The sequence below is a fragment of the Anas platyrhynchos genome, chromosome 2 (genome assembly GCF_047663525.1).
Source record: "Anas platyrhynchos isolate ZD024472 breed Pekin duck chromosome 2, IASCAAS_PekinDuck_T2T, whole genome shotgun sequence".
In the NCBI taxonomy this organism is placed as follows: Eukaryota; Metazoa; Chordata; class Aves; order Anseriformes; family Anatidae; genus Anas; species Anas platyrhynchos.
The window spans coordinates 94,125,377-94,267,452 of NC_092588.1; the positions used below are offsets into that span (position 1 = coordinate 94,125,377).

The 142,076-nt window shown below is 44.9% G+C and overlaps 6 protein-coding genes and 2 non-coding genes across 14 annotated transcripts; 3 read left to right on the forward strand and 5 right to left on the reverse strand.

The window, feature by feature from the left end:
* Window positions 1–20,763: 20,763 nt before the first annotated feature.
* On the forward strand, window positions 20,764–55,590 carry TMC2 (transmembrane channel like 2). Its single transcript, XM_072033206.1, has 20 exons — window positions 20,764–20,809; window positions 21,121–21,168; window positions 23,134–23,449; window positions 24,877–25,029; window positions 26,300–26,390; window positions 27,320–27,401; window positions 27,715–27,821; window positions 30,293–30,391; window positions 35,024–35,166; window positions 36,100–36,247; window positions 38,728–38,916; window positions 40,634–40,813; window positions 41,713–41,862; window positions 42,854–42,982; window positions 44,430–44,497; window positions 45,373–45,612; window positions 47,353–47,478; window positions 52,417–52,495; window positions 54,100–54,220; window positions 55,331–55,590. The coding sequence occupies exons 1-20, from the start codon at window positions 20,764–20,766 to the stop codon at window positions 55,588–55,590; spliced, it is 2,775 nt and encodes a 924-aa protein (XP_071889307.1).
* A 9,754-nt stretch (window positions 55,591–65,344) lies between these two features.
* Window positions 65,345–70,066, reverse strand: RPSA (ribosomal protein SA). Its single transcript, XM_027451486.2, has 7 exons — window positions 69,911–70,066; window positions 69,516–69,683; window positions 68,850–68,968; window positions 67,228–67,473; window positions 66,287–66,415; window positions 65,901–66,069; window positions 65,345–65,483 (listed from the first exon to the last, which is right to left on the reverse strand). Exons 2-7 carry the CDS (start codon window positions 69,646–69,648, stop codon window positions 65,389–65,391), a joined length of 891 nt encoding a protein of 296 aa, XP_027307287.1. The 5' UTR covers window positions 69,649–69,683; window positions 69,911–70,066; the 3' UTR covers window positions 65,345–65,388.
* LOC113842985 (small nucleolar RNA SNORA62/SNORA6 family) lies at window positions 66,908–67,061 on the reverse strand. The gene has a single exon (XR_003495891.1). It is a non-coding gene; the product is annotated as a small nucleolar RNA SNORA62/SNORA6 family (small nucleolar RNA).
* Window positions 68,057–68,216, reverse strand: LOC113842984 (small nucleolar RNA SNORA62/SNORA6 family). The gene has a single exon (XR_003495890.1). It is a non-coding gene; the product is annotated as a small nucleolar RNA SNORA62/SNORA6 family (small nucleolar RNA).
* A 6,657-nt stretch (window positions 70,067–76,723) lies between the features above and the next one.
* SLC25A38 (solute carrier family 25 member 38) lies at window positions 76,724–95,163 on the reverse strand. Of its 6 annotated transcripts, none has more exons than XM_038174916.2 (7): window positions 95,003–95,163; window positions 94,788–94,909; window positions 94,521–94,605; window positions 93,810–93,989; window positions 93,178–93,346; window positions 92,365–92,474; window positions 76,724–79,983 (listed from the first exon to the last, which is right to left on the reverse strand). In XM_038174916.2, the coding sequence occupies exons 1-7, from the start codon at window positions 95,021–95,023 to the stop codon at window positions 79,942–79,944; spliced, it is 729 nt and encodes a 242-aa protein (XP_038030844.1). In that variant the 5' UTR covers window positions 95,024–95,163; the 3' UTR covers window positions 76,724–79,941. The 6 variants fall into 6 exon arrangements, with proteins under 6 accessions (XP_038030844.1, XP_038030843.1, XP_027307285.1 ...); XM_038174915.2 differs by having other exon boundaries at window positions 76,750–79,983; window positions 92,365–92,531; window positions 95,003–95,162; XM_027451484.3 differs by lacking the exon at window positions 76,724–79,983 and adding an exon at window positions 87,319–90,973 and having other exon boundaries at window positions 95,003–95,162.
* Window positions 95,164–101,101: 5,938 nt separating this feature from the next.
* On the forward strand, window positions 101,102–109,029 carry LOC101794065 (C-C chemokine receptor type 8). 2 transcript variants are annotated; one of them, XM_072033207.1, is made up of 2 exons: window positions 101,102–101,294; window positions 102,072–109,029. In XM_072033207.1, exons 1-2 carry the CDS (start codon window positions 101,241–101,243, stop codon window positions 103,146–103,148), a joined length of 1,131 nt encoding a protein of 376 aa, XP_071889308.1. In that variant the 5' UTR covers window positions 101,102–101,240; the 3' UTR covers window positions 103,149–109,029. The 2 variants fall into 2 exon arrangements, with proteins under 2 accessions (XP_071889308.1, XP_038031565.1); XM_038175637.2 differs by having other exon boundaries at window positions 102,354–109,029.
* A 219-nt stretch (window positions 109,030–109,248) lies between these two features.
* Window positions 109,249–119,512, reverse strand: LOC119716198 (C-C chemokine receptor type 8-like). Its single transcript, XM_038175699.2, has 4 exons — window positions 118,071–119,512; window positions 117,652–117,891; window positions 114,205–114,263; window positions 109,249–113,054 (listed from the first exon to the last, which is right to left on the reverse strand). The coding sequence occupies exon 4, from the start codon at window positions 113,040–113,042 to the stop codon at window positions 111,894–111,896; it is 1,149 nt and encodes a 382-aa protein (XP_038031627.1). The 5' UTR covers window positions 113,043–113,054; window positions 114,205–114,263; window positions 117,652–117,891; window positions 118,071–119,512; the 3' UTR covers window positions 109,249–111,893.
* A 5,478-nt stretch (window positions 119,513–124,990) lies between these two features.
* On the forward strand, window positions 124,991–139,123 carry CX3CR1 (C-X3-C motif chemokine receptor 1). Its single transcript, XM_005016943.6, has 3 exons — window positions 124,991–125,168; window positions 126,443–126,514; window positions 137,472–139,123. Exons 2-3 carry the CDS (start codon window positions 126,463–126,465, stop codon window positions 138,548–138,550), a joined length of 1,131 nt encoding a protein of 376 aa, XP_005017000.1. The 5' UTR covers window positions 124,991–125,168; window positions 126,443–126,462; the 3' UTR covers window positions 138,551–139,123.
* The last annotated feature ends 2,953 nt before the right edge of the window (window positions 139,124–142,076 follow it).

Here is a 142,076-nt window from a genome sequence, read left to right on the forward strand (position 1 = left end):
TGATGACAAAATGATGGAAAGAGTTAAAGCAGGGGAGAGTAAGCAAGCTTCAGCTTGGAAGAAGTAAAGGTGTTAAAGAGATATTAATGGGTTTTAAAAAAATAATACAATTTCCTGTGAGATGCCAGATATGACAAGGGAAGGTGTGAGGGGTCAAATCTCGTTACACGGCTGGGAGTCAAGGACAGAATAGCCAGGCATGGGATCAGAGGATTCGATGCAAAACTCAAAGAAGTAGGAAGCTATAACAGGAGAAGACCACTGGGTTTAAATGGGTGGTGGTACACACAATAAGAGCTGAGCTTGTGCTGTCACAATAAGAGCTGCACCCTGAGCTTGTGCTATCAGATACTGCTGAGAGAGCAGAGGTTGGTGGTGTGGAAATAGCTGAAGCTTCACCTCAGAAGTGTGGCTTTACGGACTACTGTGGGAATAGAAATGTTGTTTTTGCAGAGTTACATTGTTTAGAAGGAGGGAATATGGTACTGAGATATGCTTACAGTGATAAGAAAGTTTAGCAGGCGACCTTGTAAAATGCAGACAACCAGACTCCTTAGGACAATTAGGTGAAAATCATGGTGTCAAGTCAAGTCAGATAAGTGAAGAAACATCACCACTTCAAGCAGTAAAAATGTCAAAAGAAATTTGAAATTTAGCAGGTCAGCAACTGAAAGCCATGCATTGTTTGTGAAGCATCAGATAGATTGTGAACCTGGATTACCCACTCAGTGGGGAAACAGGGGAGGGTCCTGCCATCAAAAGGTATATAAACTGTGTTTTGGAACTAGTAGATGCGCTCTCTCCTGCTTGTGGGGCGCCCGCCATTGCAATCGTGAATAAATTACTACTCCACTGAGATCCTCGCCTGAGCCTAAGTTATTGGCTACGGAGTGTTTCTCACACTACCACATAGTAGAGCAAACTGGATCCCAAGAGCTTGTCTAGAGATTATTACACAGGCTTGATTTTTTTTGTTGTTGTTGTTTTTGTTTTTTTGGGGGGAGCTGAATGAATGCCAAGCCTATTTGTACATACAGAGACATGAGAGAAAAAATATATAGAGAAAAATGGGAATAGAAGCAAAAAGAAACATCACCCTACTTACTTGACATGCATCATGGATCCAAGAAAAGCTGGAGGGGCCAGTTTTTATCAGTTATTTTTTTCTGAGTAGAGTTAAAATTGAACCTAGATACTCTTAAGTAAGGTTTTTCTTCAGCTCATAAACTCATATTCTTCTTTTCATTTTTGGCTTCCAGGCTGGAAAAACAATATTTGGGAATATCTTCCTGTCTCCACAAGCTGCTTGGCTGAATCTGTTTCCTAAAATACCTTTTTTTTTTTTTTTTTTTCCAGCTTATTACTGCTGTTGCATGGGGATGTTCTTCACTGCTTTTAAAAATAAGGAAAAAAAAATAAAGCTTGAACTGCAAAAAGACTCAATGTCAGGATGACTGAAAGACAGGAGTTTTCTGGCTTTTTATTTCCCTTAATACTGTTAATAGTGTCCAGGTCTGTGAATTCCCACTCTTAGAGGTGAATATCTATTTCACAGTCAGAACTGGTACAAGAGTGTTAGCATTTATGAATCAAACCAAAGGGTGATAGAGGGTAGCCCACTTTAGTTAGCCCACTTTATCAGCAAAGGGAGACAGAAATGTTTTCCCATTGTTAACTTTCATTTTTTTATTGTCCAATATGTAACTGAGCACACAGTCCTCACAGGTCATACTTGAATGATTAAAAATAAGATGGGAAAGAAAGTTACTGATATTTTGTGTCATATGCTGCTTCTCTAATAGTGATGTCTACCAGCAAAACTGCTTATTTTCCCTCAAATCACAGAAACTTCAGGTTCTTGCTAATTTGCTTCCATTCCTCTTCACATTTTTTTCACCAATTTTTGTAGAATTGAATGCTGTGTATCTTGTCTCAGGATCAGGTTATAGAGCAGCATTAAAGAGGTAAGAGAAAATTATTTTGTAGCTCTTTCTTACATCAGAATGCTTTGATAAGACTAATAACATTTTTTTTCCAATGTCCATTTCTGGATCTGCACAGAATTAAGAATCTTCAAAAAAAAATAAATTAGGGATAACTGGTAGCATCCAGGTGCACCCAATGGACAGGCTACTTTATTGTCCCAACAACAACACAGACATATTTTGGCTACTGTCAGGGAAAAAGAGCTGTGCAAGATGGATATCTATTTACAAGACTGTTGTCATTCATTTGATGCAGCTGATGTATGAATGACAGAAATGTTCTCCCTGCAAATAGGATTGCTGGATTGTTCATAACAGGAATAACAGCATGATTATTATATATATATATATTTTTAACTTCACTGATATATGAGGCCAGGATGCAATAGAAATGATGCCCTTGGCATCTCATACAAGGTTACATAAGTCGTAAGGAGAGACATAAGTCTCTCCTTCACATTCGTTGCCTTACTGATGCCTTTATAGTGGAGTCAAGAAAGATTATTTTATCAAAAAATAAGCCACGCTTCATGATCACACCCAGTGGGATAGAAAGAAGTGGATAAAAAGTAAAATTTTCTGCTATTTAATCTATGGATAGAAATGGATCTATGGATGGCTCCTTTCCTGTTGACGTATTGTCATTCTGTGAATTAGTCATGATGGCCCATTAGTCATTATCTTTAAATATGTAAAGTGGATCCTTTTAAGTAGACTAATTTATGAGCTTGTTTCATGGCCCTGTGAATCAATTTACCACTTAGTTCTAAATAAGAAGGCTAAATTTGTCTTTGTGTTGTGGCACATTCAAGTACGTGACAGCAGAGGGGTGCAAAACTGCATTTGTCCCTTTCCTTTCACAAGGGAGAGAAAACACAGCCTCTTCCATAGCACAGGCTCAAAAAGAACCCAGGCATCTCCTGTATTAAGCCAAAGAATAAGAAAAAAGGATGAGAGGATGTGAGCATCGCAGGGGGTAAAGATTTTAAAGTTTTCATCCCATCCAGAACTGCTCAGGGTTTAATCCACCTTTAACTGTAAGTTTTGACCCAAAGCATCGTGGTCCTGTGGGTGTTATGCAGTTCATACTGTGAAATATGTTCATCTAATTCATGTCAATATGGAACAATGCTAGGGCCACATGATGAAATGTGACCTTCTGTCTTACATACCCTTGTATAACCGCAAGTCTAAGAGAAACAGAGTGGTTAATGTATATGGTTCTTATATCCTGCAAAAGAATGATCTAGCAGTTCATGTCAATAGAAGGTTTGAAGGGTAAACCTTGAGACTCAGGTCTAGGGGATAAGAGAATAAAGGAGTTTCCAAAATCTGCTGACTTTTGTATGGGTTAAGTCTCTGATATCTGAGATAAGAGAACAAAGGGGTTTCAAAATAATTGCTAACTATTGCATGGGGCGCCACACGGGTCTCTGATATCCGGCTAAGAGATGACCAGATAAGGAGGGGGGGGGGAAGCTGAAGAACAACTGAAGGACAAACCCTGGAAGGAAGACTACAAGCCTTCTGTATGAGCCAACCCCCAGAGGAACCACTGGAGACCAATACGCATGCATCCGTGGGATGGTTCGGATCCTGGGAAACTAATTATAATAACGCTGTCTTTTCCAAAAGTGGTGTTGAATATGCAGTAGCCTAGGAGCATAAAAATCAGCCACCTGATGTAACAGGTGTGCGTCTTGGTGGAGCAGAGACTCCCAGCACACCCAGCACTGTTTGCCTGCCTCTATTCATTTAATAAATTGTAAACTTTAATCGCAATCCTATTTGGGACTCAGTAATTTACTACAACTGGGGGCTCATCCAGGATGGCTTTGGTTCCTGAATTCTGATTTGATCTAGGAGAGGCACCCTAACATTTGGTGGCTCCTGTTCGAGTCGGGTTGGGACTAATGCCATCTTGAATAAAGGCAAGCAAAGATTTTAATTTTTTTTTTTTTTTATGAGCTCCCTTGCCAGCTGCAGCACTACATTTTGCCCGTAATTCTGTGCATGAAGATCTGAACGAAGATGACGAAGTTGTAAGTATTTAAGGTGTATGCCGTTCGGTTGGGTGGGATTCGGTTGCCTGTGTGTGTAAGAGTGTGACTGAGACAGAACTTAGTTCCGAAGTGATTGTGGAGGTCTTCTAACTGTGGTTCCAATCTCCCATGAGGGACTTGGCCGGTGAAGGACCAAAGTGATTCCTATAGGATTCATGGGTGGGTAATAGGTCCTAAACCCCCTACAAGACACTCTTACTAAGGTAACCAAGGGCTGTGGGAATTGCCATAGTAAAATTCCTAGATGGGTCAGACAAAATCAAAGACCAGGGACCAGAAGAAAGGGAGCAAATTACCAGACATACCACCAGAAAGTCCATTAGGAATAATTATTAGAAATTGGAATTGTTATAAATGAAGTCTCAACTCAATCTGAATTTAGTAATATTTATACTTATAAAAGGTATAAAAGCTATAAAAGCTATAAAAGGTATAAAATGCAAGTAAACAGCGCTGGGTGTGCGGGGAGTCTACGCTCCAACACGCACGCATGAACGTCAAATATTCTAAATATATAGAAAATCGCTTTTACATACTAAACCCGAGTACGCCTATACATACGTACAATCAGAAAAGGCAACAAACAATCCTTTAAGTTATACAATCAGAAAAGGTAACAATCCTTTAAATTCCATGACTTAACAGTCTCCATTTTCCATTCAATTTCTTGATTACAAACAACAGTCTCCATTTTCCATTCCTTTTGAACAATATGTCTTACGTTAAGTTGTTGAGCAACTCAGTCTTCAGGCCTTATGTATCCTGTTCTTCCTGGGTCGAAGAAAAGCATATCCATCTCCTTTTCAAGGCCAATAGGGTCTGGGTCAAAAGGCATGTTCAGGTCACCAGGGGGCAGAACAGCAAAAGCCTTTGATGGCTGTAGCAGCAGAGGGGCGCATGGCATAGCAGTCAGATCAGTAAAGGAGCCCGCAGTTCCCTCACTGTCTGGTAAACCACACGTTTGTGATTGTGGTCCCACATGGCTCTTTAAGGCCTCAGAGACTGCTCGCTAGGTGCTGAGTAATCCCACTGCAACCCTGTCAATTTTAGTAGCAGAGTCCCACACCTTGACATCAATTTGGCACCATATTTCAGGATCATAAAGTGTCTGGTTGTTAATAAGGTGTAACCATACAGAATAAGCTGTATGGTTACCAGGAAGTCTTTGTTTCTAAGGACGTACCATTCCTCATAATGCACAACTGCTTACCAGCGAGGGGCAGTTGTGTTCGCGGGTCCGATTCTCTCAGCTTGAGCTTCTTTCCAGCTCTAGTGCGCCCATTTCCAGCAACTTTCTGTACAAGCTTCTCCTGACTCTGGCACAATATGGTGCTTCTGACCATAGTCAGAGACTGTTAATATTGTTGTTTTCAAAAGAAGTGTTGGCTCTAACCAGTTTGCATTTTCACCCCACTCTATTCAGTAAGGAAAAGTCTTAATAATGATGTTACAAATTTCTGGATAAAAAGACTACAGATTAATGAAAAACAAACAAACAAAAAAATGTATTTCTGCGTAGAAACCTCTAGCAGGAGGAACACATTCTTATTCAATGCATAGCAACAAAAAGGAATAGATAGTGTAACTGGTGAAATGCTATGTAAAGGTGAAGTGTTGCTGCTGGTCTCAAGCATGCTGCAGCATCTAAAGCTTTATGAAAAGCCAGGTTCATGAAACCAAAGGTGGGATGTAAAAACTGTAAACATAGTTAAACACAAATCTGGGTAAGAGAAGACCACATTTCTGCCATCATTGATCTCCTTGAGCTCATGGTTTAGCACAATTCAAACAATTTCCCTGTCAAAACAAGAATAAAGCAATGTTTCTCCTAGGGCACAACTCACTTCTAGTTCCCCTTAGAAATTAAAAAAGTAGAAGAGCAGCAGTATTCTGGTAACTTAAAGTAACACACAATGGAAACTCTTTTAGCATAACTTAACTAGATAAAGCTTGAGTCTTAGACAAACCCTAGAGGGACACCAAGTATAGCAGGTCAAAAGGAAAGCCATCAAATCCTTTTTATATGCATAAAGACACAAGCTTTAGAGAAGTCTCTTTAAATATTACATAAATCCAAAGAAAACAAACAGCCTTGTGCTTGGGAATACTGGGAAAGCATTCAGGGTAGAAAAAATCAGGTGAAATCAGAATTTCTCTCTGACAGAAATAATGCCAACATCCTTTTTGTGAAGATTAGGGGGGATTTCAGATCCTCCCCCAAACTTGTGTTTTAGACTACATGCTTTAGACTAAGTAACCTAAGTGGCCCCTTCTTCCTGCCCTCACAGCTCACAGCTGACAAGAACATGGCATTTTTCCAGTTATAAGAGCACTTAGGCTGAAGGCACCTGAGAAGTTCTCTAGTCTATTCCCCTGCTCAAAATGGGTTCCAAATTGGGTTCACACCAGGCTGCTTAAGACTTAGTCAGTTTTGGTCCTAATTAATACAAGCAGATTACTCGCTGCCTCTTCAATGGAAAAAATCCTGATATTGTCAAGAGTCCTGCAGTCATACAATACAATCACAAAACAGAAGGCATGGTATTAAGCTAAAAGGATGACTGTACATTGACAGTGAAAATGAGAGTTTGCTAATAAATTGGTCTTGGAACAAGCAAAAATGAAAAACAAAATCCATTCTGCCTTCCACATAGGTGGTTAATTTTATCAGCAGAAGTTTGTCTTCCTTAAATGACTTATCTTTCAATCATTTGCACTTGTATCTTTATAACAATTAGCTTCAGCTCAAACCCAAATCAAGCTCAATCAGCAGTGATTTAACAAATGAAGTCCATGTGAGATATGTCTCTGATCATAGTAGTACCCTAAGAACTGGGCCAATGTCCATCTACATGCTAAAGTTCATTAGGCTAAATTTAATTTAATTATGACAATAATTTATTAATTAATTTAATTGAGATCCTTGCCTGAGCCTATGTTATTGGCTACAGAGTGTTTCTCACACTACTCAGTATGCTCGTTAGTACTCCCACTTCACACAGAAAGTCACCATATTTGAAGAGAAGTTACTGATATAGGCACCCCTGCAGACAGCCGTGTGGTGGTGAATATGAGAATCGGGATCTCAAAAAGATTCAGGCAGAAGGCAAAATTATATTTGTATTTGTCCCTTGTAAAAGAAACAAGTGACTGGTGTTACAAGTTGCCCCCTTAATTAATTTTCAAAGAGCATTGCATTAATAATAGAAAGGAATTTATTGAGTAAGCAACAGCAAGCAAAACAGCGCTGGGAGGCCGGGGAGTCTCAGCTCTGCCAACAGCGCGCACCTCACCCCCGCCAGGGTCCCTTTTTGTATCTTGTTAATTCCGGGATTACGCAGAACCTCCTGGTATATTCTGCGACTGCGCGCACTGTTGCTAGGGGGTCATCTCTGTCCCTCTGGTGGTCGTGAAGATGAAGGCCGTAGTCTTCCTCAGCGTTGTGGTTCAACTTCTTTTTTTATTTGGTCATGTTGGCCCAGCGTGAGGTAGGAAGGCAGGATGTTGATACACTAGTTTAGTAATTTATCAGGAGATGGTTACATGAGCTTTGCAGCAGGGTCTTTGAACAAAAGAGGCAACTGAGATGCAGAAGGAGAGAAGGGGAGGGGGTTCTCTTTTTTGTTACATTAAGCAAAAGAATTTTCATAGTGTCTAGCCAAGCATTATATAGCTCCTTACTTCAGCAGGGAGTTTTCGCAACTCCCGCTCCTCAAACAGAACTCCTTGTTTTTATAATACAAAAGACAATGAACAAATATTTATTGTGTATTACAACTGGCCCAAGGAACTGTGCGCAGAAGAGGGCAGAGAGGTGCCTCCTTTTCACCTGCACTTCTACACTCCTGGTCCTTCAATTCCTCTGTGTCTCTTAAAAACATGCAGCAGGGCACCACTTTAATTATAGAATCATAAAATCATAGAATATCCCGAGTTGGAAGGGACCCATAAGGATCATTGAGTCCAACTCCTGGTACTACACTGGTCTACCCAAAAGTTTAGACCATGTGACTAAGTGCACAGTCCAATCGCTTTTTAAATTCAGACAGGCTTGGTGAAGTGACTACTTCCCTCGGGGGCCTGTTCCAGTGTGCAACCACCCTCTCGGTGAAGAACCTCTTCCTGATGTCCAGCCTGAACTTCCCCTGCCTCAGCTTAACACCATTCCCTCGGGTCCTATCACTGGTGTTTACAGAGAATAGGTCACCTGCTTTTCCACTCCCCCTCGCGAGGAAGTTGTAGACAGCAATGAGGTCCCCTTCAGCCTCCTCTTCTCCAGGCTGAACAGGCCCAGTGCCCTCAGCCACTCCTCATACGTCTTCCCCTCTAAGCCCTTCACCATCTTCATCGCCCTCCTCTGGACACTCCCCAATAGTTTAATGGCCTTTTTGTACTGCAGTGCCCAGAACTGCACACAGTACTCGAGGTGAGGCAGCACCAGTGCAGAGTAGAGCAGGACAATTCCTTCCCTTGACCAACTAGCGATGCTGTACTTGATGCACCCCAGGATACAGTTGGCCTTCCTGGCTGCCAGGGCTCATATTCAACTTGCTGTCAACTACAGCTCCTAGATCCCTCTCTGCAGGGCTGCTCTCCAGCATCTCATTGCCCAGTCTGTTCATATAGCCAGGGTTGCCCCGTCCCAGGTGAATGATATATATTTTTATATAAAAATAAACAAAATCTTGGTCTGGAGTTTTGGTGGGGCTTGTTTGTTTGTTTTCAAATGTTGTAATGTTTCACTGAGAAAAAACAGCCTTTTTTTTCTATTCAGTTTCTCAGCTGTCTTAAAGAGAATTATCCCACAGATTCTAGTTATGAAGATGTCCATCCTCCCAAACAACCACTACACATGTTGAGGATTTGCTTCCAAGGCCATAGCCAAACATCACTCATTGATGGGAAGTAGAGAATATTTTTTCCTTTTTGCTTCTGCATGTTATTTGCTTGTTTTATTTTATCTTTTTGTTCTTCCTCATTTATTAAATTGTCCTTATCTAAGCCTGTGAGCTGCTTTTTTCTTTTTTCTTTTCTTTTTTCTTTTTTTTTTTTCTTTCTTTTTTTTTTTTTCTTTTCCATGCTGTTTTCTCCTCCTCTTCCTTTCAGGAGGGGGAGGGAGAAAGCAGCGTAGTCGAGTTCAGTTGGCCATCAGTGTGAAACCACCACACTGTAGCATGATGTAAATGTACCAGAAGATTGCTTAAGATGCCTATTGATTGTATTTCTTTTCCCCAAACAAACTGCTTCTGTTCTGTCTTAACTCGTTTTTAAGCAATGTGAGTTTTGTGCAATATCTTGATGTCATTTTTATGTTTCATTTTATTCCTTGTTGAGGGATTTTTGAAACAGTAAAGATCCCATATAAGGTCATATGCAGATAGTACCACGGCTTTCGTCTCGACCAGTGGGTCGCACTGTATACACTGATGCAGGTGCGGCAAGTAGGAAGGCTGTGTGTGTGTGGTACGAGAATGGAAGTTGGGAGAAATACATAATTCCAAAGGAGACAGGGGATTCATTACAAACATTGGCATTGTCTGCAGTTGTTTGAGCTTGTCAGTGCTGGATGCATGAGCCGATTAATTTAGTCTCAGGCTCTCTGTATGTTGTCAACATGGTAAAACGGATAGGGGATGCCTTGATATGGCAAACTAAGAGGGACAGATTTTTATTTCTGCAGCTGCAAGATGCCATTTAGGGGAGAACTGCACCTTACCGTGTTATCCATATGCATAGTCATCAGTTCTCGATTGGGTTAGCAGAAGGTAATTCACAAGCAGACAAATTGGTGAGTATTGATACTTTTTCAAGATTTACATGTATATGGGCAATGGTGCATGGGGCAGAAAAAGCACACCTTGTGTGTAGACATCTGATGGTGTGTGTTGCCATTATGAGAGTGCCACAGCAGATCAAGATGGACGATGGTCCAGCATATGTTAGCAAAAGGGTTAGAAAATTTATGAAAATGTGGGGAGTAAAGCATATCACAGGTATTCCATTTTCTCCCACAGGCCAAGTGATGGTCGAATGATCACATCAGGTCTTAAAGGAACAATTGGTGAGATTAAAAGAGAACAAGAACATCTATGAGCAATTGTCCAAAGCATTGGTTTGGACAAATCCCCACCCCCCGCGCTGGAAAATCTTGATAAAGCTGTGCTGCCAGCATCTGTGCCGCTGCCAGGCAGCAATAAATCCACTCGGGATGCTTCACCAATGAGAGGTGCAGCAGCAGCTTGCGAAAATTGACCTTCACTGAAGGAGCTGATGGGTACAGTGCAAGGAAAAGAAGACCTGATTAACAGACTGCAGACTCAGCTAGCAAAACAGAAACAGCTGAGGACTGAGGAAGTCAAAATTGTTCAAGAGAAAGCTGCCAAGATCAAAGAGTGGGTAACATTTAAGCTGAGAGAGCTTGAGCTAGAAAACTACCACCTGAAAAACTGTCATCAGAGGCTGACGGAGCAAATTGAAGCCCTTCAGTTTACACTGCAAGGTATGACCAGCATTTCTCCCTTTAAATCTCTTTGGAGCTGTGATTTTCTGAAGTCCAGAGCACCACAGGCTTCTTTACCTGAGAAGATAGACCAGAAATCTATGCTTCTTGCACCTGGTTTCAGGCAGCTATGTCAAACAAGACCTACCAAACATGTCTTCTCTACAACAAGCATCGTCCTTGCCAATGAAACCTTCACTGAGGATGGAGAGGACAAATCTCTGCTTTCTCAGAACACACTGAAGCTCATGTCTGACCCATCAAGCTGGAATCTCTCTGCAGAGAAAGACATATTTTCAACCATAAGCTCTGAACACAGGTTAGGGTGCTCTGATCCCTCCAGGTGCTCTGGACCCTCCAGCTGAGCCCACAAAAATCCTTGAGGCTTAGACTTTCTGGTCTTCACTAGAGGGAAACCATTGCACTGTGAGCACCTTGCAACAAGTGTCTTTGGACGGAGCCGGCTCCTCTGATGATCTGAGTGCCAGGTTCCATTCCCACCACCTGGATTCCACTTCCTCAGGAGAAATAATGAGCATGCTTGAGGGCACCCTCCAGACTGCTGGGCCACCCCTGGCCATGTCAACGTCGGCTGTTACAGCAGGTTCCATCTGTCCAAGGAGGGACAGGTGCTCCAATGTCATATATGATGCTTTCATAGAGGGGCATAGGCATGCTACATCCTTGGCCTGCCCTATTATTATCGACCCTGCGCAAGGCACTGGGTTGTGGCAGCCACATGATTGCAAGCTTCTACAACAAGCTCAAAAAATGCTTTTGGACTATGGATTACAATCCCAGGCAGCTCGTCAGATAATTCAATGGATTTTTCAGGCAAAACCAATGTGTCCACTTGACTGTCGAAACTTGGCGCGCTTATTGTTAACTCCTTCCCCATTGTTATTGTTTGAAAGGGAACGGTTGCAGTTACCACAGGGGGAAGTGGGTCAACTGCGTCAGCTGGGGAACCCCCTGTATGGGATTACTGCAGAGATGTAAAAGGGAACGGTCCTTATCTCAATACCCAGATTCAGTTGCAGTTCCCTGCGATTATTCACCAAACAGCTGTGCTGCTCGCACTGAGGGCTCTTCTTAGTCTCCCAGGGGAAAAGAAAGCACCTCCATTTACCTCTGTAGAACAGGCCCCTGGGGAACCATATGCTAAATTTATTGATCAGTCCAGGCAACCAGATGTGGTGGAACAGAATTGTCAAAGATTTGCTTTTACGGTACCTTCCATTAACAAACAGGCCCTGGCAAAGCGCTATGAATGGCTAGTGCTTCTACAGGGGATGAGGAATCCCCCTACATTATGTCAGTTATATGTGGCCTGGGCACTACAACCAATTTGGACACATGGTGTGACGTAATTATTTACCGTTATATGGATAACATTTGGTTTGGTAGGCCAGAATGCTTCCAGGTTTCAGATTTAAAGTTTATTTGGGATACTTTGGAAGCAAAAGGGTTGAAGATAGCCCCAGAGAAGGTTCAACAGAAACAGCCATGGCTATACTTGGGATGGAAAATATCAGACTCTACTATTCGTCCCCAGATAGGTGATAGAACTATGATATTACATAAATTGATAAATGTATGAATGTTCCTGGATAATATTCAGTGGGGTTGCCACATTGTACGGATTACTAATGACAACTTAGCTATATTACTACCTTCATTGTGGTGCAGGAGTGCAGAGCCACAGATTACACTAACAAATGACCAACACCGGGCTCTTTCACAAATAGGTTGTAAGGTTGCAGCCGGCACTGCTTGCAGACGTATAGCAGATGTTGCACTCTCTTTCCTAATTAGCGATCATGTGTCTCATTCATTTGTGGTGATTGGTCAGTGGCAAAAAGAAAAGGGGGAGAGTAAGGGGCGACAAAGACAGAAACGGTACCAGGAGGATGCACTGACACTAACAGCACGGGTAATAGGAGTAGCATAAGTGACACAGGTGATGGCAAGGGTGGAATGATAGGGCAGCATTTTCGAGTTCTGGAATGGATTTTCCTACAGATTCAGCCAAAAACAAGTGTTCCATATTCTCCACGGGCCAAGTGATGGTTGAACGATCATGTCAGGTTTTTAAGGAACAATTAGTGAGTTTAAAAGAGAACAAGAACAACAATGAGTGATCGCCCGAGGCATTGGTTGTCTTGAATCACTTATGTTTGACTAGGGACCAAGAAGACCCTCCTGCAAGTATTCTTTTTCAAACAATAAATATAGCAGCACCAAATGTGTTATCACAAATAAGAATGAATTAACGACATCCTGCTACAGGAACTTGGAAAGGGCCATACGGGTACAGAAATACAGTTAACACCTGTGATTACAATGACACTGCTAGGCACGGTTTAGGGGCTTATGGCACGGAGACAAGGGGTAGCAACGATAGTGTTTAGAACAACCGTACAGCTATGGCCTTACCTCCTGATGTTTTTCTGATTTGTGGGGATAGGGCCTGGCAAGGTATCCCTGCAAATGCTATTGGAGGTCCATGTTACTTAGATAAACTCACTATATTTGCTCCTAGCTTGTCGCAGTTGCATGAGATCACCAGACAGAAATGGGCATTGCTCGCATCGGATTGCAATGATAATGTTGAATTGCTTGGTGTTGCAGCTAGAGCGGCATTGGCAATTTTTGTGCCAGGAGTGGCATCTGCGGCCGCACTTAACAACTTAGAAAAATTGGTATGCTGGGCCAAGAAGCAAGCCCATGCCACAACAGAGATATTTGAGGAGATGTTACCAGATCAAAATAGTCTGCGACATGCGCTCTTACAGGATCGAGCTGCTATTGACTTCTTGCTCTTGGCTCAAGGGCATGGGTGTGAGGACTTTGAGGGAATGTGCTGTTTGAACCTTTCTGATCATAATGAGTCAATTCACAAATCCATTACTTTCCTGAAAGAGCACATGAGAAAGATTCAATATGGTATCAATTCTTTTCATCAATGGCTCACTGATTTGTTTAAAATGATGCATAGATGGTTACTGGGATTAATCAAAGAGGGATTAAGGATTCTGTTTGTTGTGGTGTTAATCATCATTGTGTGTTGTATTGTAATAAATGTGGTTAAAGGGTTACTTGCAAAACTGTTACATCAGGCTTGGTTTGCTCAAAAAGAAAAAGGGGAAATTGTTGAGGGATTTTTGAAACAGCCAGGAGGCCATGACTTGCTGCAGCTGAGCAAACCAAGCTACCAGGACGACTATGCGAAGTTCCCATGACAGTGTTCCCACATTGCCCGACTGAGGAATTTAGAAAAATATTGTTGCCAGCAGCTGGCTTCAAGGACTGGATCTACGTGACTGCTAATCACAAGGGGGTTGTTTTCTTGCAGTTGTTTGTCTGGGTGCTTTTGACAAAAAATCTTGTGTGAGACACTATCCACCCCTGTTAAGTTTGCTATAAAAGTCAGGCTATTCGGATAATAAAGGAGAGCATGATCTGACCATACTAGCATCTGTCGTGTTTTCGGCCATTCTTCCTGCAACAATTCCTTATAAAAACTTAACTGGAAAGCCAAAAAAAAAAAAAAAAAAAAAAAAAAAAAAAAAAGTCAAAGCATTTCATTAATACAGATTTATGTTTCTAATGATGGCACAGGACTATGTTGTTTTGTTTTCCAATAGAAATTATCTGTGTAGCAAGGCCTTGAGATAATTTTGAACAGAGACTCACAGTCCCTGCTCCCTGTCTCTCACCTCCTCCCTTCTCATACGTACTCCTCCCTTCACATGTACTTCTGACTCTGCACATGCTTTATGGCAAGACCCCTCAAAGTCCTGTGCATCACTGAGCCCAGGATTTAGCAGAAGCTTTAGAGTTATTTGGCACAAATCTGTGGCTGGTGTAACTTGTCAGTGACTTGAGGAAGTCTCTAAAACTTTAAGAGCCTATAGTAGAGCCCTTCTGGGAGCTTTGTGCAATTTAGAAAGAAAAAAGAAGCACGTATGATCCTCTTGCTATGAATGGATTATCAGGAAACTTTCCCTCAGTCTTTCTCTCTCTCTCTCTCTCTCTCTCTGTATATACATATATATATATATATATATATATATATATATATATATAGGATGAGGGGGAACAGGCTAAAGTCGGGCCAGGGGTGTTTTAGGTTGGATATTAGGAAGAACTTCTTTACTGAGAGGGTTATTAGGCATTGGAATGGGCTGCCCAGGGAAGTGGTTGAGTCACCATCCCTACAGGTCTTTAAAAGACGTTTAGATGTTGAACTTAGGGATATGGTTTAGTGGAGGACTTGTTAGTGTTAGGTCAGAGGTTGGACTCAAAGATCTTGAGGTCTCTTCCAACCTAGACAATTCTGTGATTCTGTGATTCTGTGAAGCTAGAAGATATCTGTCCAGCCTGACACAGCTCCAGGACCTGCCAGGGCACACCCTCACCTTTTTTTTTTTTTTTTTTAATTGCTTTAATTCTCCATGACAGGCCACCTGAATTAGCAGTCCTCTGGCAGTAATTGTTCTTTAGCTAAAATACAGACCAACCGCATGTTCAGAGCTTGCTATGATCCTTTCCAGGAAAATCTCAGTTACACCTTCAGGCATGAGGTGAGCAAAAGCCAAAAAGAGAACACTGTGAAATAATAACAAGAAAGAAAGCGAAAGAGTGATGGCTCTGCCTCTGAGGACCTTGTGCTCCCCACCTTGGCTTGAGATTATTCAGATAAAGGTTATTTTCATGGGTAAAAGCACAAGGTGGCAAGACACTGAGCTGAACACCCCAAACACCATAAGATTAGTCTCACACATGTTCTTTCAGTGAGACCAAATGGTCCCTGAAAGTAACTAATGCCCATGGTACATAAACAGCATAGGATATATGTTTGGCACCTCCAGCCACAGTCAAGGCCAACCATTCTGCCTGGGAGACAGAGGACTTTTTTAAATTTTCAGAGACTGCAAACAGCTGAGAAATTTCTTTGCCAGATTATGTTAAATAAATGAGACTGTTACCCACATATTTACAGCAAGTGCTGCAGATGAGCCCTTACACTATGAGCATTTCCCTGATGCCTTAACTGAGGTCACTCCAGACTCCTATACCAAAGTTCAGAGCAACATTGCAGCATCGCGGGGACTGTGTGAGAGCAAGGATGACCTCTGCATCCATATATGGTCAGGTTTAACATGTATCCCAGGCTGCATTTCCATGCTTTGGTCTGTTTTTTGTTTGTTTGTTTGTTTGTTTGTTTGTTTTTTCAAAATAAAATGCATATTTTGGTCAACAAATTGGATCACAACTGTGCCTGATCCAATTCTATCAAGCATGTCTGAGAGACCCTGGAAAACATGATTATTTTCCTTCCCAAAAGTATGTAGCTTTCCTTAACCATCAGTCCCACAGAACTGAGTGCTGGGAAGTGATCTCTAACTTTTAAATGTCTGTATCAGATATAACATTAGAGTTGGCTCTTATGATTCTCAACTTTTAGGCTCTGATCAAAATATCCACACACAGTTCAGCTTTTCTGTTATTATTGAAAAACCTTCTCAAGTCAAGATTATTTATAGATGAGATGAATATTGAATAAATGTAATCCACAGATTAATTAGCTAAAGCCCTACGTTAATAAGAAAGCAAGCAAGAAAGAAACACTATCTCATTAAGCATTTAGGAGCATGTTGTATGTGCCTCCAGGATTCAGTTACCCTCTCTCCATAACACAACTGCTTTTTATTTAACACTTGGAGGTGTGTGAGAAGTCTAACGTCCTTGTATGTTAAAGCTTGAAACAGCCAAATTATGTAGCATTAGTCAACAATGTGAGGAGAAACAAACTAAACAGTATAGGACCAGAAAATTAGTAATAGAACTCCATAAATTGCTCATGCTATGGATAAAATCCCGATATTTACATAAGTAATAGCTGGATTCATGATTGTGCGTTACTTATTCATACCTTGTGTGGAGTAACTCTGAGGTAACAGACTAATGCATTAATCCCTCTTCATCTGTAATCCTAAGAAATCATAAAACCAGCAAGACACTGTACCCTCTCAGGAAAATCAAACTCATAGCTGAGGATGATAATATATTTGATGATGAAGTTTGGCAGTGTTTCCCCACTGTACAGGTATGTGAGCCCAGGTCAGTCCTAACCCAAACTGTTTCAGGATCTGTCTGATACATGGAAGTTCCTCCTGTGCAACCTCTCTCAGAACACAGATGTCTTGTTGCTCTCTCAGGCCTGCCATGATGGGTGTTTGTTGCAATGTTTTTTGTATATACTTGCTTTAATGAAGCAATCTTCAAAGAAAGAAAAGCACCAAAAGGGCATGAAACAAAGTGTATTTTTCCAACTTCACATATAGCATTTTTATAGACTGTCTCAGCTTTTTTTTCATGAGTAGTTCAGCTTTATACATAAACAGTATTTTTTTTTCACTCTTCCTGTCTTTGACCAACATTCTTTGCTGTCCAGCCTACCTGAAATGCACTACAAATGCCACACATGCAAAATAGCACAGAGGTACAGGAAGATCTCCTTCAGCCAGATTCTGGGGTAAAATTACAGATCTCTAAGCACTTATCAAAAACCACGTCAAACCTTACCACTGCAAGGTTCCCCAGGCTCACCTGCCCATCCTGTCTGCTGCATCCCACTATCTGGCACTGCCTGGTCTTCCTCTGCCTCTCCCCCCAAGGATATGCTTCACAAGGGTCAAAGACCTTGAGGTTTGTTATCATTCTCATGTGGCTGTAGGTGGACCGTTGCTTCTGGAGGAGGAAGGCAACACCAGCTGGAGTGGTTATTTTGTTTATGCTGATGTGAGACTCTCAGGCAAAGGAGACTGATGTATAATATAATACACCAAATCTGAAAAGCAATGTTGGGATCTCACCTTACCGGCAAACACTCAGTCAGACATTTTAATAATCTTTTTTATTAGGACATAATTTCCCACCATTATGTACCTCCCTCTTCTCCACATGAGCAAGCCTGATGAAGTTGGCAGTGTGAAAGATAATGATGCTTCCTTATAAAAAAGAGAGAATGCTGACACCAAACCTCTAAGAGTGCTGTTTGGTTATGGTCAACTCTGCTATGTTTGACATTGTAGGTGCAGTGAATGGAAAGCCACATCAATAGAGAGCTTATTGCAAATAAATTGAGCAACTAAACAGCCATGTTCATGCATTTCCTCACATTAAATACAGCTAATATTTGTGCTCTTTCCTGTACTCTGGGACCCCTCATTAACACCGTCTATCTAACACACCTCTATGGTGTGGTGGGATCTCATCCTCTGTGCAGTGAGGGGCACAATGTGGGGGCCACAGATTTCCTCTGAGTTTGTTGTGCCCAATACACCTATAACTGCCATGAAAACACTGCAACCTTGCCATCACATCTATAAGCTGGAGTACATATTATAACATCAGAGGGCAGGCATTTTGGCTCAGCACAGGAGGCAGCAGTAGTACCTGGTCATGTACTTGCATGTGTTAGCAGCTCTTCTGGGGTCACTGTGTTTCACATGAATGGCTATGCAGATCTCAAAGACACAGTGAACCACAGTAAAATGTTTCTGCAGTCTGTAACACCTTCCAAAAATCATGTAACCAGTATCTGTGGGGATGCAAAGTCACATCAGTACTCCTGCAGCCCATGGTTGCCCCATTTCAGATGAATGATGAATGACTGCCCATATGGCAGGGCAGAAACCAGGACACTCAATTCACTCCTTCCTGAAGCGTTTTAAATACCTCCAGCAATGAGATGCCCACATGAATATACCTTGAGAATGCAAGCAACAGCTAGGTGCACCTTGCTGAAGAAGTAGCGTGCCCTAAATCAGAAGCAGCATCAGCACCAGAACAGTCCTGCAGGATTGTGATGGGCATCTGCACCCCTTTCATATCTTAATCTGAACAGAGCAGTTGGTTCTCCAGAAACATGATTTTCAGTTAACAAGGGAATTGAAGTTCCCTTTAGGAAAGGGATGATTAGGTCAGAGCCCTGAGGCATTTGAAGTGGTTTGCAGAATACCTGGTCCAGTAGCCTCCAGCAGCTGCAAGTTGGCCTGGAGCAGTATTAATTCAATGGTCCAGTGATCACATCTGCAAACATTTTTCAGCCTACTGCAACAGGTAGAGTTACAGGTGAAACTCACCGATGGGCTGAGGTCAACTGCATGAGGTTCAACAAGGCCAAGTGCCGGGTCCTGCACCTGGGGCGCAACAACCCCAAGCAGAGCTACAGGCTGGGAGATGAGTGGTTGGAGAGCTGCCTGGCAGAGAAGGACCTGGGAGTGATGGTGGACAGTCGGCTGAATATGAGCCAGCAGTGTGCTCAGGTGGCCAAGAAGGCCAACGGCATCCTGGCTTGTATCAGAAACAGCGTGACCAGCAGGGCTAGGGAGGTGATCGTCCCCCTGTACTCGGCTCTGGTGAGGCCGCACCTCGAGTACTGTGTTCAGTTTTGGGCCCCTCACTACAAGAAGGACATCGAGGTGCTTGAGCAAGTCCAAAGAAGGGCGACGAAGCTGGTGAGGGGCCTGGAGAACAAGTCCTACGAGGAGCGGCTGAAGGAGCTGGGCTTGTTCAGCCTGGAGAAGAGGAGGCTCAGGGGCGACCTTATCGCTCTCTACAGATACCTTAAAGGAGGCTGTAGAGAGGTGGGGGTTGGCCTGTTCTCCCACGTGCCTGGTGACAGGACGAGGGGGAACGGGCTAAAGTTGCGCCAGGGGAGTTTTAGGTTAGATGTTAGGAAGAGCTTCTTTACTGAAAGGGTTGTGAGGCATTGGAACAGGCTGCCCAGGGAGGTGGTGGAGTCACCATCCCTGGAAGTCTTCAAAAGACGTTTAGATGTAGAGCTTAGGGATATGGTTTAGTGGGGACTGTTAGCGTTAGGTCAGAGGTTGGACTCGATGATCTTGAGGTCTCTTCCAACCTAGAAATTCTGTGATTCTGTGATTCTGTGAAACTTATTCACTGGGAAGACCTTCAAACACTTCAGCACCAGTCAGACCCACAGGTGTGGGGAAGCATGTTGGAAATTCCCTGTGTAATGAACTTGTAGAGTCAGAGCAATTAATAATGTACGGACACATATATTATAAATTATAAATAATATATATATATAATTAAAAATGTAATGCATTATGTATTTAGCTCAGGCTAAACTGAGCTGAAGTCAAAGGTAGATCAAGCAATCCATGGGATCGGGCTTAAAATACTCAGAAGGTGTCTGTGGACCAAAATTCAGAAAAAAAAAAAAAAAAAAAAAAAAAAAAAAAAAAAAGAGAGATCTCCCATCTAGGCTGGCACCTCCTAGAAACCCAGGGTTGGGGATGCATCGATTTGAGTGAAAGCTAAAGCTGTTGCTGAATCCTTCTCCTGAAGCAAGCTGCTGGGGCAGACACTGTGGATTTTAAAACAGAGATAATTCAGACAAACCTATCACTGGAGGCTCAGCCCATCGAAAGACACAAGCTGCAGGATGCAACACAATACTTTGCAGTACGAAAGAACCTTCCAAATGAGGGTCTCGCATTAATTAATTAAGCCTCGAAGCACCTAGAAGGAAAATCTATCCCATTTTACCAGCAAGCACAATGAGTCTGCAGAGGTCACACAGAGCAGAAGGAGGGAAAGAAAAAGAGAGGCCGGCATCCTGACTGCTGGCTTCCTACTGCCTCTATTTGTTCCTGAGACCCCTACAGAGGACACAGATGGCGGACAACAAGACTGCCAAGAGGCACCACACTAAGATGTTTCCTGTGGTGCAAGAGAAGGACTAACATGGCTATACAGATTGAGGCAGGTCAGTAAAGAATATGGCATTAAGACAGATGATACTTTCAAAGTCTGCAGCCGTATGCTTATGTCAGAACCAGACGTGACTTGTCCCTGTGTTTCATACGATATCACCAAGCATCTACCATGGGGCTTTCCTTCATGTTTAAATCATGAAATGCAACATAATGCCAGCAGCTGCCTTTCAGAGGGAGAGAGAAAAAGAAAGGAAAGCATTTGGGTGAGCCGAGGCAGAGCTGTGTTCCTCTCTGCCTTCCCTGCCCGCATGGCTTACACGCAGGAGCCCAACCACAGCTGGATGTGCCCATCTGCCCACAATGCTAAGAGAAGGAGCACATGGGTGCTGCAAGAAAGAGTAACCTGCTTATGATCAAGGTGCACAGCAGCTTTGGTATCCATGCAAAAGACAGAGGCTGTCATGGGGAAGAAAAAGAAATGCACGTTACAGGTCATCATGGAAGATGGTTGGTATCACTGTGAGGTCATTTCAGTTCAGATGCTGCCACACACTTAGCAAAATGTCTCAGGACTTCCCAACTGTACCATGTTTTATCTTTCAAAGACTGTGCAATTTCTGTTTGCTCATGCAAGGAATTTCTGTCTATTTGCTAAACAAAAGGGAGTATTAAGAGCATCACTGTAGGAAACGAATATTATGTGTAATCAATAAGAGATGTTCTGCCAAGCTCAGCTTGCACTTAAGGATCCGCTGTGTAAAGCATCATGTGTAAGTCCCAGCAATAAGTGCAATTACTCTTCATTCTTTGTCTTGCAGCTGGAATAGAGATTGATGGACAAGTCGAGAGTGACACACAGAGTGAAGGTAATGTAGAGATTAAACAATATGGTCTTGTTTTAAATCCAGGAGGTGATATCTTTCCTTTTTCTCTCTGGGTTGTGACATGCTCTACAATGGGAACCATTTTGTGAGCTACTTGTAAGCACAGAGATTTTTCCCTCGAGGTTTGATTTATGATAGCAATATGTAAAACAGCAAGCTTAAGCAGCCTCTTCATCCATGCTCCTAGAGTGGGAGGCTGCTGTAGCCCTTGTCCCTCTGCAGCCATCTCAAGTATAACAGGTATTCCAGTAAAGCATCACCCTGTGAATGCTTTGTATTGTGCTGAGGTCCTGTTTGCTTTCCCTGCAATGCATGCTGCTATAATACATTGGTGTCTTGATTAACTCTGACCACAAGAAGATAAAAATGAAAATGGATTGAAGACAGTCTAATAAGGAGAAATAGCTAAGGGGTAGGATTATACCACTAAATAGAGACAGCTAAGACTTATGATTGTAACAACACTGGGTAGATGATACGAGTGTCTAGACAACTGAAAAAATGGTTCACAACCATGTCTGTACGGTCTATACTATCCATAAAATGTGAGAAAGTAATTAGCTAAAAGACTATGATTTTTTTATTAATATATCTACCTTTCCCATACAGGCAAAGAAGGAAATAAGATAAAAGTAATAGATGAATGGTCCACATTTACCCTAGTATTTGATAGGTTGCAAATTAAAACTGTGATGGTTGGCTGCACAAAATGAACGTTTTCTCAAAGAGCATAGTTGGTCCTTTGATCTAGATCACTGTCTGAAATTCAGCTGAGATGGAACATTACATAGTAAGTGAAACCTACCTAATGACTCTCAAGAAATGAGTTGAGAAGTTCTTTTTAATTCCCAAAGTCAAGTATGATTACCATCTCCTATTTTTTCTGACTAGCAAGCAAAAACTATTTGCTTGTTATTAATTTCTATCTTTTAATGAAAAGACAAATACAAATACTAATATCCTCTTTGCTTCCATTTTCCTCTCCTCTTAGGCTGTTCATCTTTGCCTATGAATCCCACTCCAGCACAATTTCCTTCTTCCATTATAATTTCTTCAACCCTGGGAAAAAAAATCCATGCCAAAACTACAAGCTTCATTTTTCATGAGAACCCTATATTCATCAGTCAGATTGTGGACAATTAGAAGTGAAAAGAACCTGAAAAACTTTACTATTGTTTTTAATGCACTTGGTGGCAAAAGGGATGGAGGGGCTTGGAGTTTTTAAAATGTTATTTTCCCCTTTTCCATGATATTCTGCAATTAAAAACATGTTTCATTTAAATCCTTTAAACTGGAGACACTTCTTAACCTGGACAAATGAGATTCTTATTTGAAATGCCAGTGAGAATAAAATGTGTATCAAAGATTACCCGTTCTTCTTTCCTTGTGTGGATATAGACCTATATATATTCTTATAGAAGTAAAACCTGGTGCTGCCTAAGCACTACCTTTTCTATATATAAATAGAAGACCTCTGTACCAAGTTTAAAGAAGTAAAGAGCTTTCAAGGACATTGCAACAAGCAGCACATTGCATACTGTTCAAATGACTGCAGTTTCTGTTTCTGCTGCTCTGGAGTCTTTACAGGGCAGGAAGATATCAGTTTATGCTCTCTGATGGATGGGCTTTTGCTTTTGTAACTAAGCTCCAAGTTTCTCATAGTTACACATCAGCTGCTGATGTGCTAAAATGGGCCTTGCTATCTTAAATAGTTGCATACCAAAGTGCTGTATTTGGCTCTTGGTCAGGGCATAATGCAAAACCCAATCAGGTCAACAGGAATCTGCTCATTGCCATCCCTCAGGTTTGCAGCAGGCATCCTGCTGGCACTTTTCTAATGAATCTTTACTGTGCCAATCCAATATGGAAAGCTAAGTGTTTTCCAAAGTGTTTTTGTTTGTTTGTTTTTTATTTTATTTTGCTTTGTTTTGTCTTAATCCTTTGCAGAAGATGAAGGAAAGGAGAAGACATCTAAGAAACAGCCCCGCAGGGAAACTGTCAGAGCAAGTAGACTTGAAAGAAAAAAGCCACAGAGAGACAAAGAAGATGAAAGCAAAGAGGAACACAATTGTCCCCGACAAAACAGAGCTTTGAGGAGAAAAACACACCAAAAGAAAAATGGTGATGGAAAAAAGGCAGAAGTAAAAGAGAGAGACAAAAAAGCTTCTACTAAAGATCAGAAGAATTCAGAAAATAAAGAAAAAAAAACAAATAAAAAAGGAAAGGAGGGGGAGAACGAACAGAAGAAAGGCAGGACAAACAGGTAATTTGATGATCCTTGTAGCATGCCAGGTGACAGATGTGCAGCTGTATGGACACACCTTGAGTTTGCGGCATATGGGTCAGAACTACACATACATTATTGCTCTTCCAAAAAAGATACAAGGGCAAAAAGCATTAACGTAAATTGCCATGCAATCAAACTTTTTCCAAAGTTTTCTTTCATTAAAGAAATGTCTCCCTCTGGAGAGCAGCCCTGCAGAGAGGGATCTAGGGGTTGTAGTTGACAGCAAGTTGAATATGAGCCAGCGGTGTGCCCTGGCAGCCAGGAAGGCCAACTGTATCCTGGGGTGCATCAAGCACAGCATCGTTAATCAGCCGAGGGAAGGGATTGTCCCACTCTACGCTGGTGTGGCCTCACCTTGAATACTGTGTGCAGTTCTGGGCACTGCAGTACAAAAAGGACATTAAACTGTTGGGGAGTGTCCAGAGGAGAGCAACGAAGATGGTGAAGGGCTTAGAGGGGAAGACGTATGAGGAGTGGCTGAGGGCACTGGGCCTGTTCAGCCTGGAGAAGAGGAGGCTGAAGGGGGACCTCATTGCAGTCTACAACTTCCTCGCGAGGGGGAGTGGAAAGGCAGGTGACCTATTCTCTGTAAACACCAGTGATAGGACCCGAGGGAATGGTGTTAAGCTGAGGCAGGGGAAGTTCAGGCTGGACATCAGGAAGAGGTTCTTCACCGAGAGGGTGGTTGCACACTGGAACAGGCCCCCGTGGGATGTAGTCACTTCACCAAGCCTGTCTGAATTTAAAAAGCGATTGGACTGTGCACTTAGTCACATGGTCTAAACTTTTGGGTAGACCAGTGTAGTACCAGGAGTTGGACTCAATGATCCTTATGGGTCCCTTCCAACTCGGGATATTCTATGATTCTATTACTGCTTCTCAGCCCAAATTCTTCAGATCCAGGCATGTTCTCCAGGTTGGTCTATGGAAATGTTAAAATTAAAAGGAATCTGTCACGTTTTCAAGCCTCATCCTTGTTAAATCTTGTCACAGGCATGAAAAACATTTATCCAGAGCCAGTTGTTGCACTAGGCAGTGCTTCTATAGCTGGAACATGGTCCAAAGCACTATGTTGGTTGAGTTATGGTGGAATGCAATCAGCTCTTGATCAACCATACTGGTGCATGCTCAGGGGGCACTGCCCCTCAGTTTATCTTGCTCCATGAGATCTGGAGATTTCAGTATACAAACACGCAAAGGACTTCCCATGAAGCTGTCCACCCTTTCCTCCAGACAGCAGTCTCCGTGGGGTACAGGCTGTTACTGGCAGGCCAGCTGATGGTTGTGCACATTGCCCCAGGACCCATGGGGGCCAGAGTCAACATGCCCACCCCACCCATGAGAGCTTCCCTCTAACTATGGTGAATTTTTCAATTTTGTGCTGTTAATTTCATGTCTTCCAGTACTTCCTCTGAGTCTTCTAACTCATTTGATGAGGAATCGCTGTCAGAGGAAGAGCTTGCGGTGCTGATGGAGCAGGTAGAGCAAAGGAAAAAACTGATTTCTGCCATGAGAAACAAGCCCTGGCGAATGGTGAAGAAGCTCTCAGTGCTCAGGTACCAAGAACCTTCACCCCTGGAGTCTTCACCAGCTGTCAGCTGCATTTTGCCTTTCCTAGAAACTACATTTTTTGCTGCTGTTACTATAACTCCTCAGCCTCAGAAAAAGTGACCAGCTGAACCTGGCCAGTCCATTTGAGCTCAGAGGATCAGAGTTAAAATGTGGAATTTGATTTTCAGTCTCTGTAACCAGAGAACAGACAAGGTGCAAATCTGTTCAACTGATATCCACCACCAGGTCATTCTACACTTGTATTTAAAACCAAGTGACTCACTTCTGTCAGTCTACTTGTTAAAGCAAAGTCTGTGCCCTGCTTTGCTTATTCATGCCCATTGCTAGACAGAAATCAAAGTGGCAAGGTGTCGTATTACTTCAGACTTCCTAAGATGGTGTGGCTTGGAAAAAAATAGTGTATTATTTGCTAAGGTTTGTGGGGCACAGATAACTTTGCTGCCCACAGGCCAACAGGGAAAGGGCTCATTTTAAACCATTCCTATGTCAAGGCAAATCCCAGATCTTTGGTTAAAAAACACACGAAACCTCCTTTATCCCAAGAAGAATTTCAACTTCAAAAATAGCATTGTAAGGTGCATACAATCCCCTATGGATGTGGGTGATGTCCCCACTCTGCTTTTGCCAAATGGCTGCTCAGAGGTGCCATAATAGGGCTGTGAAGGTGGACAGTCCCTGTGTGCCTTTGTTACTCCTTTACACCCTGAAGACCAATACCTGCTCTATCTTCCCTTAGCATCAGGAGCCTTGAACACCTCCAAATATTTCTAAAAATCTGATTGTAGCTCTGTACAGGAAAACTGCATTAAAGCAGCATTTCTATCTCACAAGTACACTATGATCCTGAGATCATTACAAATAAAATTTTATGACCCTCAGATTCTGGAGTTCTGCAATAAAAGGAAAAAGAGCAAAGCAATATTATTTCTGACATATTTTCCCTTTGGGGTAGGACCAGGGTGAAAATTCTACCCAGTATCACATACCTTTGTCCTTTCTTGTTATCCCTGGACCACTGCAATCATTTCTACCTTCTAAGAAACCTAAATGAAATTGTCTCTATGGAGTTGTTTGTGGAAGGAAATTCTGCATCTTCTTGGAGTTTGTTTCACTAGAAAATATAATTTTCTTCTTGACCAATGCACGAGGGGAGAGAAAGTATCATAGTCACGCTAGGTTCAAAGAAGCAGAGGTGTAAAGCTAAGGAGCCCCTTTGTTCTTTCAGTAATACATGCTTGTTTATTTTCCAATTAGGGAGGCACAAGCTTTTGTTGAGAAGTTTGAAGGAGCCCTGGGAAAAGGGAAGGGCAAAAAGTTGTATGCATATAAGATGATGATGGCAAAAGTAAGTATGGAAATGACAGCAGAGAAAAGCACGGAAACTGTTTATTTATTCAGCATACTTTTGGTAGATTATTAACTCATAATTGACAAAAGGGATACTAGGATGTCAGGATAAAATTTCCTGTCCATGTTCAAAAAAATACTAGCCAGCTTCAATTCTATTATGATTATTGAAAGAGCAGAGGAAAATTTCCCCCTACCTTAATCTCATTGTCACCTTCCCTGGAGTAAGGAGGGATTTGGATGAACAGCAAAAAGTACAGTTTTCTGGTTTTGATCTCCAGAAACCTTGAAGTGTGAGACAAGGCACCCCTAAAGACACAAGAGGCCATTCCTCTTGCACTGCCCTATGGACTCCTGTAAAACATCATCCTCCTAGTTAATGACAAGATAACAGGGGAGCATTGATGGTGTTTTAAGACTGAGGTTGGTTACCAAGTTGCATGTTGTCGTGGGTGTTATATTGAGAAGTGAAAACCAGAGCCAGACCTGAGCTGATGCAATCAATGGGAATTTAGATGCTGGTCTGATAAGGAAGGATGCAAGCTCTGTATTTTATTAAATTAAATTTTGTTTTAAAGAGTTATCTCTGCATCAGTTCTTTCAGTCCAGAGCTAGGGCTGAATTTTCCACCCCTCTATAACATGGCAAAATCATCGGACAACTGTAGTTTTCTAAAAGCCTGGGAAGGGTTAAAATTCAGATAATGAATGTGAACACCTGGGGGATGAGGGGCTTTGGAGATGAAGTTAGTTTCTGAAATAGTCCAAAACATCAGACCTATATCTAGACCAGAGATTTTGATTTGGTCTTCAGGGCTTTACACCCACTTCTAGCAGTGCTGCAAAACCTTGGCATGAGGAAGTCCTACAGACAAAGCAGCCTTGCACTTTGCACCTCTCTACTCACAGCCATATTATCTTGTTTCAGAAATGGGTGAAATTTAAGAGAGACTTTGACAATTTTAAAACACAGTGCATACCCTGGGAGATGAAGATAAAAGAAGTGGAAAGTAAGTGGAAGTTTCTCCGTGCTGTGTGATGGCAGTGAGACATTTTTTAAGGCAGTTTTGCATTCATTCAAACCATGCTCCAGTTCCCCTGGTCTCTGCTCACCCCAGGCACCAGTAACACACAAGGAGCACATACCCTGGGCAGCACTGATCTTTGGCTTCTCCACCAGCAGTGGGAACAATTGGGAGGGTCTTCAGCAATATATGAGGGAAGATCTATGGGGTAGATGGGTCTAGGTCTTGCTGAGGACAGCTTAGTTCCCCCCTTCCTGCCCCCCCCAACTCCTAACCATTAAGTATCTTCTGCTTTAAGGTCACTTTGGCTCCTCAGTTGCTTCCTACTTCATATTTCTGCGATGGATGTACGGTGTAAATCTTGTCCTTTTTGGTTTAATATTTGGATTGGTTATAATTCCAGAGGTAAGTGCTTAATTCTCTCTGTAATATCATACCCATTGCTTAACATTAATGTGAGATTGTTGGCTCAAATAAGGATTTGTAACTGGCAGTGCTTTAGGAAAACGAAATGTGTAGGATCGATTGCTTACAGAGAACAACTTCTAAGGATGTTACTGATACAGGAGCAAAAGTCGCATTGAAATCAGTAGACCTAAAAGGCTGCTGAAGATCCTGCCCATCCAGCAGCTCACATAGGAACTCAGAGACCTCGCATTAAGCTATTTTCCTGTTTTTACTAAAGTGAAAAACACAACATAGGTACAGGTTCATACCCATAAGTGCCATAAAAAATGGACTGTGCTCTTAAACAGATTGAGAAAACCCCAATGACATTATGGGACATTTCCAAATGTTTTCTTCACCTCTCTGTATTGTATGAATCACAGCAAAGATAATGAAGTAGGTTCACATATAACTTCCTACATAATTATGAAGGACCAGAGCCATCAGCTGCAATGCAATCCTCACCAGATTTGATGAGTCCAGCTTTGACAAACATGCCATTGCATGAGCTTTCACAGGCTCAAGGATAAGGTCACGCTGGAAAAACTGCCAAGGTTTCTGATGGATAGTACCAATACCTTGGGCTCAGGAGCCCATTTGGGCCCTCCAAGGGCCATGGCTTCAGATCAATGAGCACAGGAGATTCTTGAAAAGGAGCAATCAAGAGAAGTAACAAATGATGTCCCGAGCACTTTGCCAAATAATGTTTGTTTGGGAATTATCCCTTTTCTGTATTTCTAGTTCAGATGATTCACAAGGATGAGCTATATATCTAGTTTTTGCATTTCTTGCTGTACTTGGAGAAGGAAAAGGATTTAATAGACAACTTTATATGGTCATTTATTGAAGAATTTTTTAATGTAGCCATTATACCTCTGGCTAAATTACTCTGTACAGTCTTTAAAGGCTGTACCATACACAGACAGTGGCATCTGTTCTGTTCAACACAGATTTTTATGGAGCAAAATTGCAGCATAGAGTCTCTCTTGAGGACTATGCTTTTGTTCTCCTTGATGGGACTGTTTGCACTATCAAAAGCAAAAGCTCTGTTTCCTCCCAGAATGAAGAGACATAGCCATTAGCACTGAAAAATACAAATGTGGTTTGTGTGTTTTTGTTTGTTTGTTTGTTTTGCGAACTATGTGTATGGTAGAAGACTAAACAACTTTGTATAATTTGTTTTTGATGTATGCATAAAATTACTCGTTACTGAGCTGTTACAATATGGAGAGTAGCTAGGCGATAAACATTTAGTCACAAATGATTTTGACATTAATGAGATAGCCCTAAAAATAAGTGATAGATGATATGCTAGGACCTTTCTAGGCTAGGAATGCTGACATATTTTGGTACGGACACCAGAGTCTGCTGGTAAATATGTTATTAACTCTCCATAGCCCTTGATGTTCTCTGTGTGGACTTCAATAGCTGTGGGACTTGCTGCAAGGACTGCTATGCATGGTGTCATCAGGAGAGGCTGTGCTATGAAAACTATTCTTCGTGTCATTTTGTCATATGCTTCTTGCCCAAACCTAACTGCCCTTCACCTCACCTTGAGACCATTTTTCAATTCAAGACTGTATAATACAGAATCTACTGCAAGCTTAACCCAGTGCTATTGACTTCTCTCAAAGGAAGTCCTGAATAAATAGATAAAACTAATCCCTTTATTGCATTAGACCCATGAAATTCAAAAAAAGAAGCCTCTTGCTAAACCAAGGACATTGAAACTGGAGCTGCTCATGGAGGAATCTAATTCATTAGCAAAATATTTCCTGTTTAATGAATGTTACCAAGGAAAGGGAACTCCTCTAGTTATTCAGGTGAAATTAATTCTAAATACTTTACACTGCTGTTCAGGTACTAATAAAATACATATTAAAAATCAACCAAAAGCAACTCACTAAGGAACATAAACAACAAACAAACAAACTGGAGAACAGTTTCTGGAGAACAAGTCCTACGAGGAGCGGCTGAAGGAGCTGGGCTTGTTCAGCCTGGAGAAGAGGAGGCTCAGGGGTGACCTTATCGCTCTCTACAGATACCTTAAAGGAGGCTGTAGAGAGGTGGGGGTTGGCCTGTTCTCCCACGTGCCTGGTGACAGGACGAGGGGGAACGGGCTAAAGTTGCGCCAGGGGAGTTTTAGGTTAGATGTTAGGAAGAACTTCTTTACTGAAAGGGTTGTTAGACACTGGAACAGGCTGCCCAGGGAGGTGGTGGAGTCACCATCCCTGGAAGTCTTCAAAAGACGTTTAGATGTAGAGCTTAGGGATATGGTTTAGTGGGGACTGTTAGTGTTAGGTTAGAGGTTGGACTCGATGATCTTGAGGTCTCTTCCAACCTAGAAATTCTGTGATTCTGTGATTCTGTGAAACAAAAACTACAGCGTGTTATACATCACACACATCTCTCTTATTAATGCTCACCAGGTCCTGATGGGAATGCCATATGGGAGCATGCCAAGAAAAACTGTACCCCGGGCTGAACAAGCAACAGCTATGGATTTTTCTGTTCTTTGGGATTTTGAGGTAAGTACAGGGGTGTTAATCATAACAGATTAGTAGATCAGTTTAATACATAATAAAACCCTTCAGAAGTTAGTGAAGCTACATGGATGAATTTATCTTGAGGTAAACCAAAAATTAACCTTTTTCTTCTAAAAGATGAAGAGATGCCCACACCCATGAGTGCCATAGTGCAGATGCCATAGTGCAGATCCCCAGAGATTCCTGGCCAAAATAGCATATGTGTATTAAGACATATGCATATGGATTTGAATCCTTCCATCTACAAATGTGCTTCCTGGCATATCTCATATGTGTTTGTATACACACGTGTATATTTCTTGCTTTATCAGGAACAAAGCAAATGCACTTTTAGTCCAAATGGGATGTGTCACATCCTAACAGAGCTGGCTAACACCACCCAAAATGTGCTTTCTGGGGTTAATGAGGTGCAATGGGGCAAAATAAAATCCACTAAGGCCAGTGGAGTTGTACAGCTCCATGCTGAGGGAAGTCAAAGCAGATTTAGGAACCCCATGCCCTTTAATCTACACAATAATTTTACTAATGAAACACCAGAGCTGATGTTACATTTTTGCACGCACATTAGTAGAAGCCAGTGACAATGTAAATTGCCCAATCATGAGCTTGGTACAACTTGCTTACACCACTTTCACAGAGTTGCCCTATGAACTCAGGCAAAAAATCTTTTTCCAAGGAAAAAGACCCCAATTAACACATTTCTGCTTTATCTTTAGCTTGCATAGAACAAATATTGCATCTGTATCAACTCACTATCATAAACATAGAATTTTATCCTGAAAAAGCAAAGTCTTTAGTACAAACAAGAGACATTTGACTTTTGACTGAAAAGGCAGCCACAATGAAGAAGAAAAACAAGAGCTGCTCCAACCCAGCAATCCAGAAAGGAAATGCAAGCAGAACTCCTGGTTGGTAGGCAGGGAACATCTTCCCATACCACAGACTTGGCTCACAGCCTTGGGAAGAGATTTATCCTCTCACCCCTACCATCCTCATGGGCCAGACATGAAGGGATGCTGCTGCAAGCAGTATCTTGGGATCTGAGTTTAAAAGCTGCTGCTTCTAGAAGCAATTATGAATGCTTGTTGGTGATTGCCCACACATTGCGTGTATGGGACCCAGTCCTTCTGTAATAAACACCATCAAAACTTTGTTAAAACAAACAAATTGACAAGCTAATGTAAACCAGGCAATTTAAACTAGTTTATTAACAAAGCTTCAAGTACTGATGCATCAAGAAAGCTGACAGGGACAGACTTGTGTTCACCACCCATTTTCTGATGAGGATCCCATTATCACAGAATCACAGAATCATCTAGGTTGGAAGAGACCTCCAAGATCACCTAGTCCAACCTCTGACCTAACACTAACAAGTACTCCACTAAACCATATCACTAAGTGCTACCTCTAAACATCTTTTAAAGACCTCCGGGGATGGTGACTCAACCACTTCCCTAGGCAGCCTATTCCAGTGCCTAACAACTCTTTCAGTAAAGAAGTTCTTCCTCATATCTGACCTAAACCTCCCCTGGCTAACTTTAGCCCATTCCCCCTCGTCCTGTCACCAGGCACGTGGGAGAACAGACCAAGACCCACCTCACTACAGCCTCCTTTAAGGTACCTCTAGAGGGCGATAAGGTCGCCCCTGAGCCTCCTCTTCTCCAGGCTGAACAACCCCATCTCCCTCAGCCACTCCTCATAGGACTTGTTCTCCAGACCCCTCACCAGCTTCATTGGCCTTCTCTGGTCTTGCTCGAGCACCTCGATGTCCTTCTCATAGCAAGTGGCCCAAAACTGGACACAAGGGCCCAAAACTGTACTCGGGGTGCGGTATCATCAGAGCTGAGTACAGGGGGACAATCACTTCCCTAGCCCTGCTGGCCACACTGCTTCTTATACAAGCCAGGACGCTGTTGGCCTTCTTGGCCACCTGAGCACACTGCTGGCTCATATTCAGCCGACTATCAACCAATACTCCCAGGTCCTTCTCTGCCAGGCAGCTTTCCAACCACTCATCTCCCAGGCTGTAGCTCTGCTTGGGGTTATTGCATCCCAGGTGCAGGACCTGTTACTTGGCCTTGTTGAACTTCATACAGTTGGCCTCAGCGCATCGGTCCAGCCTATCCAGATCCTCCTGCAGAGCCTTCCTACCCTCGAGCAGATCAACGCACGCACCTAACTTGGTGTCATCTGCAAACTTACTGAGGGTGCACTCAATGCCCTCATCCAGATCATTGATAAAGATATTAAAGAGAACTGGCCCTAGTACTGAGCCCTGGGGGACGCCACTAGTGACTAGCCTCCAGCTGGATTTGACTCCATTCACCACAACTCTTTGGGCCTGTCTACCCAGCCAGTTTTTAACCCAATTAAGCGTACATCAGTCCAAACCAAGTTTCTTGAGGAGAATGCTGTGGGAAACGGTGTCAAAAGCCTTACTGAAGTCAAGGTAAACCACATCCACAGCCTTTCCCTCATCCACTGAGCATGTCACTTTGTCATAGAAGGAGATCAGGTTTGTCAAACAGGACCTGCCTTTCATAAACCCATGCTGACTGGGCCTGATCACTTGGTTGCCGTGCAAGTGCTGTGTGATGACACTCAAGATAATCTGCTCCATTTTGTTTCCTTTTTCCAGCCTTTTCACCTGCTTGTCAGAATCCAAAATCCACCAGTCAGGGTTCAATTAGCAACATTTCAAATAAGTTGTTTGTAGCAAACAAAAACCTCATCTGACCAACATGATGGAAGAATACAAGAAGCATCATTTAAATTAACACCTCCCTACTTAAAAACAAAACAAAAAACAAACAAACAAAAAAAAACACAAACAAACAAGCAAAACAACAACCAACAACAAAAAACAAACAGGTGTGTTGCTGAACCACAGCTGTAGGTTTTCTCTAGTAGAAAATAAACCATGCACATCACATTCACATCAGTAGTTTTCTTTTTGCTGAGGCTGTGCTATCATATCAAAGATGAGCTACCAACACTTGCCAGTCTCCTGCCTTTGGCTTGGTAAATAAACCTACATCACCCTTCTTTCATCAAGAGCTTGATCCTGTGGGTCTCTGCCAAACAATGCCAGCCACCCACCTGGCAAGCTTGTGAAACAATGTCCAGCTATGGGGCAACAACGTAAAACTGCCCTCTGCAGCCAGATGTTGAACAAAGCCCTTCACAGAGGCTTGTCCTTTGAAAATGAATGGATGTCCAGTGTGTTCCACAGGAGAGGTGCAGTGGGGGACATATTTCAGAGCAGGGGTAAAACAATGAGGCAATACTGTGAGCCTAAAAAATACATTTTAAGAGAGGAGTCAGGGGAAAAGCATGCTTTGACAGGAAGGAGGTCACATCATGGATTCCTAGAGGAGCAGAAAGGAATAAATCTCACTTGGATACCAGACACCATGCCTCACAAATGGAGTTTAAAGAGTATACTGGATAAGGTGCAGAGAGAAACTAATTTGTCAGTCCCCACAATTTGATGAATCAATAAGATGAAAGTTTGGGATTCCAATCTGAGAAAAAAAATGTCACTAGTGCCTTCCAGAAACATAATCTTCATGTTTTATGTTTTATTTTTTTTCATTGCATTTACCCAGTACATGCTATAAATAACATGATCCAAACCCCAAGCCAATGTGCTGTGGGTCTGCCAGCCACAGGCTTGCTGCATTACCCCAAGTTGCAGCCTGCAGCACCAGAAGAAAAACACACAAAGCTGTCCTGTACCTGTGGCACTGTTCTTTGTGCAGGACAGATGTGCAGCTGATGTTGCACCCAGGGATGTCCCTAAACTAGACCCAGTGCACAGCCTTTGATATGGTTTTCAAGTGATGTCTCAATTTTGCCTTTTTCCAAAACCTTGATTGGAAGGGAGCTTGCTCAATTATCATGGGCAGACTGATTAACTACACTTAACTTATGAGCTGAAAGGCACAACATACAACGATACACGTACAAGGTAAGAGAAAAATAGGGAGATCAAGTTAGGAGAACTGCATGTTTGCTGGATGCCCCACAGTTTGCAAGTAAAAAATAGGTCTACTTGAGACAAAGTAGCTGTTGTTGTCTGAGCTCTGCTTTTCACAGAAATGTGAAAATACTTTGTGAATACTTTGATATTAGTCTTTAGTTATATTTGCTCTGCAGGTAGGAGGAAGTAAAAGGAGCTAAATCCACAGGGTACCAAGCACCAACTGCATCTTAGCTGATAGGAAAAGTTTCATATCATGGTGGAAAGCCCCTTTACTACAGCATTTCTATCATGAGTGTTTGATACTGACTTAGAGAAGTAGGAGGGTTACGCCACAAAGAACAGTAAGAAGTTTTTTCTGGTAAGGATGAAACAGTGATAGATAAAAAAAATGCATTTTAGATTTGAGCCAGTATCTTCTGACGCAATCCCTTTCTTCCCTCTTGTTAAAGGGTAAGTGCATTGATGGTTTTCAAAAATGACAAGGCAGCAAACAGCCCAGAGTGAGACACTAAAATAATTGCCAAGCTGATTTTCCTTGTTTTAAATTTTCAGTTTTCACCATGAACCTTTTTCCTACAGAGGAACAGCCACATGGCTTACACAAAGGTTTGTGTTTGCTTTTCCTCTAGGGGTACATCAAGTACTCAGCACTCTTCTATGGCTACTACAACAACCAGCGGACCATTGGCTGGTTGAAATATCGGCTACCAATGGCATATTTCATGGTTGGGATCAGTGTGTTTGGCTACAGTCTGATGGTTGTTATAAGATCGTAAGTAAGGCCAGTGTTTCCTAGCTGGGTTCCCAAATCTGGGTTCCCTCCTTCATGTGAACATGAAGGAGGATTTTACCTGCAATAGGTTCCAAAGCTTCCTTTTCACATGCTTTCACTGATTAAAATAAATAAATAAATAAAATAAAATGTGGAAAGCCACTGTGAGCCCCACAGCTATCATGTCACACTGTGAAGACCGTCTGCAAAGCCAAAAATAAAACTCCCTGCCTCTCTCTGGAGGTCACACCATGCAAAGGTTATCCTTCCCTTACAAGAAAGGATAAGCCAATGTATTTGTATTGCAATTGAAATAGACTCTATTGCTATGCAGCAGAAAGAATCTCTTGAGTCTTTGACTGGAGTGGGGCATGGGGATTTACTGTATTTTTACTATGAAAAGGCAGCATCTGTTGTCTCATACAAGGATTTCAGGGATCAAATAACACAGAGGAAACAATAGAAGCCATATCTGCTCCTGTGCTGATTAAGAATAATGCCTATCCTCTCCTTGAATGATTTGCTGCAAGCTCTTTTGCTCCAACATTGTGCAGCTACCAAAAATATCACTAAAATGCTGTGTTGCAATGACTGTACTGGGCAGCACCAGTGCTTTTTGACTAAATTTAACTACCTAAAGATAGCCATTATCATTTACTCTACCATAAGGCCCAGAAACACTAAATAGTCATTCATCATGCACAAGGTGGTGGAAGCAATCCCTTGCCTGCTTTCATCATCTATTCTAGTTTTTCTATACGTTATGGGTTTTATTATAAGGCCTGTATAGCCCTAACAGTCACACCCAAGCCCCATGAAAGACCACCCTGCTTTCCTTCCTCACCAACCAGATGCTCCAGCAAAGCTCAAGGACGTGTGGTGGCTCTGTGAAACACTTGGCCTGACCTTGTCACTGTGCATACCCTTACACAGGATGGCACGCAATGCCAATGAGAGTACAGCAGATGGGGACGATGACAACTTCATTTTCAGCTGGAAAATGTTCACAAGCTGGGACTACCTCATTGGCAACCCAGAGACTGCAGACAACAAGTTCGCATCCATCACCACCAGCTTCAAGGTAACCCCTAACTGGCATTTCTCTGTCTGCCTCTGGGGATGCTCCCAGCGCCTTCCATTGCAGAGGTTTAAAAGGACAACTGAGTATCTGTACAGAATCTCTCAAAATGAAGAGGGTATGACACTGAATCACAGCAGGTCTAGCTCCAATGCCCTGGATCACCCCAGGCCCCTTTTTAGGATTTGGAAAACCAGATGAGTATTGTTTTCCTCTGGAGCACTAAGTAGGAAAAAATAGCTGCTGTGGTCATGTGAGAACCTAACCATCTCCATCACTTCTCCATCACCTGTTTCTCCTCGGCACCAGGCAGAATATAAACTGTAGGAACCCAATGCCATTGCATGCCCAATGTTTGGGGCAGCAGGAGCAGCAGAGGGGACAGGTGGGACACAAGTCACCCTGCAGCATGAAGCCAAGGCCATACACACAGGGGGCCACCACGTCTTCATTACTCTTCTCCCATCACCCCTGAGTTCAGGGCAAGTTTCTGCCCACAGCCATCCCCCTCCTGGGGCAGTGTTTACTCTGTGACTCAAAGCACAAGAGAAGGCAGCAGCTTCACAGGGTGGCAATTTCTACAGTTTTTCCCTCCAAAATATCTTGTCTCTTCTGTTCCTCTGCCCCAGTCATGACCACATCTCATCCACAAAAGCTAAAACCCTCTTGAAGACTCAGTAAAACTGCCCTGTGTTTCTTGTAACATCCCAGATCCCACGGCTGTGCCACAGAGCCTGTTGTCAACATCACAAAGCCCACACCTCAGGCTCTCTGAACACAGTAGGTTTAAGTGTCCCATTTGGAGCCTATCTTAAAATTTCAGCAAAGAAGTTGAGGGATTTCTTCATTTCCATTTCAATGTCCACAAGCTCTCTGTGACCCACTACAGCTGCTGTCTGCACTACTGAAAAGTTCGTACTTCCAAGACAATTTCGCTGCTTAGCTGATGACACACATGTAAGTATGGGGGTAATACGTACATACAGAAATAGACAAAGCTTACCTGCTATTAAAGTTATGTTGCATAGCGTGAGAAATCCTATCTCCAGCATGCTGGAAGAATACAAACTGATTCCACTAATATCAGTGGATAATAACAGATTTGTAGTTATTTAATCATAAATTCTGGGCTAACCTAACCTCAGAGAAGTTCAAAGAAAACAACTCTAAGACAATTTAATAGATTTTTTTTTTTTAATTTTGGAATCCAAGTAAAAACAAAATGTGGAGGACAGTGAGGATTTCTCCAATGAAAAACAGAAACTAAGTGCAGAAAAAAAAAAAAAGTAAAATCTTTTTCTGACAAAAAATTTGCTCTTAAAGCCTACTTTCAAAGGGCTTTACTTTTTTTTTGTATTATTTTTAATTGACAAAGTTTGTAAAAAACAAAACAGTTTTATTTGAAACTGTAAAAAAAAATAAATCCAAAACTATTTTTGGTTAACAGAAATTTCTATATAATGTTCTGCCTTTGGGCTACTAGGAGCTCCATTAACCAAAAACTGTTTCAAAAATTAAAAAATTACAAATAAAAAGTAAACAAAATACTCCACAAATTGGACTGAGTTTTGCGATTATAAAACACATACAAAGCAAGGCCAAATATATTGAGCATCTGCTGAAGGATGGAAGAACTTTTCCAACAATAACTCACCCCACACTTTCTTTTACACATTCATACCAGATTGGGTAAGGAAAAAGCAATAAATAAAAGAGCCACCAGTCAGCATGTAGCTGCTCGATCTGAAAAGTAATTTCATCCAGTTTAATCTCGTTCAGAGCTAACACTTTGTGTAAAATCCCAGAGAAAGGGAATTTAATAGCAGTATTGCACACAGATAAAACCAGAAGGCTCTTTGCTAAAATGCACAAACCAATTCTTGGACTGTAAAAGAGCTAAAGCTTGGGATACTGAGCAGAAATTAGCCACAGAAAAAAAATTACACATAGAGTGAAGAAAAAGCCTAGCTACTGCGGATTTCAAAGGCTTGATCGGTTTTCTTTTTGGGAAGATGAGTTGCAAGAGGTGACCTGATGACAGTGTGCAACCACCTGTCCAGGAGCTAGCAGTGACATCCAAAAGGCCTTGCAACCCAGCTGTAGACTCGGCTGGGAGACGTCTTATTTTAGAGCCTCATTCCTCCACCTTATTGCCATGGGATGTGTCTGCCACTTTGTGCCTTCCAGGCAAAATGAGATGCCTTCATGGAGCTTTGTTTGAGCTTAACGCAAAGTACCATGTTCAATATAGCCATCATAGCTCAGAATTACATTTTATAAAGTAGAAAACTATCTGATATTGCCTTAGGCTCAGTGCTACAACTTACTTGCTCCAATTCTGTGAGTATCTCTGTTTTTTTTTTTTTTGTTTTTTGTTTTTTGTTTTTTGTTTTTGTTTTTTTGTTTTTTTTTTTTTTTTTTTTTTTTTTTTGTTTTTTGTTTTTTGTTTTGTTTTGTTTTCTTTTCTTTTCTTTTCTTTCCAGGAATCTATCGTGGATGAGCAAGAAAGCAACAAAGATGAGAACATCCACCTGAGGAGGTTCCTGCGTGTTCTGGCCAACATCCTCATCATATGCTGCTTGTGTGGGAGTGGCTACCTCATTTACTTTGTGGTGAAACGCTCCCAGACATTTTCAAAAATGCAAAATGTTGGGTGGTATGAAAGGAATGAGGTATGGAAACTTTCCTTCCAGTTTTCTGATGTAATAACTTTCCTTGTACATCAGCATAATCATTGCCACAGCCAAAACGGATGGCATCCAAAGCAGAGGGATTCCCCACCATGGTCCAAAAGTCCTTCTGTGACTTTGTACTTGTGTTATTCAGGAATCACAGTGGTCTCACAGAGAGTTTTCAGGGCAAATTAACAGCTCCTGTAGGCAGGGGAAAATGCTCTCACAATAAATTGCATTAAGACTCAATGGGCCTTCAGTACTTACATCGTCATTTTTTAAAACACCAACCTCAAGTTATATATTAATGCTCAAAAATTCTGTTGTACTAGATAGCTGAGTGTTGAAAATGTCCTTTATCAGACATGAAGTTAAACTCAGATCTTTTTAATTCCTTCTGAGTAATGGGAATAAGATTTCATAATTGGTAGAAAAAAGTCAGTTGTCAAAAATATTTGTCTTATTTTGGAATGAACTGTTCAAAGTCGAAGCTCTCCCCACACTCACACAAAATTATTTCTATCTATTGAAATGCTTAATTTCAATGTGTACTCCATTACCATGTATCTAAATATCAAAGGGAAATCAAATTCAAACCTATGCATTTTCATAATTCTCTCAGAAAACATTAGCAAAATAACTCACAAAATGCTTTGATTTATTTAGTCAACTTTTCCCAAAGTGAAAACAAAACAAACAAACAAACAAAAAAAATCTAGTGACTGATACTTTCCTGGTAATATCTTAAGATCTGCATATATACAATTCTGGGTACTGTTCCTCTTTCTGGATACAGAAGTAAAAAACAAGAGACCCGTGAGTCAAAACCTGCTGGTGGCTGTCCAGACACAGTCTTCTGCAGGCCAACAGGCACTAGATGGCTGTAAAAATAAGACAGTGTTTACAAACCGTACCTGAGCTAATGCTGACACATCAATGATCTCACTGACCACAGCAACCCAATACTTTGCCCCATATAGAGGAATAAACATGAGACGGGGACGTATTTTCTTGGGCTGCAACAGAGTCCTTGATCCATTTCCATTCACATCCATAATTGCGTATTGCAAAAGGTTATGTGCCAAATATGGCAAATAAACATTAGCATTGACTGACTGCTTTTTAACCTAAGTCTTTTGTTTACTCTAAAACTAAAGTAATAAATGAGGAGCTGATGCAGGCAATAGTATGAGTGACTTAAAAAACTAAATATGCATGAGCTTGGACTGACAGGGAACACACTCTGCAGAGCTCATCCCTTTGAGATAATAATAAAAGTGCTCTTGCAGGAGCAAGCCCTGCAGTCCAGCTGTGCTGTCAGCACACTAAGCCAAGGAGCTGAGCTCATTTTGGCTCCCTCCTAATCATAAAACCTTCAAGAATCTCCAGCCAGTTGCTGACAGGTTGCTGGTAGCTCCTGCTCTGCTCCACATGTCCCTTGATCTAAACCTTATTGCTGTAACTGGCCTCTGTTAGCAAGGAAGAGCAGAAACTAATTTAGTGGAACACTATTACATAACACAACTTTCTCTCTATTATGTGCTGCTTCCACTTTTGCTACCCTGCTTTAGTGGAAAGTCATTTGCTGATGTTAAAGAGATTTGTCAACTTGCACCCCAGTGAAAATGGTCATCGTGCACACTTAATTTTGGTCACAACTCACAATAAGGTAGTTTCTGTTGTTGCTGTTAGCAGTAACCTTTTCCTTGTATGGCAGGTTGAAATTGTGATGTCCTTGCTGGGAATGTTTTGCCCCCCCTTGTTTGAAACTATCGCTGCACTTGAAAATTACCATCCGCGTATCGGGTTGAAGTGGCAGCTGGGACGCATCTTTGCCCTCTTCTTGGGGAACCTCTACACATTCCTGTTGGCCTTGATGGATGATGTCAATGAAAAAGTAAGGGCTGAGATGAAAAGCTAAGTGCACTAACATTTTTTGGAGCCAAGGGTGAGTGCAGCACATCTCCATAGCTACCAGGGGCAATCCCACACTTTGCAGCAAGTGCCCCCCACCCCTCCCCAGTGCTCTCAAGCATTTTAAGCATCAATCTGTCCCAGACTGAGGTTGATATGGATTCTGGGAACAGAGCTCCCTGCTGCTGAGTAGAGGTCAGGGACTCAAGGGAGAACTTCTAGGTCTGTCTATTATTGTCATCTAAAATCACAGAATATTAGGATAATCTATTTTTTTTTTCCATCTGACACTATTTGCAATTTCTATTAATGCAGTCCCCAAGGGTGTGATTTATAACCCTTTTTCCATGCCCTCTCCTCTTTAGCATTGTCCTGGTAGTACGCAGCAGGCAGATAACAGCAGGAAAGGACGAATGTCTAACTGATCTATAGAAAAAAATGACCCTGATTTAAGCTGAGAAGAATAGGAGGAATCAGGGAGACTTGTTCAGTCCTGAAAATGATGAACAAAGCAAAGAAGGAGGACTGCACAGAGGCTCCTCTTCCATGAACACTAGCAGCAGCCCTGCTCTTTGCTCTTCCTGGCCCTCAAACCATGTTTCATTTTGTTGGAGGTCTGGCTTCTCCATGTGCAGGGAGCTGGCTGCTGATTCCCCAAAACTCATGGTGCCCCCAAGCTTCTTTTGATCTGGAGGGGCTGCTCCCTGACACCCGGGGAAAGGGAGCAAGGTTCTGTGCTATTCTTTTTTCCAGTGCTGTCACAAATCTGTTTTAAGCAGTTTCTTGTATTAGGGATGGTAGCTGGTAGAGAGGGGAACCCATTGGCACCCTCTGTGGTCCCCATATCCTTACGTTTTTGGCTGAGATATCTCTCTGTTGCAGCTGGATGAAGAAGATGTTGTGAAGAACATCACACGCTGGATGCTGCTTGGCCACAACTCATCCATGGGGAACAGCAGTGCTGACACCCCACCTCCCCTTGATCCTGCAGATGTGCCCAGGGGACCCTGCTGGGAGACAACTGTCGGCATTGTAAGAAACTTGTTATGCAGTAAGTCTCTGGGATGATTTGGGTGTTGTTTTTGTGTTTTTGTTTTTATCGTTAATGTTTTTAGCATTTCCAGGATTTAAGTTTTACTTGTAAAAGACATCTCCTTTCCCAGCTCTCACATAGCAGTACCAAGGCAAGATAAATTCACCACTGTTTTCAAGCTATGGCTGTGAAAACTCCCAACACACACAGACCTCCAACACTTTCTTCAAAAGAGTAAAAAAGTCCAGGTAGCCTATGGCCATGCCTACATCATACCTTGGTTCAGATCATGACAGCACCTTTGAAATAAACCTGTCTTCTCCAATTATTGTTGCATTTGATTTGCATTGCAGAGAGCTTTTGGAGCACACAGATTTCCCAAGGGAACTCCTGACACATCCCAACCACTAATGCACCATGAGGCCAGGGGACGAGGGCAGAGCTAGATGAAGATAACCCACCCTGAGATGCATGGAAGGGTGGTCTTTAAGTCCTCAGCACCACAACTTTCACCCCACCAACCTACCCTTCAACTCTCTTGCTTTGGGCAGCTTTCATCATGCACCAAAGTTTTGTAGTTCTTCAGAACAGTGAAATACCTGCAAGAACAGCTCACAAATGTAAACCACAGTAGCACAGATTTCTGTGACAGCACTGTCAAAATTACCTTCGTCTGCATGTTTTACAGCTTTATCGCAGCGTTAGCATTCTGCTTCCATTTTATGTGCTGCCACAACATTTAGCACAGTCAATAATACTAGCAACAACTATCAGGGCTAATAGTTGTAAGGGAGTTTGTTATTCCCAAGCACAAAACTGAAGTTCTGGCACTGCCAAGTGGCTGAAAACCAGTAGGGAGATTACTCACAGCATGAAGTTCTGAAGGTTACTGTCATATAGAGGGAGATAGATTAATAAATAAAATGCCCTCCCAGAATGAGCTACTGAAATTATTGGAGCTAAATATTTTGTTTGTGTTTTAAATTGCAGGAGTTTGTAAGGCTCACAGTGTCCGATATCCTGGTGACCTACGTAACCATCCTGGTGGGAGATTTTATTCGAGCTTGCTTTGTCAGATTTGTGAATTACTGTTGGTGCTGGGACCTAGAGGCTGGATTTGTAAGTCAATGTCTTGTAGCTGAGAAGCTGAAGAAGCAGGGCCATTTGTTCAAATATGACACAGATTGATTTTGAATGATTGATTCTGGTCTTGTTTGATAATTTAAGCTGTGTAGGCAGTCTCTGCATCACTACTCATCACTACTACTTTTCACCCCGGAAACACAGTTATCTTTCCCACCTCAGGAATTTAAATGATGAAGTTGAGTTGAAAAAAAATTGACCTGATGTACATTCAGTTGTTATAACCTCAAATAATTAGGCCCTTCTATACTCATCTCTTCTCAAAGGTCTTCTTTGATCTTCATTGTCTGTCCTGGAGGCAGTAAGATATTTTACTCATAGCACAGTCTTCTGATCTATTCTGAAGGTTGGTGTTACTTTTGCTGCAGTGGAGTAAAGAGCTCTTCTTTCCCTTATCATGTATGCATAACACACAGAACTCTTTGGTATTCATAAAGGCAACTTTACAAAGCCGCCAGCACTGGAGCTGCACAAATACAGAGCAAAACTGTGAAAAAAAAGGTTCATTTTTTCACTTAAGTGACAAAAACAGATTGATTCAGACAGAATCAGGTATCTAATTGGGTCAAAAGCAGACATACTACACAGGATATTTCAAACATATGAGGGCATCACCCATCATCTTTCAGAATTGTGTTCTGTATTGAAATGCAAATATTTTTTCAAGAAAACAGAAAAAACTTTACATAGTATAAGCAGCTAAATTGGACCTGAGTTTTTATGCAGAAAAGCATATACTCATAGAACAGTAGTGTCATCACTGGCAAATCTACCAGAATAATAACTTATGAAGTGACAAATACTGCCAATAGATTAGACCTGCCTGTTCTGGACTTACCACCTTTAGCACCCACGTTAGAAGGGCTGGTCCACAGAAAGCAATATTTTAACTATTATCTAGAACAGGGCAAAATGTCACCTCTCACTGACCAGGTAATATATTCCTTCATGTTCCTCTCCCCTAGGCTCTCCACTTCTGTTCTGCAGCAGCCTGCTGCTACAAGACATACAGATATGGATATATCTGGTGTAGCATTTGTCCTCCAGATCATCATTATGACTGTTTAAACATTCAATATTTTACCAGAATAAAACTGCAAATCAGCAGCCAGATACATCAGCTGAAGTATAAAGTCGAGTCCTGTGCCATGGCTCCTCTGTACACAATTGACTTTGCTAACTGAGAGAACATATAAACACCATGCAACTCTAAGCACCTCCATACGTTTGTCCAATTTTAAGCAAGCCAAGAGAGAAGCAGCCCACAGCCCAGCTGCTGGTTATTCAAGCAGTGCACACACAGTGGGAGCCCTCCCAGAAATCACTTTATATCAAATTTAAATAAGTATTTTTATGCCCAGCAGCAACAGCAAGCAATAGCAGGTACCTCTAGCAAAAACAAACACTTTCTCTTCCCATGCAGCCCTCCTATGCAGAGTTCGACATCAGCGGCAATGTTTTGGGTTTGGTCTTCAACCAAGGAATGATTTGGTAAGATATTTCCCTTTGTTTTTGCATTATTGAAAAAAAGACCCACAGTGTAGTCAGAAGACTTCCAAGCCAGCTAGAATAGCATTTGGGATTTGGTTTCTCTGATTGCTGGACATTCTGCTCTTGTCTACTAAAGTAGAAAACTCAAAATGCCAGCTTAGTTGTCAAAGAACTGTTATCAACTGAAACAAAGAACAGTCTTGCAAACCCGGCCATAGTCTCACTTTAATAAAATCATTTTTTCATAAAAATGTACTTCATCCTTTCAAGATGGCTCACGTGCTGGGGGAAGAGATCAGAAGAGGCTTGGGAACAAGTTGCTGTGAGCTTACTTGTGAGCACAAGGCTGGCCCTGGAGTCAGCTGAGCATGTCAGGCAAGAGAGTACATCCCAAAATTGCCCCAATGGAGGGCAAACAAAGGCTGATCATATGACAGAATGAGAGTCAACAGGCAACCACACAAAATCCCACACCTCCTCTGGGAGTGAGGTTTCTTTTGCCGGGATTTAATGATCTTCTACTACAACATCTCTGCAGACTCAAGAATGTCACTCCCTTCTGGGTTCCTTTACTTGACATATTCCAAGCTATCCCCAGACAATTTTTGTCACAAACTGCAAGTCTTTCCTTACAACCACTGAGGTCTGAAATCTGTCTGGTCTTCAGTTTATGGTCACTGTACATTAACATGGATGCAGGCAACTTCTCCTCCAGAAAGACAAGATAGATAGCACAAGCCTTCCCGCTCGGACTTTAGTTGTGGGTAAGCTTTCCACAACATTAGCAACATTTTTTCTTCTTTTGAAAATAAAAACCCTTCCAGTCTGTCAAAAACAAACAAACAAACAAACTTTTCCTCTCCTTTCCCTTTCAGGATGGGATCCTTCTATGCGCCAGGGCTCGTGGGTATAAACGTGCTGCGCTTATTAACCTCCATGTATTTTCAGTGTTGGGCTGTCATGAGTAGCAATGTCCCTCATGAACGAGTATTCAAAGCATCCAAGTCTAACAACTTTTACATGGGACTTTTACTGTTAATCCTGTTCCTCAGTCTCCTGCCTGTGGCCTACACCATCATGTCCTTGCCTCCTTCCTTTGACTGTGGACCATTCAGGTACTAACAAAACACCAATAATGCATGGTTTTGGCTTTGCTACAAAGGATTAATTTCATGAAGTTTGAAGGCCTGGTCTCCAGCAAAGATGGTATACATGTAATACTTCTCCATTTTCTTTCTTGTTAAATCCCTAGTTATGTGAAGCCACAGGACACACCCAGTCTGCTAGGGGTGCTGGGTCTCCACTGAGCATGTCTGCTTTTCTCTGGAAGGCTCTACAAACCCAGCTTTTTTCCTCCCTCCTCTGATACCTTATTGATGGTGCTTCCCCAACACACAGAGATGGAGAAGCATCAGAGGACAGCAGGGGTGGGACACCGGGGTGCAGCCCCCAGGAAAAAAGCAACAGGAGCAGCCCTAAGGCTCTCATCAACGTTATGGTAGCAAAATTAGAGTCTAAAACCTCCTAAGACCTTCCATAGAGCCAAGAAATCCCACAGCATGAACTGTGTTGCATTTTTGATGGAAAATAGCAGGAAATTCATAGGTCTGAGCCGGAGGAGTTGTTGCTTTTAAAAAGAAAAGCCTTTTTTTTTCCTTCCCTTCTCTCTGAAATTAGCACTGTTCAGAGGATTCAGTGGACTGGATTAACATGCCAATAATGTCTAATCTGATTGAGTAACACCATTTCCTAGGCCCACTGAGTCTGACACAGCAAAGAAACAGATTGGAATAAATTGTTATCCATCTGCTGATTGAGAACGACATCAGAAAGCTAAAAGACTTGGGGAGAAGGCAAGAGACCAGAATTCCATCTGTTAAGTAACAAGGATAGGTGTCAACAGGCAATATCCGAACATCTGTCAGGAAACTTGTTGCCTGCATGCTATCACTAAGAGATGACTCACCTGAAATCAGAGCACTATTTTAATTCCCAATCACACCTTCAAAATCTACTCAGCCTGGTTCACTCCCCTCAGCATAACTTTCCACCCATAACTTGACTCAAAACTTAACTCTCCTAGGTTTAAGGCAGCCAATGAAGTTGGAGTCCCGCTTAGCCACTTGGACTTTATTGACTTTTGTTATAAAGAAGGAATCCAATGCCTTCCTGAGCAGAATATGAAGGGACTGCAAGATCTCGCAAGGAAGCAAACTTAAAGATGAGGAATAGCACTCATGGGGCTGAATTAATAGATACTGAGGAAGAAGGTCGATATGCAATCTAGCCCAATTTTTATAGATTTGTGCTATTTTCACACAGAACACTCTCATCTGTTTTATCAATCCAATTTGAAATGACTCTTTCACTGAGTTTCCTATTAAGCAATAATCACAACTTGTTATTTTTGTCCTTACTTAACAGCTCTTCAAGTTGATTCATTATTTCAGAAAGCTGGAATTTGCATATGGAAAATTACGTCTACTATGAGAAGGCTGCATTTAATAAGAAATTGATCAGAAATGTATAGTTACTGCAATCTGTAGGTTTTTATACATTTCAGGATGGCAAATAGGCAGAATTCATAAAGGATCTGCACATTGAAATAAACATACTATCTTTTGGGGCAAGCTGGTTTAACAGAGATTATTTGTATAACTAAAGAAGGGAGAGAGGGGAATGGACTACAATGTAATTTGAAATTAAGTTATTTTAAGTAGAACTTTTACTTCAAAATCCTTGCTGGCCAACAGCAAGATCATGCTCACTGGCAGAGAGGAAACATACTACTTATCATCATTAAGTATCCCTCCAGGAGTTCTCTACACACATTAACTGAATATTTCTCTTTCCAGTGGAAAGAAAAGGATGTATGAAGTCATTCAAGAGACTATTGAGCTTGATTTCCCTCTTTTTATTGCCAAGATCTTCAGCTACGTGGCAAACCCAGGACTGATCATTCCTGCAATTCTACTCATGGTGTAAGTTTTCCTTGCAATATTACATGCCCATCTTACAGGGATGGAAGGAGGTTGAAAAAATTGCTGTAACTTTAGCAAGGTACATCTACTGAGATAATGGCCTGGATGAAAGCAGCCACACTCCTTGTTGCCTCCCACCCCTCTCTGACCCCCCCTCCCCAGCCCTTGCCCGACCCAATTTCCCTAAATTTAATTTCCTAACCCAATTAAACACAACCTTGTAGATGAAACACATTGTTGACATAGACCTCGTGGTAGTCACAGCTTCCATCTCTAAAATTTTCAGTAGCTCATAGGAACTAAATGGACAGTCTCAGCCTGGTACCTTGTGGAGAAGCAATTTCTGTCACAGCTGGTGGTATTTACAGCACTGCCAATACATGGCATTCAAAAATTACTTGTTCCAAAAATATGTGTTTTTTTCTTTTATTTTTTTTTTTCCAAATAATATATCTGAAATTTGTTTCAGTAGCATCAGATCATTTCAGCTTTGGAGCCACATTTGAAACCATGGTTGATCCTCAGTTCCTTCAGCAGCCTGGCCAGGGCAGTTCTCATTTACTTGTATTTTTAAAAGATATTTTTGGCATTACTCTTGAGGTTTTCAGGGCTATCGAAAAGAGTGGAAAAGCTGTGGCCAAAGTTTACAGACAGCTTTGAACATGCTAGGCTAAACAGATGGAGATGTGGAGAGGGTCAGGGAGCGTATTACACAGGCTTGCCTCTCTTACACTTCCTTTGGCATATGTGCACGTTGGAGATGGGCCTCTGGTCTGGTCTACTTCTCTTGGGCACTGTGATCCTTTGTTTTTACTAGGTTACACTGAAGACAATACTATTGAATTAAATCAAATACAAGTTTATGTGTTAATGGAATTTCTTATAGGAACAGACTGAGAAAAATCCCAATTAAACTGAAAATCAACCAGCATCCCTCTACTTGCCTTAAACTCCTTACTCATGTTAACCTAAATAAAAATGATCAGTTACTGTAACTGGTGCAGACAAAAGAATACTTGGAAAAATCAGATCTGATGCACACAGAAGACAGTCTCATGTCACATCCCCAGTACAGCCAAGCATATTATTGAATTATTAGCTCTAGTCCTGTAGGCTTCACAGATGCTACTGCTGATATGAAGTGCAGATATGACTGCAAAACTAATCCAGCCCAAATGAATAACCTTTACAAAAGAGCTGCAAATCATTTTTTGCGGCTTTGATGCAAACCCTCCAAAAAGGTGTCATGAGAATGGTAGAATGTTGAAAATAACATTTTGGTCAGTGACAATCTCCTGCCCTTTACTCCACTGACAGCTGGGATAGTGAACAGTATGAATCCCATTTACCTGCTGAAGACATTCCTTTCATCATCCCTTTTCCAGGAGGAGGGCTACTCCTCACTCCCGCACAACAGTCTTCCATGGATCCATCTCTCCTTAAAACATCATTTGGTCTCCGCCCTGATTCCCTTTGCAAAAAGAGATACCACTACATGTCCACATTACGTAAAACATCCTTGCTTCCCACCCAGCTACACTATCTGTGCAGCTTTTGGGGATATTAAATATTCGTGACTTCCAGTTTTGTGGCTACTGAAAGGGTCACAGCCATTAAAAAAAAAAAAAAAGAAAAAAAAAAAGAAAGCTGATGCTTCCACTGTGCCTAAATAAGTCAGACCTACAGTCTGCTGCTAGTAGCTCCTGCATGTCCTGACAGCATCAGATGCATGGTGTAAGTACTGCATGTAAAGTGTAAGTACTACATGCATGTAAACTTTTCTTGAAAAAGTTCCAGACAGAATTACAGCCACCATACAGGTACTTTTTCTAAGGATTTTTCTCATTTTTGAAACTTTTCAGTTGAGAGAATCCCATTTAATGCATGATCTTTGTACATCTACAAAAGCCATACACCACTAGCTAGAAGACAGGCAATACACAGAGAGACAGAAACTTAGGTTTACATCTCTTTCACCATTTTCTCTGGACTGTAAGTCATATGCAAGACCCTGATTTCTTGCCTTCTCTCTAAAAGCTTATGTTATGGTACAAGTAGCCTCAAAGGATTATGGAGGTGTTATATTTCCTAAGCAATCAGTTTCAGAGTGTAGAAGGAAAAAAAATAAATCACATCCTTATAGAAGAACAAAAATAACAACTCTAAAAGGCTTTGTTGGGACAGAGAGCCTAAATCACCAAGATCACCAAGACTGAGTTTTGGTTTAATTCTAGGCAAAGGGAAATAAATGTATTTCCCCCAGACAGACCTCTGAAAAAGTCTCCAGAAAAGCCATCCAGAGTATCCCCTTCCAATCTCTCACCTGGAAACCAATATGATGGTAAATGGTGCCTTGTTGTGCTTAGAGTCAGACAGAATCACAGGATCACAGAATTGTCTAGGTTGGAAGAGACCTCAAGATCATCGAGTCCAACCTCTGACCTAACACTAACAAGTCCTCCACTAAACCATATCACTAAGTGCAACCTCTAAATGTCTTTTAAAGACACTGTACTAAAATCCTCTAGCCTCATTTGATGATGCTGAGCTTGGGCCATATGTTGTGTTTGTGAACTGTCAGGAACTATTTTTTAGACAAAAGTTTGTTGGTTTTCTTTTTTTTTTTTTTTTTTTTTTTTTTTGGTCTGCCCTTTTCTTTCTTTCTTTCTTTCTTTTTTTTTAATATTAGATTTTTAATTTTTTTTCTTTTAAACAAAACAAAGCACAATAGCAGTGAACTGAATGGATTGTGCTTTTTCCCAGGAGTGGTCCAGAGTCACTAAGCAGATGATGTTTATAATTAAGGAGAATAAAAGCTCTCTACAAAAGCAGGAGGAGACATTTTTGACAACCTAAATATTATCAGGTGGTAGTGAGACAGCCCCAGACACTTGGGCTTGTTCTGAAGCATGCCACTCTCTGCACACCAAAGACCGGCTGTCAGCATACCCTCTCAGAACCCACTTGCCTTTCAGTGCCCACAAGCTTGGCTGGTTTCTCCCTTTGCTTTGGCATGTCCTTTTTGCAGAGGAAGAAATCAAAACAAAAGCCTGCTCCCACCTGGTTCCTGCTTGTTCTCTGTTCCCATCTCTGCTCACTTGCAACTGGCAGACTGTGAGTTGAGCAATGCACTTTTCAGGAGAGGGTGCAGGTCTTTGTTCTGTCATGTATTTCCTGGTTTCCTATTTGTTTTTCTGAGCTCCTTAACTAATCTGTTTTGTCTCCTGTAAGACATAGCATAAAGCCACATGTTTTATCAGCTGTATTGATTTTCCTCCAGAGAACAAGCTGAATGAGCTCACCATCAACAAAGGACCTAAGGGCCATGGCTGGTGTAGAGGAAGACAGACAAGGCAGAGGCAGGCAGGCTGTTTTTCTTTTATTTAAGCAGAGCTGAGCTGTTAGACTGGTTCAGCCCACCTTAACTGACTTTGCCACAAGGCAGCTTGAGTTTTTCCTAAGCCTTGAATCTTTTAAGGTAGCTTGGAGACAGCCAGTGAGAAAAGTAGATGTGAGGAGGTAGGTAAAACTTAAATGGTGAACTTGAGCCCTTATCCCCACCAAGTGAATTTGACACTGGCCTGCATAACGTCCTTGTTTCTAGGTTGGAGACACATGGATTTGAGAGACGGACCACTCAGTAGATAAGGAATTAATTGAATGGTTGCACACAAAGAACTGCAGTCAACAACTACATCCAGGTGGAGACCAGTGATGAGTAGTGTCTCTCAGGGGTCTGTACAGGGACTGGAAATATTTAACATCTTTGTTGGTGACATGGACAGTAGGACTGAGTGCACCCTCAGGAAGTTTACTGATGACACCAAGCTGTGTGGTACAGCTGACATGCTGGAGGGAAGGGGTGCCATCCAGAGGAACCTGGACAGGCTTTAGAGGTGGGCCTGTGCGAACCTCATGAAGTTCGACAAGGCCAAACACAAGATCCTGCACCAGGACCAGGGCAATCCTAAGCAGAAATACAGGCTGAGTGGAGAATGGACTGAGAGCACCTCTAAGGCACAGGGACTAAGGGGTGTTGGGTTCAAAGAAGTTCAGCATGAGCTGGCAATGGGCAGAAGCCCTCAAAGCCAACCATATCCTGGGCTGCATCCAAAGAAGTGTGACCAGCAGGCTGAGGGAGGTGATTCTACCACTCTACTTTTGTGAGAGCCCACATGGAATACTGAATTCAGCTCTGAAGCCCCCAGCATAAGAGGGACATGGACCTGCTGGAGCAAATCCAGAGGAGGACCATGAGGATGATTGATCAGAGGGCTGGAGGACCTCTCCTATGAAGACAGGCTGAGAGAGTTGGGGTTGCTCAGCCTGGAGAAAAGAATGCTCTGGGAGACCTTATAGCAGGATTCTATACTTAAAAGGGGCCTACAAGAAAGCTGGAGAGGGACTCTATCAGGGAGTGTAGTAAGAGGACAAGGGATAATGGTTTTAAATTAAAAGTGAGGAGATTTAGACTAGATATAAGAAAGAAAATGTTGCTGATGGTGGTGAAGCACTGGAACAGTTTGCCCAGAGAAGCTGTGGATGTCCCATCTCTGGAAGTGTGCAAAGCCAGGTTGGATTGGGCTTTGAGCAATCTGGTCTAGTGGAAGGTGTCCCTGCCCATGACAGAGCGGTTGGAACTAGGTGATCTTTAAGGTCCCTTCCAACTCAAACCATTCTGTGATTCCGTAAGTGGCAGTGAAATCCAGGCTCAGGAATCAAGTCTAATTAAGTCCCATAGGTAGTCCTCCCTGGGATATTTGGGTGCACATAGGCCCACTATATGGGTTGCGATGGGTCCTAAATAAAGTCAGTTTGGATTTTTAAGCTTCACCTGGTGCTCTTAGGAAAGCAGCACGTCCATGAATTTTATGCTTCCTCTCTACAAAGCTTTCTCTCTCCCCGATCCTAACACTACAGCAACATTTGTTTTTGTAGCCTTGCTATCTATTACCTAAATGCTGTGTCTGAAGCATATCAGCGCGCCAACGCAGAGCTGAAGAAGAAAATGCAAATGGTAAGTACTTGCCCTGCCAAGCCATGTTTGAAATACCGTGTACTTCAAGTTTGATGTAGATGTATGCTTTTAAATTACTTTTCATTCAGATCACATTAGTGACACAAGGGGAGGATGCATTTAATGGTTGTTCATTCCACTCTGATAACATTTAATGGCTAACTGCAAAAAGTGGCCACATCCCATAATAGATTGCTATTTTATACATCAGAACTACAGTGAGTGTTCCCATAAACTGCACTTTCCACCTACAAAAATAAGTTACCTCAAAGTTCAAGTAATGTTTTGGAGCCTGAGATTTCCCAGGGACAATGATAAGTCTATCAAAACAGTAGCCTGATTTCACACAAGCTGAAGAGCAAAGAGCCCTAAATAACAACATGGCAATAATGTTTCATACCAGTAATTATCAAAGCACTTTACAAAGGAGGCTGGTATCTGTCTTTGTTATATAGACGGGAAAACCAAGATGTAGACAGATGAGGTGACTAGAATTTGCAGGGTAGGATTTGGACCTTTTGTTACTCAGAATTGAGGGAGGTTGCAACATGCAGAGGACTATGATGCAAAGATGCCTGAACTAACATGAATCAGGTCTGGAAGCAGAACATCTGCTGAACTGGAGCTAGCTCTGCTCAGATAATTAGCCTCAACGAGAAACAGCAGAGCTATGACCAAGAATGCTACCAGAGCTGTGCTGGTCTGGTGGTAGCAGTCTCCCTCAGAGTTGCTGGACCCTGCCAGAGACTGTTGCATGACAACCCACTGAGCTCAGCAAGATTTGCTGTGGTTGTCCAAATGACTGCCAGGTTTGTCCAAGGGGACAGAGGTCTCCCTGTGGGTTGGAACCTCTCAGCTGTATTTAGGCCATGAGTCACTTTGGACACTGTGGCTCCATCATGCAATACCTTCCATTGGGGATCAAACTCTTGGGATGAGGGGTGGAGCTGGAGTGGCATCCATCTGGGTTTTCTCTTTGCATAAGAGAGGGAAGCCTATTCTTTCCTTGTCCCTACCTCTTCTTTCCTGTCCAGAGCAGGAAGAGCTCCCTGTTTTTCCTCTCTCTCTCTGTAATCCAGATGGAAATCTTTTGAAGACCTAAATACACACACACACACACACACACAAACAAACAACAAAGATAGCCTTATACTACTCTTCATCACCATGCTGTTGTGCCTTCCTCCCTTCTTCCTCATCCACTGTTGTTTTTTGTTTGTTTGTTTTTTAATCACTGGTACTCCTACCTACCACCTAAAATGCAACTTTGAAACAAACCAAAACTCCCATGGGGACAAATGGACAGCTGCAGAAACCCAAAGGTCTGGTAGATATAAACCACATTATCAGAAAGTGCTTTGCCCTAACAGGAGCAGAGCCATCTCTTCTAAGGTTCTTGGTCCTGCCTGGGGTGTACTTTCTTTCCATAAAAAGTTTTTAACCCTAGGTCACTGGACCAAGGTTCAGCAACACTTTGAACTTGGCAAATACATTACTTTCCTAACAACAAAACCACATAGCCAGGCCAAGTATGACATCAGGCCACCATTTCACAGATTAGATCTTCACTTTCAAACTAAACCAAATGATTTTCATTGATGCAGCAACGTGAAGAGGATAAAAACAAGAGAAACAACAAAACCAACAATAATTCCATGATTCAAGATCTGGAGGATTTACTTGCACCAAGTACAAAGATTGAAATCTATCCCAAACAAGCAGAAGGTAAAAATTAAACAACTCCTACAACCTTCCTGATAAGAACTCCTTTGTCATCCAATGGTGAATGGGAAGGATTGAGAAAATGGGGTAATACAAGGCTGAAAGGAATCAGATAAGTATAACTGCACAGTTTTTGTCCAATTACAGAAGTCCATGATCCACCCAGGAAAGGCATGTTTTTAGACTAGAGTGTGTGTCACACAGGCTTATCAAGGCATGGGGGTTGCACACAAAATTTTTTATTCAAATCTCAACTACTAGTCATGCCAGTCATGAAACCAACAACCCATTAAAAGAATGAAGTTTCAACATTGTTTCTGGACTGATGAATTAAGCCAGGTGTGACTTTTTTTTCCTCTTTTACAAATCAAGGTTTTCATTGAAAAACTTGTAATGAATGAGATGGAAGCTTTTTATATGACTGCTTTGGTCCTAGGTAAAATAAACATATGTGGTAAATTCTGATGAGGGGGTCCCTGGCTGGCCAGAAATGTGCAGGAAACAGCACTGGTACCAGAGTCAGGGCAGTCTTGAAAAAGAGTGAAGACAAATACTCCATTCTCTGCCTTGGACCTGCCAAAGCCTCCTGCTCTCATTTGTAAAAAACTGTGCAGCACATGCAAAAGGTGTTGTATTTATATCAATGCAGATGAGAAAAGTAAATGAGTACCATCATAACCACCTTGCATTTAGATGGATAGCTGTTTCTTAGAGAGGCCAAAATGAACTGGAAATTTTGGACCAACCCAGTACAGATTCCTCCTGGAAGCAGATCCACAGCATTCATTTAAATTGAAATAGTTTTTGCAGCATTGTGGGTGCACTGAAAATAAAGACTATAATCAGCAATTGTCTGTGACCACCACATGGGCCACATATACCAGCACAGTTAGGAGGACTTAAGTCTTTTAAATTCATCAGTGAGAACCAGCAAAGAGGACTTACTGGCTCTTATCCAGGGACTAACTGCCTTATTTATGGTTTCCTCATTCAGATGCTCAAGTGGGATCAAGACACGGGTTATTGCATGCAGAAAAAACAGCATGCACTGGGGAAAAGAAAGAAAAGCACTGTTTGCTTTCAGGAAAATAACAGTCATAATCTTTACTCTAGGTAAGAAAATAGAGTCTCCTGATCAAGTCATCCCTTTGGGGAAACAAGGAAAAGCAGAAGTCCCGAATGGCAGCCCAATGTCTGGTGGGAGAAGAGCAGTGCTCATCCCGCCACCACACTTGCTTGTGACACGGCCACCGACACCAGGCATCTGGGCACCTTACTCTTATGCTGACAAGCCTTGGCCAGGGGCGCACCCACTGGGACTGGTCCCTGGAAGGGGGAGAGGACATCCATGCTACTCACATGCTGCTCAATAAGCTCAGCAACGTTGTTCCTATTTGACATTAAAATAGAGGTGTTGCATGAACAAGAGTAGTTTTTGCAAGAAATGACTACTGTATGTTGGTCCACTGATGATGATCTGTATCTACCCAACACTGATTCTATCTAAAAATGTTTTGTTTAAAAAAAAAAAAAGTTCTTAGAAGTTGCAACCCTTTATTGCTTGTTTTGATCATAAAGGGAATGGGAGAGGGTTGGACTGGAACTCTGTCATAGCGTTGCTAAATTACTATGTAGAAAATGACCTTGTGGCCACTAACAGCTGCATGGTGAACACACTTGGTGGAGTGAGCATCTGTCAGACCCTTTAAATATTTCTTCAGTTAATAAAAACAATATGAGTTTACCTGTCAGTTCAACAAAGATTTTTTGCTGTCCCTACCTGAGGAATTAAGTAGTCTATAAAAGTGAGTATCCCTTTCCAGCTGCATGGCAGCCAGTACTGGGAATAAAGGTCTCCTAACAGAGCAGCACAAAAGGAGACTGTCAGCTGTATTGTCCTTCTTGATAGCTTTGCTCCTGTCTATGCACTCCAAACTTTCAGTCTTTTGTTTCAGCTCTGCTGTGCAACACTTTCTCCACCATTTTCTCCGGGTTCTCACTGTGCTCCTCTTTACAGTCTTCTCACAGTAGCTTCATTATTTCAATTCCTAGATATGACTTCTGATTTAGTTAGATTACCCAGCACAGTTGAGAGACTAAAATTGCCTGATTACATGACAAAGCCTTTCTTTGTCTCTGGAGCATGGGCACTTTATCTCTGCTGCTCCCTCAAGATCACTCCTTCTAGATCACTAGAGTTCTAGATCACACATAGGTCTGTACCACAGGGTCCATCCATCAGGAGCAAACTGCTCCAGCATGTGTTCCCCACAGGTGGCAGCTTCCTTCAGACCCCCTGCTCCTGTGTGGGCTCCTTTGCAAGGGCTGCAGTGCCAGCCCGGGGCCTCCTCCTGCTCTCCATGGGCCTCCTCCAGGCCACATCCACCTACTCCATCAGGGTCTCCTCCATGGGCTACAGCATGGAGATCTGCTCTGCCATGGGACCCATGGGCTGCTGTGGGAGTATCGCCATGACGCCATGAGGGTCAAGAAGCTCTGTGGTTGGTGATAACATCGGACTCAAGGATGAAGCCATGAGGAATGTAAACAAGTTAGAAGGAACAAAGTATGGTGATTCAGGAGACCCCTTGCTGTCTCAAACTGCTTGTTCTCCAACCCTTAAGACATGGAAGTTGCTAAATGTTTGCTGTTGCTGGGCAAAGTTGTTAACCAACAAATAGCTAGTGGGAAAGACTGCCTGTAGAGATAATGGTATAAGAAGGGAGCTTGTCCTCAATAAAATTGTTGAAGATATTGATCCCTAAAGATATCCTGGTGTCCACGTGGTAATTCACCACAGGCTGCAAGGGGACAACCCGCTTCACCATGGTCCTCTCTACAGGCTATGGGGAAACTTCTGCCTCAGAGCCTCAAGCAACCTCCTCCCCCTCCTTCTTCACTGACCTCGGTGCCTGAAAGGCTGTTTCTCACTCCTTTCACTCTCCCAGCTGCTGGGTGGCAGCAGGTTTTTTTTTCCTTTCATAAATATGCTCTCATGGGGGCAGAAACAACACCGCTTACTGGCTCGGATCTGGCCAGCAGCAGGGCTCTTATCTAACATGGGGTAGCTTATGGATTCTTCTTACAAGAAGCCGCCCATATGGCCCCCAGCTACCAAAACCTTGCCACATAAACCTACTACAGTGACCAGCCAGAGTGTTGAAAGATTGACCATCTGCTCAATGTTACTGAGGAACTGGAATTGATTAATATAAAATAAAGAAAAAAAAATGAAACCACACACAAAAACAAACAAACAAACAAACAACAACAACAACAACAAAAAACCAACAGTGCATCCTTGCACCCTCTGATCCACAAGAAAAAAAAAAGATGCAAAAACAAAAAACTCAATAAATCCTAATAAACTCCCACATCACCACCTTCACACCATCAACACAAATGAATAAAAATATGAGAAAAAATATTTAAAAAACAAACAAACAACAAAAAAAAAAACACCAACCCCTCCACAACAATAAAAAACAATAATGAAACAAACCACATGAGACAGGGAACAAGATGAAGGAGAGCGTGGAAGATAGTTTTCTGACGCAGCTGGTTAGTGGAGGTGCCGTGCTAGATCTTCTCTTCACAAACAGAGAAGGACTGGTGGGAGATGTGGTGGTCAGGAGCTGTCTTGGGCAGAGTTGAAAACACTACAGCAAAACCACTACCAAGCATCCAAAGTCCACTGCAAAAATCCAAAACTAAATCTGAGAGAAAACCCTACAGAAAAGCTACCACCAAATACCAAAATTCCAATGCAAAATCCATGGAAAATTTTGGAAAATTGTAGGGGATAACACAAAAAACAAAACAAACAAAAAACAAACAATAACAACAACAAAAAAAACACTGCAAAATCCAACAGAAAAATCATAGAAAAAAAAATAGTGAAAAGCCACTACAAAAGCCCCAGAAGCCAAAGCAGGATCCAAGGGAAAAGCTTTGTAAAATCCAAGGGAAAAACCTAAACAGAAAAGGCACCACCAATCCCCCAACAATCCATATCAAAATCCACAGGAATAAATTAGAGAAAAACCTACAAGGCCACAACTAAACCCCAAAAAGTACAAAGCCAAAACCAAAAAGAAATATAGTCTTCTTTAGGTACTGGAAGGTTGCTCTCAGGTCTCCCCTGATCTTTCTCTTCTCTGGGCTGAACAACCCCAACTCCCTCAGCCTGTCCCCATAGGAGAGGTGCTCCAGCCCCTTGATCACCTTCATGGCCCTTCTCTGGACTTGTTGCAACACATCCACATCCTTTTTGTGCTAGGGGCCACAGAGCTGAATGCAGTCCTCCAGATGGGGTCTCACAAGAGCAGAACAGAGTGGAACAATCACCTCCCTCACCCTGCTGGCCACGCTTCTTTTGATGCAGCCCAGGACAAGGTTGGCTTTCTGGGCTGCAAATGCACAGTGCTGTTTCATGTTCATCTTCTCATCAGCAAACACCCCCAGGTCTTCCTCAGGCCACTCTCAATACATTCTCTTCCCAGCCTGCGTTTGTGCTTGGGATTGTCCCAACCCAGATGCAGGACATAGCACTTGGCCTTGTTGAACTTCATGAGGTTCACACAGGCACACCTCTCAAGCTTGTCCAGGTCCCTCTAGATAGCATCCCTTCCCTCCAGTGTGTCGACCACACCACACAGCTTGATGTCATCAGCAAACTTGCTGAGGGTGCACTTGATCCCACCGTCCATGTCACCAACAAAGGATTTAACAGTGTCAGTCCCAGTACTAACCCTTGAGGGGTTATCAATCATTACTGATCTCCACGTGAATCCTGGGCCATTGACTGCAACTCTTTAAGTGAGAAGAACTGTAGGAGGACAGGTGCCATAGCTCCTAACCATAGCTACTGTGTGAAATGTGGGAAGTGCAGCCCTCTCTGCCTCCTGTCCCAAGAGTCTAACTGGGCAGCACTGAGCTTTGTTCTAGTTATGTGTGCAGAGCCCAGCACTGTATGGGACTGCTGCAGAGAAAGTTAACTCCATCCCAGCCAGATCCAGTACAGTGGCAAGTGCAGCTCAGGCTGCTAAGAAAGCATGAAAGCTACAGTGTACAGAATATGCAGGTCAACTAAGGACAACACTGCTATCAAAAGTTATTCACCAAATGTGCTTGTAGCTACACCCTGTGAGCAAAGCAAATAGGGTGAACTATGGAGATATGGAGATTCACATCAAAAGATTCACTTGCCGAGGCGATCGGCTCCGGGGGCAGACACGTTCTGCAGCGGAGCAGGGGATCGGACAGGCAGGGCTATTTTTTTCCGGCATCGAGCCCACTCGAGGGAGCCGCCAGGGCCCTGCAGCCCTCGCGAGGGAGGTGAACGAGGCATAGGCAGAGCCAGCAGCGCCCCCTCCCCGGCCGTTCAAAAGCCGCCCCTGGGGAGCACAGTGAGCAGGGCGGGGCACGTCAGAGGGGAGTAGCGCGGCAGTTCGCGCAGGCAGGGCGAGCAGGAAGGACAGAGCGTCTCCCCCCCCTCCTGCCCATACGAACACCTCCTCTAACGGCGGTCTACTGCTAGCTAGTCTGCAATGGTCTCCACCAGGCACAGTGCTCTCTCTAGGAAGTCTGCACACACCCAGACCGACTGCCCGCCCAAAACTGTGGCAGTTCAGGTCTCTGGATGCGGGGAGTGCCTGAGCCTGTCGCTACCACCTGCAGGGGGGCAGAGAGACTGTGTGCATGAGGTGCAAGCAGGTGGACGACCTGGTCCGCCTCGTGGCAGAACTCAAGGAGGAGGTCGAGAGATTGAGGGATATCAGGGAGAGTGAGCAGGAGACAGACTTGTGGAGCGACTCCCTACAGGGCCTGAAGGACAGGTACCGGGGTGAGACACCCCAAATGGGGGTGGACCCCCTGCCCTGTTGCTGTCGGGCAGAGGGAGGGGACCTAGGAGTTGAGGAGGAATGGAGACAGGTCCCTGCTCGACATGGCAGGCGATGCCTCCCCTACTGGCCCCACCTTCCCAGGTGCCCTTACGCAACAGGTTTGAGGCCCTGAAGCTTGAGAGACCAGTAGTTGAGGAAGAGGTAGAAAGTCTACCCAGGAGGATGCCTAGGGTGAGGAAGTCGACTCCACGCCTAAGGACTGCCTCCACCAGGACAGAAAGAAGGGTGATTGTTGTGGGTGACTCCCTTCTCAGGGGAACAGAGGAACCTATTTGTTGACCCAACCCTACCCGTAGGGAAGTCTGCTGCCTCCCTGGGGCCAGGGTCAGGGACATTGCCAGAAAGCTTCCCAACCTGGTTCACCCCTCTGACTATTATCCTCTTTTAATAGTCCAGGCGGGCAGTGATGACACTGAAGAGAGAAGCCTGAAGACCATCAAACGGGACTTTAGGGGACTGGGACGGTTAGTGGATGCAGCGGGAGTACAGATGGTATTTTCGTCCATCCCTCTGGTGGCAGGGAGGGGTACAGAGAGGACACGGAAAGCTCACCTGATAACCACATGGCTCAGAGGCTGGTGCCAACACAGAAATATTGTTTTTTTTGACCATGGGGTGCTTTACTTGGCACCCAGCCTGATGGCCACAGACAGGTCCCTATCTCTAAGGGGAAAACGGATCCTAGGCCAAGAGCTGGTGGGGCTCATTGAGAGGGCTTTAAACTAGGTAAGAAGGGGGACAGGGCTGAAACAAGGCTTGTTAGAGCTGTGCCAGGGGTAGCAATGGCAAGGCTGGGAGAGAAGGCAATGGCCCAACTGAAGTGCATCTACACTAATGCACGCAGCATGGGCAACAAACAGGAGAAGCTGGAACCCATCATGCAGCAGGCAGGCTACGACTTGGTTGCCATCACGAAAATGTGGTGGGACCAGTCATGACTGGAGTGCTGCAATGTCTGGCTATAGGCTCTTCAGAAAGGACAGGCAGCATGGAAGGGATGGTGGTGTGGCTCTCTATATAAGAGAGAGTTTTTATGACATGGAACTTGAGGCTGGGAAGGATAAGGTTGAGTTCCTATGGGTTAGGATCAGCGGGAAGGCCAACAAGGGAAGCATCCTGGTGGGGATCTGTTATAGAACCGCTGAACGAGGATGAGGAGATTGATGAGGAGTTCCACAGGCAGCTGACAAAAGTTGCAAAATCTTCAGTGCTTGTTCTTGTGGGGGACTTCAACTTCCCAGATATATCCTGGAAGCACAACACAACCCAGAGAAAGCAGTCTAGGAGGTTTCTGGAGAGTGTGGAAGATAGCTTCCTGACCCAGCTGGTTAGTGAGCCTACCAGGGGAGGTGCCCCGCTAGACCTCCTTTTCACAAACAGGGAACGACTGGTGGGAGATGTGGTGGTTGGAAGCTGCCTTGGGCAGAGTGACCATGAAATGGTAGAGTTCTCCATTCTTGGAGAAGCCAGGAAGGGGACTAGTAAAACCGCTGTATTGGACTTTCGGAGGGCCAACTTCAAGCTGTTCAGGACACTGGTTGACAGAGTCCCTTGGGAGGCGGTTCTGAAGGGCAGAGGAGTCCAGGAAGGCTGGGCACTCCTCAGGAAGGAAATCTTAATGGCGCAGGAGCAGTCTGTCCCCACGTGCCCAAAGATGAGCCAGCAGGGAAGAAGACTGGCCTGTCTGAACAGAGAATCGTGGCTTGAGCTTAGGAGAAAAAAGGATAGGTTGGAAAAGAGGGCGGGCCACTGGGGAGGACTATAAGGATGTTACGAGGCAGTGCAGGGACAAAATTAGAAAGGCCAAAGCTCATCTGGACCTCAATCTGGCTACTGCCATTAAAGACAACAAGAAGTTTTTACAAATACATCAACACAAAATGGATGACTAAGGAGAATCTCCATCCTTTACTGGATGCGGGGGGGGGGGGGGACGGAGGGACGGACTGAATTTAGTTACAAAAGATGAGGAAAAGGCAGAGGTGCTTAATGCCTTCTTTGCCTCAGTCTTTAGCAGCAAAACCAGTTGCTCTCTGGATACACGGTACACTGAACTGGTGGAAGGGGATGGGGAGCAGAATGTGACCCTCACTATCCACAAGGAAATAGTTGGCGACCTGCTACAGCACTTGGATATACGCAAGTCAATGGGGCCAGATTGGATCCACCCGAGGATACTGAGAGAACTGGTGGAGGAGCTGGCCAAGCCAGCTATCATCTATCAACAGTCCTGGCTATTGGGGGAGGTCCCAGTTGACTGGCAGCTAGCAAATGTGACGCCCAGCTACAAGAAGGGCCAGAGGGTAGACCTGGGAAACTATAGGCCTGTCAGTTTGACCTCAGTGCCAGGGAAGCTCATGGAGCAGATTACCTTGAGTGTCATCACACAGCACTTACAGGGCAACCAGGTGATCAGGCCCAGTCAAATCCGGTTAGAGGCTGGTCACTAGTGGCATTCCCCAGGGCTTGGTACTGGGGCTGGTCCTCTTTAGTATCTTTATCAATGATCTGGACGAGGGGATCGAGTGCACCCTCAGTAAGTTTGCAGATGACACCAAGTTAGGTGCGTGTGTCGATCTGCTCGAGGGTAGGAAGGCTCTGCAGGAGGATCTGGACAGGCTGGACCAATGGGCTGAGGCCAACTGTATGAAGTTCAACAAGGCCAAATAGCAGGTCCTGCACCTGGGGCACAACAACCCCAAGCAGAGCTACAGCCTGGGAGATGAGTGGTTGGAAAGCTGCCTGGCAGAGAAGGACCTGGGAGTATTGGTTGTTAGCTGAATATAAGCCAGCAGTGTGCTCAGGTGGCCAAGAAAGCATCCTGGCTTGTATCAGAAACAGTGTGGTCAGCAGGGCTACAGAAGGGATTGTCCCCCTGTACTCAGCTCAGGTGAGGCTGCACCTTGAGTACTGTGTTCAGTTTCGGGCCCCTCACTACAAAAAGGACATGGAGGTGCTCAAGCGAGTCCAGAGAAGGGCAACAAAGCTTGTGAGGGGTCTGGAGAACAAGTCCTATGAGGAGTGGCTGAGGGAGCTGGAGAAAAGGAGGCTCAGGGGCTACCTTATTGCTCTTTTTAAGTACATTAAAGGAGGTTGTAGCAAGGATTTCCTGTTCAGGTCCCTTGCCTAATTCTGCTTAATGGCTAAACCAGCTTTTGGGAGAACTATTTTCTTCCCTTCCTCAAAAATTTCTGATGTGTTGCCCCACAGTGATGTCAACATAGTGCATGTGTTATGGCATTTCACCCTGTTCCAGGGCAGTCTGCAAATGATAGGGCTGTGTTTCAAGTGGACTGGACACCTCCAAGGGAAACCAAATCATGGTGTGCACTCTACTGCCAAAGGGATCAAGAAATAACACAGTAGCACTATCAGCTGGGGTACACAACTTTGTTTCCTTTGACTCCAGTTCATAATGAAGTTCTGACATGTCTGACACAGCAGCACTCAGCAGTGGTATGACTTCATTCAGGCCATGGTAGTTGACTTTTTAGTTGACTTTTAGTCTCCACTCAGCTGTTTGCTCACACCCCCACCACTGTGGGATGGGGGACAAAACTGGAAAGTATAAGAACTCCTGGGTTCAGATAAAGACAGTTTAAGAGGGAAGAAAGAAAACTAGGAGTAAACAAAGTAAGTGATACACAATGCAATTTGTTCATCAATGCCTAGTCAGTCCCTAAGCAAAAGCACACACACACACCAGTTCTCCCAGTTCTATTGTTCAGCACAACACCATATCATGGGACATCCTTCTGGCCAGTTTGGGTTACCTGTCCTTAGTATGTCCCCTCCCAGCTCCTGGTGCACCATCACTGTCAGCGCAGCATGAGAATCTGAAACATCCTTGACTTAGCGTAAGCCCTGCTCGGTATTATGAACTTACTCTAAATCCAAAACACCATACCAGCTACTATGAAGATAATTAACTCCATCCCAGCCAAAACCAGTACAGGACAATAGTGGCAGTGGTATATAGCTGAACAGATCATTCTGACTTTCCTGAAGGTGGGTTAGATTCCTTCTTTTTGGCAGTCATCATGAACTTTCTTGGGTTGCCATGACCTTTCAAAAACAATAGAGAACAGCTCTGCAGTCACACCTACCATCTTCTCTGCTCTCATATGCCTCCTGTTTAGTCTCGGGGACTTGAGCTAAACACCCCTCTCCACCCCCCCCCCAAACTACATTCTGTTACCTTCCTGCCCCACTGACAGGATCAAGGAGACCTGGGTCCTCAGGCTCTTCGTCTTCGCTTCTTGAGTGCGGCAGAACCCCTCGAGAGACCTCCCCTCGAGAGACCTCCCCTGGCCACAGTCCCTGCTGACCACAGGGTATCAGGTCAGGTTGGCAGATAGGTGCCTCCTCCCCTTCAACGCCCCCCCCCCAGAAGGAGTGTCCCCAGTGCCTACCTTTTCTTTTGCCTTGCTGCTGGAGACTCTTGGTTCAGGCTCCGGCATTTCTAGTATCTTCCTCAAAAGCAGCTTCCTCTTCTCCTGTTACCAGGGCACAATACCTGTTCTGCAATTGCAGATGTGCATGCCCAAGCTTCTAGCTCTCCCCTTCACAGGGATCTCTATTCACCATTCTTCGATGTGCATTCTCTGGCCGTCACTGTTTCTTTGTACCATGGGGCTTGGGCTTTCTTGCCTTGGCAAGGTCTTTGAGAAGACCATATTGCTCTCCTGTAATGTCAGATGTACCAGCTTCTTGCCCCTTCCCACTGCCTGTACAGAGCCCTGACTTCATGTGAGTTGCACCCCACTATCCTCTCACTCCCCAGCCCCTCTGCACCAGCTCCCTACCAGCCTCCAATCACCACCCAGCACACAGCCCAACAGCAGCCCTCATCCTGTGAATCCCAGCTCCTCCATCTCTCCTCCCTCAGCTGCTTGACCAAGTCATTGCAGACACATCTCTGCAGACACCCTCATGCATGCACATCCTTGGCATGGAAGCATTTGACCAGCAGCCTGGCCAGCTCACAGCTGTTACTAACACCTTCCAAGTAAGTCTCAGGACAATAAATAGTACTGATAGAATTTGCACTCCTTCGGCTCCTCTGTTGAAGCTTCATCCAGCATTTTAAGATATATCCAGAAGAACACACCTTGACCATGGACTATGACCCACACCACTCAGTATAGTATTCTACATTTGACACGCCAACAGGGGGTAGAAGAAAAAGACATACCAAGCAGCACTCACACAAAGCAGGATGTGTATTAAACCAAATTTTATTCTCACAGTACAGTGGCTCTGAAGTTAAGACCACTCTGTGGCAGTCCCAACCCACTCTGTTGCCTGGGCAGTGGGAGCTGCTGACCAGTCCTCAGTGGTAGGCTGGGCACTCCAGTCCTCTGCAAATGAAAGTGCAACAAAATTCTCAATGCACACCTGCTCTTTTCACCCACTAAACCACATTACAGACTCTACCACTCTTTGTGCATGCAAGTGGAAGTACACATGGAAACTACCCAGTGCTCTTTTAATGACCCCAATAGCTTATTGTACATTTCCAGGAACACTGAGCCAAGGCAGGCTCAAGTCTGCCTTAAAAATATATATATTTAATGTCTAGAGACAGTCAGTGCTGGAAAACACTTGCATAGAACCATCCAATGAGCACCATGTTTTCCCTACAAAATACTGAAGTGAGACTTGCTTAAGACAGGCAAATCAGCACACCACCACTGTGCACACCCTGCAGCTCGTCACACAGTGAAGACTCATTTCTTTCTCCCTAGACCCATGGACGTCCCCACCCCCAAACTGACCTGTAGGGAACTGCTGTATCGGCACAGATGGGACTTGCACTCCCTCAGACCAATCTGCAACCTCAGGCTGAGGAGGAGCAGTGAATTCAGGAGCTGGGGCCGTCCATTCAGTTTGGAACTCCTCCTTCGTAACAGCTTTCTCAGCAGCAGCCTGCTCCTCCTTCTCAATCTGCAATGGAAGGGCATAGCTGACATCTCCCAGAAACATCTTACCACCCACACTAACACTCAGCAGTCAGTAAGCACCAACTAACAGACAATTAACTACCACCTGAAGTGTCCAGTTCATTATATTGGCAAAGTCTGTCCTCAATGGCACAGGACCATAGTCAGGAGTACAAGCAGCACACCTCATACTGGCACAATACTTTCCACAGGTCTCCTACCTCCTCAGGATCCCTGTAGAAGTACAAGTCAGGCATGACTTCCCATGGATGTTCACGGGAGATGGTGCCACGCATGCGCAGGACCTCCCGAGCCAGCATCCACCACATCAGACCCACTGAATGGGCTCCCTGAACAGGGTAAGAAAGTTAGGTTAAGCTCTGCTTCAAAACTAAGCCTTTACAAGAGTAAGAGACTAGGGAGCAACCAAGATTCTTCCTGGCAAGAGAAAGGCATTGTTTGCTAATGCCTGACAGACCTGTTATGCACTTGGACTCAGGACATGGCAACTTCAAATTCATAGCAGCATTATCACAACACTGCAGTCACCAACATCTGAATTAGCCTGATAATCAATTCTTCTGCCCAATGTCACAAGTGTTATCCACAAGACAGGGATTATGCTTATCATTTACACTAGTACAAAGAAACGAAGAAACTTAAACAAATCTTACACATATAGTCAGATTTGGCTTACATTAGCTTTGGTTAATAACAATGTTTAAATAGGGATCAAAAAGTTTCCTAATTCCTTAACCTTTACCTTTCAGGTGGTTTCTGGTATGGCAATATTTCACATCAGTTTCATCATAAATTGACACGGTTTTTCTTTCTTATCAATGAACTGTGGCAAGATTGACTACCAAGCTCTTCATTGGGCCAAAAAGACCCTCCGGCTGTCAGTAAGTCCAGCCAGGTTACTGTAGCACACGCCCTATGCTTGAGAGCTCCTTGGCCAGAAGTTAGCCTCAGCTCCAAGCTCCAATTGTGTGCCATTCACCTCCTCCCCCGACCCACCTGCTGACTTGCCAGTAACCTTAATTAGCTAATCACTTTGGGAACATTCCAGATACAACCCCAACCTTCCCCTGCAAAAACACATTCATCTTGCATCCCAGTGCATGTTTAGAGAAAGCAGCTTTCAGTGCTTCAAATCACTAACCTTATTGTTGCAGGGGATGGCAATATCCACATAGCGTAGTGGGGAGTCAGTGTTGCACAGCGCAATGGTGGGGATGTTGACATAAGATGCCTCCGTCAGTGGCTGATGATCAGCCCTGGGGTCCGTAACAACCAGGAGTCGTGGTTCACGGAAAGCTGCCTGGATCTGATTTGTGAAGGTACCAGGGGTAAAGCGTCCAGCAATAGGAGTAGCCCCAGTGGCAGCAGCAAACTTCAGAACAGCACGCTGCAAAACAGACCACAAATGTGAAGCAGGATATTCAATTTCAAACAACTTGCCCTGGTGTGCTGTCAGTGAACACATTAACTTCTTTCAGTTCTTGTGCAACCAAGGCTCAGGCACTAATTTAAAAGCAATAAAAGCACTTAAAAATACCTACAACACCAAAAGAAGGAGTTAAGATCACATCCACCAGCAATTCTGGAAGTCAATATACAGAACAAAAGCTTCCCCAACCTAAATTAGTTGCATGTTCTACTCCAAAATTAAGTCTCAAAAACAAATCATGGAAAGCATAGGCATAAAATGGCTTTATAAAACCATCTACACTTGAAAATACCTTCCAGATCATGTAGTTCAACCATCAGTCTGACCTACAAAGTCCTGTAACTAGACCAGGCCCCTGGTCACATTAATCCATAAGAAAAATGATTTTACATCAACTACTCCTACATCCATTTACTATCCAGTAGTGTAACTTCACTGACTACAGGACACTAGTAAATATAGGCACACTAACCACATCTACTAAGACTACGGTTGCAGTCATCTGCAACAGCTTTCAATCTCCCAGGCATCAGCCGGCAGGACATGTGGCAGGGCCTACTATTAAATCCCAATCATTGAGGGAGCTCCTCTCCTGGCATTACCAAAAACCCTGCCATCTGGTTTGCTGTAGCACACTTCCGACACTTGAGAGCTCATTGGCCAGAAGCTGACCTGAGCATCAAGCTTTAACAGTGTGCAGGTCAAGTAAATAGGAACTCGTGCTTTGCTTCTGTAAATCTGTTCATCATCTTCCCCTACATTTGTGGCACCACATGGATTACTCCAAAGAAAATAAGTGCACAGGTAAACCTCAGCACCAATTAGATTTATTGGAAGGGTGCAATGCATCCCCTGCTAGGAAAACAGTTTTTACGCTAAAAATCTGAAGTGATAAATTAAAAAATATATGTTACTATTTCCTGTTCAACAACAATTATTTCTTCTTTGAAAACCTTTCTATCACATACTTTTTGTCCCCAAAAAGCCATGCTGATGACTCAAGGAATGAATGGGTGACTGGGGGTGCAGAGGACTGACTACTAATACACTGGAAACCCAACAGGATATAATCAAAGGAAGATAAAAAAACATAAGTAAACTCCTCACATCCTCCCTGAAACCTATGGGAACTGGGGACAGGGGGGAACCCTCCGTGGAACTGTTCTACACTTCAAGCATAACACATGAGGAATGCTTCTTAAACAGTGTTACTAGTGCAGAAGTTTGAATTTTCCACTTTTATAATCAAGCTGCCACTGGCATGCCATGATGCATGTCAAAAGAGTCCTGCTCCCAGGACTGAAGGCCTTATCACCAGCAAAGAATGCCCATACCTGTCCAGTATTCCTGGAAGAGATAACGCTCACATCAGCTGGGTTCTCAATAGCAACAATGGCACGGGCTGCCAGGAGAAGTTTTTCCCAGGTCCTCTTCAGATTGATGATGTAAATACCTATGGGTGACAAAAGGATTTAAAGTAACCATCAAACAAGTTTCTAACTCAAGATAGCACTCTTCTGCTAGTAAGTTTGTCACATGACTGCATTTACTTCAAAACTCTAGATAGTTGAAAGCTGTGCAAAGAAAAATTTTACCATATAGGTTTAAGATAGCATGCTCCAGCACCTACCAGTACAGACCAGGACCTGGCAAGAGTTGCAGCATTTTAACATGCTGCAGCTCATCTTGCAGCTGAGTTTTGTCAGCTCAGTGCTAACAAGAAGTAAAAATTACTGCTGTGACACTAAAATAATTTTGTTATCATAGTAATGACCATAATCGAGCACTGAATCATTTACTGAGTTCTAAAATCAGTGCTTTGTTGTACTTCTTTGAGTAACATGACTTAACTACTAAGGATTACCATACTTTTAAGGCCATCAACTACCGGGAAGCTCAAGCATTGGCACTTGCCATGTTTCCCCAGCTCTGCCCACCAAATCTCTGCAGCCGCCCGGACTGGCTGTGCCTAAAGCCTGCCTCCCACCCCTGGGCTCTACCATCGCTCTTCCTCTTGTAGATGTACTGCTCCATCTGGAAATCAAGGTTAGTGCCTCCCAGGTGGGTCCCGGCAGCGAGGAATTTGAGGACATCCTCCTCCTTCATCTGCAGGACATCAAGACCTCCGGACATTGTGGGGTTTCCCTCTGGAAGCGACGACAGGGAACCTGCGGGCACAAGCACCCCGTTTCACGCATCGCACGCGTCCAGGCCGCCATCATGGCCGCCATCTTGGCGCCCTCGGCCTCCCCTCCCCTCCGCCCCTCCCGGCGGGCCCCGACCTCTCCCGAGGGCCGGGCCCAGCGCGGGGGGGGGGGGGGGAGGGGGGTCGCAGACAGAGAATCACCGCCCCCCGGCCGCCCCCGATCCCCAGAACCCCAGACCCGGGACCCACGCGGCCAACGCCGTGTAGAGGCCTCAGCAAGCGCCGAAAGAAAAGGAGGGCCTGCGCCGCGCCATGCCTATATATGGCCCTGCGCCGGCCAATGGGGAGCGCCGCGCCCCCCGGAAGGGCGGGGCTCCGCCGGTTGCTAAGGAAGGAGGCGCCTAGCGACCGGGGGAGGCCTACGCGTGGCAGGGCGGGCTGCCTGCCTGCCTGGGCTACCCGGAAACCAGGGACGGGACGGGACAGGACAGGACAGGACAGGACAGGACAGGACGGGACAGGACAGGACGGGACAGGACAGGACGGGACAGGACAGGACAGGACAGGACAGGACAGGACAGGAGAGCGCTTTTGCCGCTGCTTCCGCAGGGTTTTCATCGCTAAAGCAGGCTGGCCAGAATCACAGAATTTCTGGGTTGGAAGACACCTCGAGATCATCGAGTCCAACCTCTGACCTAACGCTAACAGTCCTCCACTAAACCATAGCCCTAAGCTCTACATCTAAACGTCTAAATCCTCACTCCAAAAAGGAACAACGGGTCTTCTGATTTTATGAGCTACTTTTTTTTTTTTTTTCTTTTTTTTTTGGGGGGGGGTGGTGGTGGTGCAAGAGTATTCAGATAAATCACATGATGTTGGCTTCATTGTATCAAGCTCCCTTTGATAAGCACTTGAGATCGTACTTGTCACATTACTTACCGCGTCTGTTATTTGGGACAGAAACTAAAAAGGAGGTGGTTCAATAGGCAGGGGAGAATTCTCAGTCAGGTTTTGCTTTAGCACGTCAGCTGGGTGCAGCTGGCTCTTCCTACAGCACATTCCTCTGCCTCCCTTAAAGATGGAGTGAACAGCACAGGGGTTGAATGGTACCTTTGTTTCTGATGGAAGTAATGCCTTGCCTGTTGTTCTGTGCAACAATTCCCCTTCCCTCATTAAAAATCAGCTTGTGTTTTTTTGTTCAAAGGACAGTTTGTATAAAATAGGGTTGGCCTTTGCCCCACTGAGACTCATATTGATTTACCAAGCAGTGCTCTTCCTGGTATTGCTGGTGGTTTGCTGCTTGCTCAGCTCCTCTTTGCAGGTTTCCCTCAGTGATTGTTTTAGGGATACTACAAAGCTCCACCAAATATATCAGCAACCAGCAGATGTTTCCATCACTGTACCACCATCTACTGATCAGCCGAATCAATAAAAGATTTGCATTATTCTACTACTGCAGTTGGGAAGTGTTTAAAAACTCCAAAAATGGTTCTCCTTGCTTGTGCAACAAAATTGCAGATTGCTACAGCAAAAGAATACTTTGTCCACCTTGTGAGGCTGCACAATTTGTAACTGCTGCACCTGCCCTCCCCTGACAAATACCTTATTGTATAGTGTCGTGCTCATGGCTAGCAAATGCTTTAGTGACACGCTGCAGCTAAAACAGCGGGTGTGAAACATGAATTGCCTGACTGCTGTGCATGAAGCATATTGTAATACGGTCACTGCAGCGCTACAGTGCTTAACATCATAGGAAATTGTCCTTCGTTCCTAGCATGGAATAGCTCTCATGTTATCCTTTGCAGTTTTTCTTCCACCACCACTGTAAATGTTTTCTGTAGCAAGTCTGTGCACATAGCAACCACATTTTTGAGTTGAACTTGATCTTTATGAACTTTTGAATGAGAACGATGACATTTATCACCCGTTAATTTATGCTTGCTGTTGTTACAACATTATGTTACACAAGTATGTATTTTAGGATCACAGTGTGAATATTATGTTTCTAATGTGAGTATTTGAAGGGGAGAAGTATATTAAAAACGATTGTGAAATTGTAAGTTGGGAGCATCCTCTTCAAAGTACACTGTGTTTTTTGTTTGTTTGTTTGTTTTTCTAGGAGAAAATTTAAGGTTTCTTTTGACCTCTTGAAATGATGAGAAAACAAAGATTTACATTGACACTTTAGAATTCTGCTTTCCTGTTGAACGTGAAATTCAAGGTTTTATGGTTATTTGATAAATTATATTTAGCTTCTAAATTGCTTGCAGTGGGAGGCAGCCTCTAAGAGGCTACAGCATCTTTTCTACTTTCCCCTTCCTTCTCTCCTCATTAGCACTGTCAAGTGCTACAACACGGGGTTGTATGCTGTGGGAGAGTTTACACAGCCCTGTTCTACTTTTTAAAGTACCAAGGTTGTTGCTATCTTTTAGAGAAATTACAATAAAAGTAGGTTAAACTGAAACTTGACTCACACATTCTGTTCTGCAGTGGACATTAACATGGTAATTTCACATCTGAAGTTTATTGGTTTTGGTTTTTGTTTGTTTGCTTTTAAGAAGGAGCAGAAAATGATCAGACTTCACATGCTTCATCATCTTTCTCCTCTTTGTTCTTTTCAGGGAGCGTACAAAAGCCTGAGATTGGCATTTCTTAGAAAAAAAATAAAAGAAGTGATATTTACTTTGTTATGCTTGTGTAAATCATTGTCATTGTCCAGATCTAGCTACATTTCTGGATTATGCTGGCACTATTGCCAGTGTCTTCTGCAAATGATAGTCAATGTTTGTGCCTTTCTAATAAGAATGCTCCTTTAGTTTTCTCTCATCTACTTCAACCTAATACAGCTATAGCAGCATGACTGGGCACTGAAGCTCCTGATAACCATTTTGCAATGACTGCACACTGAGTCATTCTGGAGGAGATTATCTAAATTGCAGGTTTGAACACAATTTCCCATATGTTCTTCAATTTTTCTAAAATGAAAACTTCCTGTTTTAGTGAGCAGCAATTTGTTTATTTATTGTCAATCGTTTCATCATGCAGAGCCCTAATCTGCAGGTCAGGAGCTGGCACTCATGCTGTACTTTCTCCTTTCTGTATGCTTGTTAGATGATCGTAATTAGCAAAATTACCAGATTATACTATTTTTAGGAGAATAATTCACACATTTGCCACATGGTGGTGACAAAGTTAAGTAAAACAAAACTCAACAGATATATGAGCTCTCCCTAAGCAAGAACACGAACCTTTACATAGGTGCTTTATAGACAACAGACTTCTATCAAACTTTGACAAATGAAAAATGACCTTCTGGGGCTATGTACGTGTTTCTCCTAACAGACACATGAATGATATTGGCTGGGATGAAGGGAGGTGTTAGTGTGGTGTGTGCAGTCCATTTACTTTGGAGAAATCTTTGGCTCAATAAAACTTAAAAAAAAAAAAGTATTAAGTGTAGTTGAACGCAATGATTGGAAGTTTAATAATAAATATTACAGTATATGTGATGTTATCAAAGGAAAAATGCCAGTAAGCATCCCAGACTTCTCTGCAATCTCTAACACAACATTTTCATGTAGTTATACCTTGCACCTTTTTTGGTGAGCAAGCTCTTCTGGCTGGAAGAGCTCATGCTCTGTGGCCTATGAGAGGCCTTGGAAGGGTCATACTAAAGCTTGACAGTGAAGTATTTTTAATTATCGTCTTAAGCAACCTGAAAGTTTATTTTTAGCTGCAGGCCTAGACACTTTAAAATAAGTCTCCATCATTAACGGGCATGTCCCTCAAGTGTACCTCTCTTAGCATGTATTTTATATCATGTCTTTCCTGTCACCATTCACACTAAACTTTGTTACATAATTATATGCAGAGCATGACAGATATTGCTTTTTAAAAATTGAGTTAGCTTTAAAATATTCCTTTTCAGAGTGAAAATTCCCACAGTTTAGTCACCTGATCTGATTACAAAGATATTGAAGCTGATATTAAACATAATCAGTTTGACTGTAAAGGATAAAGATGTTCCTATTTCTGTTACACAAACTTAATTTTAAAAGCAACCTCTTCCTAACCCGGTACGCCCCTCTGATTATTATCCTCTTCTGATAGTCCAGGCGGGCAGTGATGACATTGAAGACAGAAGCCTGAAGGCAATCAAAAGAGACTTTAGGGGGCTGGGACGGTTAGTGGACAGAGCGGGAGTGCAGGTAGTGTTTTCGTCCATCTCTACGGTGACAGGGAGGAGTACGGAGAGGACAAGGAAAGCCCACCTGTTAAACACGTGGCTCCGGGGCTGGTGCCAACGCAGAGATCTTGGGTTTTTCGACCATGGGGCAGTTTATTCAGCACCTGGTCTGATGGCCGTAGATGGGTCCCTATCCTTTAGGGGAAAAAGGATCCTGGGCCAGGAGCTGGCGGGACTCATTGATAGGGCTTTAAACTAGGTAAGAAGGGGGATGGGGGTGAAGCAAGGATTGTTGGAGCTGTGCCAGGGGGAACAATAGCAAGGCCGGGGAATAAGGTAATGGCCCAGCTGAAGTGCATCTACACCAATGCACGCAGCATGGGTAACAAACAGGAGGAGCTGGAAGCCATCGTGCAGCGGGCAGGCTACGACTTGGTTGCCATCACAGAAACGTGGTGGGACCAGTCTCATGACTGGAGTGCTGCGATGCCTGGCTATAGGCTCTTCAGAAGGGACAGGCAGCACAGAAGGGGTGGTGGTGTGGCTCTCTATATTAGAGAGTCTTTCGATGTTGTAGAACTCGAGGCTAGGAATCACAAGATCGAGTCCCTTTGGGTTAGGATCGGCAGGGACAACAAGGCTAGTGTCCTGGTCGGGGTCTGCTATAGACCGCCGAACCAGGATGAGGAGACGGATGAGGAGTTCTACAGGCAGCTGACAGAAGTTGCGAAATCTTCAGCGCTTGTACTCGTGGGGGACTTCAACTTCCCTGACATTTCCTGGAAGCACAACACAGCCCAGAGAAAGCAGTCTAGGAGGTTTCTGGAGAAAGTGGAAGACAGCTTCCTGACGCAGCTGATTAGTGAACCTACCAGGGGTGGTGCCCCGCTAGACCTTCTCTTCACAAACAGAGAAGGACTGGTGGAGGATGTGATTGTCGGGAGCTGTCTTGGGCAGAGTGACCACGAAATGGTGGAGTTCACTATTCTTGGCGAGGCCAGGAAGGGAACCAGTAAAACCGCTGTATTGGACTTTCGGAGAGCTGACTTTGGGCTGCTCAGGACACTAGTTGGTGGAATCCCTTGGGAGGCGGTTCTGAAGGGCAGAGGGGTCCAGGAAGGCTGGGCGCTCTTCAAGAGGCAAATCCTAATGGCGCAGGAGCGGTCTGTTCCCATGTGCCCAAAGATGAGCCAGTGGGGAAGAAGACCAGCCTGGCTCAACAGAGAACTGTGGCTTGAGCTTAGGAGAAAAAAGAGGGTTTATAATCTTTGGAAAAGTGGGCAGGCCACTAGGGAGGACTATAAGGATGTAGCGAGGCTGTGCAGGGACAAAATTAGGAAGGCCAAAGCTCATCTGGAGCTCAATCTGGCTACTGCCGTTAAAGATAACAAAAAACGCTTTTATAAATACATCAACACAAAAAGGAGGACTAAGGAGAATCTCCATCCTTTACTGGATGCGGGGGGAAACTTAGTTACAAGAGATGAGGAAAAGGCGGAGGTGCTCAATGCCTTCTTTGCCTCAGTCTTTAGCAGCAATACCGGTTGTTCTCTGGATACCCAGAACCCTGAGCTGGTGGAAGGGGATGGGGAGCAGGATGTGGCCCTCACCATCCATGAAGAACTGGTTGGTGACCTGCTACTGCACTTGGATGTGCACAAGTCAATGGGGCCGGATGGAATCCACCCAAGGGTACTGAGAGAACTGGCAGAGGAGCTGGCCAAGCCCCTATCCATCATTTATCAGCAGTCCTGGCTATCGGGAGAGGTCCCAGCTGACTGGCGGCTAGCGAATGTGACGCCCATCTACAAGAAGGGCCGGAGGGCTGACCCGGGGAACTACAGGCCTGTCAGTTTGACCTCAGTGCCAGGGAAGCTCATCGAGCAGATCCTCTTGGGAGTCATCATGCGGCACTTGAAGGGCAAGCAGGCGATCAGGCCCAGTCAGCATGGGTTTATGGAAGGCAGGTCCTGCTTGACGAACCTGATCTCCTTCTATGACAAAGTGACGCGCTGGGTGGACGAGGGAAAGGCTGTGGATGTGGTCTACCTTGACTTCAGCAAGGCTTTTGACACCGTCTCCCACAGCATTCTCCTCAAGAAACTGGCTGCTCTTGGCTTGGACTGGCGCACGATTCGTTGGGTTAGAAACTGGCTGGATAGCCGGGCCCAAAGAGTTGTGGTAAATGGAGTCAAGTCCAGTTGGAGGCCAGTCACTAGTGGCGTCCCCCAGGGCTCGGTGCTGGGGCCGGTCCTCTTTAACATCTTCATCAATGATCTGGATGAGGGCATTGAGTGCACCCTCAGTAAGTTTGCAGATGACACCAAGTTAGGTGCGTGCGTTGATCTGCTTGAGGGTAGGAAGGCTCTGCAGGAGGATCTGGATAGGCTGCACCGATGGGCTGAGGTCAACTGCATGAGGTTCAACAAGGCCAAGTGCCGGGTCCTGCACCTGGGGCGCAACAACCCCAAGCAGAGCTACAGGCTGGGAGATGAGTGGTTGGAGAGCTGCCTGGCAGAGAAGGACCTGGGAGTGATGGTGGACAGTCGGCTGAATATGAGCCAGCAGTGTGCTCAGGTGGCCAAGAAGGCCAACGGCATCCTGGCTTGTATCAGAAACAGCGTGATCAGCAGGGCTAGGGAGGTGATCGTCCCCCTGTACTCGGCTCTGGTGAGGCCGCACCTCGAGTACTGTGTTCAGTTTTGGGCCCCTCGCTACAAGAAGGACATCGAGGTGCTTGAGTGGGTCCAAAGAAGGGCGACGAAGCTGGTGAGGGGCCTGGAGAACAAGTCCTACAAGGAGCGGCTGAAGGAGCTGGGCTTGTTCAGCCTGGAGAAGAGGAGGCTCAGGGGCGACCTTATCGCTCTCTACAGATACCTTAAAGGAGGCTGTAGAGAGGTGGGGGTTGGCCTTTTCTCCCACGTGCCTGGTGACAGGACGAGGGGGAACGGGCTAAAGTTGCGCCAGAGGAGTTTTAGGTTAGATGTTAGGAAGAGCTTCTTTACTGAAAGGGTTGTGAGGCATTGGAACAGGCTGCCCTGGGAGGTGGTGGAGTCACCATCCCTGGATGTCTTTAAAAGACGTTTAGATGTAGAGCTTAGGGATATCGTTTAGTGGGGACTGTTAGCGTTAGGTCAGAGGTTGGACTCGATGATCTTGAGGTCTCTTCCAACCTAGAAATTCTGTGATTCTGTGATTCTGTGAAACTAGGCCCTGAGCTGGTTCAACCACAGTTGTTTATATACAGTTGTTGAACACTGTGGCTTGATGGCATACAAGGTGGGCTTGTTGTTCATTCTTGCAGAAGGGTGGCAGAAAAGGGAGGAGAAAACACATGGTATAAGGCAAGTAGGAAACACTACAGAATAAGGCCTTGTGTGCTCCCCCCCTGTACATCAGCACTCGTAGTGCACACCACACAAACCGCTGAGTTGGAAAACTGCAACAGATACTCCACCTTTTAGAACAGTCACTTTTGACCTAATAGATTATCATGCTTATAATAGTTTTGGCAATCTATAAAAATGTACCTGCTGTAGTTGTGAAATATTCTCAGCCTTCCCAAAAACTGTTACCTTGGAGTTTCTGGGACTTACAGACTGATCCCTGTACATGTGTTCCTCAGAGCACGTGTACCTGGTCAGGTCTGTCTGCAGGGTGTGAACTCAGGACTCCTATAGGAAGAGTTTAAAACTGATCTAATGGGTAAATGAATGTCAGAAATGCAGACAAAAGCATTAAAGTGGCAGTAGGAAATAAGTAACACTAGCACAGAGTTCATTGAGGAAAAAATTGTAAATTTTTTGAGAATAATGCTATGGATAAATTAAAAGATTTCAAATATGGTAGGAAATAGTAGCCCACTGGTCAGTTTGTATTAGATAAAACTGCACTGAAAGCTTTCACAGAGTGTTGTGAGCAGGAATCTCTAGATAAAATTTTGTAAGAAATAGTCCTTACCACCCTTATGTGCACCAGAGCTTTCCCCCTCTTTTGTTTTCATGTGTTTGAGGATAGGTTATATTCATTTTGCTCTTCTCCCAGCCATGTTCTCTTCCTCCAACTACCCATTTCTCTCTCTTGACCCTTATTTTTTACGTGACAGTCATAATCCCGTGCCAGTGTCACATGGATTAGAGCAATCTCCCTGATTCCTCCCTTTCACCTCCCCTCCATCATGGCACCTGCCTGCACTGCGCTCCCCGGCTAGAGGTGAACAGGCAGGACTGAGACCAGGCTGCAGGGCCTGGCTGGGACCTGTGAACTGCCATAACCCCCAAAACTGCCATAACCGCCGCCCAGAGTCTGGCAGCAGCTGTAGGGCCAGATGTCAGCACTGCCAGGTGGGGTGCTGGGGGCATCGCTCAGCTCCTTTCTTCGGCATCTATGCGTGAAACCAGACCGCAGCGGGGGCAAAAAAAGCTTGCGGCCTTGTCAGTGCTATGTGTGAAGTTGTAAGGGGCATGATGGCTAGTAGAAAATAATATGGCAACATATGCAGTCAAAATGGCTTTTTATTTTATTTTTTTTAATTTTTTTTTGTGACTTTCAGAAATACCTGGGAGGTTGCATGTGAAACATTCCTGAAATGAACTGTGTCATTTTCATCTGCTGAGAACAACTCCAACCTGGTCTGTTAATGTTCTACTTAGAAAAAAAAAAAGTATTTATTTTATATATACATATCTATAAGGTATAAAATATACTAACAACTGCTGGTTTTTTTGAGAACTGGTCCCAAGAGAGTTTAAAATTGTTCTAGTCAGTTTTGGTTACATGTGCAGTCTGAGCAGCGCAGTGCAGTAAGATCTGTTGGAGGCTTTTGTAGCGTGACTGTTTCAGAAACACAGAGGTGGAGGACACCTGTATAATTTGTACTATATATATGCAGTATAGAGAGTCTGCAGAACTTCAGCTCTTACTCTTTGTATGTCAATGTTTGTTTAAAGAAATTAAATACCTTCCGCATAAGTCCTTTGTAGTAAAACCACTGGTTGTGCATTCAGAGGTTTAGCAATTATGATATAACACACAGTAAAATCTGTGAAAACCAGGAAAGTAAGAAGTACAGAGAAACATCAAATACCATATCTGGAAATGGGGTATGCCTCCAGCAGCAACTTTAATACTCCTTCAACAGTTCCGCAATAGGGAAGAAACACAACAATTATTATAGCTCTATGAGCAACAGCAGCCTTGCACTCAGCCACCTAACCTCTCTATCTAGTAACAACTAAAATAGACTAGACTAGATCTAACTAGTAACAACTAAAATAGAAACAGTAAGTCTACAGTATATGAAAGCTCTCTAGAACACAGTGATTTTAAATGATGTTACAAAATAAATTACTGTGAGAAACCTTTTGGGGATGGGACATGCCTCTCTCAGAGAGGGGTAAGGATTTTGGCTTTCAAGTTAGCAGGGCTGATAGACAGGGCTTTAAACTAAAGCTGAAGGGGGAAGAGGATAAAACCAGGAATTCCAGTGATGAGCTAAGGGATGGTGCACTAGAATCAGAGGGACTGTGTGCTAGTGAGGTCCTTCGGTCGGCTCCACAAGGTGCTGTGTGTAGGGAAACGTATTTGAAGTGCTTCTACACAAATACACGCAGTATGAGAAATAAAATGGATGAGCTAGAAGTCTTGGCCCAGTCCCACAGCTACAACATCATCAGCATAAACGAAACCTGGTGGGATGAGGCCTGTGGCTGGTGTGCTGCAATAGATGGTTACAGGCTCTTCAGGAGGGACAGGCAGGGTAGGCGAGGTGGCTGGGGTGGCGATGTATGTGCAGCATGGGATGGACTACATGGAACTTCAGGTTGTGGATGGCAAAGTTGAGAGCCTCTGGGTAAGGATTAAGGGACGAACAAATAAAGAGGATGTCGTGGGAATCTATTACAGACCACCCAGCCAGGACGACAACACCGATGACTTATTCTCTGCAGAACTAAGAGATGCCTCAAGATCAACTCTCCTTGTCCTTATGGGGGACTTCAACTTGCCAGACATCAACTGGGATCACCACACGGCTGACATGAGCAAGTCCAGGAGGTTCGTAAAGCACCTAGATGATAACTTCTTGGTGCAGGTGCTAAGGGAGCCAACTAGGAAAGATGTCCTCCTTGATCTGTTGCTGGAAAACAGAGAGAGTCTTGTGGGAGACATGGCAATTGGTGGCCGTCTCGGTCATAGTGACTATGAAGTGGTTGAGTTCAGAATTTATGGTGACAGAAGGAAAACTGACACCAAAACTTCAGCCCTGGTATGGGAAAAGCAGACTTCAGGCTGCTCAGGGAACTAGTCAGCAAGGTCCCCTGGGAAGCTGCTTTTGAAGGCATTGTCATCCATCAGTGCTGGTCAATCTCTAAGCACTGCCTCCTAAAAGCACAAGATCAGGCAATTCCAAAATATCAGAAGGCAGGCAGGTGGGGCAGAAGGCCGTCCTGGCTGACCAGGGATCTTCTACTGGAGCTTAGATGGAAAAGGGTACGGCTGCTGGAAGGAAGGTCAGGCGACAGGGAAAGAATACAGGGACACTGTTCATGTTTGTAGGGAGAATATTTGTGGTGCCAAAGCCCAACTAGAGTTGAAGCTGGCCATGTCTGTGAGAGACAATAAAAAGCTTTTTATAGATATGTTAACAGAAAAAGGAGAACCAATGAAAACATAGGTCCTCTACTTGACAGGGAAGGTCTCTTCACAGACAATGACATAGGTAAGGCAGAGACATTTAATGCCTTCTAAACCTCTGTCTTCAATGCTGATGATGGGCTTTGGGACCCAGGGTGCCCTGAGTGGGTGGACCAAGGTGGTGGGAATGACAAACTCCCAACCGACCCTGAACATGTGCAGGATTTGCTGCTCCACCTGGATCCATACAAGTCCATGGGTCCGGATGGGATCCATCCCAGGGTGCTTGGAGAGCTGGCTGGAGTCATCGTGGGACCTCTCTCAATTATTTTTCAATGACCTTGAGAATCTGGAGAGGTGCCAGTAGACTGGAAGCTGGCAAATGTGCCAATTTTCAAGAAGGGTAAGAAAGAAGACCCTGGCAATTACAGGCCTGTCAGTCTCACGTCAGTGCCTGGTAAAATTATGGAGAAGGTGATTCTTGAAGTTATTGAGGCGCACCTGGGGGACAATGCAGTCATTGGTCCCAGCCAACATGGGTTCATGAGGGGTAGGTCCTGCCTAACAAATTTGATTTCCTTCTATGACAAGATCACCCATCTAGTTGACCAAGGGAAACCAGCTGATGTGACCTTTTTGGACTTCAGCAAGGCTTTTGACATGGTTTCCCATAGGATCCTGCTGGACAAAATGTCCAGCATACAACTTAACAAAATCATCATACAATGGGTGAGCAATTGGCTGACGGGCAGGGCTCAAAGGGTTGTGGTTAATGGGGCCACATCTGGCTGGTGGATGGTCACTAGTAGGGTACCTCAAGGCTCCATTTTAGGGCCAGTCCTCTTCAATGTCTTTATCAATGATTTGGATGTAGGACTGGAAGGTGATTTGAGCAAATTTGCCGACAACACCAAACTAGGAGGAGTTGTGGACTCTGATGAGGGTGGAAAGGCCTTGCAGAGAGACCGGGACAGATTGGAGAGCTGTGCGATCACCAACTGCATGAAGTTTAACAAGAGCAAGTGCCGGGTCCTGCACCTGGGACAGGGCAACCCTGGCTATACGTATAGACTGGGCAATGAGACACTGGAGAGCAGCCCTGCAGAGAGGGATCTGGGGGTTGTGGTTGACAGCAAGTTGAATATGAGCCAGCAGTGTGGCCTGGCAGCCAGGAGGGCCAACTGTATCCTGGGGTGCATCAAGCATGGCATCGCTAGTTGGTCAAGGGATGTGATTGTCCCCTTTACTCTGTGCTGGTGAGGCCTCACCTCGAGTACTGTGTGCAGGTCTGGGCACTGCAGTACAAAAAGGACATTAAACTGTTGGGGAGTGTCCAGAGGATGGCGACGAAGATGGTGAAGGGCCTAGAGGGGAAGACGTATGAGGAGCGGCTGAGGGCACTGGGCCTGTTCAGCCTGCAGAAGAGGAGGCTGAGGGGGGACCTCATTGCTGTATACAACTTCCTCATGATGGGGAGTGGAGAGGCAGGTGACCTATTCTCTGTAAACACCAGTGATAGGGCCCACAGGAATGGTGTTAAACTGAGGCAGGGGAACTTTATGCTGGACATCAGGAAGAGGTTCTTCACTGAGAGGGTGGTTGCACACTGAAACGGGCCCCCGAGGGAAGTAGTCACTTCACCAAGCCTGTCTGAATTTAAAAAGCAATTGGACTGTGCACTTAGTCACATGGTCTAAACTTTTGGGTAGACCTGTGCGGTGCCAGGAGTTGGAGTTGATGATCCTTATGGGTCCCTTCCAACTCGGGATATTCTATTCTATGATTTTAACCTAATGAAACTTGATTTAAAAAACAAAAATGCAAAGCTGTACTTTAGGCTAAATAGTAAATGTAAAACTTGCTCATAGTGTTTTTGGAGGTGACTGAAATGCTTTGAAATTCTGATGCACAGTATTTCTGGAGGGTTACACAAACAGAAAAGCATGATTGTTTGGTCAGGTGAAAAAAGGCAGCAGTTTTGGCTTCCAAATACTTGCTTGTTTATGAAGGGCTGTCTGTTTCAAATGTGTAATTGACTCAAGATGCAGAAATTTGAAGCAGAGAAAATATGCCCTGTATTCATACGTGCTGATGTGCTGAAAAACCAGCCAACAAATGCAGCAGTTTTCACAGAATGGTGCAAAAAAGGAGGCAGCTAAATTCTTGCTGCTATAAGCAGTTTTGTTAAAGCAGGGAAAGAACAGCTTTTCTAGTCCATGTAAGAGTTGTGTTTGTTGCTGTTTAAACTGATCTCCAGCTCTTGTTCATAACCTGCTTTAAGTCAGCTCTGCATGTTTCTCATGTGACAGAGAATGAAACTCAGCTTGGTGCTGCAGTTAATTTTCTCCTTCACCAGCTGGTGCATTCTCTCATAAGGGTAATGTCTTCATAAGCTAGTGTGGGCTGTTCTAATAAAATCCAGTGGAGCTGTTCTTCACTTTGATTTTCTTGAGTGTCAGGATGAGCAGACAACTTATGTACAGTTGTATGTTGTTTTTTTGTGCAGAGCTACAGTGCAGGAAGGATCTGTGGCCAGATGCCAGTGGGAGGAAGATGACATACCAGCTGGATGGTGAGTTCTGAAACTAAGTCATGAAATACTGCAGTGGTTTAGGAGAAGTGACAGACTCTACCAAGGGGAAAGGAAACTGCTTACAGCATTACAGAGCACACCAAAACCTAATCATGGTTTTAAGATGTATTTATACTCAGTTACTCTAGATTGTAAGAGTTTGTAACAGAATGCCACTGGGGCTGGATTATTTCCCATTAAACCTAGGCTTAATTCAGGTCTTTTTTATGATCTCAAAATGAATGTTATCAATGTGTGTTGCAGGAAGCACAGCCGAAAGCATGACAGACAAACAACTACAAGAAAACAACCCCATCTGCAAGAAAACAATGTCCTTGTGATTAGCAGTCACATAGACTTTGTCCTTGAAGCCAGCTACTGGTAACAATATTTTTCTGAATTCCTCAATTGGGTGATGTGGGAACACTGTCATGGGAACTTCTCATAGTTGCCCTGGTAGCTTGGTTTGCTCAGCTACAGCAAGCCATGGGATTTTTGCTGTTTCAAAAATCCCTCAACAAATGTGGCTGATCAGATGTGCTAATGTGATTTTTCTATCTCTTGATAGATTGGTTTATCAGGCAAGGCTGAAATGGCACATCTGGGAAGACGGAATATGGGACATACTAAGCATGTTTGCATGTGATGCTAAATTAGGAGAAGCTGTTGACTCCTCTGAGGGCAGAGAAGTCTTGATAGGTTATAATACTGGACACTTGCCAGTTGTATGAGATTTAACAAGAGCAAGTGCCAAATTCTGCACCTGGGACGGGATGATCCTGGATATATGCACAGACTGGAGGATGAGAGGCTAGAGAACAGCCCTGCAGAGAGGAATCTGTGGGCTCTGGTCAACAGCAAAATTAATATGAGTTAACAGTGTGCTCTGCAAGCCAAATGGCCAACAGTACCCTGGAATGCATCAGGCACAGCACTGCTAGCTGGTTGAGGGAAGGGACTGTCCCACTCTGCTCTGCACTGGTGCAGCCTCATCTTGAGTACTGCGCGTAGTTCGGGGTGCCACAATATAAGAAGGATGTAAAACTACTATTGTCCAAAGGAGGGAAACAAAGTTGTTGAAGGGTCTAGAGTGAAAGAGATAGGACCCGATGAAATGGCACAAAGCTGTGTCAGGGGAAATTCAGATGAGATGTTAGGAGAAGGCTCTTCACTAAGAGCATGTTCAAGCACTGGAACAGGCTCCCCAGGAAAGCAAGTGGTCATGGCACCAAGCCTGCCAGAGTTCAAGAACTGCTTGGACAATGTTCTCAGACATATGGTTTGATTCTTAGGTAATCCTGTGCTGACCCAGGATTTGGACTCGATGATCCATGTGGGTCCAGTGCAATTCACAGAATCACTCTATGGTTCTGCATCTGGGACTGTTTTGGACCATCCAGTCAGTAACAGCAAGGCCCTGACATCTTGGAGAAAGCCCTTTGTAGGACCCCTGTTAAGGAGTCCAGGATGCACGAAGGACCACTGAGAGTGATCCCTGGGTACAAGGAACAGCCTTTCTGTCTAGCAAGCAAAATGGCATGTGGGAGTGAACCCACAGAAAGTGGCTTTCAGCCTACGGTCATCCTGCAGCAGCAAGGAGTCTTGGAGTAGGCAGGTGTAGGGAAGCATCACAGAGTTACTACCAATCTTCGAGTAGTGCAAGAACTTCAAGGAGGTTCCTGGGGTGGCTACAAAGCCCCAGAAAGACCGTCTCCCCAACGGCCAGCCCAGGCTGTGAAAGAAAGCAGCAGCCCTTGCCAGGAGAGGTCTGTGAGCAAGGGGCCTGTAACAAGCCCCCCAGTGGTGGGAAAGCCACTGAGCTGCTGTGCAGACATCTGCTGCCCAAAGAGGTCCTGTGAAGAGTGGATCGACTGGTGCATCTGGGCAGAACATGAGAGAGGCTCAGTAAGAAAGACCTTTGGGCAGTATCTTTGCCATGGGACATGCCTGTGGGTGTCATATAGGGAATGGTGTGGAGCCTGTGGAGTTTGATCCTCCAGAAGACAAAACCGAGAACACAGATACGCAGCCACCTCCTGTGAAGCTGTATGCGTCAATGTTGCATTTGGGATTCCCCCAACAAAGAGAAGTGGGAGCCCTACCAAGAGGACTAGGGCTTCTCTGGTGCCTTGGCCCTGTGCCTTGAAAGGGCTCCAGTCCCCTACCAGAAGGCAGTTGAGGCAGGGTGAGGAAATGGGAAGTGAAGGTATTAACTTACATGTACCTGGCCTGTGCAAGGCTTCCCTGCAACAGAGTTCCTGAGTTACAGGTGTTGTGTGAGCCCATCTTCCCTGTCCCACACTGCCCCAGTCATCATCAAATCAATAGGTGGAACTGATTAACCTCAGTGAAGAGGATAGAGACACTTGCCAGGGGGATCCCAGGCACAAAAGGCAGCAACAGTGTGCCATAAGGATGTGGCTTCACAGTGCTTCAGCCCTGCCCCATCAACATCCTGCAGCTGAGGCAGGGTGAGGAAGAGGGAAATGCTGCCAGAAAGGTTGGCCAGCTTACAGTCTTCCCCTCGTCAATAAAGGATATAATATCTTTAAGAAATTGTGTGAGGCCTTTTCCATCTCATGTTATTCCCCCTGTCCTCGGAGCATGTTTTCTGTACTAAGCCCTCAGGGAGAAGGAAGGGAGGGCCCTTGCTTCCCTTGGGCTGTTGCAGCAGGGAGCAGAAGCAGCTGGTGGAGGGCCACCAAGGTCAGGGTGGCTCTGGAAGTGATTTTCTAAAAGTTGTTCTTATCTGAAGCAATATATTATCTTCATTACTCTCACTTCAGATTTCTGTGACCACACCTTATTACTACTTCTTGGTTTTTCTTATCCTCCTCCAGCAAAGGTTCACAAAACCATACAGTAGCAGGCTTAGCAGACATTAATACATGCTGGTTTAGCAGACTGTCCAGTGTACAGCCCAGGTGAACTACAGATCGCTCCAGGTACAAGTTTAGTCAAGCAAATGGGACATGACACCACAGTGGGTGAGAATCTGCTATGCGATCCTGTCTGCTAGCTTTGCTGCAGCATGGTGGCCCTCAGCCAGAGAACAGCATAGCCTCTTGGTTAATTTGCAATTTTATAAGCATGCACACTATAAACATTTATCAGAAATACATGTGGTTGATAACCACAGTATCTAATACTGGAGACAGCAGTCTGATTTTCCAAACACCATGGAATGTATTTTCAGCACACGTAAAAGTTACTCCTTAGTACGTGGCTTTTTTTCTTTTAAAACTCTGGATAAGATGATGTATGTACTTTTGCAATTTCAGAAGAGAAAAATGGTTTTACAGTTGAATGATCTTTACTGAAGTTACAACTGGCATCTGCTAAACCCACAGCAGTATCATCTTTGTGAATTCCATCTTCACTTGTATTTCAAAGGTTTGTTATTTCTTTCGTGGTTTGGGGAAAACAGACTTCAGCAAATCCTTATTTCCAGTTCTACAAAAGTTGCAGAGGTCTCCTTGTTAACCTTTTATTTTGCCGGTTTCTTAAGCAGACACCATAGGTTAATGTTCTATTACAAGAATAGTGTCTTTAACGGTTCCTCTTCTATCTTTCCCACCCTCCACAGGGTTAGGGAGCTTGTCCCTTATCTCTCCTCACAGCTGCAGCAGCTGGCAGCAGAGTGAACAGAAATGCCTCTACACTGGATGTGGGTCTCCAAGGCAGCAGGAGCTCTGGGGAGCCCTGCATGCAAGAGGTGGTGCAGCCTATCCACTACTGCATCCCAGGGCCATGCTTTGGTAAGAGATCAGCAATGCCCTTGCACTATGCCTCACAGTGAAAATGAAGTCACAAGCACAATTTTTGGTCCTCTGTTGAGATCAGACTGCCTAATTAGTGAAGAGCTGGTTTGCAGGAGATTAAAAAGTTAGTTTCTACTCAGAGCGCTCAAAACACCACTGTCCTAAAGGCTGATATTTCAACATCTGTTAGTGAGATTCACTTTCTATCCGCCTTAGCACACAACAGGCAGGCAGAGAAAGCTGTGAGGAAGACAAGAGTCCCCACTGCTGTGTATTCTTTTTCATTTAAGTAATGCAAATTCAGCTTGCATTAGCACAGTCTGTTTATTGTGCCCTAGAGAAAGAGAATACACATGGCTTCATATTACTCTGAATTCACCCAACAATTCTGTTCTCTTGGAGAAAAAGCCTAATAAAGAAAAAGTAGTTTCCCATCCCATCTCTTTGCTTTTTACGTTTCTGTTTTGCTGTTTTTAGGGGTTTTTTTTGGAAGAAATAGAGGGGATGACATTGATAATTCTGGCAACCCAGCTTTTAATAGAAATATATACTTTATCACAAATATTTTTTGTAGACATACACTCAAAACACTCAAACCTATACAATGTTCAAAACCTCCAGTTCTGTTTTAAACAGTACAAGAGAAAAAAAATATGACCACCACAGGCAGAACAGAAATAACATGAAACAAATAAATAACCAGGCTATTTCTCTTTTGTCTTTACAAGAGAGTTAAATACTGACTGCCTCAATGTGTTAGCCAGTTGCATTCTTATACCACAGTTGCAGGGGCAAACAAAGCCAACACACACTCACTAAGAGTGCATTGCCAGCAACTGAGGTCACCCAGAGAGGGATCTGACTGTGATCTTGCCATAATAGAAAAAGGCTCACACTTTATCACACCACCTTCTCCAAAGCCATCTTAGCTTAGATTTTGTAAATGATTATCTAATGGGATTGTTAGTGCTGAATTGTTGGGGCGATGGAGGTAGGTGATTCATTACCTGCCTCTGGGACTGTCTTTGGTTTTTGTGTTTAGGTTGTACAGTGACCATTTTTTGTTTGTTAGAAGCATACAACCTCAGGAGCAGCATAGCTAAACACTCACCACAACTATTGAAAAGTAAACTTCAACTAATCAGTTTAGAAACAATGTGTGGTTTTTTTTGAAAAAGGAAAAGGGTGAAAAAATGAGCTGAGAAAGACTTGTATCTGTCCGATACAGCTTTCAGATCATGAAGTAGAAAGAACTTCAAACTTCCCCTTCCCCTATATGTAAGGGAAGTGACAAAAGAAATAAAAACAAACAAACCTGTACCACAAAACTCACTATTCCCAGCTTGTGTGTAGAGAAGTCTTTGGATTTGCAGCACTAAGGGTTGATGAAGTGCAGTGCAGTTTAGATTCTCTATTTGTAGAGGTCCAAGGAGCCCCAACTAGTTCACAAGTGAAAGACATACACCTTTTCACTCCACTGCAACTAAGAGCCTCCTCATTCTCTATGAAGTTAAGGGAATAGAAGAGCTTTCCAAAAGAAAAAAAGCTAATACTTCTTTAGGGCAGTAGATTTTAAGACCCCAGCAGGTCTGCATAGATTCTCTAGTTCCTCCTTTGTTACTTTACCAGGCAGGAATATAGGGCACAAAAGCCACCAAAGCAGCCCTGCATTTCAGATTTCTGATGAGGACATCACTTAATACAAGATTTATCACCTGGCACTCTTTGCTCACATGCCTCATTAAGCTTCTATCTGCACAAGCTGCATATTACTTTGCAATTGCTTAATCAGCAGCTAAAATACTTGTGAAACATCTTGCAGGCAACCCCACGTGCAGCCCTTGACTGCCACAACACAAGGTGAACAACAGATCTACCTAACGCACCAGACTCGGAAACCCCAAATAAATTCAGGCTTTGACCCCATGCATAGCAGAATAAAGGACTCTGCCAGGTCAGTAATCTAGACTTGGTTTTTCAGCTCTGTCAGCAGTACTCAGGGTAACAAACAGCAACATGTGCAGTCACCACTGTTTCACGTGCACTTGAGTTCAAGTCACTATGGGTAAGAGGGACTACAAAAAGGGGAACTGCTTTTATTCAGGATTTGGCAAATGATCCAGCCACTCACCTAACAATCTGCCAGCTTCACAATCTGACTGACAGGAATGATTTGATGGAGTGCTCTATTCTTAACATGCACACATGCACTCAGGACCCTTCACCAGCATTCTTGGAGACTCATGCATAGTGTAGTGCCAGCCCACTCAAAAATGGGCTAAGACTAAAAACAGGCAGCCCCTTCCAAGCATCTAGCACGTCCTTAAACTTTCCATTGACTTCACTTTCACGTCAGTCATCAAAGCTTCTTGCGGCTGGAATCTATTGAAGAACATCTTTTACAACCCACATCCCCTCTGTTCTTGTGGTCAGGAGACTGCCAGAGCAGGCACTGCTTATGCAAGTTGAATTTTAAGTATTAAGAACGATACATCAAACCAGTTCATACAAGTAAAGTGTGCCACATCTTCATATTTAGAGACACCTACTCTGTTTTTAAAGTGAATTTTAACACCACTAGATATTTAATAAAAAACAATGCTATGTTTTCTGCAAGGTACACTACAGAACAGGATACATACTTCCACGCCTAGCTTTTTGACGACACCAGCAAAGCTGCAAATTCAGCCAGCCCATAAAAGTACAAGTGAAGAGGGGAGCAGGCTGTACCTAAGATTGGAAAGCATATGCTATTAGCTCTGGAGTAGAAATGAGGAAAAAGGCACAGTTGATGAAAAAAAGCGTACTTGATCACCAAGCTTAAACTCAGGAATACTGAAACATGAACAGATGAACCTGCTAAGAGAAAACAATAATCTCAGAATCTGCCCAGAGTTTGTGTGGAACATAAATAGAATTAAAAGTTCCCTACCAAGCACTCAGACACCTCAAACTTTGGCAAAAGCTTGCAGAAAAAAACACAGCCTTTTCTTTCCCAAACTAAAGATATTCCACATGCAATCAGTAATGGCTTCTGAGAGAAATCTGAAGTGTACGTATCTGTATCTGCTTCCATTATTCACTTATGCGCTAGGAGCCGTGATCCTAAAAGCTACATCTAAGGACCAGCTCATGCAGAATGTAGATCAGGGATCAAACAAATAATAGGAAGCAAATACGTCTCTAGTACAACTGGATTAAAAAAAAAAAGTATTCCTGGTGTAACCAATCATCAGGAAAAGTGTTTTTCAGGGAACAAGTAGAATGTTGGTAGCAACTAGCATGCTCTCTACTTTTGCTTTGAAGTGTCTTATGCTTCTTAATTCTAGTGCAAATGCTGCTGTAGCCACAGAAGCATATATGAAGTGTTAAGATACTCAGTTACACAGTGGCATATGACACAGCAAGGAGGCTTTAGTTACCTTCTCTGTTATCAAGCACAGTACAAAAATGATGACAGAGCTTTCCTTCAGCACTTCATTCTCTTCCACCCACTCCTGCATTATAAACCTCAAGAGACACATCCAGTCTCCTGATGTGGTCTGCAGTGTTCCCCTGTGAGAACAAAGCGTATGAGGAAGGAGGATCTACAGCAGACGGTGGATCACAGTGGCCTTACTGGCCAGACCAGCAAGGAACAGGCTGGCAGATTCTGCAATCAGCATTGCCCTTGCTGTTATCTCCTTAAACACTTTTTGTTCAGCAATTTCTCATTGCATTAAGGTGGTGAGCACAGAGCTAGCTTTAAAACAGGCTTCTCTAAGCACAGATATCAGGCTGCAGAAGCCCTGCCATTTCCCAAGGAAGCCTGCAAGTACAGTCCTTCTGGAATGAATTGATCAAATGAAGCAAAGATTCAACTCTTGTTTCCCCTACTTGCCAAAAGGCTTAATCCTCTCTCTCCGAAGGACTTTCTTCCTCCCTGCTGAATAAGCTGAGTAAGGCTTATTCCTCTGTGCAACTGGGAACTGCCCAGTGCCAGCTGATCACAGCAAGCAGGAAAAGGAGTGAAGCTGTTCAGTTTTAGCGCAAGTCAGTCAAGATTTCAAGCCCATTTTTTCCATCATCTGTTCATATACAGTCCATGCCATTGCTGCCATCAAAGTACGCCTGAGGGCACGGGGCACTCCACCTCGGAAAAAGCCGGCCAGCCCAAAGTCCTGCAACAGGAGATAAACAGCAACCCATTACTATCTGCCTCCAGCATTTTAACTTCTCATATTACATGGAACAGCCCAGGATGTATTTCAGCTCTGATCCAAATCAGCCTCTGAAAGATCCAGGCTTAAATTGAATTCAACCTTTAGGAAGAACCCATAACACCATGCACTTGCAGGGCTGCTGTTGAAGAAGGAAGGGGAAGGGTGTGTTAGGATGACAAACGATGGGGAAAGCCACATTGAAGCCTGAAAAAGAGAAGGTGAGGGAGTAACAATTTCAAGCCACTTGAGGAAAGTGACTTGTTCTAGTTTAGAGATAATTCATATTTACAAAAATAATTTAAGACTTAAAATTGAAGTTTATAAGTACTGAATAAGAAAAAAAAATCTGATACAAGGAAGTGAACTACATACAAAAAAAAAAATCAAAACATATTCCCGTTTAGGATTAGAGTTCAATTTGGAAACAGAGTAAAGCTGCCTTCTGAGGGCAGGAAGGGGAAGGTGGATTTTGAGTACATCTCTATGCCATTCCTTGGATACAGACTTGAATATTTATTTCTCTTTTAGTGTCTTTTAATATTTCTCTTTTAAGGGAAAAGAATTGATTTTTTTCACTGGCTTATCTCTAAAATTGCCATTTAATGCCACTTACTAAAGAAGCCCTTTGTTTCAGTGTGATAACTACAGATGTGCCTGCACTGATAAGCCAGAGGTGACAGCAGCTGCAAGCAGAGCTCCACCAAGCTTACATACAGAGCTAAAATGAAATAATCCAAGTGCTTTCCATCACTACCAGTGTAAGAATCAAGGCATAACAGACAGAACTTAAGCGTAATCATTCACTAGTTGGAAACATGAAGCAAGTTTGTGTGGAGAGATACTTGCTGCAATACGCCAACCTTTGTGCTCTAAGCTTACTCTCCAATTCCCATTTTTTGTAATTCTGTGAAAAGAAAAAAAAAAAAAGATAATGGACTGGGGAATGGCAAGAATAATCAGGGAGCAAGTTCACAGCCTTGTAATCTGTCCAAGAAGAGCAAAAAAATATCTGATAGCAATAATGGCCTCACTTATTACAAGGAAAACCAAGGAATAATGGACTGAAGACTCTGACAGCTTTCAAGTCATCAAAAACATTGCTTCTCCAGCTACTTTCCTGAGCAGACCATAAGCCAGTGACAAGAAATTCAGCCTCAGTCTCCCGCAGCATGATCCATCTCATCTTCTGAAAACGCTCATGCTAATTAGCCTGATTGTAAGAACTCAATAAGCAGTCACATTTGTTCACCTACTTTAAAAGGCAAAAACTTTCTTAGCATGGCTGTGCTTCAAGCAAGGAAATGAGAAGCAAGGCTGCAATTGCACTAGCTAGAAGGGATTCAGCTCACCTTGTAGATGAAGGCAATGGCCTGGCTTGTCCTGCAGTACTTTTCAGGGGATAGCTGCATGTGTGTTTTGATGACATCAGCAGGCTGTGTTGTCAGTGAAGCCAAGATTCCTGCAAAGATCCCACAGCCAAAATTCATCAAGGGCATGAGCACTGGATCCAGCTGGTCTGCAGCAGAGCAAAGGCAACTCACTCAGACACAAAACAGGCTACATTGCATGACAAACTGAAAAGCTACTGAATGAGGGTATCAATAGCAGAGTCCAAGACAAAATCCGTGCAGGGCAGAAAAGACCTTGGAAGGGAAGGTTAAAGTTAAGACTAAAGATAAAAGACAAAGTTACTTAACTTAAAGACAAGTTAAAGATAAGACTGCACAAACAGCTCACTGCTGAGGAACTGAATTTATTTGGAGCTCAGGTAAGGAAAAGATGTCTAAGTCTTGTCCCTGCCAGTTCTAACACCAGAGAAATGCCAGTGTAGTGGAAACTAATCAGTATATAAGACAACCACCTGGATAAAACACTGCTGAACACATCCTCTCAGTTCTTCACTAACCTAACTTAAGCATCATTTACTTATATTAAGCATCAGTCTTCATAACCAATTAATTCAGGGTCAATTTCCATTTCTATACTGACCTGAGCTATAAGTCTACAGTTCTCTTTAAGTAAGAGGCAAACATCTCACCTGAAGTCCTACAAGAGACTAATTTAGCTGCGGAGGTTGAGTGCAATAGGCAGAGCAGGGAATCATAGGGCAAGATGCAAGAAAAGTAGTATCTTCTGTTACGGCCTCCAAAGTTCAGCCTTACCCTGAGGTGTGAGTTTTTTGGTCTGCGTGTAGAACATCAGGTAGATCCCAGAGAATGGTGCATCCCGCAGCAGTGTTGCGGTGAGCCCACTGAACATGCCACGAGCCCCTTCTGTCTGGTAAATATTCTTCAGAGCTGCATATACACTCCTATAGCCAAACCTTCCACTCTGTAGAGGCAGATAAAATTCTGTCATCCACATGCCAGGAACAGGCTAAGGAGCTCTGCTCTCAGCCTGAGGTAACCATGTTCAAACCAACAATGCTATGTGCTTCATGTAATACCTAAGATGGCAGTAGAGAAGATAGCCCAAGGCAAAAACTTCATTCCACCTGCCTCTGCCTTTAAAACAGTCTTTCAAGAAGGTAACTTAAAAAGGGCCCTACAACTGCAAAGACATTACATGCAAACAGAACTTCAAAATCTCTGGGTGAATTCTGTTTCATCTTACACTTCTTTCCTAAACACCAGTGGTATGACTTGGCACAATGCATGAACCAGGATGAAATCGGGACTACATCTCTGGCTGTATCTGAGGACCAGCAACCTTCTCCAGATACAAGAACTTCTTTGTCATCATGAGGAAGGGGTGTGACACCATTAACAAGGAATTAATTAGAAAGTCAACTAACCTCATACCGGGTCTTCACTACAGTTACCGGCAACATGCAAATCCCTGATATTGCACGTGCAGTGGCACCCAGAAAGACAGACTCCAGGGCTGTGGGTGAACGGTCCACTAGAAGATTTTGCTTCATTGTGTACAGAGTGCTGAAGTAAATCCCAACCCCAGGAATGCATCTTGCAAAAGACTTCAAAGAAACGACACCAAAGAAAGACAGAAAAAGCACACATAAGACAAAATGTACTACAGAACATTTCAGGAGCTATTAAATCTGTTGGGAAGCTTTATGAAAAAGAATCACTACAAGATCATTAAAGCTAAGAAAAGAAAACAAAGAAAAGTAATTAATGCCACTGAGAGGTAAGAGATTCAACTGACGCCAGGATTTAACACACTCCTCATCTGCAATTTTCTAGCAACAAGGTATTCCAAAGCGAAACTAGGTTCTGCAGTTGCCACACCACGTTTGTAGAGTTATTCAAGCATTCAGCTGCTCAGCCTTGCAAATCAACAATGGCTACTAGGACCAAACCAGCGGAACTCACAACATTAACCATTAACTCCTTAAAATTGGATTTAACTATCTACCTATCACATGATTTCACTTGAATCATACAAGATTCATACAAGGCCACTTGAATCCAGCCCTTAGTTATTAAAAAACGGTAGGTCTATTTATGTGTGTGTTTTTGCGATGAGGGTTAAAACAGCCACTTACTGGCGAGACACCTTTCCAGAGCCCCAGAAGACTCTCGGTACGAACCACCCTGAAGAGCAGCGTCACCATCCCAACGCGGCCGGACCTGAAAGAAAGACAAGACAGGCGCTGCAGCGAGGGGCTGCTTCTGCCCTCAGCCCTACAGGCTCCCAGTCACTCTTTGCAGACCCCATCCTGTCCCAGAAGGACCCTCAGTCCCTGCAGGACACCCCCGAGCACCGAGCCCCGGCCGGGCTGGGGCACGCCCCCCCCCGATTGGCCCCTTACCCGCCCGCGGGGGGCTGCAGAGTCTGCAGGCGGGTCTTCAGCAGGTCGAGGGGCTGGAAAAGGAGCGTGGAGCAGGTGCCGCTGATGGAGCCGCAGATGAAGGCCTTCAGTACGGGATGCATCTGGAGGGGGAGGGGAGGCGGCCGGTTAACGTCCCGTCACGGGGAGCCGCGCGAACCCAGCGCACCGCGCCCGGGCCAGAGGCGCGCCATTACCTCCACTTCTCGCCCCGGCATCCCCGAGCCGCTCCACAACCAGTCAGCGCCACGGACAGGAGTGACGCGACGGGCTCGCCCCCGCCGCGGGCCAATCCCAGCCAAGGCGGGGGGCGCGCGGCCCGCCAAGTGCGGCTGCGCGGCCGCTAAGCGCTGGCGTGCCGGGGGCGCGCTTGCCGTGACACGTGACCGGCATGGGCGGGTGCGCACCTTGCGGCCCCGCCTTCGTGCGAAAACGTGAAAAGCAGGGGGAGTGTGTTTAAGTCGGTGGCTGGGATGTGGTTTGGGCCCCGTTTCCTGGCCTTCTGGTGCCCAGACAACGTGCTGTGGCAGTTAGAGGCTCACAGAATTGTTATCCCCCTACGCCATTGTCATGCACTAAACCATATCACAGAATCACAGAATTTCTAGGTTGGAAGAGACCTCAAGATCACCGAGTCCAATCTCTGACCTAACACTAACAGTCCCCACTAAACCATATCCCTAAGCTCTACATCTAAACGTCTTTTAAAGACCTACAGGGATGGTGACTCCACCACTTCCCTGGGCAGCCTGTTCCAATGTCTAACAACCCTTTCGGTAAAGAAGTTCTTCCTAACATCCAACCTAAAACTCCCCTGGTGCAACTTAAGCCCATTCCCCCTCGTCCTGTCACCAGGCACTTGGGAGAATAGACCAACCCCCACCTCACTACAGCCTCCTTTAAGGTATCTGTAAAGAGCAGTAAGGTCGCCCCTGAGCCTCCTTTTCTCCAGGCTGAATAAGCCCAGCTCCCTCAGCCGCTCCTTGTAGGACTCCTCACCAGCTTCATCGACCCACATCCAACCTTTCCTTGAATGCCCCCAGGGACAGTGACGCCACCACCTCCCTGGGCAACCCAATCCAATGCCTGACTTCTCTTCCTGAGAAGAAGTTCCTCCCCATTTTTAATCCAACACCCCCTCCCCCTCTGCCCCCCGCAGCAAAATATTTGGCCCAGCAGGCTTTGCAAGGCACGGGCACAGGAAAATTGAGCAATAACGAAGTGTTGCTTTCATTTCTTACCCCCCCCCCCCCCCCCCCCCCCCCCGCTCCCTCCTGCTGGATGTCCTGTTCTGGTAGCACCTGAAGACACCATCATCCTCCCACCACTGGAGCACCCAAGCAGTGGGACACCAACATGAGCCTCAGCTCTTGGGAGCCAAAGGCTTTCAAGAAGCTGAAGGTGGCTGCAGAGCCAGCTGATCCTTTTCCACAAAGCAGGAGGAGACGTGGCCAAAGGCTGTTGGCTTTCAGCCTGCAGCCCCCTGTGTATTGTCAGCTGATCACGGTGGTGAGCCCCAGGGTGGTTCCGGCTGTGCAGCTCTGAATGTCTCTTAGACAAACCTGGGAGTCCCATGCCAACATGCAGCCCATAGCCTGCCCTGTGGAGGCTCCAAATGTCTCCCAGCTGTCCTGAATCATCAAAAGACCCTCAAAGGCTCAGGAGATGCCCCTAGGTGGCTCACAGGTGGTGTGAAGCTCAACCTTCATGCTCCTCTTCAGCTGCCAGACCTCTCCAGCTCCACTTTCCCAATCCTATGAATTCCTGGCTTCCTCTTGACACATCCTGACTCCTTTTCTCTCATGCATGCTGCTGCAAAAGGCCTGGTGACAAAGTGCAGCCCTTCCTGCTGTACTGGAGCGTTGATGGGTGGCCTGGGGAAAAGAAGCAGAAAAGCAATGGAAGTGTTGAGCGAATGAGAAATGTTTCTTTAGCATGGGGTTGTAAGTGATATGGTGCAAAGTTTCAGGCTGGAAAAGTGGTCAGGGGCAGGAATACTAGTGCTGGACAAAATTTACATAGTAAATAAATTCAGAGAGAACCTCTTTTCCACATTGCCCTGTTGTGGTCTTTTTGGAGGAGTACCAGATTGGAGTGAAAGAAAGCTATGTTCAGCTACTAACTTATGGCATCCTGAACTTGTTATGGGATCACATGTATCATGCCTAATTAATCAACAGATATATAAGGAGGATGGCTTGGAGATATGCATTGTTTTGAAAAGATCCTTTGGGTGATTTCCTTTGGTGTCTTTCTGTTGTGCTGAGCTTGTATCATCAGGGCACTTACAGGGATGTCTTGTTCTTAGGAATTACTTCATACTTTCACCACAGCTGTTTGCACCTGGCTTGGCTTTTACTTTGAAGACACAATAAATATACAATACATAACAATACAACAACAAAAATACAACACATCAACACAATTCAATACAACAACAACATAAACAATATGTTTAACTGATCACTTACAGGATTGAGCTTAACAATTCTGGTAAGGCTGACAAACCCGAATGATGTATTTGAAATGTTTTTGTGTGGAGCTCTTGTGTGGAGCTGAGGGCGATGTGTCTGGCTTCTCTTACTCCCTGTCCATGGGTGTAGCCACAAAAGATATCTGTGTTGCCTCCTGATGCAAACGAGAGACTGCAGTTGTAGTGGCCAAATAGGTCACATCCCAAGAAACAGCTTTTCCAGGCTGAAACCCTGGCAGTAACCACAATCTCCCATTCCCTGACTTGCTGTGGAGCTAGAAGAGTTTTGCTCCCTTAAATAAATTTCATGATGAACAAGGAGGTGAACCAGCACCACTGGTCACACATATCTCTGCAATGATGATTTCTGTGCCTTGCCTGTGAAGAAAAACCCAGCAGAGGGAGCCTTGTTCCTTCATGTCACTGCCCTGCAGAGATGCAAGACCACTCTGTTTGGTGGTTTTCCAGCCACTGGTGGGAGACATTTATCCTTCCTCATTACAAAGGTCAGAAGCAGAAATTACCTGCATGGTCCAGGTCTGGACTGCTCCCTGCTCAGGAGTGTCTGCAGCTGGGGGTACCCAGGCCCCACTGGCTTAAGCTAGAGGATGGCTCTGCCAGCACCCATGGGCCTTCCTGCCCCAGGACCCTGCATCACGGTACTGTCATGGCCCCAGACTTCCCCAGTTTCAGAATTTCCGATGTTAGACAGGAACAGGAAGGTGAAGTGCTGTTGATCCTGCTGCAGGACAGGAGTGTCCCTGCAGAGCTAGGTACTGCTTTGAGGCAAGTGGGAGAGAAGATCCCCAGCAAGATCATCTCTAGTACCAGCATGCCTGCAAAACCACCTCCTGCCAGAGCCCTCGGGACTGGGACTGAGGAGTGGACATCTCTCTTCTGGGGTGGGTCTGTGTGGCTTTTTGATGAGCGTCACCCTGGGGTGACACAGATGTAGTTGGTCTGGCCATGGCCAGGGAGATGGACCATGACGTGTCTGGATCTCTGTGCACGCCATGCTATGAGGGCTGCAGTACTCCTGACCAGGAGACCGCTTCACACCAAGGAGCCAGTGACCCAGACAGCAGTTGCCCTTTGTGGACTCACGGTGTGGCCCCAGCTCATAGTAACAGAGGAGCATGTGGGCAGCTCCCACTTGGTACCACTGATTACACCAACCATATGGCCTTGCCTTTGTCAAAAAGTGCAGCAAGAAGTTTCTATGAGAAAATCCTTTCTGTTTGCTGGTAGAAATGATGAATAGAGATGTTTTCTTGCAAGCAAGTCATGTAACAGCTTGAATGATGACAGATGGGATCTGTGCAGTATGTTGTGGAAAAATACATCTAGTGTCCATCTAATGCTGAACACATGCAGGGTTCCCGAAACTGAAAGGGAAATACGATTTATTTGCTACCTATATTCTTCTTTTTATTCTGCCTTATTAAAACAGCTCTTTTATTAAGCCATTTGTTGCCTGACCTTTCTTACTGAGATCCAGAGAGAGCCCTGCCCCATCTCTCTTGCCCCTGTCACCCTAATGCTGAATATTTGGTATTATGGTCAGGATTCGGAGAAAAATACCATTATAGAAGAGGGCTAGTGAATAACTGAGCACTGGCACAGGCTGCTGAGAGAGGTTATAGAGTCTCCTCCTTGGAGATCTTCAAAAGCCTCCTCAGTGTGGTCTGTGGCAACCCACACGAGGTATCCTTGTTTGAGCAGTGGGGTTGGACCAGGTGACTTTCGGAGGACCCTTCCAAACTCAAAAATCCTGATTCTGGGATTCCTTGAAATTAGAGAGGAGGAAAATCTCAAATGGGTGCTGCACACAGGCATGGGGGCTGGTTACTCAGGTGACCCCACAGTGAGCAGGGAAGCTGAGAAGGATATACCCCAGTGCCCACATCTGAGGATGTTGACAGATGTTCAGAGAAGCACAGCACTGACATGGAAGTAGATGCTGTGAGGAAGGGGAGGATAAATGTGGCTGCCTTGCAGTGAGCATGGACAGAGACTTGAGGAGGCCACACAGGCTGATGCTGAACAAACCACAGCCCCTACAGATTCCTGTTGGTAGATGCTCAGCCATGGCTGTGTCCTTTCCTTCTACCCGTCCCTGTGCTCACCAGCACATGCTGCTGGTGATAAAGCATCTGGAGATCAAGATTTCTGCTTCATCTCTTTTCTGAGCACTGATTTCCATTACCCCCTCGCTCCCCTTCATTCCCCACCACCTCACTCCACCTGTGCACCACCGAGTGGGCACGAGCAGCAGCATTTCAGCAGCTCTACTCCAAAAGATTTGCGAAACTCTTCCTATGAGCCCCAAGCAGGGGATTATGTACAGACATTTTTGCTGATGCTGCCAAAGTTGTAGTTTCAAGTTAAGAAAGCCTTTTCAGGCTCTTGAAGGAGGAAATGAAAACTCACCATCAAAGGCCCCCTGTCTGCATGACCTGGGGTCTCTGAGCAGCTTGTTTTCCACACTGGGACAGGTTCCTGCAGGACAGCCAGCACCTGCGTCAGTTCAAACACCACAGAAAACCTGCTCCTGTGTTGCCCAGACTCAATGAGATGCATCCCCTGAGCAAGACATATAGTGTGAGTACCTGAGTTGTCACCTTTAGTCCCAGCTCCTGCCTGTGAATTTCTCTTTTCTCCTGCACTGAGTTACCTGTGCACTTCGCAGTTCCACTGAAGTCTCAGTTCTTCTAGGAGCTGCTTATTTCTTGTGGTTGGGCAGTCTGCCATCTACATTTAGGAGATGAGATGTACAGAGCTGCCTGAGCAGCCAAATTCACGTAGTTGGTTGTCACCTCTTTTCATACATTGCACGATTCTTGGGTACCTTCTGTACTACCATCACTGATGGATGTGTTAAACCTGAAAATGAGTAATATAGATAACACTTCAACACTACCAGTCACTCCTATGAGAAATGTTCTGTCTTCAGCTATTACAAGAGTTAATACCCAGGAGACCTTGGTTGTCAGGCAGGCTATCATATACCTACAGATTGACTCACACACAATACTTCCATCTAATGTGACATTGCCCACTCTGGCTATCAAAAGGCATAAGTGAAATATTTGCAGATTTTCTAGGTGCTTGTGCTCAGAGATTTATCACTTTAGTTTCTTGTGGGTGAGACAATTGTTCACACCAACATTGCACTGACAACCATGATCTGAACCATTAGATCAGCTGCAAAGCACATCAGACTTCCATGGCACATCCCAACAAGCCGTGTTGGGTCAGGATGGGTACCCAGCAGGTATCTTGCAGAGTTGGTGGAAATCCAATCTTGTTCAGGGCTTTACTGAATTGCTGGTCTCTGAGAGCTTCCTGCAGAATGGGTATTTTCAGAAGGAAGTGTGATATGATCATTTCACTTGACTATTTCTCTGGTGGGTGCAGGGTGGGCAGAGGGCCCTTCCAAGGAAAACCATCCAGGCAAACATGGTGTCCTTCACCATCGTTAACTAACAGCAGTGCCAGGCAATCTCCAATAGACATCTTCACCAGAAGTTTTTGGTGTGCAGGAGCAGCAGTGCTGCTTCTCCTCTCATGATGATGTGGGGCTGTGGCACAGGAGCTGCTGGTGAGATGAGGCACCTCACCTATGCGTGGAACAAATTGCAGATCTCTTACCATTGACGTTCCTATTCCTGTGAAATGGCAGAGTGATCATCCAGGAGATAAGTTAAATATTTCCGTTTCAGTATGTGTAAACTAAAGACATAGAACTCATTGGTTTGTGGTTTTACACACCTTAATGTAACATTTGTCACACAGAGGAAGAGGCAGTTTGAGACTGCTGGCTGTTAGGGTATAGACCTTGCCAGTGACTTGGTATTGAAAGCAAAGTACTGCCAGTATATATGTATGAAGATATATTCACCTCTCAGATTTCTTTTACATAAAACAAAATTTCCTGGCATTCTTTCACGCAGTGTTGGATTATGGACGACAGCCTGGGGAGCCTGCTGTCCAGCGGAGACCTGGAGGACTTGCTGGTGAGTTGCTCCCTGGCTGCTGCCCTGCGAGCTGAGCCCTGGGGCACACCTGAGGGGCCCAGGTTTGTGACTGGGATGTGTGGGGCTTTGCTACTGGGAGAGGCCATGCTGGTGGGGACAGTGAGGGTGTGGTCACAGTTCCCAGAAAGCTGCGTGTGTGAAAGCATCTCCCACTGAACAGGTTGCATGTGTCAGGGCTGACTGTCCCCTGGGGCAGGGCTGGCCCTAGGAGTGTCCAGGGGGTTCCCTGTGCTGGGGATGTGCCCTCACCGCTCTTGCTGCACTGGGCTGGCCATGGTAGTTGTGGCTGTGGGGGCTTTGAAGCCATCGGCACCCATCCATCCCCATTAGCCATGCAAAGGCCTTAACAAAATACAGAATTGAGCCCCAAAACCTCTACTGGGGCTCTCAGCACCCTGGCTGTGCCCATTTGGTTGCTGGTTTGGTGATGCTTCCTGGGTCTCTCACACCACCTGCTCAGTGGCATGGGGCAGGCATAGGGCTGGGCACCCCCAAGGAGCTGTGAGGGGATGCTGGTACCCCCTCCCCGCCCCGGCTTACCACAGCATTTCTGCCCTTGCCCCTCTGGTGCAAGAGCCTCACCCCTGCAGGGCAGGACTGGCCACATATGTTCCTTCCTCTTTTGCATCCTCTGACCTGACCAAGGCACACCTGATTTTTCCTTGTGCATGTGGTGTGAGATGAACTCTGCCAAGTATATTTACTAAGAGCATAAATTGGGATTATGGCCTCATGAGCTTCAATGTCCTTGAACAGGTGGATTATCAATCAACAGTTAACTCCTCCGCATCCTATGATGACATCTTCCTCTACTCTGAACTGAACATTGACTGTGAACTTGAAACTATTCCAGCATTTGCACAGATTTTTTTTCCAGTGCTGTACACTGTGTTGTTTGTTACCGGCCTTGTGGGAAATGCTTTGGTCGTTTGGGTCCTATTGGCCTTCAAGAAAGTCAGGGCCATGACTGACATCTATCTGCTGAACCTTGCCATCTCTGACCTCCTCTTTGTCTTCTCTCTCCCCTTCTTGGTTCAGTACTCCCTGGTGAGCCGGTGGACTTTTGGCAATGCCATGTGTAAAATTGTCAGCTCAGCTTACTTCATTGGTTTCTACAGCAGCTCCTTCTTCATAACCATCATGAGCATCGACAGGTACTTGGCCATTGTGCGGTCTGTGTATGCTCTGCGGGTGCGCACGTCCGCCCACGGGGTCATCGCAAGCCTGGCCCTTTGGGCAGTCGCCATTTTAGCATCAGCGCCAGACCTCATTTTCTTCCAGGAAATGGATGACAGCAACAGGACCGTGTGCCTGCCTCACTATCCTGGTAGTGACAACAGCTGGAAGATTTTCAGCAATTTTGAAGTCAATGTCCTGGGGTGGCTGATCCCGGTGGGCATCCTCATTTTCTGCTATCACAACATCTTGAAAAACCTGCAACGGTGTCACACTCGCAACAAGTATAAAGCAATGAAGCTGGTTTTCATTGTCGTCACGGTGTTCTTCCTTTTCTGGACCCCCGTCAATGTCGTGCTCTTCCTGGACTCCATGAGGAGCATGCACATCATCGACGACTGCCAGGCAAGCCAAAAGCTCGACCTAGCCCTGGAGCTGGCTGAGGCGCTCTCCTTCGTCCACTGCTGCCTCAACCCCATCATCTACGCCTTTGTGGGCGAGAAGTTCAAGAAGTATCTCTGCGAGGCTTTTGGCAAATATGCACGTTTTCTCTTGACCTGCAACAACTACAGTGTGTTCCACAGGCACAAACTGGACAGGCAGTCCTCTGTGCACATGGGGTCCTCGCAGTCATCTTTTGTAGGTAGTGTCTTGTAGAGCTGCAAGACAAAAGCTCCCATACTTCATGCATGACTTGAAGTTGAGCAGTCCTCCCGGTGATTCAGTTAATAAGTCTTCTTGTTGCCTTAGTGTAGGAGGTTTAGGTGCAGTGGCCCATTACCAAATTGTGACTAGGAAATCCCGCAATCCTAGAGCAAGCTGCAGTGCACCTTGCTCCATGATATGCTGTAATACCATTCTGAGCAGATACCTGCATGGATGCAATTCTTCTGAAATACTTCTCTGTTGTTAGGAAATGTGAATGAGAGCTTCATACACTGAAATTAATCTGACAGTGATGTAGTTTTTGTGGTTTTCATGTTGCTTTGGGAAGTGGGTTTCAGCATAATGCTAGAGAAAGCCAGATATGGACTGTTTTCATACTCCGTGATGCCATTTTAGGTCTTACTGGATGGTGGATCATCCTTATCTGTGAGATGTCTACCTATCCTCAGTGTTCTTTTCTACCTAACTGTTCTTTAAGGCTCCTTTCAACCCCAAACATTCTGTGGTCTTCCCAGTGCTAAAGAGGCAGTCTTACAGCTCAAATTTGAAATATGTTGAGTAATCTGCCTTTTCCCTCCTGAAAAAGTTTCCTAGATCTAGCAGCAGTGTCCTCATCTATTCAGACTTTTGCTGTGCAGAGCATAGGTGGAGGCATTAGACAAAGACTCTGCCTTTCTAACAGAGACCGTTAACCTGTCAGAGGCGGGATGCTGATAAAGCAATATATGCATGCAGCCATATATATATGTGTGTATATATATATATATATATGTATATGTATTTGTACTTCTGAGAGTCTGTCCCTGAAATGCAGAGAGACATAATGGATGGAAAGACAGTTGAGACATGCACATGAGAGTAATGTATAACTTTCCCTGCCATTTTCCCTTTTTATGAACAGAATGTAATACTCCTTTTCAGGAAAATCTTTCTACCACTTGGCTGCCTCTTTCTAGGACGAAAGTATCTCCAGGAGTAAGGGTGACATGGCTTGAGGTGAAGTGGGTGCAGAGCACACACCGAAACTCACAGCCACCTTCTAGATGAGATGTAATTTGGTTAGCATACTCTCACCATGTTTATCACCATGCGCCTTCCCTGCCACTCCTGTAAGAGAGAGGTTGAGTTCCTCTAATTTGGAAAACATTACAGACATACCATGAATATACAGGAAGGCACAGTGGGTCGTTAAGATCAGCCTCTTGCACAGAAGCCTGTAAAGAGAGTAACATTGTGTATATGCACATTTCCTCCAGGAACAGAGCTTTTATCCACTTCACTCCTTTGTATTCTGCATTTTACAAACACCACCAGTGAATCAAAAGAATATATATATATATATATATATATTAGGTTTAAATTTGAACATGAATATCTATTACTTTTGTGTCTGTTTTAAGATTACACACTGAAGCCAGAATGGGAGAACACCTGACTATTTAATGTGCTACTGTCATTGTGACTTCCCTTTAACCTGTGTCATCTCAGCAAAAAGAAAGATAATGATTGGGATGCAAAGCTAAGTATCAGACGTGAGGGGGACCAATATTAAAATTGTGGTAGGCACCTTTTAAGCAAAGGTGTGACCATAAATAAAGTCTGTGCAGAATGGCCCAGCCCCTGGCAGTTGGGTGCTTTTCTTGGGACAAGCAGCTGTTGGAACAGATGCCTACAATTTGGCATCATCCTCAAGCTGCCTGGACTTAGGGCTCCAACTTGAGCAGATGCAGATAGATGCTTCCTGCTCTCCTGTGCTCCCAGTGCCCCACAAACAACAGCAGGGCAGAAGACACTCCACAGCTTGTCCCATCAGAAAAAGAAGAGGAGCTCTGAGACCTGTAGGTGACATGGGGCAGGTCCTGCTGGCTGCACAGCCTCCGGATGTGGGTCTCACCTCCTCCCCCTTCCCAGCAAGGCAGCAGCAACAGTTTGAAGCATCTGGGCTGCAAGGAGGTGCTGAGGTTGGCCCAGCTCAGGCTCCTGATGCAGCTGCTGCAGAGGAGGAAGGCAGCAGCCCCAGGCAGGAAATCCTTCATGCTGCAGAAAACACCTATTGCCTCCTCAGGAGAAGGCTTTGAAAATGGGACTGAGGCAGCAGCAAAAGGAAGATGCCCTTTAAATGCTACTGAGAACTAGGAAAGTGAAAGGCTTTGAAAAGAAGTCCCTTTTCTCACGTTCAACTTTATTTCTAAATGCATAAAATATGAAAATACGCACTTGAACTTTTCTGTTGTAAGACTGTGCTGAAGAACATGTCTATTAAAACAGCAGAACAGTGAAAGCAGCGGGAAAAATTGTCATGTCTCACACAGAATCACAGAATTGTCTAGGTTGAAAGAGCCCTCCAAGATCACCTAGTTCAACCTCTGACCTAATACTATCAAGTTCTCCACTAAAATATATCACTAAGCTCTACATCTAAGCGTCTTTTAAAGACCTCCAGGGATGGTGACTCCACCACTTCCCTGGGCAGCCCATTCCAATGCCTAACAACCCTCTCAGTAAAGAAGTTCTTCCTAATATCCAACCTAAACCTCCCCTGGTGCAACTTAAGCCCATTCCCCCTCGTCCTGTCACCAGGCACGTGGGAGAACAGACCAACCCCCACCTCGCTACAGCCTCCTTTAAGGTATCTGTAAAGAGCAATAAGGTCGCCCCTGAGCCTCCTTTTCTCCAGGCTGAACAAGCCCAGCTCCTTCAGCCGCTCCTCGTAGGACTTGTTCTCCAGACCCCTCACAAGCTTTGTTGCCCTTCTCTGGACCCGCTCAAGCACCTTGATGTCCTTCTTGTAGCGAGGGGTCCAAAACTGAACACAGTACTTGAGGTGCGGCCTCACCAGAGCCGAGTACCGGGGGACGATCACCTCCCCAGCCCTGCTGGTCATACTGTTTCTTATGCAAGCCAGGATGCTGTTGGCCTTCTTGGCCACCTGAGCACACTGCTGGCTCCTATTCAGCCGACTATCAACCAATACTCCCAGGTCCTTCTCTGCCAGGCAGCTCTCCAACCACTCATCTCCCAGCCTGTAGCTCTGCTTGGGGTTGTTGTACCCCAGGTGCAGGACCCGGCACTTGGCCTTGTTGAACTTCATGCAGTCTCGGGTATAACAAACTGAGGAGACCTGGCCATGGGGAGGGGGGGGACGGGGGGGAAAACGGAGGGAGCAGAGGAGCAGAAACACGATCCCAATCCCAAAGGTTTCCTCACAGCAAGCATCCTTCCAAGGCTGAGGATAAGGAGCTGTATGCGTGCAATGAGACACTGAGCCAGCGAAGCATTCCCTTTTCAAAACACCAAGAGTTTTGGTGAGAGCTGATCCTATAATACTTGTCATCTGCCAGCTCCCCCACACAGCATAACATCTTCTCAACTCAGTTGCTGGTGTCCTCAAGCATTACACCTCAATTGTCATCAGAAATTAAAATTTTAAATACAGAAAAATGAGCCCACTTATGCTAGACTGTGACACACGCAGCTAGGGAGGATGCTTTCCAAGAGGAGCAAAGTGAACCAGCTCACCCTGATGAGGACAGGTTGTTGGAGGAAGCAAAGGTATTTTGGATGCTTGAGTTCTTTCAGCACTCATGTGTCTCACTTGAGATTATTCTTAACACCCTTTACCATTAATGAAGTAACAGGAACTAGAGATTTCTTGAGTCCCTGTGGTACATTTTTGTCACAGGATGACACAAATGACTGAGAGTAACCCAAATGAATACTGCACAGATCAAAAAGTTCACTGTCACATTAGAGTATAACCCACAATTACAGCACATCCCAGAACCAAGAAAATCTGAACACTCCCCCACCACACACACCCCTGACCCTGTTGTCCTCTTCTGATGTGCTTCTGTTCTGCAGCAGAGCCTCACTGTAGGCTGTGCACATCTTATTTTGGTGACCTTGCCTAACCTACACCTCCACACAACCTTTTCAGGACTCTGTGGAGTAACACAACTCCTCAGTTTGTATTTTTGACTATTACTGGAAAATGCTCTCTGGGAGTACAGCCTAAGTACTGATCACGAATATTGCTGAGCTTCAGAAAATGCCTGATGTAGTCCAGGAGAGGTAGGAATGATTTTCTGTAAAGCTTAGAGACACATCCTTCAGAAAAAGAAAAAAAAAAAAAAAATATATATATATATATGTGTGTGTGTGTGTGTGTTGTTCTTCATCTAAATGTCTTGGATCCCCATTAGGCCACAGGTTAACTTGCCACTCTTGAAAAGTCTTTTAAAAGGAAATTCTCCATCCTGCATTTGCACGAGTAAGGGGTTGCTCCATGCTATCAAATTTGCTGGCCATTTCAGTCTGACTGCAAAACTTGAAATGACAGTGCAAAGAAGGTGCATTGACCTAATTTTGCAGAAAAATGGAAAAATGCAAAAAAATGTTAAGGTTTCTTCAGATTACTTTTGCATTTACTTGTGTCAGTGTGCAAAAGGGGAAGGGGAAAAAGTGGAAATGGAGGGCATGTGTTCAACAAGCCAGGAAGCTCCCCTGTGACTGCAGGGATGTTTTTTTCCAATCCATGCTGCAGTCCCTGCAGATGCCCATTCTCTGACCTCACTCTTCTCTGGGTATCACAGAGGTGATGCTGGGGAGCTGCTCTGGAGGGTTGGCAGGGTGGGAGCATAGGCAGTGAGAAGGGATGAAATAACTTTGCATTTCTTGTTATTCTGCAGTCTTGAGGGTACTCCTATTTTCCTGCAGTGAACTGGTAATGGAAATTAAATGACTGTGCCAGCTACTGGGGGAAGAGCTGTGGGGGTAACCACTGCAGTGCAAGGAAGATTTTTGTCTGCATGTCAGTAGTGCAGAATCCTCTGTTGCATCACTTCTGGAGGAAGCAAGCCATGAAATCCTACAGTAGTGTACAGACACCAATATGTACACCACTGTGGGGATGCAGAACTTGTTTCCATCTCCTGTGCTTCCAACAAGGTGCAATCTAGGGGGCTCATGCTGCAAAGTTTCAGGGGTGAGAAATTGTTGATGCTGTCCTTCTGCCCACCACCCTTTGTCTTTAACCTTAATATCTGTGAATCCTGTTCTTGGGCACATACAAAGAAAAAAGCCTGGCAGCCAGGAGGGCCAACCGTGTCCTGGGGTGCATCAAGCACGGCATCGCTAGTAGGTCGAGGGAGGTGATTGTCCCGCTCTACTCTGCGCTGGTGCGGCCTCACCTCGAGTACTGTGCGCAGTTCTGGGCACCACAGTATAAAAAGGACATGAAACTGTTGGAGAGTGTCCAGAGGAGGGCTACGAAGATGGTGAAAGGCCTGGAGGGGAAGACGTACGAGGAACGGCTGAGGTCACTGGGCCTGTTCAGCCTGGAGAAGAGGAGGCTGAGGGGAGACCTCATCGCAGTCTACAACTTCCTCGTAAGGGGGTGTCGAGAGGCAGGAGACCTTTTCTCCATTAACACCAGCGACAGGACCCGCGGGAACGGGGTTAAGCTGAGGCAGGGGAAGTTTAGGCTTGACATCAGGAGGAAGTTCTTCACAGAGAGAGTGATTGCACACTGGAACAGGCTCCCCAGGGAAGTGGTCACTGCACCGAGCCTGACTGAATTTAAGAAGAGATTGGACTGTGCGCTTAGTCACATGGTCTGAACTTTTGGGTAGACCTGTGCGGTGTCAAGAGTTGGACTTGATGATCCTTAAGGGTCCCTTCCAACTCAGGATATTCTATGATTCTATGATTCTATGACCATGAGTGGTGAGGCACCTGAATGGCAGGAGCTGCACTGCAGGAGTGACATCAAGGAATCAGTTAAACGTTTTCCTTTATTCACAGTCTTTGCTTTATGATTTGTGGAATGTGTCATGGCCCACATGAAAGAACATTTGGTTTTTGCACATGCAGTGTTACCAGACTGTTCTTGGAAAAAAAAAAAAAAAAAAAAAAAAAAAAAAGTATCTTGCAGATTGCAAATACTAACACACATTAAAATAATAAACCCTATCTGAAAAAGATCAGTGGCTGAACAGAATTGTCTTTTGTGTTTTGTTGGTTCTTCTCCAGGAATTAACCCCAGTATGCGTGGGGATACTGCAAGGGTAGGCTCTTATTGTGAATTAAATTGCTAGAAAAAAAAGATAATAAGATAATCTGCTCTCAGCCTCTTTTTCACAGGGAGAAGGGGAAGAGGGAGGGAGAGAGAGGAGGTAGAGAAGAGGTAGCTGGAGGGATAGTCAGTTGTGTAAAACTGCTTGGGATAGAAGAAAAAAGCATAGGCTGAAAGAATCAGTGACAGGACAAGGAAGTTCCTCAGGTTCTGGGATTGTGCAATTACACTGCATACAGTATTGTTGCGAAGCACGGACGAAAGCACGACAGACACCAGCAGAGTCAGATCATGCTTCACCATCTTTATTGCCCAAATAGCCCAACTTTTATAGTGAATTTTACAGGGGTGGACAGTGTTTCACACAAGATTATTGGTCAAAAGCACTCAGACAAACCGTTAAGAAAATAACACCACCTTTTGATTAGAAGTTAGGAAAACAACCCCCTTTGTGCTTAACGGTCACGTAGGCCTAGTCCTTGAGGCCAGCTGCTGATAACAATATTTTCTGAGTTCCTTAATTGGGTGATGTGGGAGTTATTGCCGTGGGAGCTTCTCATAGTTACTCTGGCAGCTTGGTTTGCTCAGCTACAGCAGGCCCTGAGATTTCTAAGGCCAACCCCTGGTTGCTTATGACCACGTCCTGTATGCCAATTCCCAACACAGTATCTTTATTATAAAACTCCAAATAGGGTCATACCTTGAAGGGAGAAATAGACCAGGGCCACAAACTTCAGAACATTGCATTTATCTATCAATGTTTGTGTGTGTGTATATATACATATTCGTATATACATACATATTCACACACACACACATATTTAATATATATATATATACATATATATGTGATTATATTTTATATGTACACATGTATATGTATATGCATGGTTAACCATTCACATATATATCATTCATTTGCAGTTACCAAGCTCAAACAGCAGAAGGGAATGTCTCAAGAAGCTCATATGAGTGCATCACTTGTTTAAAGTGTTCAGAAAACCCGTCTGGGTTTTAGGCAACTCTGAAGTGTCTGGCCACTCACACCAGTCTGTGCCATCTGGTTTAGATACCACCTGAGTTACAGGCTCTTGGTGTATTTCCCCATTTGTCTTCTCTCCATCCTGTTGCAGGCTTTTAGCAGAACAACCACCCCTCAGCTCATGGGTCAGGGCTGTGCTGAGAGCAACCACCTCCTTGGACACCTCCAGCACATCTCCAGGAAGTTTTTACATATGACCTTTACCAATCTCTCAGCTTACATTCGGTGTTTTCCACTCTTCGGTCTCTTTTTCCTAGTAACTATTTCTCCACTCATACCCAGGGCATTCATTCATTTCCATCAGGGTTTTTTTCTTAAGACTCCCACAGTGTCATTTCTCAGCTGTGACTTTTAAACCCTTCCAGCCCAGTATCTGCAGGTCCTGGTAGCAAAGAACTTAGGCAGATAGGGAGGCAGGGTCATACCTAGATATTCTTCCATCTTCATGTTAACAAAACCCAGGCATAAAGTTAATTTATTTGTTGCTTGACTAACTGATTGTTTACTAAGCTCTTTCTGGGCTGGGAATGTTGTTTAGATATCAGGTAGAAGCCAGACCATGGAGTGATTCTTTAAATGTGGGGACCGTTTCCCTCCCAAAAGCATGTTCCCCCTCCCGTGTTGAGTCCAGTCCCCACCGACAGAGAAAATCCACTCTGTTTTAATTCCCTGTGCCATTACCGTTGTCTATGCGCATAATTAATGTGCAAACCACTTTCCTTGGAGGGGAGTTAGTTGTTTTAATGGACACATCTGGCATCTTTCCTACACACAGACAATGCAGCCAGCTCTGAGAGCAGTCCAGGACTAACTGCCTCCCCCAGGGGAGCAGCTCACTCAGAAGCCATGAAGAATTAAATAAGCAATCCAGAAAAAAGTATTACGCCTTTGTTTTGTTAACATCACAAGTATTTAGGTGTAACCTTGACACCCTGTCTGCAAAGACAGACTGCCTCCTCCTTGTACTTTGATGCACAGTTTCATGATTTTATTAGAGATATTTGAGGACCATGCATCCTGTGCTGGAGGCGCTGGGTGCACCTTTCTGTACTACTAAGGCAGTGATGAGTCTGCTGGCAAAATTGGCCTCCTTTTCACAAAGAAGGTAGAGAAGTATTTCAGAAGAATTGCATCCATGCAGGTATGAGGAGGAATGGGCTTAAGTTGCGCCAGGGGAGTTTTAGGTTAGATGTTAGGAAGAACTTCTTTACTGAAAGGGTTGTTAGGCACTGGAACAGGCTGCCCAGGGAAGTGGTGGAGTCACCATCCCTGGAAGTCTTTAAAAGACGTTTAGATGTAGAGCTTAGGGATATGGTTTAGTGGGGACTGTTGGTGTTAGGTCAGAGGTTGGACTAGATGATCTTGAGGTCTCTTCCAACCTAGAAATTCTGTGATTCTGTGATTCTGTGATCTGCTCAGAATGGTATTACAGCATATCATGGAGCAAGGTGCACTGCAGCTTGCTCTAGGATTGCGGGATTTCCTAGTCACAATTTGGTAATGGGCCACTGCACCTAAACCTCCTACACTAAGGCAACAAGAAGACTTATTAACTGAATCACCGGGAGGACTGCTCAACTTCAAGTCATGCATGAAGTATGGGAGCTTTTGTCTTGCAGCTCTACAAGACACTACCTACAAAAGATGACTGCGAGGACCCCATGTGCACAGAGGACTGCCTGTCCAGTTTGTGCCTGTGGAACACACTGTAGTTGTTGCAGGTCAAGAGAAAACGTGCATATTTGCCAAAAGCCTCGCAGAGATACTTCTTGAACTTCTCGCCCACAAAGGCGTAGATGATGGGGTTGAGGCAGCAGTGGACGAAGGAGAGCGCCTCAGCCAGCTCCAGGGCTAGGTCGAGCTTTTGGCTTGCCTGGCAGTCGTCGATGATGTGCATGCTCCTCATGGAGTCCAGGAAGAGCACGACATTGACGGGGGTCCAGAAAAGGAAGAACACCGTGACGACAATGAAAACCAGCTTCATTGCTTTATACTTGTTGCGAGTGTGACACCGTTGCAGGTTTTTCAAGATGTTGTGATAGCAGAAAATGAGGATGCCCACCGGGATCAGCCACCCCAGGACATTGACTTCAAAATTGCTGAAAATCTTCCAGCTGTTGTCACTACCAGGATAGTGAGGCAGGCACACGGTCCTGTTGCTGTCATCCATTTCCTGGAAGAAAATGAGGTCTGGCGCTGATGCTAAAATGGCGACTGCCCAAAGGGCCAGGCTTGCGATGACCCCGTGGGCGGACGTGCGCACCCGCAGAGCATACACAGACCGCACAATGGCCAAGTACCTGTCGATGCTCATGATGGTTATGAAGAAGGAGCTGCTGTAGAAACCAATGAAGTAAGCTGAGCTGACAATTTTACACATGGCATTGCCAAAAGTCCACTGGCTCACCAGGGAGTACTGAACCAAGAAGGGGAGAGAGAAGACAAAGAGGAGGTCAGAGATGGCAAGGTTCAGCAGATAGATGTCAGTCATGGCCCTGACTTTCTTGAAGGCCAATAGGACCCAAACGACCAAAGCATTTCCCACAAGGCCGGTAACAAACAACACAGTGTACAGCACTGGAAAAAACATAGATGTAAAGTATTTACTATGTTCTGTGGTGCAAGTGGAAGCCATTTCAGGATAGTAGTAGTCCTCATAATAATTTGAAGAGGAATTTGGTGCTGGTGACATGGCATCTGTTGTCCTGTGAAATGAGTTGTAGATATTATACAATGGAGAGGAGTTAAGAGTTGTTGAAAGGTAATCCATAGTGAGAGGAACCTATTCGGAATAAATAACTTAATCAGTTAATAAGCCTAAAAACTGTCTAATGTTAGTCTGAACTAAGCTTTTGCAAGAGGATATAATTTAGATACACAGAGATAAGGCCAGGCAAAAAAAGTACAATAGCAGCAAGCAAAAGCAGCTCACTGCTGCTTCCAGTGCCATACTGTCACCCCATATAGGGGACTACATCATGAGCTGCATGTACAGAAGGAAACCAACCAAACTTTCTGGCAGCTGACAGTCTCAGGATAATTCTTTTCTACGCATTCTTTCACATTCACATAAACTTCCTATTCTGAAAATCATAGCATTGCTTTTCCTGCTTCCATGAAAACAAGGATGGAGAAATATCTGGAAAAGAAGTTCCTCTCTCCTGCACATGCTTTGCAGCTGCAGAAAGCTAGAGCTGTATGATTGCCCTGACCGAAAGCCCCTGTGGAGTTAGTGCACATCCACAGCATGCAGCTGGAACAAACCACTGTGTCCAAGTCAGAGGATGAAAAGAGGAAGGAACATATGTGGCCAGTCCTGCCCTGCAGGGGTGAGGCTCTTGCACCAGAGGGGCAAGGGCAGAAATGCTGTGGTAAGCCGGGGCGGGGAGGGGGTACCAGCATCCCCTCACAGCTCCTTGGGGGTGCCCAGCCCTATGCCTGCCCCATGCCACTGAGCAGGTGGTGTGAGAGACCCAGGAAGCATCACCAAACCAGCAACCAAATGGGCAAAGCCAGGGTGCTGAGAGCCCCAGTAGAGGTTTTGGGGCTCAATTCTGTATTTTGTTAAGGCCTTTGCATGGCTAATGGGGATGGATGGGTGCCGATGGCTTCAAAGCCCCCACAGCCACAACTACCATGGCCAGCCCAGTGCAGCAAGAGCGGTGAGGGCACATCCCCAGCACAGGGAACCCCCTGGACACTCCTAGGGCCAGCCCTGCCCCAGGGGACAGTCAGCCCTGACACATGCAACCTGTTCAGTGGGAGATGCTTTCACACACGCAGCTTTCTGGGAACTGTGACCACACCCTCACTGTCCCCACCAGCATGGCCTCTCCCAGTAGCAAAGCCCCACACATCCCAGTCACAAACCTGGGCCCCTCAGGTGTGCCCCAGGGCTCAGCTCGCAGGGCAGCAGCCAGGGAGCAACTCACCAGCAAGTCCTCCAGGTCTCCGCCGGACAGCAGGCTCCCCAGGCTGTCACCTGCAGTCTCTGTGTAGGAAGAAATACCAAAATCAATGCCTCTGTAGATTATAGACACCTGAGACTTGAATATACACACTTATGTATACTTGAGTATACACACTTATGTTTCAATGCCTAGTCACTGACAAGGTCTTCACTCTAACAGCAGACAGTCGAAAATTGCCTCTTCCTTTATTCTTTACCTGTGTATTGCAATAAAGACCCATGCTGACCACAAGCCAATGAGGTTGGTTTCTTTAGATGATTGTCATACAAAACCAGCAACCTCAGCTTCAGCTTGAAACAGTGCTTTAGTCAGCAGAGGTAGAAACGTCATTGGAAGAGATCTGCAATTTTCCCCACACGTCTGCAAGTTGCCCATGTCTCTCAGCAGGTGCCCCTTTCTCAGTGGTAGCTCCAAGTCACCAGGAAAGAGGAAAAGAGGAAGACATGCTGCTGCTCCTGGATTTGTGGAGGAGATGTACAGCCCTGTGTTTTGCAATTATTATTGCAAATGATTTCAATTTTCTTAGGAGGTATCAACCCCAAAGGAAAGTTCAGTCTGAGGGGTCACATCATTTGCCCTTGAGACACGTATCTAGTGGAATAGCTCCCAGACAGTATGGGAAAGTCTCAGAAACACTCCTTTCTGGACACCTTCGCCAGCCAGAAGTGCTGCTTTGCCTCCTTTTTGCTGTGATAATATCCATGTATGTCCAGAGATCAGAACTGGTAAAAACATGAGAAAAATAAAAGAAATTTTAATGAGAGGCATTTATTTGTGTGACACACCTCTCTTGGCTGAAAGATGCTCCTGCACAGGAATGTATCTTCATGACCACAGAAAACTCAGAATACCCCAGTAACTGGGTCTTGCCCAGGATAATCCTGTGTTATTTTCATCCCTTTGAAAGTGCTGCTTTAGTCTACCAGTAGTGAAACACAATGAAATTACTAATTATTCTGGGATGGTCGCCTTCCAAACAAGGACATAGGTAAAGCAGAGATGTTTAATGCCTTTGTCACCTTTGTCTTGAACACCGCTGATAGGCTTCAGGACCCAGAGCTCCATGAGATAGAGGACTGTGACAGTGGAAATGATAAACTCTGAACAGACCTTGAACATGTGCGGGATTTGCTGCTCCACCTGGATCCATACAAGTCCATGGGTCCGGATGGGATCCATCCCAGGGTGCTTGGAGAGCTGGCTGGAGTCATCGTGGGACCTCTCTCAATTATTTTTCAATGACCTTGAGAATCTGGAGAGGTGCCAGTAGACTGGAAGCTGGCAAATGTGCCAATTTTCAAGAAGGGTAAGAAAGAAGACCCTGGCAATTACAGGCCTGTCAGTCTCACGTCAGTGCCTGGTAAAATTATGGAGAAGGTGATTCTTGAAGTTATTGAGGCGCACCTGGGGGACAATGCAGTCATTGGTCCCAGCCAACATGGGTTCATGAGGGGTAGGTCCTGCCTAACAAATTTGATTTCCTTCTATGACAAGATCACCCATCTAGTTGACCAAGGGAAACCAGCTGATGTGACCTTTTTGGACTTCAGCAAGGCTTTTGACATGGTTTCCCATAGGATCCTGCTGGACAAAATGTCCAGCATACAACTTAACAAAATCATCATACAATGGGTGAGCAATTGGCTGACGGGCAGGGCTCAAAGGGTTGTGGTTAATGGGGCCACATCTGGCTGGTGGATGGTCACTAGTAGGGTACCTCAAGGCTCCATTTTAGGGCCAGTCCTCTTCAATGTCTTTATCAATGATTTGGATGTAGGACTGGAAGGTGATTTGAGCAAATTTGCCGACAACACCAAACTAGGAGGAGTTGTGGACTCTGATGAGGGTGGAAAGGCCTTGCAGAGAGACCGGGACGGATTGGAATCCTGGGCAATCACCAGCCTCATGAAGTTTAACAAGAGCAAGTGCCGGGTCCTGCACCTGGGACAGGGCAACCCTGGCTATACGTATAGACTGGGCAATGAGACGCTGGAGAGCAGCCCTGCAGAGAGGGATCTGGGGGTTGTGGTTGACAGCAAGTTGAATATGAGCCAGCAGTGTGGCCTGGCAGCCAGGAGGGCCAACTGTATCCTGGGGTGCATCAAGCACGGCATCGCTAGTAGGTCGAGGGAGGTGATTGTCCCGCTCTACTCTGCGCTGGTGCGGCCTCACCTCGAGTACTGTGCGCAGTTCTGGGCACCACAGTATAAAAAGGACATGAAACTGTTGGAGAGTGTCCAGAGGAGGGCTATGAAGATGGTGAAAGGCCTGGAGGGGAAGACGTATGAGGAGCGGCTGAGGGCACTGGGCCTGTTCAGCCTGGAGAAGAGGAGGCTGAGGGGGGACCTCATTGCTGTATACAACTTCCTCATGATGGGGAGTGGAGAGGCAGGTGACCTATTCTCTGTAAACACCAGTGATAGGACCTGCGGGAATGGTGTTAAACTGAGGCAGGAGACTTTCAGGCCGGTTATGAGGAAGAGGTTCTTCACTGAGAGAGTTGTCACACACTGGAACAGGCTCCCCAGTGAGATAGTCACAGCACCAAGCCTGTCAGAGTTTAAGAAGTGTTAGGACTGTGCACTTAGTCATATGGTCTGAATTTTTGGGTAGAACAGTGTGGTGCTAGGAGTTGGACTAGATGATCCTTATGGGTCCCTTCCAACTTGGGATATTCTAAGATTCTATGATTCTATGAGATCCAGAATAGATCACAACAGAAAAATAAATAAATAAATAAAAAGGAAAAAAAAAAAAGTGACTTGAACTATTCTGTCCAAATGTAAAAAAAAAAAAAAAAAAAAAAAGTTTGGGAAATAGAAGGTCTATTCTAAAATATCCTTGGTCTGAAGAAGTCCATTGTAACTGTGAAATGCAGACTGGCACACATTTTTTTGTTAACATTCATATCAGAGCTATTCCTGGACATATGCTTTGCAGTTTGGCCAAAAAATGCTGGCCACAGCAAAGTTGTGATGAACCATGCCAGTTCTGATACACAACTTTTTACGTGACTTACTTTTTGCATAAATCTATGTTTCTGTTCACTCAGCTATAATGCCAAAATGTACAGAGCTGCGTCACAGAAATCCCCATTCAGAGTAATGGTGTCATATTTTGGGTTCCAACAGACTCTGCTGACTCATGCATCTGCTGAGGTGTTGTCTGTAGCCAACACCACTCTTATCTCAGAGCTGGCAGGACTTGCTGCCTGGGTACAATGTGCTTTTTGGCTATTTGATGCAGTCAGAGAGTGCTACTGTAACTCTGGCATGAACAGATGCATCAGACCCCATGCAGGACAAGACACCTCATTAAACGCTATTTTTCCTCACCATGCCCTGACATCCAGACACACTTCCCACTGACATTAATATGCAGACATCACAAAGACGTTTATTCACACACCTTTTCTTCAGCTGGCACTCTCCAAGGATGCTCAGTGTCTCTGTAATCCTCCATCCATATGCTTTGGTTTGCAGAAGGTAAAACATGAGTTTTGAAAGAAAAGGGCACTCAGGCACCACAACCAGCTGAGGTCTTGATGTCACACCTGCTACTGTTTGCTGCCCAGTTATTCATTCCTGTACTTGAGGATCCTGCAGGTACAGGAGGGCTTCTGAACAAGGCCAAGTGGTGCTCTTTCCTCTACAGAAAACAAACAAACAAAACAAACAAACAAAAAAACAACAACAACAAAAAAACAACAGGCTGTTAACTGATGAAGAGCAGCAAGGATAATCACTCCTCAAAGCCCTAACCATTGCTTCAAGATAAAGGTGATCTTTCTAACAAATGTGAGCGTGGTGCCAAGGTGTGGTACTCACATGTGAAACAAACTGCAGAGGTGAAGCAAAGCCTGTGCTCTGGCTTTGCCAAAGAGAGGTAGCAAATTAAGAACAGAGTGGAGCAGGGCAGGTCTCTGCACACCTCTCCATTTCCTAACAGCACCCTCTCTAAGCCAGCACCAAGACCATCACGGCGTGAATAGGCTTCTCTGAATTTCAAAGACATGACAGTCCTCTCTGAAGCATGGTGGCTGCCATGGAGGATCAGCCTCGCTCATTCCTGAAGCTGAACATTGATGCTGAGCTTACTGACTGGCTGCTGTGGAGGCTGTTTCAGAAAAATGTGATCAATCATGATCTGAGGGGAAATGCCCATTTAGTACCAATCTCCCAAAACAGTATCCAGTCCATGTCAAAGGCTGAGCAGGTCTTGGCCGATCAGCAGATAGGGTTGTGGCCGTTTTCAAGAGGGGGATCCTTTCTGCATGGATCTGGGCAGCATTAGAAAAAATGTCTATGCATAACCCCCTGTTCAGGGCTTATGGGCAGAGTTTCCTAGATCTTTTGTAGCAGAGCTGCTGAAATGATGCCTCTTGTGCCTGCTCTCTGGGCTCACTGGTGCACAGTCCCTGAGGCGAGGAGGACAGGACCAAAGGGAAGCAAGGGGGCAATGGAAATCAGTGCTTGGCTCAGAAAAGAGCTCCAGCAGAAACCTTGATCTCTGGCTGCAGATGAGAGAGCAGCATGTGCACAGGTGAGCACAGGGACAAGCAGAGGGAAAGGACACAGACATGGCTGAGCATCTACCAACAGGAATCTGTAGAGGCTGTGCTTCGTTCAGCATCAGCCTTCAGCGTAGCACCTGGCGAAGCAACAAGTCACAGACATCAGTAAGCATTTTCCAAGTCACTGGCACAAAGCAGTGCTTTTCTGCATGAAAGGTGATTGAGGAAACAGGTCTTGGCCCCAGCAACTCAGCTGTGGAAGCAGGGAGAGAGCAGAGAGCAAGGCTGGGTGGCCTCCCTGGGTTTCTGTCCAAGGTAGCTGCATTCATTCTCCCCTTGCTCATAGCAGCTGCTTTCTCTGGGTTCTGTGTAGCACCATTGGTCCTCAGTGTCCACACCAGAGCCTGTCTCCAGAGGTGCTGAGTACGAGGGCACCCATCAGCCTTCAGCTCTGCCTCACAGGTGTCCTGAGCAACATGAGGAATGGAGAAAGGGAGGAAAGGAAGGCAAGACAGGGAAAGGAATTTTATCTTTGCAGTATTCTGAATGAGAAGTTGATGAATTGCAGCTGTGAATCCTGTGAACCTGTTCCTCCAACCTGGGTGAGCCCAGCAGAGAAGGGATGTGACTGCCCAGCTGATGGCTCAACTGATCATTATTTTGGGTCTGTCAGCTTTGCAGCCAACACCCACAAGCAGCACAGCTTTGGCAATGCTCTCCACTGATGGGTATTACTCTGGTAGAACCTGAAGTTTGTGTCACACGTGTCACAGCAACTGTCCCAGGGATGAGGACACCTCTCCAGGAGGCGTGGCCAGGCCTCCATCACCTTCACAGGGCAGTAGCGCACTGTCCCCCCCCCCCCCCCCCCCGGCAGCTGGAGGCTAGTGATCAGCTCAGGAGCACAGCTATGGTCACCAAGGCATGAGCAAGAGTTTCACATCAATCTGTTTCAATGCTCTTATCCCCTTGGTGTCTGATGTGGGGATACATGTTCCTCTTCATGTCCAATTCCTGTTTGGGCCACACTCCTTCTGCTTGCAGAAAGTGTGCAAGTTTTGAGTGCAAGTGTGTCAGCTTTCTGTGGCTCTTCCCTTCAGGGAAATTTCTGCCTCTCCATCTTCGAATGAAGAAGAATATCTGTGCTTCCTGCCGGTGGTTAGGAAGCCCCCAAGCCGAGTAGTCTCCTTGTGTCTCTGCAGGGCAGCGACATGGGGGAACGAGGCTCCCTCTGCTGGGCTCTCCTGCAGAGGCAAGGCACGGAAATCGGATTGTGTGTGAGGTGTGTGTGAAGTTCACTCCTCAGAGCAATCATTCAGAGATGCTTTTACTGTGTCTTCAAAGTGGAAACCAAACATGTCATGGTTTAAAGTCAAATTTAGTTGGAGGAACAAAACACCCCTGGCAGTGCTTTTCACAGTCAAGGTCAAAACAGGGCTGTATCCATTTCTGTGAGACTTTGAACCATAATGCTATTTTATCACCAAGGTTCGGATGCTTGCAAGTTTGCATGGACATTTTTGTTCCCTTATGTTCAGTGTCCATGTAGACACTGTACTCTCCACAGTAGCCCTTTTTCTTCTTATTTACAAGGAATTAAATCCTCAAGGGCCATTGATGCAATGCCAAATCCTTGTTCCGGTGCTGCGGCACTGGGAGTGAGGAGGGCGTCAGTTCCCCTGGTTTCCCCAGGCAATGCCCAGGGCACCTCAGGGAAGCCCTGCCCTCAAGAGCTGAGACAGCCCCTTTCTCCAGAAAGCCACCACTGTCAGGCACCTTCCTGTGCCTTGTAGATGGAAGACAGTGTGCTCCAGCTAGCCCTTCCCAGGAAAATCTCTCTAGTTATGAGGGTTGCAATGTCTGTTTCTTCCCAGCTTTTTCCCCAAATAAAAGTCTTCCCAGGAGCTTTCTCAGACTTTATCTCTGAGCTGTGCCTTGAGTGCCAGAGGGTGAACAGAGGTAGAAGATGGAAAGCAGAGATATTTCTTCACGTTGCAATTGTCATTCAGGCTGTATTCATTCCACACATATTCATGTTACACTAGAAATACACACTATGATAATGAGTAATGCTCTTAACTAGGGCTATCATTAACAGCAGAGTACAACAGAAGTCTTTTCTGTTTCCAAGGAAGATCTGTTGAGGATGTGTGTGAGTCAACCTGATTTGATGCCTTCCCATTAGGGCTTGTAGTGATTATCCCATTTGGCAAACTTCTTTTCTTCATGAAGGTGGTAGCCTGCTCCTGGCTTGCTTGGTTTCACTTCAGTGTTGGGCAGTGTGGGAGGGAAAGGGCTGGCCACAGCCTTCAGAGAAACCTATCAGCATGGAGGTCCTGTCCCTACCAACTGCTTCCACCCAGAGGCAAGCAGTGGCTGGAGTAATCTCTCCTGCTGTAATGTGAGCAGTCCTGACCCTATTTGCAAGATTTTTTAATGCAAAGAGCAACATCAGAGATGCTGTCTCAGGTACCACCGACTAAGCCCCGGGAGCCAGTACCAGCCAGGATATTGGATCATCCATGCCTTTTCTGTAAGACTCATTTGCAGGAGGTGTAGGCTAGGCAGGATGCAGCCTTACGTCATCCCTGTGAGGAAAATCACAGAATGGTTTGGGTTGGAAATGACTTTAAAGACCATCTAATTCCACACCCCCTGCCATGGGCAGGGACACCTCCCACTAGACCAGGTTGTCCAAAGCCCCATCCAGAGTGGACTTGAAAACTGCTAGGCTTGGGGCATCCACAGCTTCTTTGGGCAACCTGTCCCAGTGCCTCACCACCCTCTGAGATTTTTTTTTTTTTTTTTTTCCAAATATCTAATCTAAATCTACCCTCTTTTAGTGCAAAGCCATCACTCCTTGTCCTATTGCTACACTTCCTGAAAAAGAGTCCCTCTCCTGCAGGCCCCCTTTAGGTACTGGAAGGACACTATAAGGTCTCCTGAGAGCCTTCTCTTCTCCAGGCAGAACAACCCCCAGTTCCTCAGCTTGTTTTCATAGGAAAGGTACTCAGCTCCTTGATCATCCTCATGGCCCTCCACTGGACTCTTTCTAATACTTCCATGTTCTTCTTGTGCTGGAGGCCCCAGAGCTGAATGTAGAGCTCTAGGTGGGATCTCATGAGGACAGAGCAGAGGCAGAGAATCACCTCCCTCACCTTGCTGGCCACTCTTCTTTTGATGCAGCCCCTTATACAGTCTCTGGGCTGAAAGTGCACATTGTCAGCTCAGGTCAAGTTTCTTGTCAGCCAACACCCCCAGGTCCTTCTCCTCAGGGTTGCTCTCAATCCATTCTCTGCCCAGCCTGTGTTTGTGCTTGAACGTTGGAGACAGTTTTAGATTTTGGTTTCCTCTCAAGCCCAGTGCACTTTCTGCAGGGTACATGGATGGATTAGTGCTGCTGGGAGAACTTCAAACCATCACTGACATTGAAGAAGCTATAATTTGCCTTTCTGAATCTGGCCGTTCTCACAATGAGAACCTTTTCTTAATGCTGAATACCAGAAAATATATTTTTGAAAGTTGAAAGTTTGTGATTTTGGCAGTCACACCGCTAAAAGAGAACTGCTATTTTTGGTGTGTGTGGAGAAACCAACCTTGAGTCTTTTGATGTTTTCCTGAAAGAAAAAAAAAAAGCACAGTTTCTTACCTCTATTTATGAAGAAGGGGCAGGTTGGGGCTGCTAGCACTTGCCAGAGAAAAAGGTCAGATTTGAAAATCCGCTACTTTGACCCTTTGCTACTCCCTAACCTTTAAACTTTATTTTCAGAAACTTAACCTTGCTGCTCTTTGCTAGCACCTAGGTCTGGGTTCCCTGATTATTTCCATGTATGCTTGATCTGACCTACTTGGATGACATCACTTGCATAGTTCAGTCGGCGCTGTGTTCAATCTGCGTCATGTTTCTATACAATCATTGGAGATGTAACCCTAATTAAAACCCAGTTAGACAAGTGATATGAGGAGGAGAGGAGAGGAGAGGAGAGGAGAGGAGAGGAGAGGAGAGGAGAGGAGAGGAGAGGAGAGGAGAGGAGAGGAGAGGAGAGGAGAGGAGAGGAGAGGAGAGGAGAGGAGAGGAGAGGAGAGGAGAGGAGAGGAGAGGAGAGGAGAGGAGAGGAGAGGAGAGGAGAGGAGAGGAGAGGAGAGGAGAGGAGAGGAGAGGAGAGGAGAGGAGAGGAGAGGAGAGGAGAGGAGAGGAGAGGAGAGGAGAGGAGAGGAGAGGAGAGGAGAGGAGAGGAGAGGAGAGGAGAGGAGAGGAGAGGAGAGGAGAGGAGAGGAGAGGAGAGGAGAGGAGAGGAGAGGAGAGGAGAGGAGAGGAGAGGGGAGGGGAGGGGAGGGGAGGGGAGGGGAGGGGAGGGGAGGGGAGGGGAGGGGAGGGGAGGGGAGGGGAGGGGAGGGGAGGGGAGGGGAGGGGAGGGGAGGGGAGGGGAGGGGAGGGGAGGGGAGGGGAGGGGAGGGGAGGGGAGGGGAGGGGAGGGGAGGGGAGGGGAGGGGAGGGGAGGGGAGGGGAGGGGAGGGGAGGGGAGGGGAGGGGAGGGGAGGGGAGGGGAGGGGAGGGGAGGGGAGGGGAGGGGAGGGGAGGGGAGGGGAGGGGAGGGGAGGGGAGGGGAGGGGAGGGGAGGGGAGGGGAGGGGAGGGGAGGGGAGGGGAGGGGAGGGGAGGGGAGGGGAGGGGAGGGGAGGGGAGGGGAGGGGAGGGGAGGGGAGGGGAGGGGAGGGGAGGGGAGGGGAGGGGAGGGGAGGGGAGGGGAGGGGAGGGGAGGAAGGAAAAGGACAAACAAGAACAACAACAACAAAACCTCATGCAGTTGGCAGAAATAAGAGGATTAAATTTATACAAGAGTGTTTGCCTGGTAGCTTGCTGCATCAGTCAGTGAGCAAACAGCTCAGACCACCTGGAAGATGCTCTCCACCTCAAAACCCCATCCAGCTCTGGCAGTACAGGGGGTGCCTGGGACCAAGTTTGCATGGTCCCAGCCAACATGCTGAGCATCCTGTGTGTCTCCTCCCATGTGTCACAGATTCAGGCTCCAGCAGTACTACAGGGTGCAGAAAGGTCTCAAAACTGAGTCATGTCACTGGACCAGCATTTCAAATTCCCATGGCACCTAAGGCAGGGACAGTACCTGGAGGTGTTTGTAGGAGTGTCCTCCTGCGTGTGTTTGAGGATCTTGGCAGTAGTACATCCCCTAGGTGGAGGCGGTGCCTTGCATCTCCACAATAACACAGCACACAGCTTCCTGTCACAGTGCCTGGAAATGTGCCATTCATCCCAGCTGGGGTGCACTGCACTGTGCACTAAACCACGACTGCAGGCACACCCTTAACACAGCCCTGAGCATCTTGAGTGCCCTGGTCTGGGGACAGAAAGGCTCCTTGATTAATGCTAAAACTTTAAGCTATCATACTCCTCCCGTCCAGTAGTCTGCAGGGAGATGTTATGCTCAAAACCTTATTTGTGGGCAAAGAAGCAGCAAGCATAGGTAAAGTCAAGAATTTATTGTGAGTGTAATGCCAGTCTCAAGGCCTCCTGTGCCTGCACCCTTGCGTCCACAAGGCTCGTGGCCCCTGCTTGTCATACCAGACCTGTATTTCTCTACACTACACCACTGTGACAGCTCTAAACCACCTCTTTCTGCATAGAATAACTGCTCATTACTATCTGTACAAAAGTGTAGTTGTACCACAAAGATAAACAAAAGTAAAAGAAATTAGCCATAGACACCTAGTCAATTAGAGGAAGTGCTGCAACTGCTAAACCAAGTAAAAGAAAGCTGTCAGAAGGTAAGCTGAAAGTCCAGGCAAAGTAGACCTGACAAGCCTTGGTACAAACTCAGTACAAACCTTTTGACCAGTGACTCGCAATGGTAATTTTGGGGCTGCAGTGGTTACCAGGGGCCAGTGTGCAGGTGAACCCTCTGCAGCAAAAGTACCACCACACTGTTCATGCTCCCAGTCACCACCCAAGCTCCCCCCGGCCCCTGGCATCTGAGACCATCCCCAGGTCTGAGGCTTGGTCTTTTCCATCCCCTGGTGCAGTCCTGGGAGACCTGCACTCTCAACAACAAAGGCCAGAATTTGGATGAAATGCCCCCAGCACCATGCACCTGGTTGGGGTGAAGATGAGAAGATCCCAAGGGATTACTTCTCTCCTCTGCAGTCCTTCTGTAGGCACTTCTGCCCCTCTGACTGGCCATATCCTGCTTCACTATTTCACAACATAACAGAAGGACCATAGTGGGTACATTAATATTCTCAGCTCAGCCCTGAAGCTCAGCCCAGGAAGCTGCCCTGCTTCATAGTTCAGGTTTCATAGGACAGGCAGAAGAACTAGAGAAGAGGAAATACACATTTGAAAACCATCAGGCTCGGCCTGAAGAAAACATCGGTTTTCAACGCAACTATGAATTAAGGTAAGAGACAAGTATATTTCACCTATACTTTGCCACAGCAGGATTGTTGTGTCATGAACTTTGGGAAGCTCTTCACTGCTTAACTCTGGGAATCTAAGTGATACTTACTTTGGGTATAGATGAAGTGGTGGAAATGTTTATGAACTGTGCAAGTAGAAAGGGGAACAGTTTTAATAGTCAAAGCAGAGCAGGACAAAGACATTTTATTTGGTAGCTGTTTTTTGTGGCATCTTGTAGTGAGAGGAATATTCACCCCTACTAGAAGTCCTCAAGGTTAAAGCAAAACCTGACAGGTAAATAGTGTGTAGCATCAGCATAAAAGGATGGACCAAGAGGATAAAGCCCTTCTACTTCATTAGATTTTTATTTTTTTTGGATGTCTGCAGGGATTTCACAAACACTGTGCTTGACAGCACTGGCAGGCACTTGCCAGCACTGCTTGCTTTTGGTTTAGGACAGCGAACCACCACCACAAACATCAATGATGATCAAAGACAGCCTAATACAGTATTTTGGTAGAGACGATAGCTAGTGTCTAATGTGGACAGACTGGGTAATGATATGACAGAAATCCCAAAACTCGAGAAACCAACTTTCTTTATGACCACATTACTTAATTTCTCTGTGATTCAGCCTCTTTCTGTGGGAAGGATGTTGCACAAAGGTGTCTGATCATTTTGGTGAGACATTTTGGTAATAAAGTTGCAGCAGCCTATTAAGTACTTGTGTGATATAAATATAGATGCATAAACAGTGGCTCCCAAAATCTGGTCTGCTCTGGCAAGCTCTGTGCAGAGGCAATGCAGGCGGAGGCAGTGAACTGGGCAACAGAATAAAAAAAAAAAAAGAGAGCACCTGAAATGAATTACAAAAGTTTGGGCAGTGAAGAAAAAGTCCAAAAGGAGGAGGAAAAGGCTAAAGTTGGACAAAGTGAATAGGAGAACAAATGGTGAACTGGGAGGTTGGCCAGAGGATAATGCAATCTTGCCAGGGATAATTTCATCTGGACACAGTCAAGGGATAATGTGCACTGCCCTCTATAAGGAGGATTATAGAAGATGATTTAACAGATCTCCCATTTCTGGAGAGCATTCTAAGGTTTCTCAAGGATGCCATGGCAATGTGATAATATTAATAACAAAAAGCAAGGGGCAGGAAGTAAATAGGCGCAGCAATAAAGGTGGCAGGAGGATGGAATCAGTGGTAACTACAAACAAGCATAAACAGGGCACACTGCGATTAACAATTGTCTGTTTTTGATGTTCCTTCAACAGAAAACACAAACAAAATTTGAATGCCACTTAAGAAAGGAAGGCCTGGGGAAAAGAAATACCGAGGGAAAGCAGGTAAGGGAAAACACAGGCAAAACGCTCAAGTATGCATGTAAAAAATAGAGAAACAGCATTATGAGCAACTGTCTAAATGGAAACGCCAAATAGGGAAACTACCAGGCTAGAGGAAATGTTTGTGAAGCAAATTTTTCAAGAAAAATGTGATCCTGGCCACCATCATCCAGCCAGATGACCACCCCAGACTGGCTCTGCAGTGGGCAGCTCTTGGAGGAACCTCTTCCCTCTTCAGCTCTGCCACTGCCCTTGGGGGCACCTTGGGTAGCCACTAGCAGCCTCCATCACAGTGCTGCACTGCTTTTGCAGGGATATAAGTGTGGTTCTTCCAGCCAACACAGCTAACTGGGTGCATTCAGTATGAGTCTTACACATTTCTCACACTTTCCCATCCTGTGGCAGGTCCCTGGAGACTGGACACTGCCTGGAAGCTATCTCAGGTTGCAAAAGTGCAGTATAGCACCCTAACGCCCATATCCATGGATCTGGTCCTAGCATCAAGACCACAAAATCACAACCCTGAGAGGCATGTGTGAAAAATTCAGAACCGTTTTTTGGTGATTTTTGAACCTGTTTTAGGATGCATGGTCTACACAGGATCACACTGTCAGGTCATATTCTCCTAAGTGCTTAAAAAGTGCTTAAGTCATTTCTGAAACTGATATTTAGGGCTGTGAGCTCTGTATGGCCAGATTTCTAAAGGTACTTGTGCTACCAGAGGTTCAGACTGATGCCTTGTGGTGTTTTCAAAAGCACCCCAGCGCTTAGCTCCCATTGAGAAGAATTATTTGAATCAGTAATGGCATACCAGGAAAATGCCTTGATATGCTTATCTGCAACTTCACTTGCTCAAGAGCATTTACAAGTCATGTCCTGAAAGCTGAGCCCATATCCTGCTCCATTAAGGCCATGTTCATTTATGTTGCTATCTAAAGAATAACAGCAATAACAAGATCAAGAAAATCACCTGAGTTTTTGTAGAGAAACCTAAGGATACAGCAGGAACAAAAGACCCTCTGAATGGCTTTGAGTAAATTTGAAGAGAAAGATGTCATGGAGCAGGTGGGACCCATGGCACCCTATCTGCCTGGCCACAGACTCAGGGACACTTTGTCTTCCCTGGTGTTGAGAAGGAGCTTAAAGCATTACAAGACTTACAGCTTTTATTATAAATACAGCAATAACCACAGGGGCAAGCTGCCATGGCACCACCAAACCACACACAGCCTCAGTGGTTTTGGCCCTCCTGGGCAGCTTGCAGCAAGTCTTCCTGATGGAACAGAAAAAAAAGCTAATGAGGGGATGTGGCTGGGGGCAGGATGCCTTGTTGGGACCAGGGCTCAGTCCAATTTGTTGTGAAGTTAACACAAACATCCCAAATGAGACCCCTGGGCTGTCCAGCTGGGTGGGACCACAGTATAAGCATCTCCAGCTCTTGTTCAAAATTATACTTCTGTGGTTGCTCTGAAGCACAGGTAGTAAAGTCTTCACCACTGGCAGACAGTAATAGCTCCACATTTCTGTTCTTTGCTCTTTCTTTTTCTTTCTTTCTTTCTTTCTTTCTTTCTTTCTTTCTTTCTTTCTTTCTTTCTTTCTTTCTTTCTTTCTTTCTTTCTTTCTTTCTTTCTTTCTTTCTTTCTTTCTTTCTTTCTTTCTTTCTTTCTTTCTTTCTTTCTTTCTTTCTTTCTTTCTTTCTTTCTTTCTTATCATAATATATATCATTCTGATGCAATGGACTAAGCTGCCCTAAAGTTATCTCCAGGTTAGCACCACTCTCAGAGCATATTTGAGAAAGCACTTTTCAGTGCTACAAAACCTTAGGTGAAGATGGCAGAAATCCTGGACTCTATACTATTTCCTCCTGTCCAATCCCAAACTGATCTTTTCAAACATATATATTTTTTACCTATAATTATTGGTTTAAATTTATAGGTTTACATGCTTCTCACCTCCAGCCAGTGTTTCTAATTTAAAATTGTAGAAGCTAGTGCTTTTAATTAATTTGTGATGGTGGTGTGGTGGTGTAAAAACTGTAGAACTGATACAGGGAAGGAGCTTTTTATTTTTTTGCTTTTTTTTTTTTTCTTTCTCTTTGACCTAAATGTCTGTGTAAAGGGACTACAAACTTCTGCAATATTCAGGCTTACATTTGTCTTCATCAGAAGTGGTTTGATCAGCTTCCATTTCCAAGGCTTTTATTTTTTACTTAAAATGCCCTGATTTTTGGAAAACACTCAGCATTCTTCCTCTTGAGTTGGAAAATCTAATAATGCAGTGGCCTAGATCGCTACTTGTTTTTAAAAATCTTAGCCTCAAAGTCTTGGGGGAATCTCCATAAAGCACCCAAACTGATAACACCCAAACTGATAAGCAATTAACAAGCTTGCAGAACTCTGCCTGGCCACAAAAATGGTCCAGCTGACCTGAGAATAAATCACTGAAAAAAATCACAGAATCACAGAATCACAGAATTTCTAGGTTGGAAGAGACCTCAAGATCATCGAGTTCAACCTCTGACCTAACACTAACAGTCCCCACTAAACCATATCCCTAAGCTCTACATCTAAACGTCTTTTAAAGACTTCCAGGGATGGTGACTCCACCACTTCCCTGGGCAGCCTGATCCAATGTCTAACAACCCTTTCAGTAAAGAAGTTCTTCCTAACATCCAGCCTAAAACTCCCCTGGCGCAACTTAAGCCCATTCCCCCTCATCCTGTCACCAGGCACGTGGGAGAACAGACCAACCCCCACCTCTCTACAGCCTCCTTTAAGGTATCTGTAAAGAGCAATAAGGTCGCCCCTGAGCCTCCTTTTCTCCAGGCTGAACAAGCCCAGCTCCTTCAGCCGCTCCTCGTAGGACTTGTTCTCCAGACCCCTCACAAGCTTTGTTGCCCTTCTCTGGACCCGCTCAAGCACCTTGATGTCCTTCTTGTAGCGAGGGGTCCAAAACTGAACACAGTACTTGAGGTGCGGCCTCACCAGAGCCGAGTACCGGGGGACGATCACCTCCCCAGCCCTGCTGGTCATACTGTTTCTTATGCAAGCCAGGATGCTGTTGGCCTTCTTGGCCACCTGAGCACACTGCTGGCTCCTATTCAGCCGACTATCAACCAATACTCCCAGGTCCTTCTCTGCCAGGCAGCTCTCCAACCACTCATCTCCCAGCCTGTAGCTCTGCTTGGGGTTATTGCGCCCCAGGTGCAGGACCCGGCACTTGGCCTTGTTAAACTTCATGCAGTTGATCTCAGCCCATCGGTGCAGCCTATCCAGATCCTCCTGCAGAGCCTTCCTACCCTTAAGCAGATCAACACACGCACCCAGCTTGGTGTCATCTGCAAAATTAATGAGGGTGCACTCAATGCCCTCATCCAGATCATTGAAGAAGGTATTAAAGAGGACCGGCCCCAGCACTGAGCCCTGGGGAATGCCACTAGTGACTGGCCTCCAACTAGACTTGACTCCATTCACCATGACTCTTTGGGCCCGGCTATCCAGCCAGTTTCTAACCCAACGAATCGTGCGCCAGTCCAAGCCAAGAGCAGCCAGTTTCTTGAGGAGAATGCTGTGGGAGACGGTGTCAAAAGCCTTACTGAAGTCAAGGTAGACCACATCCACAGCCTTTCCCTCATCCACCCAGCGCGTCACTTTGTCATAGAAGGAGATCAGGTTCGTCAAGCAGGACCCGCCTTCCATAAACCCATGCTGACTGGGCCTGATTGCCTGCTGGCCCTGCAAGTGCTGCGTGATGACTCTCAGGAGAATCTGCTCGATGAGCTTCCCTGGCACTGAGGTCAAACTGACAGGCCTGTAGTTTCCCGGGTCTGCCCTCCGGCCCTTCTTGTAGATGGGCGTCATGTTTGCTAGCCACCAGTCAACTGGGACCTCCCCCGATAGCCAGGACTGTTGATAAATGATGGAAAGCAGCTTGGCCAGCTCCTCTGCCAGTTCTCTCAGTACCCTTGGGTGGATCCCATCTGGCCCCATCGACTTGTGCACATCCAAGTGCCGTAGCAGGTCACCAACCAGTTCTTCGTGGATAGTGAGGGCCACATCCTGCTCCCCATCCTCTTCCACCAGCTCAGGGTACTGGGTATCCAGAGAACAACCGGTATTGCCGCTAAAGACTGAGGCGAAAAAAGAAAAAAAGATAAAAAAAAAAAAGGAAATATCCAAGAAAGAAATTTCCTCACCTTAAAGTAATCAGAGAAGGAGTGTGGGAGCAGGGAGCAAGGATGCATCTGAGAGTGTCCCAATGGCTTGTTTGCTCTGCTTCTCTTCCCATCAGAGGCTATAGGCCTTTATCCAGGCTCCCTGTGCTGTGCTCCTCCACTGCATCTGGCTAAAGCCTGATTCCCAGACTGATGACTTCTCTTGATGTGGAGGCCCTCAGATGTACAACAGTCCCCTTTTCCCGCTTGAAGTGCCAGTCACGCACCTTTCACTGTTAAATACGTATATCTGATTTCTAGCTTTTGTGTTTCTAATGTGAACTGCCCCGTGTTAGTTAGATTAGCAAGACTGTTAACAAGAGCAAAAGTGATACAATTTTCACTTCAATACACTTTCTTTCCAGACATTCAGCAGACAACAGTGAATTTTTCACTGAGGACTTTCCTCAGATGATTCATCACCTGGGTGGCTATGCCTTTTCTATACTCTCTTCACCTCTTATAAGCTCGGACACCTGAAGTATGCCTACAGCCCTAGTAGCGAGCTCTACAATGGTAAAATCTTCCCTCCTTCGCTCCTTCCCATGTAGTACAGCTGTGAACACCCAAAGATTGCATCAGCTTTTTGTACTGAAACATCTAGCTGGGCACTCAGTTTCAGTGTCTGCCCATGTTTGCTTCAGGGTTTCCTGGTGGATGCACCCCATGCTCAAGGCATGGTCTGTGGTGTTCAGCCCACCTGCATATAACTTTTGGCTACAATAAAAGCCAAGGTGAATCATCTCAGAAACCCCAGATGACTCAGAGCTGGCTGAATCTCTGTGCAATTCTCTAGCATTTTAATCACTTCACTCTGCTAGCTCTGATTCCCAGTTCGCTTTCAGACCACTGAAGCGTTTTTGAGTCTGTACTCATGGTTCCCACAGAGATTTTACAAGCAATATATCCAGTTCAGTAGAGCTTCCCTCACTGACAACTGTTTTTTGAGATCTGAGAGCTAATCAGGTCAAGTTCCACTGTAATGCTTTATGGGGTTTATGTTACTTTGGGCTGGAGACAGCGTCATTCAGATCAGCAGGCAATGCCAGCCAAAGCTGCAAATCTCCAACATAACAACTTTTATCAACCTTGTCATCAAACCAAGGTTTTTTTTTTTTTTTTTTTTTTTTTTTTTTTAATAAAGCCACACAGCAGCATTAGCTACACTCTCACCCTGTACTCCCTTTACTCTTTAAATTTTATTTTGCCCAGGATAAGCATTAGCTTGCACCACCTGTTCTATCTTGCTTCCTTCTTTTGAGTATTGGCATTGTGGCAGCTCTAGCCATCACTTGTAGAAAGTGTCCCTATTTCAGGACTGGATGAAAGGCTCAATTTAAAGGAAGTGCATCTGCTGCAATGGGCCTACTTTGGGCCCTAGCTAGCAATCATGACACCAAGAAGTTTCAGAGACCATCCCCAAAGGTCAGAGCTGCCCAGCTCTGAAGCTAAAACAACCAGTTGGGTGTAAGACTAGAAACAAGGCCCCAGCTCTGGTTTGCGCATTGCCTGCACATCTGCGCTTTGTCCTGGGTGTCCTCTAAACCACAGTTAGAGGTGTCTGCAGCAGCTTGGTGAGTGCATGGTGGATGTGTGGCACTGGGTTGGTTAAGAGTTTCACCAGGACTAGTGAAGAGTAAGACTTCTAGTGCTAGTAAGACTTTTAGCCCACTTCCCTCCTGCTTATTTCTACCTAGATCTTGTTAGTTCCCTTAAATTTCATGTGTGTGTATGCTAGAAGTGCCACCAACAGCTATGACACTTCATTTGGAGGTAGCCAAGGGCATCCCCATGGTCTTAGCGAGAATCACTGGCAGGTGGAAGGTTGATGGGTGTAGCTATGACTGCACACAGACAACAGTGCTTTTACTTGGGCAGGGTGGTGGCAGCTCAGATCTAAAGGTGACAAAGGCAAATGCACCCATGGGGTTTCACACGGGTCCCCACAAAGCCTGCCAGCTTCCCTGGGCCAGCATCAGGCTGAATTGCCAGTATGCAGCTCAAGCCTCCTGGGCTGAAAACATGCCCTGTTTGCACAAGAAAAGCAAGTTAAGTCAACCTCACCCAGAAGTGCTGACTAAGGTGTGAAAATCTTCTTGAGATTTGAACACTTTATCAGCATATTGTGCAAATCTGAAGTGTGACCCTCTGGCAGAAATCTGTTTGGCTTTATTTGTTGGCTGCTTTTTATTCAGTGGCAGCAGAGGCATCATGAAAAGCCCAAGTGCTTGCAGACCTGGCTTGTTGGCAGAAAAGCTTGTAACATGGCATTAGGCTGATAATGAGTAAGATCAGATGTGCAGACAGGATTTTGCTCTTGTGTCACCCAGCTTGATGCCAGGGATGTTTGAAGGCTGAAATGCAATTTCTGTTGCTTAGGGAGTTTGCGACTCTCTCACAATTTCACTTCCCTATGTGTTACATATAGCATACACGACACAGATTGTCTGGGAATAGCTGTGTTGAGAAATAGGGTTTTCATCCTGCCTACTATTGTCTTTTAGGCAACTATAAGCATTACTAAAAGCAGAAGTCTTTGTTGGGTGTAGGGTGCAAAGCTGCTGGGGAAATGGGGAGAGAGAGAAAAGTGGTTGTAGAGCTCCATGAGAAGAAGAAGTGAATCTACTATTTCCTGTATTCAGCAAAGGAAAATGCCTAGCTGAGTAACATTGCAGCCACTCCATCCTTACTTGGTATCCTCTACAGTCTTCAGTTAACTTTTTCCCTTATTTAAACATTTATCATAAACACAAGAGAGAAAATTGATTTTAGTCGGACAGTGAGATATCACATGCATGGGGTGGGCTCTGCAAGGCTGACAGAGGACACCTGGCCAGGAAGGATGAAGGGTGGGCAGAGTTCGGATCCTCACTCCAGAGTGCAATAAAGTTTTATTGCAAGATGCTTATCTGACATGTTTGTTTGTTTGTTTGTTTTTGTGAGACCTTTGGTTGGTTGCAGCCCACCTGTTGGGTAATATCAGCTTCAACTGAGGAAAGTGGTATCAGAGGTGCTAAATTTTCAAAAAGAACTGACTATATTGGGTATGCAGAATAAGTAGCAGTGGGAGGATATGAATGTGCAGTTGGATAGATACCAAATCTATCAGATAGAGAGTGAACAAGACACAGACTGTGACAGCAGATTCGGATGCTGCCAATATCCCCTCCTGCTGCTGTATGTGCTACATGGGATCTCACCCTTTCCATCAGCAGAGGTTCCAAGGGTTTTGCAACCACCCATTTGGAGGTAGAGGAAATAACTTGCTACTGTAGAAATAAATTATCTCCACCAATGAGCTCACTGAAAAGCACTTCAAGAAAAACCCTGGCCCAAGTTCCTCTTTACTTCAGTAAGGCCAGGATTTCATCCTGCACCTCTGTGTGAGTGCTCTTGCATGAAGAATTGGCCCTTTCTAAGCTCAGTTTTTTCTTCAGGCAATGCCTGTGGAAGCAGCCTGTGCAGAAGGCTGCCAGCCCTGAGGACTGTTCTGCGGCAGAAGCTGCATTTCCTTGCAAGTGTAAGGAAATACCTTTCCTTACAATACCTTTTGTGTGTCCAACACAACTTATCAGCATGTACGAACTCATACAGAAACCCCCCAGAGGAACAAGCTACCTTTCTGGACATGAAATCAGGGAGCAAGCATGGAAATGATGAGCATAACTATTGGCCCTCTGAGAGGAGACAGTGAAACAGTGGAAGCTCCCTCTCTCCAAATGATTAATTTCTGAAATTTCTGAATTTCTGTCTGAAACAGGAGCTCACACAGCAGAAATGCTGGGGCACTTTGCAGCAGCATTGTAGCCTCTGTCCTGATTTGTCACAGAATCAAGTTAGGAAGGGAATTCTGGAGGTCTCTGGGCCAAAGACCCGCCCAGAGCAGGGCCAGCCAAGTTTCAGACATTTCCAGGAATGGAAATCCCACAACGTCCCTGAAGCCCTGTTCTCGTGTTTGACCACCCTCACAGTGAAAATATTTTCCAGCTAGTAAGTAACATGGCCATTGCCTCTTATTCCTCTGAGAAAAAATCCCTGCTTCACCTTTACACCTTCTCACTAGGTAGCTGCAGACAGGAATACCTAGTGAGAAGATTGGGACCTTGGGTCCTCTAGCCCTCTCTTGTTAAGGCTGATCAAACCCACCGCTCATCTTCCTCTAATATGCCAGGTGCTCCGTCCCCTGACCATTCTGGTAGCCACTTGCTACTGCTCCCAGTACATCAGTGAAGAACCAGCTGTGGAGCACACCAACCCACGGGGCAGGAAGGACACTCTGGCACTGTGCAGATGGGTGCAGTAAAATCTCTAGCAGGGAGCAAGGTGGGCTGTCTTAGTGACTCATATTCAGCATGAGAGCCTTTGGTGCATCCCTGACACTTCTTTCCATTTTAAAGGGACCTGCTGCAGGCATTTGTTCTATGAAGAGTTGAAAGAAAATGTCAGGATGAGAAGGTGGAAAATGCTGGGCTGTTTGGATTTTATACTATGTCTCCTGCTCATTTCTGTATCCCTCTACATGGTAGATAAAGCAATGTCTGGGCAGACACAAGAAGAGATGGGCAACCTCTCACCCGTCTCTGTAGGCAACACTGATTAGCTGCCTCACCAGTAGAAAATTAAAATCTTGCTTTACTATTCCCATCAGCTTTTTCTCCAGCACCTAGCTAGGCCTTTCCTCTTCATTTCCCTATAATTGTGCACATTTCCAGGAGCAGACAGACTAAACTGGTCTACAAGCAAGGAGCCGGATGGTCTTGCAGACAGGCTCAGCTCCCTGTTGAAGATGCAGTGAGAGCTGCCCAGCCTGTGGGTGTGCCTGCCGGATGCATACAGCCCCCCCCGCACCATTCTCATGCGCTGAAACTGCCAGCGCTGAGACAGCCCTTCTTCTAGCTCATTTTTCCTGTGCAAAACCACAAACATTATTTTCTAATGACTGTGGGCACTTCTCATTTAAATTTTGGAGAAAACAACTACGCTTTGAACTTTCAGAACAAGATATCTTATAACGGAGAGTATGTGTTGCCAACTGGCACAAAAAAAAAAAAAATCCTTTGAGAAATGACTACAAAACAAGAGGTCAGAACTTCACAGCCCACACTACAAACAGCACTCTAGCAGTGAAATGTTAGGAGAAAATGTATGTAGAGTAAAAAGAGCCATCCACAGGGGAGTTTGTTGTAGTTACCAGTACATCATATGAAACTTCTTGGGCAAGGGCTCTAACATACTTTTTACTTCATGCTTAGCACTGCAAGGCTTATTTAAACAGAGGCTGTGGAAGTTATTGTGCTCAGTGAAACATGGGCATGTAAGCTGGGATTCCACACGCTTTGCTCCAAGGGTCAATAGTTAAAGACCATTGGTGTCTACCACTGTGCCTCTGCTCTCCTTGCAGTCAAAGGGGGTTTCATCAACACGATCAGGAGAGTCCAGAAAGCAGTCCGTCTATCTTGTCTTAAAACAGACTTCGTCCAACCTGCATTGGATCAGATGCACTGCTCTTCACTGGCTGTATCTCCCAGTAGCAGGAGATGTAAAGCATCCCTATTAGATACAGCTTAGGGTCACTAAACTGAATCCCACCTTTGTATCAATGGGGGTTCTTGTAAGAGAATCACAACACTGTGACCAAGGGGTAGTTATTAGGTGCAGCTTTGTTAACACTGACCTTTTCTTTCAGTTTCAGCTTTAACAGGTGTTTTGGCCATGCGGTCATGGCCCTGGGCTTCTGCACAGCACATCACATTCAATTTCCCTTCATTTCCTACAGAGAGCACAAATAATGGATACTTACAAGTTCTTTACCCAAGCCAAGGAGCAGCCCTAATGCAATAACATATGCACTCCTCTAGCAATTTTGATTCCCTGCTTACAAAAGTCTTTACAGAGACTTAGTGTCACATCCCAAGGGAGCGCAGAGGAATGGTGTGTGCCCCAAGTTTTTGGATCTGCAAACAAGTGAGCCCAGAGATCATGCATCATCACCTTATACACTGTCTGGGTGAAGTCTAACCTTGAGCTAATGAGCCCTGGCTCCAATCTGACTACCTTGCACTCAAGGCAGAAGCACTCACATTATGCTTTGGTGCTTGAGGAAAAGTGTCAATACAGTTTCTCTTCATTTGATATAAGAGGATTTTTTTAAAAACTCATCAAAGATATGCTTGCTCCCAATGGATGTCCCAGTGCAATCTTTGCTTCTGCCACATAAACATGCATTTGCTCAGGCGTGGCCAAGCTGGGCATCTTACCACACTTCCACCCTGGGGTTAACATCTGGGGTTATGCTCAGCTCTAGTTGATACTGACAGGCATCTCATGCTGATCAGCAGCTACATTTAGATTATCACTTCCTGAGTACTGTCCAGCCAACTGGGAGAGTGTCCACACTCCTCATGCTGTAATGCACTCCTTGCAGAGCTCAACTATTCGGATGTCACTTTGCTGCTACTCTGCTCCTCATTTGCTGAGAAGGGTCTTATTCAACAGCCTTTAACATTCTCACTTATTTCTTCTTATACTAAAGAGCTAATTTTCAGTGAAGTACATATAACAGAAGAGTCTAGACTTATTTTAGTAATCTACCATCACCTCCACAGTCATACAACTCTCACTAGCCAAAATTGTGACATAATCCCAAAGCAAGTGTGTTGGTGAGGTTTCTCAGTATTGCACCATAGCAGATGCTGGCTCTCTCTCTAACAATTTTTTCTTTTCCCTTGTCATTCATGTTGTCTCTAGCCAGAAAATTCATCATGGCAGAAGCATTCCCAGAAGTGACAACTGAATACGCTTACGATGAATATGCTTTTACCTGTGATAAAACTGACATCCAAGAATTTGGGAAAATATTTCTGCTGATATTTTACATTGTTGTGTTTGCTCTTGGCCTCATGGGGAATCTCATGGTGGTTTTTGCCATTTTGAGAGCAGGAAGTAAAAAAAGCATCACTGACATTTATCTTCTAAACTTGGCTGTCTCGGACCTTCTCTTTGTGGTCTCCCTCCCCTTCTGGGCTTCCAATACAGTGCGGGGGTGGACCCTTGGGACTATCCCATGCACAGTTGTTTCTTCACTGTATTATATCGGTTTCTTTGGGGGAATGTTTTTTATCACGGTGATCAGTATCGACAGATATTTGGCTATTGTCCGGGCAACGTACTCTCTGAAATCCAGAACCATGAAGCAGGGCTTTCTGATAACCTGCGGAGTATGGGCAACAGCAGTTTTATTTTCAGTGCCACATTTTGTGTTTTCCCAGCTGTTAGAAAATGACTGCATTCCTGTGTTCCCCCAGGAGCTGGAGAACATCTGGCCAGTATTCTGCAATGTGGAACTGAACACCATAGGCTTTCTCATCCCAGTCTGTATCATATGCTATTGCTACTGTGGGATCATCAAAACCCTGCTGTCCTGCAAAAATCAGAAAAAAACACGAGCCATAAAACTGACCTTGGTTGTGGTGGTTGTGTTTTTTCTCTTTTGGTCCCCTTACAATGTGCTGATTTTTCTTGAGACTTTAAAGCATTATGAGTTATTTGTAAACTGCCAACAAATTAAATCACTGGACTACGCAATGCACCTGACTGAAACCGTTGCTTTCAGTCACTGCTGCCTCAATCCTCTTATCTATGCCTTTGCTGGGGAAAAATTCAGGAAATACCTTTACAGTGTTTGCTTAAAGTACTGCCCATGCCTGTGCTTCTGTGGGCCCTGCAGTCGCTACCAGGTCAGCTCTTCAGCTAGCTATGCAGAAAGCGCTGTGAACAGCAACATTACCCTAAACACCAGTGACCAGGATGGAACTGTCTTCCTCTGAAGTGAGAATGCCTCCTGTAAAGAATAAATATATGTAAATGTATGTAAATAGCCTTCTGCAGGGCTACCCATCACTGAGAGATTGCCATGGGAAAAGACCTATGACAGCACTGAACTACTGACATGCCTCTGGTTAAAGATTAAATATTCTAAAATAGTGAATATTTTAAAAACAAAAGCAGTACTATATGTCAAGGCTGAACGGTGAATTGAATCAAGAGAGAGAAAGAGGATAAGTAGAAGCAAAAGCAGCACCCTCTGCCCAGAACAGAGATGGAGAAGAATTTAAAGGTAGGGAAATTGTTACACAGTTTTGCCATCAACAGTTTTGTGTGTATATATACCTGAAGTGCAAATGTTCATAGACCTAAACTCCTGTTTTAAGGAAAGAGAGATTTCTTTAATGAGTGGTATCTGACTGTTAGCAAAGGGGAATACTTTTATTACTGTATATGGAGTTATATCTATATGGAAGTGATTTTGGGGTTATTGACTGCAACAAATGCTTTACCTGTGCTTTCATACCTAATAAAATCCTACTGTTAAAATAAATTAAAGAAAAAAAAGAAAAGTGTTCTTTCTGAATATGCATTTCATTCCAACAGTACACTCAGTGTTCATAGCATGCAATTACCAGAGCAAGGACTGTCCTGAAGGGTTCGGGACCTGACCCAGAGCTAATCAGTGCCAGCAGGCACCTCTCCTAATATCTGTGGGCAGAATATGGGAGAACCAGTTACTCAGCACGTCCCCAAGTGCTCTGCTGAGCGAGGGCCTGCATGAGCACATGCTAGGACAACTGGAATTGGAGGTATGGGCTGGGGTGTCATTGTGTTTGGCCATCGTTTGCAGTACTTGGTAAGTGCACACTTCATATCCAAGCTCTGCTTGCCCTACCTTGGAAACACCAACTGCGTCTGTATTATCACAAAAACAGCTTTGGGACAAAATAACTACTAATCCATGCTGTCTGCCACAACCTTTCTCAGACTTCATGGCCTCCCTCAACACAGTTCATTTTCCCATGGAGACCTTCATGCGTACCCAGATTTAGTGTGTTGCCGAGGACATATTTACTATGTGCACACAACAGCCCCCCAAAATCCTTTTTTTTTACTCTTGCAGTGACAATACTTTGGGGGTGGAAAACATCAATCAGACAAGACAATTGAGTGTCCTTTACCTGGACCTCCCTGGAAAGCTCCTGCCATTATCTGCTGCAAGGACGAGAGGGATATTATAGGACCTGTGGGCTGGAATTAAGCGTATGAAAAAAGGATTGTTGCTGCCTGGAAAGCTGAGATCACCATACAACCAAAAATCAAGGACCAGTCTTACAAAATGAGTCCATACCAATGGGAACTATGTTTATACATCAAGGGAACTGACAAAAATACCAGATGTGATGAAACGTTCTCGCTTACTGAGTAACAAAAAAAAGTTTTTCCTGAGTATTCGTGGGAGGAGTAGGCCCTGTCTTTCTGGACCTCAACGACACCATGTTTTTAAGAAAGCCTCGAGGAAAGCCTTTCCATTCAGTAACTGAGTAATTTTCCCCATACATTAATTAAACAAATATTATTGTTATTATTTTTTTATTATTTTATTTATATATTATTTATTTATTATTATTATTTTTGCTACTGAATATTTACCACAATCTACAGCATAATAGTGCCTTTTCATAACATGTCCTATATTAGGTGTAAAAATATCGTACACACTCAACTTCTAAAATTTCAGCTGTAAGTAAGTGGATTTCCAGACTCCAGACCTCTTGGATAAGATTAAGTGTAGCTTAAGCATCACTTGAAATTAAAGTACTTTTCCAAGTTCAGTCTGTCTAGGCAAAGAGACTACCTGCCCCCACCCCCAAGCAAGTGATTCCTTGTGGTGTTTTTAAGAAATGCTAAGTGCAGACAGAAAGAGGAAGGTACTTGAGACTAAACAAGAAGTCATCTGCATGAAATCAGCCTGAAGAGGGTTTATCACTAGACGACTGAGTACTGCAATCTTTTTTTTTTTTTTTCCTTCTTTCCTTTATTTTTCAGGTAATGGTGAGCTGCCGAGTGGGAAGAGTAAAAGGTGGTTTTAAATATGACCCATACACCACCTCCAGAATGAAAAGGCCACGCCTGAGCTTTTGGCCAGCTCTCTAGGAAAGTCCCAGTCTTTCTACAAAAATCCTGCACATCACCAGCATGGTACATTGCAGCATACACGCCTTGAAGATGTGTCATCCCCAGTAGCGCAGACTTGCTACTGTGGGTCAAACTGCTTTGACAAGCCTGGTCTCTCTGCAATCCACACTGTGCAAACTGCATGTGCAAAAATCCCTCACTCCAGAGCTCCTGCTGACAACCTGCACTTTTTCTGTCTTCTTTAAGACACAGTGCAATGCAGGGATTTCAAGGATTGTCAGCGTAACATCATTTTTTATGCCATGTATTCACAAGTTGTTATATAGAATTTGCTATTTATGTGCAAGGCCCATTTGCTCAATTTTTGAGCATCTGTGTGCGGTTAATAGCATCAAGAGGGTTTCCAGACATTGGTCTCTGCAACACAGAACTGTTGTAATTTCTTCTCAGAGCAGAAGTGGCAAATATTTGAAAACTCGTTATAAACCAGAATAATCAGTTCTGTTTGGTTTGCATTCACAGGAAGAGCTCTGTTGCAATTGCCCTTTAAAATGTTCCAGCCTACATGAACCACATCAGTTCCCTAGGTTTCTGCTCATAGAAACACTGAATCACAGAACTGTCTAGGTTAGGAGAGACCTCCAAGATCACCTAGTTCAACCTCTGACCTAACACTAACAAGTCCTCCACTAAGCCATATCACTAAGTTCAATATCTAAACGTCTTTTAAAGACCTCCAGGGATGGTGACTCCACCACTTCCCTGGGCAGCCCATTCCAATGCCTAACAACCCTATCAGTAAAGTTCTTCCTAATATCCAACCTAAAACTCCCCTGGTGCAACTTTAGCCCTTCCTCCCTCGTCCTGTCACCAGGCATGTGGGAGAACAGACCAACCCCCACCTCGCTACAGCCTCCTTTAAGGTACCTCTAGAGAGCGATAAGGTCTCCCCTGAGCCTCTTCTTCTCCAGGCTGAACAAGCCCAGCTCCTTCAGCCGCTCCTCATAAGACTTGTTCTCCAGACCCCTCACCAGCTTCATCGCCCTTCTCTGGAATCACTCGAGCACCTCCATGTCCTTCTTGTAGCGAGGGGCCCAAAACTGAACACACTCTTTGGGCCTGGCTATCCAGCCAGTTTTTAACCCAATGAAGTGTACACCAGACCAAGCCATGAGCAGCCAGTTTCTTGAGGAGAATGCAGTGGGAAACGGTATCAAAAGCCTTACTGAAGTCAAGGTAGACCACATCCACAGCCTTTCCCTCATCCACCAAGCATGTCACTTTGTCATAGAAGGAGATCAGGTTCGTCAAGCAGGATCTGCTTTTCATAAATTCATGCTGACTGGACCTGATTGCCTGGTTGCCCTGTAAGTGCCATGTGATGAC

Coding starts and splice junctions, on each gene's coding strand:
- TMC2 (XM_072033206.1), top strand. CDS start 20,764: ATGGGGAAGAAAAAGAAATGCACGTTACAGGTCATCATGGAAGATG. Junction 30,392..35,023: donor CTGTTCTTTGGGATTTTGAG/GTAAGTACAGGG, acceptor CTTTTCCTCTAG/GGGTACATCAAGTACTCAGC. Junction 52,496..54,099: donor TGAAGAAGAAAATGCAAATG/GTAAGTACTTGC, acceptor TCATTGATGCAG/CAACGTGAAGAGGATAAAAA.
- RPSA (XM_027451486.2), bottom strand. CDS start 69,648: ATGTCCGGAGGTCTTGATGTCCTGCAGATGAAGGAGGAGGATGTCCTC. Junction 66,416..67,227: donor CCATCCCCTGCAACAATAAG/GTTAGTGATTTG, acceptor TACCCTGTTCAG/GGAGCCCATTCAGTGGGTCT. Junction 66,070..66,286: donor TCTACAGGGATCCTGAGGAG/GTAGGAGACCTG, acceptor CTTCCATTGCAG/ATTGAGAAGGAGGAGCAGGC.
- SLC25A38 (XM_027451480.3), bottom strand. CDS start 95,023: ATGCCGGGGCGAGAAGTGGAG. Junction 93,990..94,520: donor TCTGGAAAGGTGTCTCGCCA/GTAAGTGGCTGT, acceptor GTTTCTTTGAAG/TCTTTTGCAAGATGCATTCC. Junction 93,347..93,809: donor TAGTGAAGACCCGGTATGAG/GTTAGTTGACTT, acceptor CTGCCTCTACAG/AGTGGAAGGTTTGGCTATAG.
- LOC101794065 (XM_072033207.1), top strand. CDS start 101,241: ATGGACGACAGCCTGGGGAGCCTGCTGTCCAGCGGAGACCTGGAGGAC. Junction 101,295..102,071: donor GAGACCTGGAGGACTTGCTG/GTGAGTTGCTCC, acceptor GTCCTTGAACAG/GTGGATTATCAATCAACAGT.
- LOC119716198 (XM_038175699.2), bottom strand. CDS start 113,042: ATGGATTACCTTTCAACAACTCTTAACTCCTCTCCATTGTATAATATC.
- CX3CR1 (XM_005016943.6), top strand. CDS start 126,463: ATGCCACTTAAGAAAGGAAGGCCTGGGGAAAAGAAATACCGAGGGAAA. Junction 126,515..137,471: donor GAAATACCGAGGGAAAGCAG/GTAAGGGAAAAC, acceptor TGTTGTCTCTAG/CCAGAAAATTCATCATGGCA.